At 37.9% G+C, this 144,179-nt stretch overlaps 1 pseudogene; it reads left to right on the plus strand.

The window, feature by feature from the left end:
* The first annotated feature begins 43,613 nt into the window (after positions 1-43,613).
* Positions 43,614-44,283, plus strand: LOC100138101 (mitochondrial fission factor-like; annotated as a pseudogene).
* The last annotated feature ends 99,896 nt before the right edge of the window (positions 44,284-144,179 follow it).

A 144,179-nucleotide genomic window follows, 5' to 3' on the forward strand; every position in this document is an offset into this window, starting at 1 on the left:
TCGTGGAATATTTATTCAAGAAAGATAGCTGAATCTTAGCAATAATGAAAGTCTTTATGGCATTTTACTTGCCCTTTTCTCATCACCCTTCCCTCACCTCCATGGTGGCCTTGAAAACCAATATTCTCACAATCACACTGAAAGCCAGAAACCTAGCATGGACTAGTGAAACAGAATGGATTTCAGTTCAGTTCAGTTCAGTCACTCAGTCACGTCCGACTCTTTGAGACCTCATGAATCACAGCACGCCAGGACTCCCTGTCCATCACCAACTCCCGGAATTCACTCAGACTCACGTCCATCAAGTCAGTGATGCCATCCAGCCATCTCATCCTCTGTCGTCCCCTTCTCCTCCTGCCCCCAATCCCTCCCAGCATCAGAGTCTTTTCCAATAAGTCAATTCTTCGCATGAGGTGGTCAAAGTACTGGAGTTTCAGCTTTAGCATCATTCCTTCCAAAGAAATCCCAGGGCTGATCTCCTTCAGAATGGACTGGTTGGATCTCCTTGTAGTCCAAGGGACTCTCAACAGTCTTCTCCAACACCACAGTTCAAAAGCATCAATTCTTCGGCGCTCAGCTTTCTTCACAGTCCGACTCTCACATCCATACATGACCACAAGAAAAACCATAGCCTTGACTAGACGGTTGGATCTTCCTAAAAGCAATGTTCAAAAAGAATTGTCATTATCTGATTGTTTGTTTCAGTAAATGGCTACATTAAAAATAAAAATCTCAAATGAATTACTGAACTTCTCTGCCTTAAAAATCTAGCAAAATAAGAGTAAATAAACCCAAATAAAGCAGAAAAAATTAAGTTTAGGGTGAAAATAAAACAAAGAGAGAATACAAAAATAATATAAATATCACAAAATCACAGCTGGTTCTTTGAACAGTTCAACAAAATTGGCAAACATTTAGCTACAATGCCCCAGAAAAAAAGAAACAAAACTTGATTTATGAAAATAAAGAATTAAAAGGGGACCTTATCACTGACATTACAAATTTCTTAATTTTTTTAAAAAAATAATACTATAAAAAACTGTATACCAATCTAATAATCTAGATGAAATGGACAAATCCCTAGAAAGGCACAAACTACTGAAAGTGACTCAAGAAAAAATAAAACTAAATAGATTTATACTAAGTCAATAGATGGAATAAGTAATTATGAAACTCCTACAAGAAATAGGACAGGCTCAAATGCATGAGTGGCCAATGTAAAGAAAAAATGATTTGAAGTAACCTCTAAAGAATTATACTCATATTTTGCAAATTCTTCCAAAAGAGACTTCTCCAACACTATGATGTTCAAAAGCATCAATTTTTCGGCACTCAGCCTTCTTCACAGTCCAACTCTCACATCCATACATGACCACTGGAAAAACCATAACCTTGACTAGACAGACCTTTGTTGGCAAAGTAATGTCTCTGCTTTTGAATATGCTATCTAGGTTGGTCATAACTTTCCTTCCAAGGAGTAAGCGTCTTTTAATTTCATGGCTGCAGTCACCATCTGCAGTGATTCTGGAGTCCAAAAAAATAAAGTCTGACACTGTTTCCACTGTTTCCCCATCTATTTCCCATGAAGTGATGGGACCAGATGCCATGATCTTCGTTTTCTGAATGTTGAGCTTTAAGCCAACCTTTTCACTCTCCTCTTTCACTTTCATCAAGAGGCTTTTTAGTTCCTCTTCACTTTCTGCCATATCTGCATATCTGAGGTTATTGATATTTCTTCTGGCAATCTTGATTCCAGCTTGTGCTTCTTCCAGCCCAGCGTTTCTCATGATGTACTCTGCATAGAAGTTAAATAAGCAGGGTGACAATATATAGCCTTGACATACTCCTTTTCTTATTTGGAACCAGTCTGTTGTTCCATGTCCAGTTCTAACTGTTGCTTCCTGACTTGCATATAGGTTTTTCAAGAGGCAGGTCAGGTGGTCTGGTATTCCCATTCTTGAAGAATTTCCCACAGTTTATTGTGATCCACACAGTCAATAGACACAAGCAATTCATACAACTCAATAGCAAAAAAAAAATCATTCAATTTATAATGCTATTGTAAATATTCTTTCTTGACCATTTATTAGTAAAATATAGCTCTGTAATCACATTTTCCATGTGTTTTCTTGGCTTTTCATTCTCTTTCTCTTCTGCTGCTTCTTTCTCTTCTCTTTGACATGTCAAGTTAGGATGGTCAAGAGCTCAGACCATAGACCTATGTGCTCCCCACATCCTCTCCTTTTATTCTGACTGAAACTGTTATTCCCTACACCAGACCACTCCTTTTACCTTTGTGGTTGTACATCCAACAGCATCCTGAACATCTTTACTTGTGTCATTACTAAACCCAACTTCATCTGCTTTTTGCTCTCTCAGTTAATCGTTGAGGTATTCTGGCCAAAACCCTGAAGAAATTCTTTCACAATTATTCTCTCAAACCTGACATCAAATCCATTAACAAATCATGTTGAAGTTTGCTTCCAAATACGTCCAGACTATGACTACTTCTCATCACTGGACCTGCTACTGCTCATGGCCAAGCCATCATCCTATCTCATCTGACATCCTGTTCAAACCTCCTGATTCAACTTCCTGCTTTTGTATTTGTCCTCATCCATTCAATGCAGTTTACACCAACGTTCCCAAACTTACACCAAAGTAGCCAAAATTTCCTTATTAAAATGTAAAATAAATTAATTAATTCTCTGACAAAAATTCTATAATATCTCCCAATCATAAACAACATTCAAAGTTTTTATAATGACCTACAAAGCTGTATGGTCTTCCCTGGTGTCTCAGTCAATAATGAATATGCCGGAAATGTGGGTTCAATCCCTGGATCAGGGAAGGATCCCTGGAGAAGGGCATGGCGACCCATTCCAGTATTCTCACCTGGAGAAACCCATGTACTGAGGACCCTAGCAGGCTATAGTCCATACGGTCACAAAACATACATGCACGCACAAGGCCTTACATAAACTGACCCTATCATTTCTCTGACCTTGCCTTTTAATATGCCTTTGTTCACTTTACTCCAGGCCCCCACTTTGTACTGGTTTCCTTCTCTTCCTTGTCTCAAACTCCCCCACATTGACTAGTATTTCCTGGAATCACTTTCCAAATAAACTAATTGCACTACCATCCAGTGAAAACCTAAACCAGGATTTTTGCACTAGAAGTATTTCTAAGAAGAAAATCTTAGGAATTCCTTCTAACTTTGGTTCACCTATTATCCGAATGGCAATGATGATGTTATTGTTGGTGTAAGATCAAGGTTGATAACACCTGACATGTTATAACATTAAAAAGTTTAAGACTTCTGTCTATGGTTGATTGAGTTGGGAGAGAGGTAGAAGTGGATGCAGTGGTCTATGCAGTAACCCTAGTACTTTGAGGTATAGGATGTAAATGAAAGTTAAAAGAAGGTGGCTTGGTTGACTATACTTAAATGTCATTGAAACTCTGGCAGAAGAAAATTACTGGTTCAGGTTAGTCAACTCTCAATTTAATGTGTCCAATGAAAGTTCAAATTTAAAGGTTTTCATTTCCTGAAACTGGATGAGATAGTTGCAGACTTACAAAGATAGCTGAATGCACAGTCTTAAGAAGTATCTCTTGGCTAAGGTCAGGATGCAGATAGGAAGAAATGGAGTCCTAAGGTCTGGGATGGGCATATGTGGTGGTTGGGCTTGAGAACCAGAAGCATCTAGCTTCCTCTGAATCACTTAGAAGGTAGTGATTCTTGCTTCTCCTTGCTAAAGATTCAGTTCAGTTCAGTCACTCAGTCGTGTCTGACTCTCTGTGACCCCATGAAATGCAGCCCGCCAGGCCTCCCTGTACATCATCAACTCCCAGAGTTCACTCAAACTCACATCCATCGAGTCAGTGATGCCATCCAGCCATCTCATCCTCTGTCATCCCCTTCTCCTCCTGCCCCCAATCCCTCCTAGCATCAGAGTCTTTTCCAATGAGTCAACTCTTCACATGAGGTGGTCAAAGTACTGGAGTTTCACCTTTAGCATCATTCCTTAAAGAAATCCCAGGGCTGATCTCCTTCAGAATGGACTGGTTGGATCTCCTTGCAGTCCAAAGGACTCTCAAGAGTCTTCTCCAACACCACAGTTCAAAGGCATCAGTTCTTCGGCACTCAGCTTTCTTCACAGTCTAACTCTCACATCCATACATGACCACTGGAAAAACCATAGCCTTGACTAGACAGACCTTTGTTGGCAAGTAATGTCACTGCTTTTGAATATGCTATCTAGATTGGTTATAACTTTCCTTCCAAGGAGTAAGCGTCTTTTAATTTCATGGCTGCAATCACCATCTGCAGTGATTTTGGAGCCCAAAAAAATAAAGTCTGACACTGTTTCCTCATCTATTTTCCATGAAATGATGGGACCAGATGCCATGATCTTCGTTTTCTGAATGTTGAGCTTTAAGCTAACTTTTTGACTCTCCTCTTTCACTTTCATCAAGAAGCTTTTGAGTTCCTCTTCACTTTCTGCCATAAGGGTGGTGTCATCTGCATATCTGAGGTTATTGAGATTTCTCCCAGCAATCTTGATTCCAGCTTGTGCTTCTTCCAGCCCAGCGTTTCTCATGATGTACTCTGCATATAAGTTAAATAAGCAGGGTGACAATATACAGCCTTGACGTACTCCTTTTCCTATTTGGAACCAGTCTGTTGTTCCATGTCCAGTTCTAACTGTTGCTTCCTGACTTGCACATAGGTTTCTCAAGAGGCAGGCCAGGTGATCTGGTATTCCCATCTCTTGAAGAATTTTCCACAGTTGATTGTGATCCACACAGTCAAAGGCTTTGGCATAGTCAATAAAGCAGAAATAGATGCTTTTCTGGAACTCTCTTGCTTATTTAATGATCCAGTGGATGTTGGCAATTTGATCTCTGGTTCCTCTGCCTTTTCTAAAACCAGCTTGAACATCTGCTAAAGATTAGCAGAGGTCTAGTCTCAGTAAGCCTTCCTGCTCCTGATAGAGGAAGAAAAGCATTATTTACAGAAGTACTGAAGGAACTGTCTAATAAGGATGAGCAGAACTAGGATAACAGTTCAGGAATTATTTTGGAGTTTGCTGAACCCTGGTGATGGAGAAATGATAAGGATTGAGAATGGAAATTTGATTGATATCGGGGTACATTTCTGTAACTCGAGGTTTAATATTCTGACAAGGATAGCTGAGCAAGCCTCAGCACACTGCTGAAACAGATGTTTAAAGGGAATGATGGCATATTGAAAATGAAGTGTACGTGACAGAACTGCAGTAGAAGAATATTGATAAATGGATAAAATGCCTCAGATAACTGTGTTAAAGTTCATCTATTACAGAACAACAGAGAATCTGGCCCTAAACTGTTAGCAACCAGGTGAACCTAAACAGTGTCAAGCACCAAAAAGATTGATTCACTGGGACCAGGTCACTGCTAGAAATTCAAAGAGCTGATGTTGGTGAAACTGCTTTACCGAAAGAACCAAGAGATCAAGAGCAGAGGAAGAGACTGCGGATATTACTAGTACAAAGGAAAAGCATGGATGTGGCTGGGTTTCCATATCTCAGTTCGTTCTTAGATCCAGAGGCATTTTTGAAGAGCACAGCAAACCTCTCCAATAGAAATTCTAGCAGATTTACTCAAAGAAAATGCAGTTATGTGCCAGTATCATTGATCATTGGGGAAAGGGTATACCCATACCCACACCCAAAATGGCAGATCAGAAGCATGTATGAGATGGCAGATAAGGGATATCCTCAATGGCTAAGTAGTGCAAGAGTTGTTGTCCCTGGCATGTCCACATTTAAGCTTTTATCTTAATGCCTGCAAAACACAGAAGGCACATGTCTCAGCTTATTGAGAGGAGCATGGAGGCAGCAACATTGGAATTTCAGAGATACAAAGTTCTTTAGGTCAATGGGTATTAAGTTTGTAGATTTTTGAAACTTGTATCAATGTCCACAAAAGATCACCTCTCAAGGCACAAATCAACAAGATGAATAATATATTTTGTCCAGAGGAGATGAATCATCTTCCAGCCTGCTCACCCTGTGGATAGAAGAAAGTCGAGTGATTCATAATGGACTATGAAGAAAGCTGTACTAGTCAGAATAGAGAGGATGCGTGGGTCCAAGTGTATGAGTTCCCATTAACCAAAGGAAGTATGGCTGCTATTGAGGCTTAGTAATCAACCTTTTAGCAGCAGAGATGAATGCTGAGCTCTCAGGATGCCTCTGCCTCTTCAAAAGACCAGCAAGCTACTTGGTGGTAAATAAATTATATCCTTCTCCTTTGAATACCTAATGCCATGACCATTGCCTGGTCAGCTTGAGATCTTCATGCTTCAGAGCCTGTGGGCAAAGGAAAGACTTACTACACTGTAAAAGCTGTGATCCTTACCATGTGATCTCTCTTATCATGAAGAGAGAGAATTTGATAGAGACAGGGTTTAGATCAAACACTCAGGAACAAAGGTCTGAGTTACTCCACTTGCACCAGAAACCTTGCCAGCAGAAATAGTAGTCTAGGATGTTAGGAATATAGAATGAGAGGTGGAGGATGGACAGAAAGAACTTATTGCCCAACTTTTGTATTCCCTGGTTCAATCCGCTGTTGGTTGAACCAGTGATTAGTGAAACATGGAAAAGGACTGTGATTATAAAGGACTGGCTGTAAAGGACTTGACCATCCCTGGATTTTGGTATACACAGTGAGTTCTGGAATCAGACAGTGACCTGTGGATGCCAAGGACAGCTGCACAGATTTGGGATAATATGCACCATCAGGGACTATAGCTAGTCCCACTGAAACTCATAGAACATTTTTTGTTGAGCATTTGTGATTGACTACTATTCAAAAATAAGTGACCTGATAGAATGAACTTGCAAGTGATGAAATATAGGTGATACTTCAGTGCCTTGCTCTTTTTCCCTGAGCATATATAACTCTACAAGCTGAACTCTGCCTAAGTAGAAATATCTGAGTCTGCTCCTTGGGGCATTTTGTCTGGCTGTGGGGGCATGCTGCGTCTTTGCACAGGGCAGGTATGCCAGAGCGTTAACTATGCCAGTCACAGTCCTGGATCATTGAAGAGCAGGGAGTCTATGTATAACCACCAGAGCTTCAAGTCAGCCTTCAGTGGACTCAACTCTAATGCCCACAGTAGTGACTGACTTGATCACAAACCAAACTCTTTCTGGCTTGCTTCTATTCTGTGTCTCAAGACTGAACTTCTTTACTGGTATTTCTTGAGATTATTTCCCAAATAAACTGTTGCAATTAAAATCCCTTTTTAAAATTTTTAATTGCTTATTTATTTTAATTGCAGGTTAATTACTTACCATATTCTGATAGCTTTTGCCATACCTCTATATGAATTGGCCATAGGTAAACATGTGTCCCCTCCATCCTGAACCCCCTCCCACCACCCTCCCCACCCTATCTCTCCAGGTTTCAGAGATTACCTGCATCATACCTCAAACATCCACTGCTTATCTGTTTTACATATGGTAATGTATATGTTTCAATGTGATATGCTCAAATCATCTGACTTTCTCCCCTTTTAGAGTCTGTTCCTGGAGAAACTCACACTAAGACAATGATCTGTTGAGACTGGAGAAGCTGAGTTTAGGCTTGCATTTTGAGGGAAATATTGCACTTAAGAGATAAAGAATTTCAGAAGGTTATAGTTGATGAGATTCTAGAACTCTTTAAATATGCAATTCTAAATACAATATATGTATTTTCTATTGCATATTCTATATGCAATATAATCAGTCTCCGTTTCACAATATATAGGTAAAACGAGCTAGAGTCCACAGAAGTTAGTGGCTTAGCCTAAAATTTTCTTCTAATTTTTAGTTAGTTGCATTAATATATAGTCTTTACAAAGAATATTTAAGAACAGAAATATAAGCTTAAAGTGCATACTTTTTTTCCTCTAAACTTTGGCTTCCTTTTTTCTTGAAACAACTATTGTTCCCAGTTCCTTGAATATCTTTCTTGGTATTTTTCTGCAGGTGTGCATATACAATGGCTTTGAAACACCTACGCAACCACATAATCACATGAGGCACACGTGAATGTACATATTTATATATTTACATAAATGAGATTGTATTACCCATAGCACTTAAGAACTTGCATTATTGATGTAATGGATCTTCGAGATGATTTATAGCAAGGTGTCAAGACCCACCCATTTTTTATTTATTATTTTCATTGTATTGCATCATATGGGTATACTCCAATTTTTAACTATCTATATTGATAGATTTTAAATTTCTTCTGATTTATATCCTATGACAAACCATAACACTGTAATCAACTTTTTTAGATGCTTATCTTGCAATATTTGAAAGGACAGATTTTTAGAAGTGGAATTTTGGAGTTTAGCGGCTAAGACACTTTAAATTATAAAGATAATGAGAAATTGCTTTCCTTAAATTTATTGTAACATTTTATAAATACCACTTAAATTACTTTTTTTTTAAATTACTTTTTGAATTGGCTTAACACTATTATAAATATATTACTTGTTTTATTATATTAAGCAAAAATGGTATCACTTGTAATGTTGATGATCTATTTAAAATACTTATTGGTTGTTTGTGCTTCTTCTACCATGAATTGTTTATTTAGATATTTTGCTCTTTTTCTACTGCATTGTTATGTATATAAATTTGTGACTTATAAGAGCATTCATGTATTACAAATACTAATTTTAATTTAAATATTGCACATATTTTCCTAGCCTTTCTTTTAAACACTTTGTTGATATTTTCTTCTCTGATAGACTGTCCCATTTTCATGTATTCAAATCACTCACAATAAAAATCAAATCACACGTATTTGGATCATTTATTTATTAACTAAATTCAAGTTTTTTTGTAAAGTTTCTTTGATTATAATTACATGAATTTTGGGAGGCAAACAGCATTTCAAATTATACTTACTTTCTTAAGTTATTTGCAAATTGTCATTCAGCCAGTTCACAGATATTTACTATATTTATGTCATTGACAATATAGCTATGAACAGCAAATTGACAGCTTATTCTTCTCTGTGGGTGATATTTTAACACTCAAAGATCATTGTATATACAAAATAATCTCAGCATCCAAAAGTAGTAAAAGTGAAAGTGAAGTGGCTTAGTCGTGTCTGACTCTTGGCAACCCCATGGACTGTAGACTACCAGGCTCTTCTGTCCATCGGATTCTCCAGGCAAGAACACTGGAGTGGGTTACCATTTCCTTCTCTAAGGGATCTTCCTGATCCAGGGATCGAACTGGGGTCTCTGACATTGTAGGCAGATGTTTTACCATCTGAACCACCAGGGAAGTCATTTCTCCAAAAGAAGTCATTTCTCTTATATCTCTGATTCCTATTACTAACTCTTCTAACATTTTCAATTATCTGGATGCACATTCATACAGCTATATCTTCTAATTTCCTTTTCCTTTCCCCCATCATGACATAGATATTCTGTCCATACTTCCCTGACCTGCATGTACAGGTTTCCCCTTTCTCTTTCCTCTCCTGCATTTTTAGACCATCATGTTGGTTCATGAGTAACACAACCTTTATTTCCCCTCATTTCCCTGTTCTCTATGTTTACTGCTGTCGAATAGAAGATCCTAATACACAGCTTTGATCATATCAAATCTCATATCAAGTCCTTCAAACTCTTTTCTTCAAACTTTCAAGAGTACAAACTTGGCCTGGCATTCAAAGGGATCTAACACTGAAAAATCTGGCACAGTGAGAAATGTGATTTGCTTCTGAAAATTAATAGAATCCTTATTTTTAGAAGTAGAGAATGCATGTAGTAGAGAGGAGTGTGGCATCAGCAGATAATGGACAAAAGCAAAGTAGGTGGAATAGGAAAGATTAATAGAATGAACACGAGTTGTGTGTCTGCTTTGTTTCTTGTTCCTTTGAGCATGTTCTGTCACTTTCATATTCACAGTATGGATAGTATTGTCCTCATTATTTAATGAATGTCCAAGGCAGAGAAACAGATGTGGATATAGATTATTTGTTTGGGAGTTGCCCTCCTATTTGAGTAAGGGTCAAGAGGGCTTCCCAAGTGGTGCAGTGGTAAAGAATCTGCCTGCCAATGTAGGAGATACAAGAAATGTGGGTTTGATTCCTGAATGGGAAGATACCACAGAGTAGGAAATGGCAACCCACTCCAGTATTCTTTGCTGGAGAATTCCATGGACACAGAAGCCTGGTGCCCTACAGTCCATAGGATTGCAAAGACTTGGACACAACTGAGCGACTGAGCAAGCACACATGTATTGATCATGATGGCTCAGGAGAAACCATTTATGGAACAGTAATTTGGTAGTAGTTTGTCAATGCTTAGCAGGTACTAGGTATTGCCTAATGCTTTACATTCCTTATATTATTTAATCCCTGAACATCCATATGATATAATTTTATCATTTCTATTCATTTTAAAGATAAAGTAACTGAGGCTTAAAGGGTCTAATTAATCCCCTGGAGAAGGAAATGGCTACCCACTCCAGTATTCTTGCCTGGAGAATTCCATGGACAGAGGAACCTGGCACATTCCAGTCTGTGGGTCACAAAGAGGTGAACATGACTGAGTGACTAACACTTTCACTTTTTCAGTATATCAGATGCCAAAGCTAAAGGCATGATAGAAACAGAATTTGAACCTACAGAGAATACACAAATTTTATTACATAGAACAGGACCTAAAGTATGTTAGGGTTACAAAATAAGTACAGAAAATGATAATACGGAGTAGAAAACCTAAATATATAAGAAACATATACCTTAAGTTTTTAAAATGTTAAAAAAAATTAAAAATCAATTCCTTATTATACTATGGTTTCAGATTTTTAGTGTTGACACATTCTAATGCTACAAAAGTGTTTCTTGAAAATAATAAATCTTGGAAAGTTTTATATTTAATTTTTCAACATTAATTATTTTTATAAAAAAAAGAATGAATATACATAAATATAGATGTAATAATCTTACATAAATTGCCATATGTATAATCAAATAGTATGTAAAACTTATGATTTACTTTGCTGAAACAGACTTTTGGGTTAATTTAGTATTAAGAAATCTGTTTCTATAATTGTTTCATTATATAGAAGGAAAAAATATATGTCATAATTTAGAGAATAAGTAGGCACTATAAAAAGCATAGCAACTATGTCTGGTAAAACCTGAAAACAGGTACCATAAGGATATGTTTTTTGCATAATAAAGATTATTTTTCTTGAACCAACAGTTCATCTCATAATTGAAAGCAAAAGCCCAAAGAAGTTCCCATCACATTTAGGATATGTCAAGAATGTGATTATTCTAAAAGTATTTAGCTTTATTCTGAAAGCTGGAATTAATGGAGAAAAGACTAAGAAAACTAGTTTTATTTTTGTTTGATATGTTTATTATGTTAGTATATGGAATGGGAGAGAGTTCTTTTAAAAGACATATGTATACCTATGACATTGAGGTTTGATAAAAACAAAACTCTGTAAAGCAATTATCCTTCAGTTAAAAAATAAATAAATATTTTTTTAAAAAGACAAACTATATGGGAAGCTGATTTTATATATGATTCTTCAATTTATTTTGAAAAAAATCAGTGATCAAGTAAAAGGGTCTCATGGAGGAAAGATGAAGAAAATCTTTCTAGTTTAGTGAAAATAGCACCTTGCTATGGTTGTAATGCTCAAAATTTTCCAAGCCAGGCTTCAGCAATATGTGAACCATGAACTTCCAGATGTTCAAGCTGGTTTTAGAAAAGGCAGAGGAACCAGAGACCAAATTGCCAACATCCGCTGGATCATCGAAAAAGCAAGAGAATTCCAAAAAACCATCTATTTCTGCTTTATTGACTATGCCAAAGCCTTTGACTGTGTGGAGCACAATGAACTGTGGAAAATTCTGAAAGAGATGGGAGTACCAGACCACCTGACCTGCCTCTTGAGAAATTTGTATGCAGGTCAGGAAGCAACAGTTAGAACTGGACACGGAACAACAGACTGGTTCCAAATAGGAAAAGGAGTACATCAAGGCTGTATATTGTCACCCTGCTTATTTAACTTCTATGCAGAGTACATCATGAGAAACGCTGGGCTGGAAGAAGCACAAGCTGGAATCAAGATTGCCAGGAGAAATATCAATAACCTCAGATATGCAGATGAAACCACCCTTATGGCAGAAAGTGAAGAGGAACTAAAGAGCCTCTTGATGAAAGGGAAGGAGGAGAGTGAAAAGTTGGCTTAAAACTCAACATTCAGAAAATGAAGATCATGGCATCTGGTCCCATCACTTCATGGGAAATAGATGGGGAAACAGTGGAAACAGTGTCAGACTTTATTTTTTCAGGCTCCAAAATCACTGCAGGTGGTGACTGCAGCCATGAAATTAAAAGACCCTTCCTCCTTGGAAGAAAAGTTATGACCAACCTAGATAGCATATTCAAAAGCAGAGACATTACTTTGCCAACAAAGGTCCATCTAGTCAAGGCTATGATTTTTCCAGTGGTTATGTATGGGTGTGAGAGTTGGACTGTGAAGAAAGCTGAGCACCAAAGAATTGATGCTTTTGAACTGTGGTGTTGGAGAAGACTCTTGAGAGTCCCTTGGACTGCAAGGAGATCCAACCAGTCCATTCTAAAGGAGATCAGTCCTGGGTGTTCTTTGGAAGGAATGATGCTAAAGCTGAAACTCCAGTACTTTGGCCACCTCATGCGAAGAGTTGACTCATTGGAAAAGACTCTGCTGCTGGGAGGGATTGGGGGCAGGAGGAGAAGGGGATGACAGAGGATGAGATGGCTGGATGGCATCACTGTCGATGGACGTGGGTCTGAGTGAACTCCAGGAGTTGGCGATGGACAGGGAGGCCTGGCGTGCTGTGATTCATGGGGTTGCAAATGGTCGGACACGACTGAGCGACTGAACTGAACTGATGGTTGTTCTATCAGTAGACCCTTTTACAAAAATCTGGAAAGTTCTATCCCAAGGTGTACACTCATTACCATTTATATGCCTTGGAATGTGGCCAGTGTCTTTTGTGCATATTTTTCTAGATTCTACCTCTTATAATATCCTCTGGATAAAAGCGAGACCCAGGTTTTGACATAACAACATCATCAAGCTATTAACCAATGGAAGTAAACCACGTGGCAGTAATTTGAAACATGTTGTACCTCTCTCATTTCAGACTCATATGAAACCTGAACTTGCTTCTAATTCCTTCATTGCCATGAAGATGAAGTAGAAAATAGGAAGGAGGTATGTGGGAATCTTGGGGTTTAACTCTTATTTTGATATTCCAGGGTTTGGGGACCTTAGAGGAATCCCTTTGAGTTTCAGGCATCTCTGTGAATCTCAGCCTTTTCTACAGCAGTCTCGTATTCTAAATCTTCGATCTTTCCACATTTCCAATTCCATACATCAAAAATTCTAAAATAATGTACTTTAAATACTGAAGTGCAGATCATAGGAGAAGTGATTCTAAAAGTAACAAGTGTAGATATACAAGCATTTATGGTGAGATATTAAGCTGGGGAAAATGGTAACTTTAGTAGAGTTTATACTCTTTAAATTCAGGTATCGAAAAACTATGCCTTGTTTTGAATGAACATTTTGTTTTCCACGAAGGTAACACAAAAAGAAACAGGCCTGAATTGATACCCACATATACCTGCAAACTAAACTTCCAAATCTCAAATCAACTAAGATACTATTAGAAACAAGTGCAGCAATATAGACCGCTGAAAAATTAGAAACAAAAGCAAAATTATTTCCTGTGAATTATTTTCATGAAATTAGTATACACTTAGGTATAAAAATTTGTATGCAGACTACATAGTCTGGGTAAATTTGCTTGTGGAATAACTATTACCTGATGAGAAAAATTATGAAAGTTGGGTAAAATACCAAAAAATATCTATTTGAAGTCATGGAAGAACTATCAAGAGCGCCAAAACTTGAGGAGCCAAGCTTTTATGAAGAAATAATGAAAGATACTTTTAAATTGAAATAAGAACTCTCTTTTACTCTGTTTCAGAAGCAGCTCAAGGCAAGATATAGAGAACCCAAGGACAAACTGAAGGCTAAACTGACCAGATTGGTGGGCTTTTGGTAGTCTCACAATGCTAGAAAAATGAAAACTGGACATTAGGGCCAAAGGAGAAAGAAGAAACCTAGTATACATCTCAGGAGTCATGAAGAAAAAGAAATTGCTCAGTCCAGTTGAAGACTGATACATTTTGTTTACTAACTCAAGCCCTAATTAGGTTAATACAATATACACTTTATTCAAACTATCTGCCAGAAGCTAAGGAGGTTTTGGTACCCCTATAATTTTTCAGTCCAAAAGTCCAGTTTCACTAAACAATTAAGCAATCAAAAACAATCAAATAGCACTACCAGAAGGAAAACAGACAACAGGAAAACAGACACAGTCACAAGTGATCTAAATAGTGGAGTTATCCTGTGTAACTTTAAAATAACTACAATTGATATGAGAAAATACAGGGAATAATTGACACCTTAAACAGACAATTGTAATCTATACAAAGAGAACAAGTGGAAGTCCAAGGATTAAATAAATCAGGGAAATTGCCTGGTGGTCCAGTGGTTAGAACTTCATGCTTTCAGTACTGAGAGGTAAAGCTCAGTCCCTGGTCGAGAAACTAAGATCCCACAAGCTGTGTGGTATAACACAATAAATAAATAGATAAAGCACGTCAGTACTTTAAGACTGTACTAGATGTGTACAATAGCAAATTGGACACAATGGAATAGAGGATTAACAAGCAAAATATAGATTCACAGGATAATATCAAGATTGAAATACTGACAGAAAATGGAAAATTCCTCTGTGAGAGGGTGAAAAAAAATGTTCAAAGGATGTAAGTGAATTCTCAAAAAGAGAGGAGCTAGAAAGAAAAACGAGGGCAGAAACGTCTGAAGAGGTAACAGCTAAGAATTTTCAAAAACTGATAAAAGATACAAAGATATTTGCTACCAAGCAAAGTAGGATAAACAAACAGAAAGAGTGCATATATAGACATATTGTAAAAAAAAAACTGGAGTGTTTCCCTAGTGGCTCAGTGGTAAAGAATCCGCCTGCCGAGCAGAAGACACAGGTTTGATCCCTGCATCAGGAAGATGCCTTGGGAAGGAAATGGCAGCCCACCTCAATATTCTTGCCAGGGAAATTCCATAAGCAGAGGAGCCTGGTGGGCTGTAGTCTATGGGGTCCCAAAGACTCAGGCAGAACTTAGCGACTAAATAATAACAACAACAACAGTAAAGCTGAAGAAAGCCACTGAGAAAGTGAACATCTTAAAAGTGTCTGGATTAAAAAAAACCCCAAACTACCTTGTTTTAAATATCAACAATGAAATGACAACTAACTTCTCAGTCTTCTTAGAAGACTTCTAACTTCTCAGAAAAGATGGAAGCTTTAAGATGATGGGATGGCATTTAAAATGCTTGGTTTCTCCACCTTTTGAAGATTTTCTTAAAAAAATTGTAGTCTCCCCAAAAGCTAGCTGTATAATAATTAGATAATAATTATCTTTGACAAATGAGTGATTTATATTGATAGAGGTCATCAGGCTAATCCCTAAAATTTTATAGACTTCTTAGAAAATAAACTGAAGAACAGACACTGCTTAAATTGAGACAATGATTGCTAGAAAGGAGAGAAATATCTGAAGTACCAGACAGGATCTAGAGAAAACATTATGTGAAACAATCCCATGTAGAATAAATACATATTAACATACCTTTAAAAAATGCTGTATAGCTACTTAAAAATGTTGTATTGGTTTCTACTGTACAACAAAGTGAATCAACTGTAGGGATACATATGTCCCCTCCCTTTTAGGTCTCCCATCCACCCCCGCCCTTGATTCCACTCACCTAGGTCATCATAGAGAACCAAGCTGATTTCCCTGTGCTAAACAGCAGGTTCCCACCAGTTATCTGTTTCACATACAGTAGTGTACACATGTCATTCCTAATCTTCCAGTTCATCCCACCCACTCCCTCCCACCCTGGGTCCACATGTCCATTCTGTCCTCTGTGTTTGTGTCTCTATTCCTGCCCTGTAAGTAGGTTCATCTGTATCATTTTTCTAGGTTCTACATATATACATTAATATATATTTGCTTTTCTCTCTCTGACTTACTTTACTCTGTATGACAGACTCAGTGTCCATCCACATCTCTACAAATGACCCAACTTCTTTCCTTTTTGGGGTGCATAATATTTCATTGTATATATATGTCACATCTTCTTTATCCATTCATATGTTGGTGGATGTTTAGGTTGCTTCCATGTCTTGTCTATTGTAAATAATGCTGCAATGAACATTGGGGTGCATGCGTCTTTTTGAATTATGGTTTTCTCAGGGTGTATGCCCAGTAATGGGATTACTTCTTCTTATGATAGTCCTATTTTATATAGTTTTATAGTTTAAAGGAACCACCATGCTGTTCTCCATAGTGGTTACACCAATTTACATTTCCACGCACAGTGCATGAGTGTTCCCTTTTCCACACCCTTTCAGTATTTTAAAGGTGCACTGTTTACATGCTCTAGCCATTTTAGATGTTCATTTATTTTTTCTTAGCCTTTATTATTTGTAACTAAAAGGTCTTAGTTTTCATCGTGTACAGTGTCTGAACAATGAGCCCTATCAGACTTTTTAATGGATACTTGTTTTTCTCACATGTGCTCTGCAAAATGTGAATTTCCTGTTCTTTGGTCAATGTTAGTAACTTTCTTCCTCATTCTCTCTCCCATCACATGCCTGTGTCTTTGTTCTCTTTGTGAGCTGAGCTTTAAGTGGGTCGATAAACCCTGTGAGATGCGGTGAGCAGGAGGCACTTTTAACCTCTTTCACTGGACGAGTCCCTTGTGTGTCCAATTCTGAGCCAAAAATAGATCTCCCCTCTTCTGGCTACTTCCTGGGTCAAACATCAAACATTGCCCTGGCAGCAATACTTAAGATCATTACTATCTAACCACTCTCTACTGTATCAGACTTCAAGGTGGGAAGGAGTAGTGAAGAAAGGAAGGAAGTAAAAATGTGGGATGGGTGGTGAGGTCATAATAAGTGAAGAGCAGGGGATTATAACCCTATCTCATGGAGCACAGTCCATTATGAATTTTATTGACTATCTATGACAGCCATCCCCAACCTTTATGGCACCAGGGACTATTATTACATGGAAGACAAGTTTTCCATGGACCAGAGGGGAGGGATGGCACATTATATTCCATTACATTACAAATGTAATGTACATTCAAGTACATTAGTTATTGTGTGCTTTATTTCTATTATTATTACTTTGTGATAAATAATGAAATAAGTATACAATTTACCAAAATGCAGAATCAGTAGGAGCCCTGAGTTTGTTTTCCTTCAACTAGATGGTCCCTTCTGGGGGTGATGGAAGACACTGACACACAAAGTGTGTTGCTTATGTCCAGTCTACTCTGTAATCTTATTTTGGTTGTCACTGTAGAAAACCCTGCTTCATGAAGATCAGATGTTGGAAACAGAAGTAGGCTTTTCAATGCTTTTTATGGCAATCTCAGGGTATTCTGCTTTGACTTTAATAAGGCCACCATCATTTGTGATCTCAAGCAGTTAATCCTCTTCTAGCAGGGCCAAAGTTGATTCACTTGGCTTATCCACAAATGTGTTGCAGATCCAGTCCTTCCCAGGTCTGGGGTATTTTGTGCTTGGAAAGTAATGTTCAAATTCTTTTGAAAGCTGAGATAGGTGATTATTCACCCACTGGGAGAAAGACAGACTTGACTTGGTCTCTTTCAAAATCTCTGCTAATGTTTGAAGCATCTCAAAAATCCCCATGTTCTCTCATCACCCCCATAATTCCAGTTCAGCTATGAATGCAGCCACTTCATCTGTGAACTTGAACACAGTTGTCAGTTGCCATTCTCCACTGAAGTGACAGTTTGAGTTCATTGGGCATGTTGAACATGTCACATAAATAAGCAAGTTTTGCAACCCATTCTGTGTCCCTGAAATGAGCTTCCAATGGTGACTGTTTTTCTAAAAGAAATCTCAGGAGCAGCCCTTGTAAAGCAAAATCTCTGGCCAGTGATCTACCTTTAGAAATCCATCTTATTTCTGTGTATAAGAGAAGATATGTGCTCTGCATCCATTTCCTTACAGAGCTGTGTGAATAGACGAGTTAAGTACATGTACTTCAATGTGATTGATGATTTTAATCATATCTGTCAAAATGCTAAGATCAGGTGACATTTTGCAGCTAGCCACCATTTCTATATGGATGACACAGTATGTAGACTCACATTCAGAACTGACCTTTTTCACCTGAGTAGTGAAACCAGAAAGCTCTCTAGTCATAGCAGCTACTCTGGCCCTGCATACACCAACACAAAATGACTAATTCAATTTTCCTGATATGTAATCATTCAAGGACTTGAATGGTTCTGAAGCCTCGGTGTTGGTTGGCAACAGAAGTACACATAACATATCTTCATGCACATCCTCCTGAAAAAATATATGCCAACCAAGCTTGTCTTTATGGACTGGTAATTCTCTGTGACTCAGAGATTGGAGGCCAGTGGTCTATAGAATACTGTTCTTTTTAATATCTTTTGATTTTCATGTATAGTTTATTATAATTTTGTGTTAATTTCTATTGTACAGTAAAGTGATTCAGTTATATGAATCTACATGTGTGTGCATATGTGTGTGTGGGTATATGTATATCAGCTCAGTTCAGTTCAGTTGCTCAGTCATTTCTGACTCTGTGACCCCATGGTCTCAGTGTGCCAGGCTTCCCTGTCCATCACTAATACCTGCAGCTTGCTCAAATTCATGTCCACTGAGTCGGTGATGCCATCCAACCATCTCATCCTCTGTTGTCCCTTTCTCCTCCAGCTTTCAAACTTTCTCAGCATCAGGGTCTCTTTCAATGAGTCAATACTTCCCATCAGGCGCCAAAGCTTTGGAGTTTCAGCTTCAGCATGAGTCCTTCCAATGAATATTCAGGGCTGATTTCCTTTCGGATGGACTGGTTGGATCTCCTGGCAGTTCAAGGGAGTCTCAAGAGTCTTCTCCAACACCACAATTCAAAAGAATCAATTCTTTGGTGCTCAGCTTTCTTTATGGTCCAGCTGTCACATCCATACATGCCTACTGGAAAAATCACAGCTTTGACTAGATGGATATTTGTCAGCAAAATAATGTCTCTGCTTTTGAATATGCTGTATAGGTTGGTCATAGCTTTTTTTCCAAGGAGTAAACATCTTTTAATTTCGTGGCTGCAGTCATCATCTGCAGTGATTTTGGAGCTCATGAATATAAAGTCTGTCACTGTTTCCACTGTTTCCCCATCTATTTGCCACAAAGTGATGGGACCAGATGCCATGATCTTCATTTTTTGAATGTTGAGTTTTAAGCCAGCTTTTTTCACTCTCCTCTTTCACTTTCAACAAGAGGCTCTTCAGTTCCTCTTCGCTTTCTGCCATAGAGGTGGTGTCATCTGCATATCTGAGGTTACTGATATTTCTCCTGGCAATCTTGATTCCAGATTGTGCTTCATCCAACCTGTAATTTTGTATGATGTACTCTGGATATAAGTTAAATAAACAGGGTGACTATATACATACTTGACACACTCATTTCCCAATTTGGAACCAGTCTGTTGTTTCATGTTCTGTTCTAACTAACTGTTGCTTCTTGATCTGCATACAGATTTCTCAGGAGGCAGGTAAGGTGATCTGGTATTTCCTTCTCTTTAAGAATTTTCCACGGTTTGTTGTGACCCACACAGCTAAGGATTTAGCATAGTCAATAAAGCAGAATTAGATGTTTTCTGGAACTCTCTTGCTTTTTCTTTGATCCAACAGATCTTGGCAATTTAATATCTGGTTCCTTTGCCTTTTCAAAATACAACTTTCTACACAAGGACATCACCAGATGTCTGAAATCAGACTGATTATATTCTTTGCAGCCTAAGGTGGAGAAGCTCTATACAGTCAGCAAAAACAAGACCAGAACTGACTATGGCTCAGATTATGAACTCCTTATTACAAGATGCAGACTTAAATTGCAGAAAGTAGGGAAAACTACTAGATTATTCAGGTATGACCTAAATTAAATCCCTTATGATTATACAATGGAAGTGACAAACAGATTCAAGGGATTGGATCTGATAGAGTGCTGAAGAACTGCGGATGGAGGTTTGTAACATTGTATAGGAGGCAGTAATCAAGACCATCCCCAAGAAAAAGGAATGCAAAAAGGCAGAATGGTTGTATGAGGAGGCTTTAAAAATACCTGAGAAAAGTAGTGAAGTGAAAGGCCAAGGACAAAAGGAAAGATATACCCACCTGAATGCAGAGTTCAAAGAATAGCAAGGAGAGATAAGAAAGCCTTCCTCATTGATCAATGCAAAGAAATAGAGGTAAACAATAGAATGGGAAAGACTAGAGATCTCTTCAAGAAAATTAGAGATACCAAGGGAACATTTCATGCAAAGATGGGCACAATAAAGGACAGAAATTGTATGGACCTAACAGAAGCAGAAGATATTAAGAAGAGTTGGCAAGAATACACAGAAGAACTACACAAAAAAGATCTTTATGATCCAGATAACCACGATGGTGTGATCACTCACCTGGAGCCAGACATCCAGGAGTCTGAAATCAAGTGGGTCTTATAAAGCATCACTATAAATAAAACTAGTGGAGATGATGAAATTCCAGCTGATCTATATTAAATCCTAAAAGATGATGCTGTGAATGTGTTGCACTTGGTATGCCAGCAAATTTGGAAAACTCAGCAGTGGTCACAGGACTGGAAAAGGTCAGTTTCCATTCCAATCCCAAAGAAAGGCAAAGCCAAAGAATGTTCAAACTACTGCACAATTGCACTCGTCTCATGTGCTAGCAAAGTAATATTCAAAATTCTCCAAGCGAGGCTTCAACAGTGTGTATATTTATACACACACACGCACACACACACATATATATATTATTTTTCAGATTCTTTTCTATCATAGGTGTTATAAGATATTGAGTGTAATTCCCTGTGCTCTACAGTAGGACCTTGTTGTTTATTTTATGCATAGTAGTGTGTATATGTTTCTTAAAAAAATTTTGTTGACGTTTGTTTGCTTTACAGTGTCGTATTAGTGTCTACTGTGTGTGTGCTCAGTCGCTCGCTCAGTCATGTTTGACTCTTTGTGACCACATAGATTGTAGCCCACCAGGCTCCTCTGTTCATGGATTTATTTTTTTCCAGGCAAGGATACTGGAGAGGGTTGCCATTTCCTCCTCCAGGGGATCTTTCTGATGCAAGGTGCCGGGGTCCAGCCCCTGCTGATCCAGGGTATTCGAAGCGGGGACAGTGTCGGCGAGGGTCAGGATACAAAACTTCAATTAGATATTAATTAAAGACATAAAGAGTAATAGAATAAGGATAGCTCAGTAGGAAAATTCAGTGGAGAAAAGAGGCTGAGTAGCTTGGTTTACGCGGGAGACCAACAAAACTTCAAGACAAGAAGCTTGCACCACTTACGTAGGCCGCAGGCATCCTTCCATTCTCCTGAAGGAGAGGAGACACTGAGGCCTCCCCAGTCGGATCTTAGAAGCCCAGGCATAATTAGTAAGCATGGCGAGTTCCGCGCTCCAGATGGAGACTCAGCCAGAGTGAGAGAGAGAGCGACATGGGGAGACCAGTATTTCGAGAAACTGATCCCAATTCTTTATTTTCCATGGTCTACTTTTATACACTGAGATGTTATGCAAAAGTCATGTGGGGTCAGCAGTCCTGACTTTTTATCAAAGTCAGGTGCTTCATACAAATGTATACAGAGGTCTTAGGGGTGTTACATCATCTTCTGGCCAGGGGGCCTGCTGACAATTTATGACCCTCTCCTTGTGACAGCGGTCAGTCAACCAGGACACTTATTTCTCCAGGGGTGATTATTCTTAAAACAGACGCCACCCAAATAAAGTTACATTCCTATAGGGTGAGGGTGTAGTGGGTTTTAGTTAAGGAAAGAATTTACTTAGCCTAAGGTCTAACGTGATTAATATCAAAGGTTAATACTTATTTCTTCTATATATTCATTAATGTGTGTAAGGGCAGGGGATATGGAGACTTATCAACAAACATTGGCTCAACAAATGAAAAGCCCTTCACCAATACCATTTCTAATCAGCCCATTATACTTATACTAATAGTTTTCTAACTTTTCTAAGGAACCTGTTTTTAGAAGGTTTAAAGCATCTCATGCCTCTCACGGTTGGGAGGCTGTGAGCAATCACATGTGGCCGGACAAGCCTGTCAGGCAGGCCAGAGAACCTTCAGAGGAGTTTGTAGGTTAAAACACTCTTGTCACGCCCAGGAGTTTTTATTAACTGGAGCTCTAAGTTAACTCCTTCTCCGAAAGAGGTGGTGGGGGACAGGCCCCCGTAAAGTCAGAGGTGTAGGTGAGAGCACAAAGTAGTAAAGTAGGCAGGCTCTGGTTATGGGGGTAGATGCTTGAGGATTTCCAGCAAAGGCTCGATCCCGCCTTTGCGTATGTCGAGCCTCCTTCCTCATGACCTTTGCCACGGGCGGAGTACCTCACTCTGGCCCCCAACAGCAAGGATTGAACTCACCTGTCCTGTGTCTTCTGTGTTGGAAGGTATATTTTCTATCATTGAGCCATTTAGTTTCTACTGTACAACAATGTGTATCATCTATATTGTGCAAATATCCGCTCTTTTTTGGATTTCCTTCCCATTTAGTCACACAGAGTACTGAGTAGGGTTCCCTGAGCTATACAATAGGTTCTCACTAGTTAGTTACCTATTTTATACATGCTATCAATAGTGTATATATGTCAATCCCAATCGCAATCTCCCCCAACAGATTTTTGGTTACCAAAGGGGAAGGAGGAGAAGGGATAAATTAGTAGTGTGCATATTTTAATCCCAACCTCCTAATTCATCCCTTCCCCCTTTCACTTTTGTTAACTCTTAGGTTTTTTTTTTTTCTATTTTTGTTTCTGTTTTGTAAATAATAATCTGTTTCTAGTTTGTAAATAAATTCATTTCTTTATTTCTTTATTATTATTTTTTTTAGATTCCACCTATAAATGATGTATTTGTCATTCTCAGTCTGGCTTACTTCACTTAGTATGGTAATCTCTAGGTCCTTGCATAAATATATGGAAGATATTTGTAAAGTAGGAATTTACATTTGATTTCTCATTGTCTTACCAAAATAATGAGTGGATTTGCTGGAATCCAAACACTGGATTATTTGAACATAAAAGATTTTGCTCTAAAATCAAAATGACTGTAATCCAAAATTCCCAATTTTCTTTCTCTCCAGGCTACTGAACATATGTCAGTATCCTATTTCTAAGAGGGCTTCCCTGGTGGCTCAGATGGTAAAGTGTCTGAGCCCACTCCAGTACTCTTGCCTGGAAAATCCCATGAACGGAAGAGCCTGGTAGGCTGCAGTCCATGGGGTCGCTATGAGTCGGACATGACCTAGTGACTTCACTTTCATGCATTGGAAAAGGAAATGGCAACCCACTCCAATGTTCTTGCCTGGAGAATCCCAGAGACGGCAGAGCCTGGTGGGCTGCTGTCTATGGGGTCGTACAGAGTCAGAAACACTGAAGCGACTTAGCAGTAGCAGCAGCAGTGCGGAAGATCCAGGTTCAATCCTGGGGTCGGGAAGACCCTGGAGAAGGAAATGGCAACCCACTCTAGTACTCTTGCCTGGAAAATCCTATGGATGGAGGAGCCTGGTAGGGTATAGTCCATGGGGTCACAAAGAGTCAGAGGTGACTGAGCAACTTCACTCCACTTTTACTTTATTTCTAAGAGACACAGATACATCAGCATGATGCTTAGAAATATTTATTAAAAGATGAAGCCTAATATTGGTGTCAGCATGTTTGCCTTCAAAAAGGTAACATTGGTCTTATGTTGAATTATAATAGGTGCTTATCTTTTAGTTTTAAGTTATCCATGATCACACAATAGTTAGATCATGATTTTATTTCTTCCTAATCCAGAAAACTATTTTCAAGACAGCTATGTATCCCAAGGCTGGGATTTTGCAATTTGTCCCACTAACCATGTATTTCAGTATATTTTGTAGAGATTATCAATATTCTACCCCTTTTTTTTTTCTTGACATACCAGATGTCAACCCAATACAGTACTTAAATTTTTTTACATCACTAAATGCAGCTTGGTGAGGGTAAATTCTGGCCTTCCAAGGCCAATATATTGTCTGGTATATAGAAAGTATTTAGAAAATAGTATTTATTACTTCAATTATGTTTCCTTTATTTACTAAGTCCCTTATTTACTAATTTGAGTAATTTGTACTTACTCAAATTGTTAATTTTTGGGCAAAATCCTTGTCAAATTTAACTTGGATTCTTTTAAAATAAGAAATCAAGAGTAATTTTATGACAGAAGGGATTTCAGCAGGAGCATAGATGAGTAGCTATTGGCCTTTGTCCTTTACAAAATGATACTCAAGAGCAATCAGAAAATACTTACACTAAATTCAGCCTTCTCTTGACATGTTCTAGCCTTTTGCTTTATGAGGGCTTTTGTTTTGTTTCCCCAAAGTCTGAGCAGTTCTCAACTCCCAGTTGTGGAGAGAAACAAAGGCAGAAGCTTTTTCTTTCATACTGGAGAAAATGCTTCAAGGGAAAAGGTTATTTCAATCCATTTTATAACCTATCTTTGGGCAGAAGTAGTTAGTTTGTTGAATTCTACTCAAAACTACAGTAAGTCATTTGTGATACATTGAGAGACAAGGTTCTCATTCATCCTCATAGCTTCAAGAAACACTGAGCAAATACTGAAGCAAGTTTTTTTTTGTTTGTTTGTTTTTAGCAGGAACTCTGCAAGTGTTGCATGTTTCATGTATTAAAGAAATTTATAATGTTTCATGAAGAATTTTGTTTTCCAAAGGTAGAAACAGAGACATATCTCAGAACAACTTTTTAACAGGCCTAGTTTACCTTTTTCAACTTTTTTTTTTTTTTTGAGTTAAAAAAAAAGAGCATTGCTTATAGAGTGAGCGTCAGGAGACTTGTACAAGGCAGAATAACCAAGTGTCTTCTAGAACAGTTTGTCAGTGAACCAATTTTGAACTAAGTGAATTTGTCATAATTACTTCAGATAAAATGGTAAACTAGACAGTTATCACCACCAATGTGGAATTTGTAGTTAAGTGGAGACAGCTAAATATTAACATGTTTGTTTTGAAAATAAGTACAAGAACATAATGCATTGATGAAGATTGTTAGTGGAACCTGTCTGGAGTTTCAGGGAAATATGGATATGAAAACACCTTTACGGAAGTTGAAGAATGTGTCATAGCCCTGTCTAGATTCCTGCTACCTGATGAAGTACTTTTGTACTTCATGGTACATCTCTGATGAAGTCTTGCTAGCATATTGACCACCATGCTTTCCTGCACAGACACTTTTGATTACATATGCTTATTGTGCTGAATGAGAGCTCTAGGTTATCATGAAATATCATTTTCCATGTGCACTTGTGCTAGATTGCAAGCTCTCTGAGGATGTGGGGGTGCCTGGGTTGCCCAGCACAGAGCCTGCCAGAGAAAACACCTTAAAATATATGTATTGAATTGAATGGTAACAGTGTATCCACAACAGAGGTGTCAGACTTGTTAACTTCTTATTTTTCTAATCTGAGGCTGTTGTACATTACTATGTACATAGAAACAATGTTTAATGAGTGTCAGAGGGCAAATAAAGATGTTAGCTGAAAGTGGGGAGTAAATATTAAACATTAGGAAGTATGGCCCCCCAACAGAGATAAAAATAGTTTATTTGTATGGAAAGGATGCTTGGTCTCTTGTGCTTCTCCAGTGCCTGTTTTCATTAGCAATGGTCTCAGGTGTTTTCTTCCAACTTATTACTATTTTTTTTTCCTCAGCTCTTTTTTCCCTGAGCTTCTGAAATATTAGCCTGCTCTTCTGATGGGCATTGGCATTACCAGCTTTATCAAGCGTGACATCTCCTCCTAGTTTCCGATAGTCCTCACAGGTGGTGCTTCTCAACATGAACTACTTTGTCAAACACGACATTTACTTACAAGATTTCTAAGGGGTGTACAGAGGCCTCCTCATAATTTTTACTGCTATAGGTCATTTTCTCATAATTCCCACTGATAACTTATTAGTTTACACCACCTTGCTTCTCCAAAGGTCCATTGTAAAGAAGTTTAAAATTTATGTTTCACAGACTAGTTAAAATAAACCACCTCTGCTTCAATTCCATTTTTCATTACTATCTAGAAAGGTATCTTTCTGACGATTCCTAAAAATCAAGCAAAAGGGCCAATTCTTTGCTAGCCTGTGTATATGTGTATGTACATGTGTGTGTGCCTACATATATGTCTAATTAAATACTTCAAGTATTAAGTGATCAATGTGTGTGATTGGTATACTGAGCACCAAAGTGTTTGTTTATGGAAATTGAAAAGCTAGAAAAATGTAGAACACAAGAAGACTGTATGAGTGTATGTGTCTGTGTGTATTTAGAAAAAACAGAAACATAGAAAAAGAATTTTGTCTGCATGTTGTTAACTATACATTTATTTGGAAATATCAATTTAAAAGATTAATTTTTAAACAGATATGCAATGCCAGGTAGAGATAGCTTCTGCCAATGTTAATTTTCAGTTGGACTCTGTGGGTATAGTAATTTCTTTTCTGCACTAAATTCTGACATAATATGGGAGATGTTTTTCTGGGTTATGGTTTTAATTTTGTCTGCTTTCTTTTCATTTCTCATAGCTGCGTACATAGATCCCAGCCCCCGGTTGATAATTCCTTCTCCCCACAGCCTTGGTTTTACAAACTTCCTCTCATCATCTGAAAGGAGATCAAAAACTGCCTCCTGTCCCTTCCCTGAGTCCCTGAAAAGTGAGCTGACCCACTGTTCTTGAGATATTAAGACCCCATCGGGTCACACATGGCTACATTATCATTTTAGAAAATAGTATTTGGAGAGAAAAAGTAATTGCAAGGATAGAAAAGAAATAAAAGGCTTCCTGGACACCCAATGATCCTTTACACATTGGCGATTAAGATGCAATGCATACTTTGATTGTCTCTGTAAATCTACAGAGAAGGAGAAAACGTGCCTAGCAAAATGGGACATGGAATATCAAGGGTTCAAAACACTATGAAATAAACTCATAAAACATCTAATGCTCTAAGTTCATTAGCCCTTTCCAAAACCAGAGAACATTTGTTCATAAAAAGAAAAGTATGAGAAACAAATTGCAAGTGTACTGATAATTTAAACTCAGGCCACGCAAAAAGAAAATATCATCACAATTTTAGAAATTAAATTAGTCAGTTAACTGCTATTTCAAATATGGTGTAAGAAGTTAGGCATTAACAATACTTCGTTGCAAGTGGATTTTTATATGATTAGTCAGAATGGGCCAATTCCACAGCTGGATGTTAACTGTTTCAATCATTTACATTTCCCGCCATGTTCTTAAATTTCATCTTTATTCTTCTCACTATCAAGAAGCTAGAGTGTGCCTCTTTATGGAAAAAATAGCTTAAAAATCATGTCCTTTCTCTCTCTGGTTCTTGTATATTTGTTTTGGCAGTCAGCTGAAATAGAAATAAACTTTGTATTTCAAGTAAAGTTGAATTATCTGAACTCTATAGTGTGGGGGTCCCAAACCCCCACTTATGGACCAGTGCCAGTCCATGAAACTGGACCCTGGTTCCACAAAGGTTGGGGACCACTGCTATAGTGTCAGTGCATACAGATATAAGATACTTATTCTTCTACTGAGCCTCAGCATCATCATTTGGCTAGTGAGGACATAGAGGAGAACATCACATCACAGTTGTTGAGATATCATTGTCTCAGTCATCAGATATACACATCGCTGTATATAAAATGGGCATCCTAGGTGGTGCTAGTGGTAAAGAACCCACCTGTCAATGCAGGAGACATAAGAGATGTGGGTTCATCGCTGGGTCAGGAAGATCCTCTGGAGGAGGGCATGGCAACTCACTCTAGTATTCTTGCCTGGGGAATCCTATGGATAGAGGAGCCTGGTGAGTTACAGCCCATGGGGTCACAAAGAGTCAGACACTACTAAAGGGATTTAGGGCACACACGTATGTAAAATAGGTGAACAACAAGTACCTCCTGTGTAGCATATGGAACTCTACTCAATATCCTGTAATAAACCAGAAGGGAAACGAAAAAGAATATATATGTAAAACTGAATGACTTTGCTGTACATTTGAAACTAACACATCATAAATCAACTTTAATTCAATAAAAAAGTTAAAAAATAAAAATTAAAAAAAAAAAAAGAGAGAGAGAGAATCATCCTGAACTCCAGAGTACTTTGTCCTCCACAATCATTAAACTTTAAATCCATCAGGAAATGAAATGTAGGAGGGATGGTTAAAGCATTGACTGGATTAATTTATCATTTATTCAGTCAGGAAATGCTTTTTAACTCAATGTTTTTATATTCATTTTGAAAATATTCATGATTGTGGAGAGTATCCTATTATAACTAATCATCCATTTACTACTGGAATTGTCTTTTAACTTTCAATTTCCCTAAATTATAATCTCTCCTATACAAAAATCCAGACTACATTCTTTCATCAAATTATCTTGCCATAGACATCATGAAGATTATCTGTTTTCTTAAAACAAACAAGCAAAAAAAACCCACAACTTTGGTTATTTCTCTACAGTCTATTAAATAAGTTTGGGGTCAATACTGTGCCATTGAGTCCTCCACAAAGCCAGGCCTCAACTTACCTTTTTAACCTTGTTTCCAAATACTTTCCTTTGGCAAGATATTTCTCCAGAATGGGTTAGTAGACTTTCAAGCTACAAAATAACATTTGAAATTGCATGGTTAGCTACAAGGTGATCTGTACAGAAGAAATAAATAGAAAAAGTGTGATCTATCTTCAAACAGAGTGTCTAACATATAAAAGCCAAATCCTCAGAAACAAAAATTAATTTATATGCATAATGAATACGTTAAGGGTTGAAGGAAGCTGTACCAAAAGTGGATGTTAGGAGTTTAGCTCCTAAATTCCTGCTGTGAATGATGTAAGAAAAGCCTTTGAGCTTAGTCATGTCTAGAGAAAGGTAGAGCCCCAAGAAATTCAGATCCTTGAGGTTTGGATACTGATGGATGGTCATCTTCAAATTAGACCCACTATTTACTCATTCTTGCATCATCCAGTTTCTGATAACATGTGTGTGCTCAGTCACTCAGTCATGTCTGACTCTTTGAGACCCCATGGACTGTAGCACACCAGGCACCTTTGTCCATAGGATTTCCCAGGCAAGAATACTGGAGTAGGTTGCCATTTCCTCTTCTGGGGATTTTCCCAATCCAGGGATCAAACCTGCACCTCTGGTGACTCCTGCATTGGTAGGAGGATTCTTTACCACTAAGCCACCTGGGAAGTCCTTCTGATACATAATACTCATTAAGTACAGATTAAATGAATGACAGTATATCACAATGTGCATATTCTTTACAATTGCCTGAAACATTAGGTTGGGTTTTCTTGGGCATTCAAGATATCCAGAAGCCACAAATTAATGATTATTTAGGAAATAATCATAAGTTTGGTAACTCTGGGCAGTATAGTCAGGAGATACTACTGCCTAAGGCCTATAAAGCAATGCATGAAAGTTAGATAATCCTATGTTTTTAATGTAATCTAAAAGCAAATATAAGTCACTAGAAAGAGGAAGGGTTATGAATAAAATAGAAATATATAGAGAATAGATTTGTGGTTTCCAAGGGGGAGATAAGAGGGGGAGGGATGGAGTGGTAGTTTGGGATGAGCAGATACAAACTGTACTGTAAAGAATAAATAACAAATAAGGCCCTACCGTATGGTACAGGGAACTATATTCAGTATCCTGTGATAACCATCAGTTCAGTTCAGTTCAGTCACTCAGTTGTGTACAACTCTTTGCGACCCCATGGACTGCAGCATGCCAGGCTTCCCTGTCCATCACCAACTCCCAGAGCTTACTCAAACTCATGTCCATCGAGTCATTGATGCCATCCAACCATCTCATCCTCTGTCATCCCCTTCTTCTCCTGCCTTCAATCTTTCCCAGCATCAGGGTCTTTTCAAATGAGCCAGCTCTTCCCATCAGGTGGCCAAAGCATTGGAGTTTCAGCTTCAGCATCAGTCCTTCCAGTGAATATTCAGGACTGATTTCCTTAGGATGGCCTGATTGGATCTCCTTGCAGTCCAAGGGACTCCCAAGGGTCTTCTCCAACACCATAGTTCAAAAGCATCAATTCTTCGGCATTCAGCTTTCTTTATAGTCCAACTCTCACATCCATGCATGACTATTGGAAAACCATAGCTTTGACTAGACGGACCTTTGTTGGCAAAGTAATGTCTCTGCATTTTATGCTGTCTAGGTTGGTCATAGTTTTTCTTCCAAGGAGCAAGCATCTTTTAAGTTCATGACTGCAGTCACCATCTGCAGTGATTTTGGAGTCCCCCAGAAGTAAAGTCTCTCACTGTTTCCATTATTTCCCCATCTATTTGCCATGAAGTGATGGGACCAGATGCCATGATATTATTTTTCTGGATGTTGAATTTTAAGTCAACATTTTCACTCTCTTCTTTCACTTTCATTTAGAGGCTCTTTAGTTCTTCTTTGGTTTCTGCCATAAGGGTGGTGTCATCTGCATATCTGAGGTTATTGATATTTCTCCCTACAATCCTGATTTCAGCTTGTGCTTCATCCAGCCCAGTGTTTCTCATGATGTACTCTGCATATAAATTAAATAAGCAGGGTGACAATATACAGCCGTGATGTACTCCTTTCCTGATTCAGAACCAGTCTGTTGTTCCATGTCCAGTTCTAACTGTCTGTTTTTGATCTGCATTCTGATTTTTGAGGGGGCAGGTCAGGTGATCTGGGATTCCCATATCTTTAAGAATTTTCCATAGTTTGTTGTGATAATCATAATGGAAAAGACTATAAATAAAATGTTTATAAATAGCTGAATTGCTTAGCTGTACAGCAGATATTAACACAAGATGGTAAAACAATACTTCAATAAGACACAAAATATAGTGGAAATTTAATAGGGGACCTTAATAAGCAACCTTTGCTTTTGTGGGTCCAGCTCTAGGCAGGATAGAGAAACGAGATGATTTACTAAGTCAATGATCTCAGTCTTATTCACATGTATTTTAAGATGACCTTTTTCTTCTTAAATTTCAGGCTCAACAAGCAAATGTCTCAGGACTAAAATGCAATGAGAAAATTACTACAGAAAGAGAATGTTCTGCAGAAAGGGCACATATGCAAAATATCTTGATTGAAAAAGCTATGGTCTCTGCCATTATGAACAGAACATGTACAATCTATTAGAAACAGTTTTATTTATCTGGGTCTACTCATAAAATTTCTGTTTTCTTTTTCTGGGTTTAATTCTGGGTCTGTAAGTTTGATTTGAAGACTCAGAATGCATCATGTCATGTCACATAGTCATGAAATTCACTGAAATCTCTTGACAGCCTCATGTGCCCAGTCTTTCCCTGGGCCTCCTTCCATCTCATGGCCTATACTGCAGCTCTCAGAATAAATCTCTATTTTCCATCATCTCTTCCTTGTTTCATGCAATATTAATAACAATGACTACTACAAGGACCTACTATATAGTATAGGGAGCTCTGATCAGTATTATGTAAAAACCTAAATGGGAAAATAATTTGAAAAAGAATAATTTACATATATGTATAACTGAATCACTTTGCTCTACACCTGAAATTAACACAACATTGTTAATCAACTATTTATTGCTGTTGTTCAGTCACTCAGTCATGTCTGACTTTACGACCCCATAGACTGCAGCCCACCAGGTCTCCCTGTCCCTCACCATCTCCTGAAGTTTGCCCAAGTTCATGTCTATTGCATCGGAGATGCCATACATCCATTTCATCCTCTGACACCCTCTTCTCCTTCTGCCCTCAATCTTTACCAGCATCAGGGACAGTTGGCTGTTCGTATCAGATGACCAAAATACTGGAGCTTCAGCATCAGCGTCTGTCCTTCCAATGAGTATTCAAGGTTGATTTCCCTTAAGATTGACTGGCTTGATATCCTTGCTGTCCAAGGGACTTTCAGAAGTCTTCTCTAGCACCACAGTTTGAAGGCATCAATTCTTTGGCATTCTGCCTTCTTACAGTCCAGCTTTCACAACCGTAAGTGACTACTGGGAGGACCACAGCCTTGACAATATGGACTTTGTCTGCAGAATAGTCTCTGGTTTTCAACACACTGTCTAGGTTTGTCATAGCTTTCCTGACAAGAAGCAATCACATTCTCATTTCATGAGACTGCAGTCACCATTCACAGTGATTTTAGAGCCCAAGAAGAGGAAATCTGTCATTGCTTCCACCTTTCCCCCTTCTATTTGCCATGAAGTAATGGGACTGGGTCCCACGATCTTAGTTTTGTTAATATTTAGCTTTAAGCTGGCTCTTTCACTCTCCTTCTTCACCCTCATCAAGAGTCTATTTCTTCTTAGCTTTCTGCCATTAGAGTTGTATCACCCACATATCTAAGGTTGTTGATGTTTCACATCTCTCTCTTGATTCAAGCTTGTAACTCATCCAGCCAGGCATTTCTCATGATGTGTTCAGTGTATAGGTTAAACAACCATACTCCAATATAAAATAAGAAGTTAAAAATTTTTTAAAAAGTCTTCTTTCAAGAGTGAGTAAGGAGCAATGAGAAGAAAGCAATCCTTCCTTGCACTTTACCAGGACTCTGTTAGCAAAAGGGACCTAAGCAGTTTGGGTTAAAAGTAACTGAGATATTCTTCTTCTGTTATAATTGTCTTGGTTTGCATCTTGTGATTTATCATATTAAGATAGGTTTTTTTGCATCATTCCCCTCTAAAGGATTTGTTCCATTTCAATGCTGGGTCAAGACATATTTTTACTGCCTTTGATGTTTTATATCATCTGAGATGGGGATCAAGTAATTGTGGCCTTGAAGAGAAGAGGTGGGAGTACTTAGAAGCATTGGCAAATCTAGCTGTCAAAGCTACCATGGGCTAGAGTGGTATCTTGACGTATCAGATGGCAGAGTACATCAGTGGATGCATTAAGAGAAGTCTTAAACAGAGCCTAAGGAAATCGCTATTAAATATGTGCTTGAGTCAGTTAGGGTTTATGTAGGTTTAGGCTGGTATGTTAGAGAATATTTTGGCTGGATTGGAACTGAACTATCCATAGAGATTATTAAGTTTCATGTCACTTCACACTTGTGTTACTTATAGCCTTTCTGTCCTGAACTAGGTATGAGCTCAAATGAATCTTTTGCTTACTCTATTCTAATTGTAAGTAATATGCGAAAATGCAAATAGAAGGCAGGGAGGGAAAGGGATTGAGAGAAGGGGCTTATTGCTGGTGTACTGTAGGCACAGAAGAAAAGGATGTGATCTCGCATGAAAGACCAGGATCAGGGATAGTTCAGGTCAGTTCCGTCACTCAGTCGTGTCTGACTCTTTGCGACCCCATGAATCACAGCACGCCAGGCCTCCCTGTCCATCACCAGCTCCCGGAGTTCACTCAAACTCATGTCCATCAAGTTGGTGATACCATCCAGCCATCTCATCCTCTGTTGTCCCCTTCTCCTCCTTCCCCCAGTCCCTCCCAGCATCAGGGTCTTTTCCAATGAGTCAACTCTTCGCATGAGGTGGCCAAAGTATTGGAGTTTCAGCTTTAGCACCAGTCCTTCCAATGAACACCCAGGACTGATCTCCTTTAGGTTGGACTAGTTGGATCTCCTTGTAGTCCAAGGGACTCTCAAGAGTCTTCTCCAACACTACAGTTCAAAAGCATCAATTTTTTGGTGCTCAGCTTTCTTTACAGTCCAACTCTCACATCCATACATGACCACTGGAAAAACCATAGCCTTGACTACATGGATCTTTGTTGGCAAAGTAATGTCTCTGCTTTTGAATATGCTATCTAGGTTGGTCATAACTTTCCTTCCAAGGAGTAACTGTCTTTTAATTTCATGGCTAGTACAACTATGTAAAAATGTCATGACTCGGTATAGCTGGGGAAGTCTGTAGATTCAGTGCAATCCTAATTAAAATCCTAACAGACTTTTTTGTAGGTATCAATAATCTAATTTTAAAATTTATGTGGCAAGGAACAATTTACATTGAAAAGTTAGAAAATTGCAGAACTCACAATCTCTCATTTAAAATCTTATTATAATGCTGTAATAACCAAGATGGCATGGAATTAGTGAAAGAATAGACATAAAGATCAATGGAACAGAATAGAGTCCAGATATATATGTCCAGATTAATATAGTCAATTTATTATTGATAAAGGTACAAAAGTAATTAAGGAAAATGTCTTTTGAACAATAGTTTTGGAAAAATTAGACATCTATTTGAGTAAAATAGAACTTCAGCCTATTCCTCCATCTTATATAAAATTAACTCAAAGTGGATCACGTACATGCAGATAAACTGTTAAACTATGAAACTTCTAGAAAAAGAAAGATAAAAAATATGTGATTTGAACTAAGCAGAGAGTTCTACATAACTTCAAAGTATGGTCCTTTGAACTTTTTAAAAAATAATAAATTGGATGTTACCAAATTCTTAATCTAATGCTATGCAAAAAATTATAGTCAGAGAATAAATAAGGCAAGCTGCAGACTGGAAAAAATACTTTCAGATCATAATTGTCAAAGTACTTGTATGCAGAATATATAGAGAACTTCTAAAAGTTCGACAGTAAGAACAAATTCAATTAGAAAACATGAAAAATTTCAATAGATATCCTGCCAAAGAAAAATCAGTTCAGTTCAGTCACTCAGTCGTGTCCGACTCTTTGCGACCCCGTGAACCACAGAACTCCAGGCCTCCCTGTCCATCACCAACTCCCAGAGTTTACTCCAACTCATGTCCATTGAGTTGGTAATGCCATCCAACCATCTCATCCTCTGTTGTTCCCTTCTCCTTCTGCCCCCAATCTTTCCCAGCATCTAGGTCTTTTCAAATGAGTTAGCACCTCCCATCAGGTGGCCAAAGTATTGGAGTTTCAGCTTCAACATCTGTCCTTCCAATGAATAGTCAGGACTGATTTCCTTTAGGATGGACTGGTTGGATCTTGTTGCAGTTCAAGGGACTCTCAAGAGTCTTCTCCAACATCACAGTTCAAAAGCATCAATTCTTCGGCACTCAGCTTTATAGTCCAACTCTTACATCCATACATGACTGCTGGAAAAACTGTAGCATTGACTAGACAGACCTTTGTTGTAAAAGTAGCATCTCTACTTTTTAATAGGCTGTCTAGGTTGGTCATAACTTTTCTCCCAAGGAGTAAGTGTCTTTTATTTTCATGGATGCAGTCAGCATCTGCAGTGATTTTGGAGCCCCCAAAATAAAGTCTGCCACTGTTTCCACTGTTTCTCCATCTATTTGCCATGAAGTGATGGGACCAGATGTCATGATCTTTGTTTTCTGAATGTTGAGCTTTAAGCCATCTTTTTCACTCTCCTCCTTCACTTTCATCAAGAGGCTCCTTAGTTCTTCACTGTCTGCCATAAGAGTGGTATCATTTGCATATCTGAGGTTATTGATATTTTTCCTGGCAATCTTGATTCCAGCTTGTGCTTCAGCCAGCCCAGCATTTCTCATGATGTACTCTGCATATAAGTTAAATAAGCAGGGTGACAATATATAGCCTTAATGTACCCCTTTCCCTATTTTGAACCAATCTGCTGTCCCATGTCCAGTTCTAACTGTTGCTTCCTGACCTGCATATGATATCTCAAGAGGCAGGTCAGGTGATCTTTTATTCCCATCTATTGAAGAATTTTCCACAGTTTGTGGTGATCTACACAGTCAGAGGCTTTGGCATAGTCAATAAAGCAGAAATAGATGTTTTTCTGGAACTCTCTTGCTTTTTTGATGATCCAGTGGATGTTGGCAATTTGATCTCTGGTTCCTCTGCCTTTTCTAAAACCAGCTTGAACATCTGGAAGTTCATGGTTCACGTATTGTTGAAGCTTGGCTTGGAGAATTTTGAGCATTACTAGTGTGTGACATGAGTGCAATTGTGCGGTACTTCGAACTTTCTTTGGCATTGCCTTTCTTTGGGATTGGAATAAAAACTGACCTTTTCCAGTCCTGTGGCCACTGCTGAGTTTTCCAAATTTGCTGGCATATTGAGTGTAGCACTTTCACAGCATCATCTTTTAGGATTTGAAATAGCTCAACTGGAATTCCGTCACTTCTACTAGCTTTGTTCGTAGTGATACTTCCTAAAGCCCACTTGACTTCACATTCCAAGATGTCTGGCTCTAGGTCAGTGACCACACCATCGTGATTATCTGGGTCGTGAAGATCTTTTCTGTACAGTTCTTCTGTATATTCTTGCCACCTCTTTCTAATATCTTCTGCTTCTGTTAGGTCCATACCATTTCTGTCCTTTATTGAGCCCATCTTTGCATGAAATATTCCCTTTTTATCTCTAATTTTCTTGAAGAGATCTCCTGTCTTTCCCATTCTACTGTTTTCCTCTATTTCTTTGCACTGATAACTGAGGAAGGCTTTCTTATCTCTCCTTGCTCTTCTTTGGAACTCTGCATTCAAATGGGTATGTCTTTCCTTTTCTCCTTTGCTTTTCACTTCTCTTCTTTTCACAGCTATTTGTAAGGCCTTCTCAGACAGCCATTTTGCTTTTTTGCATTTCTTTTTCTTGGGTTGGTCTTGCTCCCTGTACAATGTCATGAACCTCCATCCATAGTTCTTCTCTCACTGTGTCTATTACATCTAGTCCCTTAAATCTATTTTTCGCTTCCACTGTGTAATCATTAGTATTTGATTTAGTTCATACCTGAATGGTCTAGTGGTTTTCCCTGCTGCTATGTTGCTTCAGTCATGTCCGACTCTGTGCAACCCCAGAGATACAGCCCACCAGGCTCCCCCGTCCCTGGGATTCTCCAGGCAAGAACACTGGAGTGGGCTGCCATTTCCTTTTCCAATGCATGAAAGTGAAAAGTGAAAATGAAGTCACTCAATCGTGTCTGACTCTTAGCAACCCCATGGACTGCAGCCTACCAGGCTACTCTGTCCATGGGATTTTCCAGGCAAGAGTACTGGAGTGGGGTGCCATTGCCTTCTCTGTGGTTTTCCCAAAATCACACTGATTATGTTTTCTGCAGCCAAAGATGAAGAAGATCTATACAGTCAGCAAAAGCAAGACCGGGAGCTGACTGTATAGATCTTCTTCATCTTTGGCTGCAGAAAATATAATCAGTGTGATTTCAGTGTTGACCATCTGGTGACGTCCATGTGTAGAGTCTTCTCTTGTGTTGTTGGAAGAGGGTGTTTGCTATGACCAGTGCATTGTCTTGGCAGAACTCTGTTAGCCTTTGCCTTGCTTCATTCTGTACTCCAAGGCCAAATTTGCCTGTTACTCCAGGTGTTTCTTGACTTCCTACTTTTGCATTCCAGTTCCCTATAATGAAAAGGACATCTTTTTGGGGTGTTAGTTCTAGAAGGTCTTGTAGGTCTTCATAGAACCATTCAACTTCTGCTTCTTCAGCATTACTGGTCAGGGCATAGACTTGGATTACCATGATTTACTTGGATTTACCATAAGGAAAAATTATGGGAAGAGAAAACAGACCAGTGGTTGCTAGAATTTAAGTCCAGAGTCTCTGACCACAGAGACAGCATGAGGAAATGTTTGGGGATGAGGAATGCATCTGTATCTTGTGTGGGGTGGTAGATATATTACTCTATGCATTTATCAAAGGGCTTCCCAGGTGGGTCATTGGTAGAGAATCTACCTGCCGTTGCAGGAATCACAGGAGACAGGATTCAGTCCCTGCATCAGCAAGATTCCCTGGAGAACTGAATGGCAACCTGCTCTAGCATTCTGGCCTGGAGAATATCATGGACAGAGGAGCCTGGTGGGCTATAGTGCATGATGTCACAAAAGCATTCCACACAACTGAGCATACATCAAAACCCATAGAGCTGTCCACCAGGGAGAGGTAATTTTACTCTTTGTAAATTTTTTTTTTAATTTTATTTTATTTTTAAACTTTACATAATTGTATTAGTTTTGCCAAATATCAAAATGAATCCGTCACAGGTATACATGTGCTCCCCAAAAGAGTCGGACATGACTTAGCCACTGAATAACAACAAATTTAAAAATAAAACAATTATGAAACATAGAATGGATTGGTTTAGCAAAAGGTAATGTCTCTTTTAGTTTGATTTAACTCTGAATACTAATCATTATGATGTCTGGATCAAGTGATGGTCCTGCAGACAAAAAAGGTATTAAAGATTTATGGGAAACATGGAAGTGATGAGAGCAAAGGAACGGGTAAGAAAATGAGAGTGATATGGATTGAGTGCAGTGTATTGTGAACTCATTTCTAGGCTGTTAAAATGCATGATTTCTCTTCATATTGATGATTATTACTATACTCATTTGATGGACAGTGAAACCTAGGCTTGTCCAGAGGAAAGAAAACATTTTCTGAGGATACACTTCTGTATACAGAGTACATAACACCAACCCAGGACTATCATTCAGGAAGAGTCATGAAAATGAGGAAATGCATAAGAAAGCATTAAACAAAATTCTGCTTACAGTTTAACAATTTTCTCAGTTTTTTGAAAATAATTCTAAATAGTCTTGGGGATATGATTGAGAAACACTGGCTGGTTGATAATGCAAATACATGGAGTTATAGATATTAAAAGAGCAGTGCCCAAGGAGTATTTCACTTTTTAATGGGACAGAGTGATCTAATGGTCTTCCACAGGGTTCTGTGTTGTTCTATAATCTAAGACACAACTCAAGCAAAGGCATATCATGCAAGCTTATCAAATTCACATGTATTACAGAGGCAGATAAATAGTTCATCTGCTGGATAGAATATTCAAAATATCATGTCAGGCTAGAAAATAAGGGAACAAGCAAACTCTTGAAATTCAGCAAGGATCAATGTAAGCATATTCATTTTAATTCAGAAAAAAACAATTGTATAAAATAGACAGTGTGTTGCCAACATTTTGTGAGAGTGAGACGTGAAGAGTGACAAGTAGGTACTTGTCAATATCCTTTACACTTACAAAAGTAAAAAAGTAGAGGGTGAAAGATTTTGATTTTAAAGCAAGTTTTGGGAACATAAATCTGTTTTTTGTTGGTCAGATTGGAACATGATCAATGATGTAGCCATAAATATATGTCCCATATCAAGTTATATTAATGAACATACAGAATAGAATTGATACCAATGGAGGTGTTAGGTTAGTTCCTCTGCTTTGACCTAACCATAAAAGTGAGTCTGCCCTTGACTTTACTGTATATGTGTATGTGCATCCTTGTTTGCATTTGTGATTTGGGAGCCATTGCGATCTGGTGAAAAACCTTCAGTCTTCTTGATGGAAATGAGATAGCAAGCTTTGTTTTTCTTATCTGTTAAATTAAATAATTAATTCAACCAATATTTGTGCAGGGTATAACATGCATTCCAGACATGTTTCTGGGGCAATATTACAGTAGTGAATTAAAATAGATAGATTTTTTTAATAAAAATGAAGATATTGCCATTTTGTCATATCTGTCAGAGTTCAAATAACTTGGTTTTTTATTTATGCATATAATCATTGCCAAGCTTGACAGTTACTGGCAGAGGGAACAAGTTAGAATAAACAAACATTTTATGTCCTTATGCCTTTTAGAAATTTCATACAAAGGTATTGATTTGCCAAGACAGAATTAAACCACTTGGCTGGTCTAGGCTGTAACTTCAAAGATCACTTTGGGCATTTTAGTGATAAGCCTATTAAAATGTCTCCTTTTGACCAGTGATTCATTTGAACCGCATCGCATATCCAGCAAATTTGATATTTTAAAATTGAAACTGACAGGAAAAAAAAAAAAAAAAGCATACCAAGAGAAGGTCTTGTTTGAATTGTCAGGTCTCGGTGAATGACTGTATTCTATGGCATGGGGAGGACCCTTCTCATTGGCCAGCCCTAAGCACCAAAGCAGGAAGCCCCTCAAAAGCTGATACCCTGGGAAGCTGAAAACACAGCCAGACCAGCACAGCCAATATGGAAGCCTCACAGGTGTGTAATTAGCATCTTTTTTGCCAGACTGAAAAGTCGTAACAAGAAAGGCCCCATGGATTTTGGGCAAATATTTGCCAGAATAGAATTATTTGCAAAAGTAAGAAGGATAGATGACTTAAGCTCCTCTGGAAAGAAAAGGATAACCTACCTCTAATTACAAAGGGAGAAAAGTAACCAGTTGTTTTCTTTAAAGGAAGTCTAGTTGGTTTACAATGTTGTGTCAGTTTGAGGTGTAAGGCAAGGTGGTTCAGTTATATATATTTTAAGGAGGAGAAGGCAAATCAAAACTTTATTTGCATAATTGTCATGGAAGGGAAGCAGTGTAATGACCCTGTGAGTTCTGTTCCTTGTCCATTTGCTCCTCTGGGGTGGTCTGCCAGCCAGAGATGCTTCTGAATGTTTGCCTTTCATTAAGGTTTATTCTCAGTGTGCCTAGGAATATATTAGTATATTTATCCTAGAGTTGGAAAATCAGATCATGAATTCCAGGCCAGAGAAAATAAGAGTGTGTGATTGAGACAGATATCCCTGGAGGAGAAAATGGCACCCCACTCCAGTATTCTTGCCTAGAAAATTCCAAAGACCGAAGAGTCTGGCGGGCTATAGTCCATGGGGTCACAAAGAGTCAGACAGGACTGAGCGCACACACACACTATATAATCAATAACTGCCTCCCTACAGCTCATTTGACAGCAGCAGTTTAAGCACATTTCGATCATGTCTAGGAGAAATCTCTGGGTCACTGTCACAGGTTGTAAATGTTTAGGACGTGTTTTTTTCCATTGATCAATCATTTACCAAGAATCTACCACCAGGCAGGTGCTGCAAATCCCTACTTGTTAAGATCATATCACTGCTTCCTTCAAACTGTTCACTTGCTAGTGGAAGAGAAACAGACACCCACAGATAATGACAATGTACTATCACAAATTGTTAATTTTCTGGCCAACTTTGTCTCCAAGTGGGTCATGCTAGTGGCCTTCTCAGAGAATAAGTTCAGAACTGAACCTCCAAGAACACATGTATGTTATCTGGTGAAAATGGAAAGAGGTGGAGGGGAACTAGGACATTCTAAATGAGAGGAGAAAGATGAGGATGATCAGATCCTTCAGCAGATTTCACCTAAAAGATGTGGAAATTAGTTGTTCAACAGCTGCATAAAATGACACTGAAACAGTAGAAGGAATTATAACATGAAAAAATTTTGCTATGGAAACTTTATCCTAAAAGCAAGGATGGAGTCCAGTGAGGGAATTCCATGGTGGTCCAGTGGCTAAGACTTCATGCTCCCAACTCTGGTGGCCCAGGTTCGATCCCTGGTCCAAGAACTAGATCCCACATGCTGCAGCTAAAGGTCTCACATGCCACAACGAAGATCAAAGATCCTGCATGTTGCAATGAAGACTGGCACAGCTAAATAATTTCTTTTTTTAAAGACAGAATCCAGTGAACCAGGATGTTCATTTTCTCTCTCAAGATCATCTATGGCATTTTGGTTGGGTTACAGACAGACCTGCAGTCCAGAGATGTGTGCTGAGCCACTGAAAGCACTCAGCAAGAAATTTGCTGGTTGGAGGGGGACAAAAAGGTAACATGTGGCATCAGGTCAGGGTTGCCCCTCAGGAATCTGTTGGGGAACTATTTGAAGCAATAAACCTATGACTGATATGGGATGGGTTCTTTCCTTAATTGCCACGTCTGTATCTGGTTTCAAAAATGGAATGTATGAAAAACTGGGAAGTTCTTCAGAATTGGCCATAAAGAAAACCTAAGTTAATTATGACGTGGATGATTGATTTGTATCAATTTCTGTGACATTAGTCGTTCTGAAGAGTAGCTGTAGCTCTTACATCAGTGCAAGTAAACCTGGTGGTGAATGCTTCATGCAGAATTCTCATCTGAATTTTGTGGGCTGGTGAGGAAGCCTCTGGGAGGTGGACTTGAAGGATCTGGAAAGAAATCTCTAGGACCAAGGGGCTCACTTGTTTGGAATGCTTTTCACATTTGTAAGTAAAAGTCGACAAGTGAAATTCTCAAAAGACTTATCGTGGAGTTACAGAGTTTACGAACCACATCTTGCCCGTTATAGAGATATGATTTTTTTTTTTTTTTTTTTTTTTTTTTGCGGGAGCAAATCGTCTTGTCCTGCTCACTTGTGGTCCTGTGTGTCCACATCTCTCTGCCCCACACCACTTCTTCTTTAGTGGTCTATAGTGTGTCGTCTTCTGGAGTTCCATAAAGGGAGGACTGTTGGTTATACTTGAACCTGCCTCCATGGCATTGCTCCTGGATGCAAGGAAATGGCACATTGCTCCTGTGCCTTGACCTTTGGTTTGGTAGTCATAGGATGGACGCAGGCTTCAGTGCCCATAGTCTAAAGGACATGTGACTTGAAGTTCTGCGAGTCTCAGATTGGACTTTGATTTTTCTCCCAAAGGCTTTGATGTCTTTGAGTGACTTCCCATACCTTAGACTTTCTTCACAAGAAACTGAAGAACATCAGCCAAATTGTGTTCTGAGATTTTGCAAGTCCCTAAATATGATATGCTTGTCTGACTTGAGAGGAGAACAGTTGCCTTGAACCCATGTACTTCTGAAATCTAGGCCACAGAGCATGTGAAAGGGAATACAAGTGGTGTTCTGATTTGTGACTCAGATAACCAGGTGAACAGGCCCCATATCAGCAGCCATAATTTCCTCTTCCAGCAGCAGACAGTGAAAGTCACTCAGTCATGTTCAACTCTTTGCAACCCCACAGACTATACAGCCCATGGAATTCTCCAGGCCAGAATACTGGGCTGGGTAGCCTTTCCCTTCTCTAAGGGATCTTCTCAATTCAGGGATCAAACCCAAATCTCCCTCAATGCAGGCATATTCTTTATAAGGTGAGTTACCCAGGAAGCCCAGCAGGAGAACCAGGGCTCAAGTCTAATTTAAAAATTTTTTGGTTTTAACCCTCCAGATATCTGTCCTGGAAGCAGGTAGTTTCAGGGCAAAGCTAATCTCTTAAAACAGGGTGTTTTTAACTTCCAAAGGGCTCTTTGCTCCAAGATATCTCTCTTATTGACCCTACAAGAGGTCTGTGTTAAGAAGCCAGGGTAAGGTTTGCCCAGGTGCCTCTGTGTGCTTGGCCAACAGCCTCTGAGACCATCCACCCAAGCTCCCCAGGAGCTGGTGGGTGGTGTCCCTTCCCCAGGACCCTCCAGAGCCCAGGGGGACAAAAGTAACTCTAAATCTAGGCATGCGTATTGAAGTAAGTTAAAGGATTTAATATGAGGCACAGAAGCAGGTAATGCCAAAAAGCAAGCAGTAGTTGGCACACATTTAGTGATTTAGACAGCCTTTCCTTCTCCCACTGCTGCTGAGATGGCTGAAATTAGTCAAATTCAATATAAAATGTAATACACCAAAAGTGTTAGCAAATGAGGGTCTGGAAAAATTAAAGGTGGCACAACCAAATGCTGACCTGTAACAAGGATTCCAAGAAGGAGTTTCAAATACTAGTGTGATTATGCAGGTTCCAGAGAGAATTGTGGTAGAGGAAATAATGAAAACATTCCATTTTGAAGACCAGTAGATCTTGACCTTATACAGTCAAATCCCTTTAAACCTCTGGCACTAAAAACACCGTCTCATGTGCTTATGCTAAATGAAAGACCACCAAATTTTCTGGATTAGAAACACCTCCTCCAGCCCCTCAAAGTCAAGAAATCCATGCAGTTGACAGGATAAAAAGGAGCACTCTGTGAGTGAAAATGCTGTTTGCAAAAACGGACAGCTGGTCAGAACTGACTCCATGTATGGCATTTCAAATATACAGGCAATGACTGAAGGAACTTCAGAAGACATGACAGTTGTAGATGGAGCTTAATTAAGATGACAGATAATCAAACTAAATAGATGTCTACAACTTCTTGAAGAGGAGAACAAAGATTGTGCTAAAAGAGAAATGGTCATATATTCAATTACTATATCATTCTGGCTGCCTAATAGCTGGCTCTGGCTTTGCCACTAGAGGTAACCTCAACTCTCAGAAATATTGTCTCAACATCTGGAAATATAAAGAATTTGCAAACTTCCAAAAAATCAAAAAGGCAAGGTAAGCCAGGGCCTCCCATATTTTGGCCATTATTGTACCATTCTCTTCGGCTTCTGTTTTATTGACTACATTAAAGCCTTCAACTGTGTGGATCACAACAAACTGGAAAATTCTTTAAGAGATGGGAATCCCAGACCACCTGATCTGCCTTCTGAAAAATCTGTATACAGGTTAAGAAGCAACACTTAGACCTGGACGTGGAAAAACAGACTAATTCCAAATCGGGAAAGGAGTACATCAAGGTTGTATATTGTCACCCTGCTTATTTAACTTAGAGTACATCATGTCAAATGCTGGGCTGGATAAAGCACAAGCTGGAATCAAGATTGCTGGGAGAAATAATAATAACGTCAGGTATGCAGATAACACCACCCTTATGGCAGAAAGTGAAGAAAAACCTAAAGAGCCTCTTATGAAAGTGAAAGAGGAGAGAGAAAATGTTGATTTAAAACTCAACATCCAGAAAACTAAGATCATGGCATCTGGTCCTATCACTTCATGGCAAATAGATGGGGAAACAATGGAAACAGTGAGAGACTTTGTTTTTTTGGGCTCCAAAATCACTGCAGATGGTGACTGCAGCCATGAAATTAAAAGATGCTTGCTCCTTGGGAAAAAAAGCTATGACCAACCTAGACAGCATATTAAAAAGCAGAGACATAGTCATGTATGGATGTGAGAGTTGGACTATAAAGAAAGCTGAGAGCCGAAGAATTGATGCTTTTGAACTGTGGTGTTTGAGAAAACTCTTGAGAGTCCCTTGGACTGCAAGGAGATCCAAACAGTCCATCCTAAAGGAAATCAGTCCTGAATACTCACTCAAAGGACTGATGCTGAAGGTGAAACTCCAATGCTTTGGCCACCTGATGTGAAGAACTGATTTTTTCATCTGAAAAGACCTTGATGCTGGGAAAGATTGAAGGAGGGAGAAGGGGACCACAGAGGATGAGATGGTTGGATGGCATCACTGACTTGATGGACGTGAGTTTGAGTAAGCTCTGGGAGTTGGTGATGGACAGAGAAGCCTGGCATGCTGCAGTCCATGGGGCCACAAAGAGTAACACATGACTGAGCAACTGAACTGACTGACTGTACCATTTTCACAGTTTTTGACATTTGGACTAAGTTTTACTTATTTCTCCTCTTTTACTTTTTTTCAAATTAACTTAAAACATTATCAAAAAGAAAATTTCTCATCACTACTAAATAATAAATAATAGGACACAAGTGAAAGATTTTTTTTCAAATAAATATAAAGAAAGCATAACAATTTACATAAATCCTACTCATCTATGGAAAACTCTAAATAATTTCACAAACACTGAGCTAAACATGACTAGCAGTATTTGGTACCATAATAAGTATAATTCCTTTTGTGAAAGAATTCAGATTATAGGAAGAGAGAGAGACACATAAATGGGCCATTAAAAATTGATGTCAGTATTTCTGGGATGAGGATAATCCTAGAGTATTTTACAGGCACATAAGAAGAGCATTTAACACGACAAACTTATGTCAGAGAAAAATTTGCTGGGTCAGGTGATGTCAGATCCAAGTGTTTGGTAAGGGGCATGCAGTGGCCATGGCTAGATGACAAAGTGGCTCCTGAGCAGAGGGACAGTAACAGTAGTTTAGATTCTAGAAAAGGCGTGGGATGAATGGCATTTCTGTTGCCACAGTGAATGGCAGGCTCAAGGAGTGATGAGAGGCAGTTGAGGTTGAAGGCTAGGCAGGCAGCTTACACTTCATTTTGCAAGTAACGGGCTGAGAGGATGGATTTTACACTTTTCAGCAGGAGGTTTTTAAAAGAATGTTACAGTTGCAGTCTAGTGAGTAAATACCACTTAGTGAACAAGGAACACAAAGGCGAGAGGGAGATGGAAAGAAAGCTCTGTTTGTGGTAACGTGTAGAGGCTTTGGAGAGGACCACTGAGAAAGCAGAACCTCACTGCTTAAAAAGGATAGAGACTGAATGGCCTTCCCTCCTGGTCCAGGCAAGCTTATTCCAAGAATAGAGAGTTGGGGTGAAGGTTGAAGTAGTGAAGATGGGTGGACTCCCAATTATTCTGTGATTGTGGACAGTATACCTTGAAAGCTGGCCTTCTTGACATTGAATCTATTCTTCCCCTGAGCTGATCACTTTTAAATACTCTTACACTATTTCTTAGAGTCTCCATACAAGACTTTTTCCAAGGCCAAAATCATGTCTTTGTGCTCTTACATGTGATTATAGGTAAGTATCTTCCTTTTCAAAGGCTTAGTTTTCTCATCTCTAAAATGGGATTATTGAAAGTCTCCTTAAGAAGCAGTTTTGAAAATTGGTAGATATTAAGTATGAAGATACCTTGCCCTGGGGTCTACACACATTGTTGAGACACAGTAATTGTTAGTTTTTAAAATTTCATTTACTACACAATAGTAAGCATGTGAAGGATGCTTGATAATGATGGTGACTGGAAAGGATTGACTAGCACATGCTCTGGTGGATTGGAAATGCAATTAAGGAAACAACATGGACTTTAGGGTTTTGGTTTGATGGCAGTGTTAAATAATTTGGTGTTCACACTTTAACTGTATTTGAAGTTATTGTAGACTCTTCTATGCTTTAGTTGTGATGAAGTGATGAAAGAGAACCCAGGCTAAGTACATCATCGGTTCTTCATTACCCCTGATACTGACTATAATTACTCCAGTTAATAGACCTTTAGCTTATTAGTCAGCAAGCCTATTGGAGTTTCCCAGGTGGCACTAGTGTTGTGTGTGTGTGTGCACGCGCGTGCACACGCTAAGTCACTTCAGTCGTGTCCAACTCTGTGCCACCTTATGGACTGTAGCCCACCAGACTCCTCTGTCTGTGGGATTCTCCAGGCAAGAATACTGGAGTGGGTTGTGATACTATCCTCCAGGGATTCCCAAGCCAGAGATTGAACCTGTGTTTTTTATGTCTCCTTCATTGGCAGGTGTGTTCTTTACCACTGGTGCCACCTAGGAGCCCAAGCCTATTACAAGGCCCACAAAAGTCTGTATGTGTGTTGGACTCATTGTAGAAGAGTCCAGAAGCTTCTGCTGAACCATGATGCCTCCAGTCACATCCTCAGACCAATCTGGAGGACAAATAATTAGTTTACAAAGATCTTATGTTTAAGACAGTTAATTTTCCTTTACGTTGGTCACTTATACCAATGTGATTAAAAGATCAGATGATGACAAGGACTCTTGAATGGGATGAAGTAAAAAGTAAATTCTCTCCCTCAGAAATATTTTATGCAGGTCAAGGCAATGCTGTTGATCTTCCATTTTTTAAAGTTTTATATGTGCCAGGAATTGTGCTAAGTGCTTGACATACATTATTTCATTGAATATTCCCAATGAGCTTATGATACACATTTTTTAAAGAGATGAAACACACTGAGGCTGAGAAAATTAAATAAATTGCCTAAGGTTACAATGTGAGCTGAGAAGCACTCTAGCTACCGTTTCCTACCTACCTATAGCCAGTGTTCAGTGAGATTGCTAGTTCCTCATTTGTTAGGGGATAAAAAAATATATTTCCACTAATATGAAATACACAGGGGAGACATAGAAATCAAGTAAGTAAACAAGTGTGAAGGATATTTAAAAAATTAAATGAAATGATTTAGCGTGAGAACCATAACTAATGTATCTCTATGTACACAAAGCAGTATCATACAAAAGAGATGTCAAATAAGTATTGTGGATGATGTTGGCTATAAATGTTAATTATACGAGTTAAATTAGAAGCAAACAAATGGGGTGAAGTAGTTGGGGGAAGGTCTATGATTTCTTATCAATGTAATATTCATGTTGATGGAGTTGACATAGACGCTAAATAGATCACCCATTTCTTCAAACTTTGTAGGTAGATAGAAATCTCTTATTACCTACCAATATCTTGAACAAAATGTCATCTTTCTAAGTTTTTTTAATTAAAAATATTTTACTGAAGTATAGTTGATTAATTATATCTTAAATTCTGCTATACAATAAAGTGATTCAGCTCTACATATATGTATATACACACACACACATTCTTTTTCATATCACAGGGTACTGACTATAGCTCCCTGTGCTATACAGTAGGATCATGTTGTTATCCTTTCCATATACATTAGTTTGCATCTGCTAACCCCAAACTCCCAATTCACTCTTCCCCTATCCCGTTCTCCCCCTTGACAATCACAAGTCTGTTTTCTATGTCTATGAGTCTGTTTCTGTTTCATAGATAAGTTCACTTGTGTCATATTTAAGATTCCACAAGTAAGTGATATTATATGGTATTTATTTGTATCTTTCTGACTTACTTCACTTAGTATGAGAATCTCTAGGTCCATTCATGTTATTGCATGTGTGCATGCTTAGTCGTCTCCAACTCTTTCCAACCACAGCCTGCATGTAGAAGGTCTGATCTTCCTCCCTACACTCCAGAAGTCTCTGAAATTGATTTGTGCAGAAAATGTTTCCAGATGATGTCCCCAGTCAGATATCACTTTTTCTTTCTTCAATGAACAAAGCAGCATGTGAATAGCTTTTAGACAACATCATTTCTGACCTCTTTGTTTGAAAGTTATTTTCTGGCTTTTATATATGATACCTACAATTGCAGTGCTTCAGTTCAGTTCAGTTCAGTTGCTCAGTCATGTCCGACTCTTTGCGACCCAATGAATCGCAGCACGCCAGGCCTCCCTGTCCATCACCAACTCCCAGAGTTCACTCAGACTCACATCCATCGAGTCAGTGATGCCATCCAGCCATCTCATCCTCTGTCGTCCCCTTCTCCTCCTGCCCCCAATCCCTCCCAGCATCAGAGTCTTTTCCAATGAGTCAACTCTTCGCATGAGGTGGCCAAAGTACTGGAGTTTCAGCTTTAGCATCATTCCTTCCAAAGAAATCCCAGGACTAATCTCCTTCAGAATGCACCAGTTGGATCTCCTTGCAGTCCAAGGGACTCTCAAGGGTCTTCTCCAACACCACAGTTCAAAAGCATCAATTCTTTGGCGCTCAGCTTTCTTCACAGTCCAACTCTCACATCCATACATGACCACAGGGAAAACCATAGCCTTGACTAGGCGGACCTTTGTTGGCAAAGTAATGTCTCTGCTTTTGAATATGTTATCTAGATTGGACATAACTTTCCTTCCAAGGAGTAAGCGTCTTTTAATTTCATGGCTGCAGTCACCATCTGCAGTGATTTTGGAGCCCCAAAAATAAAGTCTGCCACTGTTTCCACTGTTTCCCCATCTATTTCCCATGAAGTGATGGGACCGGATGCCATGATCTTCATTTTCTAAATGTTGAGCTTTAAGCCAACTTTTTTCACTCTCCACTTTCACTTTCATCAAGAGGCTTTTGAGTTCCTCTTCACTTTCTGCCATAAGGGTGGTGTCATCTGCATATCTGAGGTTATTGATATTTCTCCTGGCAATCTTGATTCCAGCTTGTGTTTCTTCCAGTCCAGCGTTTCTCATGATGTACTCTGCATAGAAGTTAAATAAGCAGGGTGACAATATACAGCCTTGACGTACTCCTTTTCCTATTTGGAACCAGTCTGTTGTTCCATGTCCAGTTCTAACTGTTGCTTCCTGACCTGCATACAGATTAGCAAATAGCAAACACAATCCTTTTTTTTTTTTTTTGCTAAATTTAATTAAATTATTACAAATTTCACAGAGATGCATAAATACTGACTGAATGAAAACTCACAGTTGATGTGTCTCAACTTTCTAATGGTCACACTGCAGTCACTAGTTAACAAGTGTTCACCAGCACAGCATGTCTGGAATAAAATATCCAGCTGGAAAAGTCTCGTTAGGCATCACTCTATCTGTATGCACTCTGAAAGGAAAAGAAAATTGATTCTAAAGTGTGTTGCTCCTGCAGACTTCCTGGATTTTGTTAACGAGATAAACTTGGCAGAAGAATTCCTTGCCACTGGGAATGACTAAGTCACCAGACCATAACTGAACACCTGTTTGGTGGGGAAGGATACCACTGGCAAGGGCAGATATATGTTTTGCTTTTTTCAAAAGGATCATTAAATTTTACTTCCATTTCCTGCTATCATCATAGGCATAGATCTAGATGTGAGCCCAATAGGGATAGAGCTTAGATAGCAGTCTGAGAGTCAGAAAACATGCTGTGATCAGATTCACCCATCTTGTATTTAAACATTATTCCTATATCAAGCAAATTGTGTCTGACTTCATGCTCCTTGTAAAGGGTACGATCATCATGAATGATGGCCACCAAATATGTCCAGTACATGGGTCTAACTAAATTTTCTGGCTTCTTGTAGTTGAATGTATCCATTTGACCAGTTCTGGCAAGGATTTGTGAGCAAAATTTAGGGGTGTTACTTCTCAGCCTGAGCACTTAATTGGTAGCCTGAATGAACAGTCTTTCCAAAACTCTCTTTCCTTCTGCTGGCCATGCAACCAGGATGTGGTTGCTGTATCATCCTGGCTGCAGTGAAGAGACATAAGGGCTGACCCACAATGAGAAAGAAGCCTAAAACCACCTCTTTCTTGTTATAAGTCATTAGCTTCTGTGGTTATTTTTTTACACAGAGTAACCTCGTCTATCTCATGGTACATGGGAACTGCCCAGGTCCTCACAAACACAAACTTTGTGTCAGTTTTCTTATTGAACAAGGAATTCACTGAACACTACTTCAAGATAGACATTATCTAGGCATCAGATATACTACATTGAACAAAACTGTTTATGCTATTTGTAGCTAATGGGAAACATGAGGGGCTGACCTGAAAGAATTTCCAGGTGAGACTGTCCCGTCTATGAATGAATATTGGGATTAGCCTGGGTTTCCATGAATTCGGCATGGAAAGAATAATACTAAGTAGGAAACTGTATTCATCCAACAAAATTGCATTGCATTCCTACACGAGCAGAGAATTTACAATGTCATTTATAGCAACATGGATGGACCTAGAGATTGTCAAAGTAAGGGAAATAAACCAGAAAGAAAAAGTCAAATACCATATGCTATCACTTATATGTAGAATCTTAAAAAAATGATTCAAATGAACTTATTTACCAAACAGAAAGAGACTTACAGGCACAGAAAACAAACTTATGGTTACCAAAGGGGAAAGAGGGAAGAGGTACAAATTAGGAGTGTGAGATTAGCGTATACACACTGCTAGATATAGATATAGATATATAATAGCTAACCAACAAGAACCTACTGTATAGTACAGGGACCTGTGCTCAATATTTTGTAATAACCTTTAAGAGAAAAGAATCTGAAAAAATAGGTTTATATATGTATAACTGAATCACTTTATTTTACACCTGAAACTAACACAATACTGTAAATCAACTATACTTCAATTAAAAAAAGAGTTTATTTGAGTTCTGTCAATTAAAATAGACATGAAAGTGGAATTCTGATTATCTTCAGATTATAACAATAGTAATTATAGCTTCTATTTGTTGGGCACCTTCTATAGGATAGCTACTTGAATATATACAAATTATCCAGAATTATGCATGAACATGAAATTATATTCATTTTCTATCACTGCATATTAAATTACCATAAATTTAGTAGCTTGAAATCATACCTGTGATCCGCTTCTGTGGGTCAGAGGTCCAAGTGAGCTCCCCTGGTCTCTGCTCAGGTACCACAGAGCTGGAATCAATATGTTAACCAGGTTAAGAGTTTATCTGGAGAACTGGAGAACCTATTTCCAAACTCAGGCAGGTGACTGACAGAATGCCTTTCTATGTGACTGTAAAACTGAGATCCCATTTCTTTGATGGCTGCGGGAGGTCTGTCTCTGCTCCTAGAGGCCTCTGCATTGCTGCCTCCATCTGTAGAGCAGCAATAGCAACTTGAGGACTTCTTGTGCTTCAAATCTCTGTGACGTCCTACATCCCCTTCTTCTGCCTTCTTCTTCTGACGTTTTAAAAAAAAATTTTAATTGGTGGAAACATTACAGTGTTGTGTTGGTTGCTGCCATACAGCAATGCAAATAAGTCATAAGGATGTGTGTGTGTGTGTATATTTATATATGTATATGTATGTATATATATATGAAAGTGAAAGTGAAGTCTCTCAGTTGTGTCCGACTCTTTGTGACCCCATGGACTGTAGCCTATCAGGCTCCTCCATCCATGGGATTTTCCAGGCAAGAGTGCTGGAGTGGATTGCCATTTCCTTCTCCAGGGGATCTTCCCAACCCAGGGATGGAACCCGGGTCTCCTGCATTGCAGGAAGATGCTTTACTGTCTGAGCCACCAAGGAAGCCCTATATATAAATACTCTCCCTCATGAACTGTCCTCCTAATCCCTTCTTTTGCCTTTTAAAATAAGCCTGTAATTTTTTTAAAATTTTATTTTATTTTTAAACTTTACAATATTGTATTGGTTTTGCCAAACATCGAAATGAATCCGCCACAGGTATACACGTGTTCCCCATTCTGAACCCCCCTCCCTTTTCCCTCCCCATTCCATCCCTCTGGGTCGTCCCAGTGCACCAGCCCCAAGCATCCAGCATCCAGCATCGAACTTGGACTGGCGACTCGTTTCATACATGATAGTATACATGTTTCAATGCCATTCTCCCAAATCTTCCCACCCTCTCCCTCTCCCACAGAGTCCATAAGACTGTTCTATACATCAGTGTCTCTTTTGCTGTCTGGTACACAGAGTTATTGTTACCATCTTTCTAAATTCCATATATATGTGTTAGTATACTTTATTGGTGTTTTTCTTTCTGGCTTACTTCACTCTGTATAATAGGCTCCAGTTTCATCCACCTCATTAGAACTGCTTCAAATGCATTCTTTTTAATAGCTGAGTAATACTCCATTGTGTATATGTACCACAGCTTTCTTATCCATTCATCTGCTGATGGACATCTACGTTGCTTCCATGTCCTGGCTATTATGAACAGTGCTGTGATGAACTCACCTGGATGATCTCCAAAATTTAACCTCAACTAATTCGCACCTTAAATTGCAAAGTCCTTTCACCACAATACCTATATTTATATTTGAATCTCTATGGAATGGGGATCTTTGGGGGAGAGAGAACAATCCTTGGAATTCTGCCTACCACGTAAAGTTCTAGAATTTCTCAAAATTGAGCATGTTGAGGTCATGCTAAAAAATAAAAATTCCTACTCTGATAATTTTTTTCATCTCTCTGTGTCAACTTCACTCACATCCATGAATCTGAGAAACCACTTGGCAAAGAGAGCTTTAAAAAAAAAAAAAAAAAAACACCTCCTTGGAGCTTCCCTATTGGTCCAGTGGTTAACAGTGTGCCTGCCAATGCCAACGCAGAATGTGGGCTTGATCCCTGGTCCAGAAAGATTTCACATGCCATTGGGCAACTAAGCCCTTGTGCCACAGCTACTGAGCCCATACATTCTAGAGCCCATGCTCTACAACAAGAGGAGTCACCACAATAAGACGCTTGCACACTGCAAGTAGAAGGTATGCCCACTCACTGCAACTGGAGAAAGCTTGGTGCAGCAACCAAGACCCAGCACATCCAAAATAAATAAATAAAACTCAAAAAACCAAATTGGCACAGAGTTGTCAATAAGTGTAAAAAAGAATAACCCCCCCATAACCCTTAAATACATACATCCTCCCAATACATATACACATACACAACATGCACACACCCTTTTTGTGATAAGATAGCTCAAATATTGACTTTTGCTTTACTAGTGAGAAAAAAATTGCCACAGAATCCATTAACCTAAAACATCAACAAAAATAAAATTAAAATGTTAAAAAATGGCATGGCACTAATTTGGGATTATAACTAATTTGTAAGGTGAAGTGAAGACATGCATACTTGCAAACATTCCCTATGCACCCCCAGTTTGAATTCAGAATCAGCTCTAAATCATGTCAGCCTCACAATGATCCTTTGTTTTGAATCCTATATCAAAGTGCCAAAGCCATTCAATGGGCTCGCCTTTGTAAAAGCTGACAGCTTTGTATTTTTACCAATTCATAGTATCTGACTGAAGCTCAGATGTCACAGTTTGTGAACAAACAACTTCCTTCTCTCTTTCTCTTCAGACTGCCAAGAAGCTGGCAATCAACCAAGGCTGGTTCTACTGGGTAACTCCTCATGCTGGCAAGTGTCAAGTGCCCACGAGAGAGACCCCCGGTCTATAATTCCGGAGTTCAGTGGGGAGGAAACAGCTTACTGGCATCTGTTAGCAAATAAAGGACTTCCTTATATGTCCCCTCTGCTCTAATCAGACAGCACTTGACATCTTTCCCATTCACGCTCTGTTAATTTCCATTTCAGGATTTCCTGTATGTTTGTCCCTTACCTGAAAATCTCCTTCATTTCTACTTAGAGGTTTATATTAATAAATTCTTGATTCGATTTATTGAATAGATATAAGCCTATTTGAATGATCTATTTTGTTTGTGTGAGTTCTGATAGTTTGCATTTTATAAGGAATCGGTGCATTTCAACTAGTATCGGATTCGTGGTTATTTGTTGTTCATAGTTCTGAGCATTCTTTTACTTTTTAGTTTTTTGTTATTGATTCAATGTCACAGAATCAGCTTTTTAATTAATTCTTTATTGGGATATATTTACTTTAAAATGTTGTGTTAGTTTCTGCTGTACAGTGAAGCAAATCAGACACATGTGTATGTTTATTCCCTTCACTTTGTACCTTCTGTCCCTCCGACCCACCCATTTAGGTCACCACAGAACACCAAGCCGAACTCCCTGTGCTATACATAAAATTTACACTAACCACTATGGAGAATAGTATGGTGGCTCCTTAAAAACTAAAAATAGAATTACCATATGAGCCAGCAATCCCATTCCTAAGCATGTACTCTAAGAAAGCCATAATTCAAAAAGACATATGCATGAGATCAATTTTGATGACCCATGGGGCTTCCCTGTGGCTCAGATGGTAAAGAATTTGCCTGCAATTCAGGAGACCCAGGTTTGATCCCTGGGTTGGGAAGATCCCCTGGAGAAGGGAATGGCAACCCACTCTGGCATTCTTGCCTGGGGAATCTCCTGGACAGAGGAGCTTGATGGGTGCCAGAAATGCAGGAGACCCATGTTCTATCCTTGGGTTGAGAATATCCCCTGGAGTAGGAAATGGCTACCCACTACAGTATTCTTGCCTAAAGAATTCCGTGGACAGAGGAGCCTGGCAGGTTATAGTCCATGGGGTCATAAAGAGTTGGACACGACTGAGCTACTAACACACACACATGTACTGTATGGAAAGTGGCGTCTCAGCTCTGTTTTCTTGGAGCCATATAACAACAACCAGACTTAGTCAAGGGTAGATTATGTTGAAAAAACTATTCCAATAGGGAGAACATTCCTGGTATAATCTACAAGCCAATCAAAATCAAATAGAAAGATAATTTTCCATTTTTAAGGGGTTAGAGAATTAGGACCAGTAAGAATGTGGAAATTGAATAGAAACAAACAGACAGCATTGTAATTAAGATGATCTAATGGGGTATGTTTCTGTTCTCACATGGTCAGCCACTTCTCAGGATGAGCTTAAGTAAGGGTATTCTGAGTTTTACTGCTCGTCCAGACTCAAGGACAAGCCAGAGTTCAGGGATCTATGGGGAGGAGAGAAGCCTGTCAAGAGACAGTCCAAACCAAAGTAGAGGGTAAAAATGAAAGTGTTAGTTCCTCGGTCCTGCCTGACTCTGTGACCCCATGGACTGTAGCCCACTAGCCCACCAGGCTCCTCTGTCTATGGAATTCTCCAGGCAAGAATACTGGAGTGGGTTGCATTCCCATCTCCAAGGCATTTTCCCGACTCAGGAATTGAACCCAGGTCTCCTGCACTGCAGCAGATTCTTTACCACGTGAGCCACCAGGGATCCCCCAAGTAGAGGGTAAATTGTGAGTGATTGTAAACACTTGGTCATTGCTCATCTTGACTACAGGTTTACCAGTTTCATTGATCTTTTCAAAGAACCCACTTTGTTCTTTTCACTCTGAAAAACACTCACTTTGAAAAGATCTTTTCAAAGATCAATGAATCAATTATGAGTTCGTTGATTCTATTATTTTCCTGTTTCCAACATCATTCACTTCTGCTGTAATGTATATATATGTTTTTGTATTCTACTTAGGCTTAAAATGGCCATTCCTCTATTTTCTTAGATGGAACCTTATTATAACATAAGACCTTCCCTCTTGTTTAACATACACACTTAAGGCTAAAAATTTCCATCTAGGTGCTGCTTTTTCTGCATCCCACACATTTTGATAAGTTGCATTTAGATTTTTCCTTTAGTTAAAAATATTTGGAAATATTTTTCTTGAGACCTCTTTGACCTATGTGTTATTTAGGTATGTATGTTTAATGACCAAATATTGGGGATTTTCCAACCTTTTTCTGGAATTGATTTCTAGTTCAATTCCATTGTGGTTGGATAACATACTCTATTTATATTTGTATAAATCTGCTAAGGTGTGTTTTACAGTCTGGAATGCCATCTGTCTTGGTGAATGTCTTGTGAGCTTGAGAGAATATGTACTCTATCGTTGTTGAAGGGATATTCTATAAATATCAATTAGATTGAGTGTACTGAGAGTGATATTTAGATCAACTCTATCTTTAGTGATTTTCTACCTACTTGAACTACCAACTGCTAACAGTTTGTATTGAAATCTCTGACTACAATAGTGGGTTTATCTATTTCTTATAGTTCTGTCAGTTTTTGACTCACGTGTTTTGATGCTCTATTAAGTACATACGTGTGTAAGTTTGTTAGGTGTTCTTGGGAAAATGACAACTGGTAATCCCTGATAATTTTCCTTGTTCTGAACTCTACTATCTCTGAAACTGACGGCACTATTTATCAATATATCTTGGGAATTTCCTAATGGTCCAGTGGTTAAAACATGGGATTTCACTGCCAAGGGCCCAGGTTAGATCTCTGGTAGGGGAATTAAGATCCCACAAGCTGCTGGTGTGGCTAACAAATAAATAAATAAAATCTTACAATACATAGTATATCTTTTTTCTTTCCCTTTATTTTTACCTGAGTTTTTTTTTTTTTTTTTAAAGCGGCTTTCTTATAGACAACATACCATGTGGTCTTGTTTATTCACTCACTCTAACAATCTCTACCTTTTTAATTGGTATAGTCCTTCTAAATGTTTAGACCTTTTTCACTGTGATTGGCAAAATGTCTCCCCAGTATAGCCATGACCTAGTATCTGAAAACTGTGACTGTGTTGCATTTCATGGCAAAAGATACTTTGCTGAAATGATTAAAGTTGAGATGGAAAACTTTTCTAGATTTTCAGGGTGAAACCAATCTAAATAATGGTGAAAAATGAAGGCACCTACGTAGGTAAGAGTATATACTATGAGAAAGACCCAATCTTCCATTGCTAGCTTTAAAGGTAGAAGAAAGATTTCATGAGCTAAGGAATGTGAGCAGCCTCTAAAAGGTGGGAAGCACAAGAGAATGGATGCTACCAAAGCCTCCAGTAAAGAGGACAATCCTCCAACACTGATTTTAGCCCAGTGATTTTATCTCAGATTTCTGACCTATAGAGCCATAAGGTAATGCATTTATATTGCTAAACTCTTCAACTTTGTGGTAATTTCTTATGATAGTGATAGAAAAATAAACTTGCATTTCATATTCCAAGATCAAATCCAAACTAAGTCTCCCTGGTATACGTACTGCTTATATACCAACCTGGCTTGTACTTCAATTTCTTTTGTGGTAAATCCTCTTCTTTATCATTCGTACGTGTTGTCTGTTTCATGTATTTAGGTTTGTGTATATGAGACAGAGTTAGTGTTTGTGTTGCTGTGGTTCTCGTTTACCAGCCCAGCACTGAGCTACATTAATATTTGTTCCTAACATTTTTCAGATTTTGTATGTTGCTCAGATGCATGCTAGAAGTATAAAAGAATAAGGCCAATTTCACTGAGGAAAAAGGCCATGTGCTGATATTAGATAATCACAGATGCAAAATCCGTGTTGCCTAAGATGACACCCAAATTTCAGTGTTCTCATCTGTGAGATGGGAATAAACATACCTGTCCCAGTGAATATTTGTAAGGAGGCAAGTCAGAAGGATGTGAATTGCTAGTCACTGAGTAGATGTTTAGATATTAGATATTCCAGGGCTTGGTTTTCTTAATAGAGACAAACAAGATAATTATGAGCATGAAATGTTCACTTCTGTTGTTCTAATTAAAAAATAGTACTGGGAGCAAATGAGAAAGTTTATAGCTAGCATTTTCTTAAGTGATTACACACAAATACTGTGATTCTTGATGGTCAACAGTCCTGTCCATAAGATGACTGGTGTTCAATCCAATTATATAAGTAAACAAGCCACTTGTGCATACATTGCTCATTTCCATGGTTTGAAAAATAACAATTACATTGTTTTCCCTTCATTTAGCTCACACTTATGGGCTAATTGGACATACATTACATTATTTAGAAATTAATTCTTGTCAACAAAAACAGGCACTTCATATGATCATTTTCATTTTCATATATTTTTGAACTGCTAGGCAAATGGCATTTTACTAAAATACATTTTGTTTTCACAGCATGCAGAAGAAAAATTTTATTAATTCAAGTTTTGTAGGCTTTTGAAAATACTTTAATTAGATATAACTGACATAATTTTTATTTGACAATGCAGATGCACAGAGCAGGCTCAGAAAAGAGAGATTCAGAAAATTCACCAGAATATCTTTAAATCTATTCATTTCCTTTATATATGTGTATATGAATAGTATATGTCTACATCATATAGATCATTCCTTATATATATATATATATATGATGCACATATAGATCATATATACATGATCATATATACATAATGTATATATATTTATATATCATATACACATATTTTTTAACTTTTTGGCCATGCCCCCACAACATGCAGGATCTTTGTGTCCTGACCAAGGATCAAACACATGCCTACTGCACTGGAAGCAGAGTCTTAACCACTGGGCCACAAGGGAAGTCCCCACACATATATGTATATGTTTTAAATTTGTTTCAGATTTATAAATAAACTTGTTTTACATTACCAAAATGCTATGTTGTTGAAGAAAAGTGGTTTATTTGTGTGACACTACAGTTTGCCTTCTGGTAGGCGCTTTTGGGATTTAATTCTCGAGGGATCTGTCTTTGCACATCCCAGGAACAGAAGCACTGGGGCCTTTTAAAAAAAGACGATCTCTTCAAAGATATTTATGATCCAAATAGGCTTTGTAGATAGGGATTTAATTTTATCTTCCTCCTGAGCAGAAGAAAGTCTTTCTTACTCTCTAGTCTAATAAATGTAATGTTTTCCTCCATGGCACATTGTGTGTAGATGTGCTTATGATCTACTATAAAATATTTTGGTATTCTTGCAGAAGATGAGCACACATCCTTCTACTCTGCCGTCCTGGGTTTCCAAAACCTAGGGTTCCTCTCTATAACAACAGTGTATGCAAGTGTCCCCTGGCCCTCTTTTTATCACTATTTGGGAACTGGGGCTTGGGAACCCTGAGCGAAAATGATAATATTCTGTACTGTTAATTCTATAAATAATCAATTGTCCTTTGACTTTGACCCAGGACTCAGGTTTGCTGCCAGTGTCCATAAAACTGTGGCAGACTACCTTGTTAGTTTGAAAGCAGAGTAAGATCTCAGACCTATGACAGTTCCTGAAAGAATGAAATAGTGATACCTATGACAAAAGAAGTGTTTCAAGTCAACAAAATAAAGAAGTCTAGAACATGATTTTCACACCTATGCAGAAGTGGGTTAGTATAATGGTACTAACACTAAGCTTATCACAGACATTGGACCCTGTTCTAGCTTCTCCTTGACCTCAGTTTGTGAACTGAACAAATTTATTTTTGTTTAATATGTTTTTCATATATTATCTTATTTGTTGTGATTAAGTAAACAATGCAGTAGGTTTTAAACTGCTGGGTTTTTTTATAAAAAGATATTTTCCTCTTGTTCTTAGTTGACATTAACAATGTGTGCAATTTTAGTGTGGCCTGAGTTATTTATTCCAAACATGGAGGTATGAAGGACATAGGGCATTAGAAAGGATCACATACAAGTCTCGGGTCCATCATTTTAAGCAGATTTTACTGGAAACCTTTTAGTGTTAATTGGTGTTTTCCATGCATCATTAGACTCCAAGAATTCGCTAGAGGGAGATACAGCATCTTTAAGGTCAAATGGGAGCAAAGGCCAATTTGCCTGTCTGTATCACCTGCATGATGCCTACTATATATCATGGGACAAGGGACATAATGAAATTAGCTCTAAAAGTTGCACCACAAATCAAAGTGACTGTGAAATATCACAATTGAAGAAAAAAAATGTATTTATTATTTTGGTCTAAGCCAAAGTCCTGTATCTTACACTTCTCACAATAGTGGTAAGCATAATACTGTTGTCTAAGAATCTTTAAACATTCTATTTTGAGTGTGACGGAGTTCACACTACTGCGTATGTACATTTGTCCAAAGCTGTTGAGCTGTACATTTAAAATGTAGAAATGTTATTTTGTGTAAGTGATTTCTTATCAAATATTAAAGAACACATGAACATGCAATAAGTTTGTACCTGAAGGAAGGTCTTGGTATTATTCTCATCACCTTAGATTCCCAAGGGATCTCAGCTTTTAATGGGAATAAGGACACCATGCAAATGTTCATCACAAGGGATAGACATCTAAGATTTAATGTATATGTGTTTCCCAGATTTATTGTTTTCTGATAATTATTTTTGCTTAGTAGAGAAAGAAAGAAAATATGAAGGGACTAAGATAATGAATAAAGGTAAGAAGGAAAGAGAGGAAGGTCCTCAAAAAAAGTGGTGCCCTGGTTAACCTAGAAGTTCCCCCAATACAATCTTGATTTAATCTCACTTTAAATTTTTTTTCTTGTGTTTAAAATGCACAAAGAGAACACCAAGCATTCTTCTGCTCAATGCCTCATTAGTGCATAAACATTTCTTGTTCTTTGGGTCAGTATTTTCAAACAGGTAAAGAAAGAAATGTAGTTCATTGGCTTTATGTTGTTACTACTTAAAATAAATTTAGACTGCTTTGCTAGATTATCTTGTATTTATTTCATTGGCAGAGTTAAATATAACTCTTGAGCTGCCATTAATCTAATAGCCAGTACAAAATATTGTCTTAGACTTACAGGTTCCGTATGTCAAGAGTGAAGTGATCATTATGAGGGATAAAATTATCAATAATTTGTCAACATTATCATCTGTAATTTTTCCTAGCATAGTGCTGGAAGTAGTATAGGATGTTAAAAATATTTCCCTTTCAATTAATCTTCTGCATCCTCAAGGAAAAGTATGAACTATAATATTCTGATACAATTTATTATCTGCACTATTATAGTCAGTTCAAAATGACATAGGACATGTAAAATTAGTATGTAGTTCTCATTTAAGTGTAGTTAGGCAGACATCCACAGCTGTGGATGTGACTGGTAATAGAAGAAAGGTCCGATGCTGTAAAGAGCAATAGTGCATAGGAACCTGGAATGTCAGGTCCATGAATCAAGGCAAATTGGAAGTGGTCAAACAGGAGATGGCAAGAGTGAATGTCGACATTCTAGGAATCAGCAAACTAAAATGGCCTGGAATGGGTGAATTTAACTTAGATGACCATTATTTCTACTACTGCAGGCAGGAATCCCTCAGAAGAAATGGAGTACCCATCATGGTCAACAAAAGAGTCCGAAATGCAGTACTTGGATGCAATCTCAAAAACGACAGAATGATCTCTGTTCATTTCCAAGGCAAACCATTCAATATCACAGGAATCCAAGTCTATGCCCCAACCAGAAACACTGAAGAAGCTGAAGTTGAATGGTTCTATGAAGACCTACAAAACTTTTAGAACTAACACCCAAGAAAGATGTCCTTTTCATTATAGGGGACTGGAATGCAAAAGTAGGAAGTCAAGAAACACCTGGAGTAACAGGCAAATTTGGCCTTGGAATACGGAATGAAGCAGGGCAAAGACTAATAGTTTTGCCAAGAAAATGCACTGGTCATAGCAAACACCATCTTCCAACAACACAAGAGAAGACTCTACACATGGACATCACCAGATGGTCAACACTGAAATCGGATTGATTATATTCTTTGCAGCCAAAGATGGAGAAGCTCTATACAGTCAACAAAAACAAGACCAGGAGCTGACTGTGGCTCAGATCATGAATTCCTTATTGCCAAATTCAGATTGAAACTGAAGAAAGTAGGGAAAATCACTAGACCATTCAGGTATGACCTAAATCAAATCCCTTATGATTATACAGCGGAAGTGAGAAATAGATTTAAGGGACTAGATCTGATAGATAGAGTACCTGATGAACTATGGAATGAGGTTCATGACATTGTACAGGAGACAGGGATGAAGACCATCCCCATGGAAAAGAAATGCAAAAAAGCAAAATGGCTGTCTGAGGAGGCCTTACAAGTAGTTGTGAAAAGAAGAGAAGTGAAAAGCAAAGGAGAAAAGGAAAGATATAAGCATCTGAATGCAGAGTTCCAAAGAATAGCAAGAAGAGCTGAGAAAGTCTTCTTCAGCGATCAATGCAAAGAAATAGACGAAAACAACAGAATGGGAAAAACTAGAGATCTCTTCAAGAAAATTAGAGACACCAAGGGGACATTTCATGCAAAGATGGGCTCAATAAAGGACAGAAATGGTATGGACCTAACAGAACCAGAAGATATCAAGAAGAGGTGGCATGAATACACAGAAGAACTGTACAAAAAAGATCTTCATGACCCAGATAATCACGATGATGTGATCACTGACCTAGAGCCAGACATCCTGGAATGTGAAGTCCAGTGGGCCTTAGAAAGCATCACTATGAAAAAAGTTAGTGGAAGTGATGGAATTCCAGTTGAGCTATTTCAAATCCTGAAAGATGATGCTGTGAAAGTGCTACACTCAATATGCCAGCAAATTTGGAAAACTCACGGGTGGCCACAGGACTGGAAAAGGTCAGTTTTCATTCCAATCCCAAAGAAAGGCAATGCCAAAGAATGCTCAAACTACCGCACAATTGCACTCATCTCACACGCTAATAAATAATGCTCAAAATTCTCCAAGCCAGGCTTCAGCAATATGTGAACTGTGAACTTCCTGATGCTCAAGCTGGTTTTAGAAAAGGCAGAGGAACCAGAGATCAAATTGCCAGCATCCTCTGGATCATGGAAAAAGCAAGAGAGTTCCAGAAAAACATCTATTTCTGCTTTATTGACTATGCCAGAGTCTTTGACTGTGTGGATTACAATAAGCTGTGGAAAATTCTTCAAGAGATGGGAATACCAGACCACCTGATCTGCCTTTTGAGAAATTTGTATGCAGGTCAGGAAGCAACAGTTAGAACTGGACATGGAACAACAGACTGGTTCCAAATAGGAAAAGCAGTACGTCAAGGCTGTATATTGTCACCCTGTTTATTTAACTTATATGCAGAGTACATTATGAGAAATGCTGGGCTGGAAGAAACACAAGCTGGAATCAAGATTGCCGAGAGAAATATCAATAACCTCAGATATGCAGATGACATCACCATTATGGCAGAAAGTGAAGAGGAACTCAAAAGCCTCTTGATGAAAGTGAAAGAGGAGAGTGAAAAAGTTGGCTTAAAGCTCAACATTCAGAAAATGAAGATCATGGCATCCAGTCCCATCACTTCATGGGAAATAGATGGGGAAACAGTGGAAACAGTGGCAGACTTTATTTTTTGGGGCTCCAGAATCACTGCAGATGGTGACTACAGCCATGAAATTAAAAGACCCTTACTCCTTGGAAGGAAAGTTATGACCAGCCTAGATAGCATATTCAAAAGCAGAGACATTACTTTGCCAACAAAGGTCTGTCTAGTCAAGGCTATGGTTTTTCCTGTGGTCATGTATGGATGTGAGAGTTGGACTGTGAAGAAGGCTGAGTGCTGAAGAATTGATGCTTTTGAACTGTGGTGTTGGAGAAGACTCTTGAGAGTCCCTTGGACTGCAAGGAGATCCAACCAGTCCATTCTGAGGAGATCAGCCCTGGGATTTCTTTGGAAGGAATGATGCTAAAGCTGAAACTCCAGTACTTTGGCCACCTTGTGCGAAGAGTTGACTCATTGAAAAAGACTCTGATGCTGGGAGGGATTGGGGGCAGGAGGAGAAGGGGACAACAGAGCATGAGATGGCTGGATGGCATCACTGACTCGATGGACATGAGTCTGAGTGAACTGTGGGAGTTTGTGATGTACAGGGAGGCCTGGCGTGCTGCGATTCATGGGGTCACAAAGAGTTGGACATGACTGAGCAACTGAACTGAACTGAACTGAGGCAGACATTTTTGGGCAGTGGAGTATCTGCCCTCTATATGATAAAATTGAAAGGGCTAAATCTAGTCAGGTTTTTTTTTTCTCAAAATGGCTGGTGAAAACAAGGGAAATCAAAAGCATCATACAAAATGTTTAGGGTAAAGTTAAGGGGAATAAGGATTAGCTATTAGTAGAAGGTAAGACCTGGTTTCTGAAGTCAGCTGTTCATCAACTGTTCTGGAAATGCAGACCAAGGTCAGGTGTGAGGAAATCGACAGAAAAATGACATTGCAAAGCTTCCCTTATTATTAAGCCTGGTAGAGTTTGGTACAGGAATCTTGTAAAGAACCAGGTTTCATAGATGAAACAAAATTTTTTCTCAAGATGACAAAATATCCATATAGCACATAGTTAGAGCAGTAGTTCTTGACTTTTAGTATAGTGTATAGATATTTCTTGATTTACAATGGGGTTCAGTTCAGTTCAATTCAGTCACTAAATCATATCTGACTCTTTGTGACCCCTTGAATCACAACATGCCAGGCCTCCCTGTCCATCACCAACTCCCAGAGTTCACTCAAACTCATGTCCATTGAGTCAGTGATGCCATCCAGCCATCTCATCCTCTGTCATCCCCTTCTCCTCCTGCCCCCATCCCTCCCAGCATAAGGGTCTTTTCCAATGAGTCATCTCTTCGCATGAGGTGGTCAAAGTATTGGAGTTTCAGCTTCAGCATCAGTCCTTCCAGTGAATACCCAGAACTGATCTCCTTTAGAATGGACTGCTTGGATCTCCTTGCAGTCCAAGGGACTCTCAAGAGTCTTCTCCAACACCACAGTTCAAAAGCATCAATTCTTTGGCACTCAGCCTTCTTCACAGTCCAACTCTCACATCCATACATGACCACTGGAAAACCTATAGCCTTGACTAGATGAACCTTTGTTGGCAAAGTAATGTCTCTGCTTTTGAATATGCTATCTAGGTTGGTCATAACTTTCCTTCCAAGGAGTAAGCATCATTTAATTTTATTGCTGCAATCACCATGTGCAGTGATTTTGGAGCCCCCCAAAATAAAGTCTGACACTGTTTCCACTATGGTGGGGTTATGTCCTAATAAATCCATCATCAGTTAAAAATATCATTTAGTTGAAAACACATTTAATGCAAATAGCCAACTGAACATCAAAGACTAGCCTCACCCACCTTAAATGTGGCTGGGAACAGATAACCCAATCAAAAAAATTGGTGAAAGATATAAATAGACATTTCTCCAAAGAAGATATACACAGATGGCCAACAGGCATGTGAAAAGAGGTTCAACATTACTAATTATTAGAGAAATGCCAATCAAAACTACAATCGGGTATCACCTCACACCACTCAGAATGGCCTTCATGAAAAAATCTACAAGAAATAAATGCTAGAGAGGGTGTAGAGAAAAGGGAACCCTCCTACAATGTTGATAGAAATGTAAATTAATATAACCTGTTTGGAGAACAATATGGAAGCTCCAAGTATCATGATATTCAAGTATCATTATTTTATTTTATTTTATTATTTTTTTTATCGTTGGATTTGAGTTTATTTATTGGCCTCCAAACATCCCAAAGTATTCATTTAAAATACCACCCCATTACTTATTATTTTTTTAAGCAGTTTATTTATTTTTTTTTTAATTTTATTTTATTTTTAAACTTTACATAATTGTATTAGTTTTGCCAAATATCAAAATGAATCCACCACAGGTATACATGTGTTCCCCATCCTGAACCCTCCTCCCTCCTCCCTCCCCATACCATCCCTCTGGGTCGTCCCAGTGCACTAGCCCCAAGCATCCAGTATCGTGCATCGAACCTGGACTGGCATCTCGTTTCATATCATTATTTTAGAATGTATTAATATACCATGTCCTTTAAAAATATTTTTCAATATTAGCTTTTTTTTTTTCTTTTTTAAAGTATAGTTGATTTGCAATGTTTTAGTTTCAGGTCTACAGCAAAATGATTCATTTATGCATACATACAGATCTATATTTTTTTCAGATTGTTTTCCCTTATAGGTTATTACAAAATATTGTAATATTGTGCCTTACAGTAGGTCTTTGCTGGTTATCTATTTTACATTTAGTAGTGTGTATATGTTAATTCCAAAATTCTAAATTACCAACCACTCTTTCCCCTTTGGTAACCGTAAATTAGTTTTCCATGTCTGTGGGTCTATTTTGTTTTGTAAATTTCTGTCCTTTTGTGTTAGATTTTAATTCCAAATATAAGCAATATTGTATGATATCTGTGTTTTTCTATTTGGCTTACTTCACTTACTATGATAATCTCTAGGTCAATCCATGTTGCCACAAATGTTATTATTTTACTCCTTTTTATGGTTAAGTAATATTCTATGGTATAAATATACCACATCTTCTTTATCCATTCATCTGACAATGGACACTTAGGCTGCTTCCATATCTTGGCTATTGCAAGTAGTATTATATCTTTTTGAATTATGGTTTTCTCTGAAAAAGGAACTCTTTGTCATTAACATTTGAACCTGATGCAGTTTGCCTATAAGCACTGGTGTTTATTAAGCAAAATGGTATAGTAAAAAGAACTCATTCTTGGAGTCAAAAGTACATAAGGTAAAAAACTCAACCCCTGATATTTGTTAGTCATTCTCTGTTTTGTCATCTTTAAAATTAAGAAATAGTGGTGCTTATCAAATGAGGCCTTTAGGAGGATTAAATGAGAAAGATGAATGCTAGATGACCAGCAACTGTCCAGGAAAAAAATAGGTATATTATAAATGTGATTTTCCAAACTGGGCAACATATTTCTATACACACCTACCACAATTTGTTTTGATGACCTAAGAATCTTTTTTTTTTTTTTAACTAATATTTTGAAGTAATCTTAAGCCTGCAGAGTAGTTGGGGATTTAGTACAAATAATTGTATCTGTCTCCTGCACCTGTTAATGTTAATGTCTCACATAACCATAGAACAGTTATCAAAAGCAAGAAACTGACATTAGGACAATAGTATAAAGAATTTTTTAAAGTTTCTAATAATTATTCAAATAAGTTTTTTTCTATTCTGGATTGTATCCTAGAGCCCACATTGCATTTAGTTGTTATTTCTCTTGTCCCTTGTAACCTGTAATGATTTTTAAGGTTTTTTTTTTTTTTTCTTTCCCCATGACTTTTTACTTTTGCATAGTATTGATTTGAATATGTCCATACATTTTTGGCAAGAATGCTATATCATCAGTTCATGATATCAAAGGGTTAATGATTTCCTATATATTACTACTAGTGAAGTTTGCAACAATCAGTTGTTTAAATTGGTGTATGTCAGGTTTGCCTATTATAAAATCATCTCTTCTTCCGTAGTTAATAGGATTTTCTTGGTGGCTAAGACAGTAAAGAATCTGCTTGCAATGAAGGAGACCTGGGTTTGGTCCTTGGGTTGGGGAGATCCCCTGAAGAAGGGAATGCCAACTCACTCCAGTATTCTGACCTGGAGAATCCCATGGAGCGAGAAGCCTGGTGGGCTACAGTCCATGGGATTGCAGAGTCAGACACAACTGAGTGGCTAACACAATTTGTAGTTAATAAGTATCTTGAGGGAGCATATAAAGACTTTACAAATCCTGTGTTTTCACAAACTTCTCTCAAATTTGATAGCTATGGATCTGCTGTCTTTGCTTTTTTTTCACTTTGCTTTTTACCTAATGTTGATTCTCCATTATCTATCTTCTTTCTACATTTATTAGTTGGATTCTACTGTAAGTGAAAGATCCTTTTTCTTTCATGTATATATTTATTTTATGATTATTTTTATATCAGTATAAGCTCATAGGTATTTATTTTTATAACAAGTGAAATATAGTATATTGATTTAAAAGTCTTTATTGCTATTTTGATTAAAACTTTCCTCCCTAAACTGATGAAATAGAGCTTGCTGCTAGAAGTCAAATACTTCTTCTATCCCAGTTGTTTTTAAAATGGTGTCTAAATATTATTAACAAAATTAAAAGTAATACAACTACTTAAAGCAAAACTAGGCTAGAAACATCAGATTTATATAGTGCTGGATATGTTTCTAATTGTACAACTTGCAGTTACAATGAAAAACTGTTAACTATCTCTTATCCTCATTTCTCAGAGAGGGCGATGGCACCCCACTCCAGTACTCTTGCCTGGAAAATCCCATGGACAGAGTAGCCTGGTAGGCTGCAGTCCATGGGGTCACTAAGAGTCAGACACGATTGAGTGACTTCATTTTCACTTTTCACTTTCATGCATTGGAGAAGGAAATGGCAACCCACTCCAGTATTCTTGTCTGGATAATCCCAGGGATGGGGGAGCCTGATGGGCTGCCATCTATGGGGTCACACAGAGTCAGACACGACTGAAGCGACTTAGCAGCAGCAGCATCCGCATTTCTTCATTTTCTGAAGTATACAAGTGAAATATACTTAAAGTATAAATGCATCTTTTCAAAATTATTATTATAAAAAAGCATATGTTAGTATTTTATGTGGTATATAGTGGGTGAAAAATAAATTGAATCTAATATACTGTGTGAGATGATGGATCTTTATTTCCTGAATTTCTTTACAAAGAACAAAGCATTTCACTTTTCCCGTGTCATTTTTTCTAGCACTAAAATTGAAAATAATATTTGCCTTCCCTAACTTCCAGGGGAGAATTTCTAGAGGTTCAATGGTATACAGCATGCCATAAAATTCTCTCCAAAGAAATTTTTTTTTTAAAAAGATGAATCTTACCTTTAAAATGCCTGATGTTCATTTTGGACTTTAGAGGCAGTATGTATGATATTTATGTATTTCACAGTATATCTTTCAAAGGAAGACTCAAGAAGCTGATATTTTTGAATATGGCTCAGAGCAAGGAAAGGTTATCCAACCTGATCAAGAATCAGATGGACATGATCTTTGATGATCATAACAAGCCTGATAGAAGACTTAAAGAAGAGTCCATATGGTTTTGAAGCAAAGCAAAGAATCCATCTGTCCAAGTAGGAGATGCAGTTTTGATTCTTTGATTGGAAAGATCCTTTGGAGAAGAAAATGGCAACCCACTACAGTATTCTGCCTGGGAAATCTTATGACAAAGAAGCCTGGTGGGCTATGGTCCTTGGGGTTGCAAAGAGTTGTACATAACTTAGCAACTAAACAACAGCAACAAAATTCCTCCTAGGTACAACTGTTCTGTAATAAACAAAAAGACTGATATTGACAGCTTTAGTGTCAGACTTTATCTTTTGGGGCTCCAAAATCACTGCAGATGGTGACTGCAGCCATGAAATTAAAAGATGCTTACTCCTTGGAAGGAAAGTTATGACCAGCCTAGATAGCATATTCAAAAGCAGAGACATTACTTTGCCAACAAAGGTCCATCTAGTCAGGGCTATGGTTTTTCCAGTGGTCATGTATGGATATGAGAGTTGGACTGTGAAGAAGGCTGAGTACCGAAGAACTGATGCTTTGAACTGTGGTGTTGGAGAAGACTCTTGAGAGTCCCTTGGACTGCAAGGAGATCCAAGCAGTCCATTCTGAAGGAGATCAGCCCTGGGATTTCTTTGGAGGGAATGATGCTAAAGCTGAAACTCCAGTACTTTGGCCACCTCATGGGAAGAGTTGACTCATTGGAAAAGACTCTGATGCTGGGAGGGATTGTGGGCAGGAGGAGAAGGGGACGACAGAGGATGAGATGGCTGGATGGCATCACTGACTCAATGGACGTGAGTTTGAGTGAACTCTGGGAGTTTGTGATGGACAGGGAGGCCTGGCGTGCTGCGATTCATGGGGTCGCAAAAAGTCGGACACGACTGAGCGACTGAACTGAACTGAACTGATACTGTCTTACAGTGGAGCTGGGAGTGTGCTATTTTGGACTCAAGTTGACTTTCTCACAAGAAGCACCTATTGCAAATTAGGTACTATCTTATTAGGATAACAATATATCTCAGTTTGGCTAGTATAAACATTGTTTCAACTCATTGCCTCAACATAGATATAAATCATTCCCCTTTTACTTTCAAAATTGTTTCCCACTAGATAATAAATCATTTACAAAACCATAAAGTTGAATATAATTCATGGTACTACTATGAAATTGAAGAAGTACATAAAGAATTTGGACTTTACACATCCTGTAGGTCCCAACAGCATTTTGAACAACTTTTTTTATGCACATTTTATGTCTATCAGCACTACTTTTGTGTGGTATCCTATACAACATTATTTTTAAAATTAATTGTATTTAAGTATAGTTGATTTCAGTGTTGTGTTAATCTCCGCTATACAGCAAAGTACTTCAGTTATATATCTATCTATCTATGTCTCTATATATCGCAAATATTCTTTAGTCATTCATCTGTTAATAGACATTTAGCTTGCTTCCAAGTCTTGGCTATTCTAGTGCTACTATGAATATGGGGTGCATGTACCTTTGTGAATTAATTTACTCTAGATATACGCCCAGGACTAGGATTGCTGGATCATATGGCAACTCTAATTTTGGTTTTTTGAGAAACCTCCGTAAGGTGCTCCATAGTGGCTGCACCAATTTATATTCCCACCAACACTGTAAGAGGGTTGCTTTTTCTCCACCCTCTCCAGCATACAAATTGTTTTGAACAAAGGATTTCACATCACATTTAAGGAGAGTAAAGAAGCAATGCCCTTGGAAGTTATTAGTATTATTAGAGAATAGAGGGAGATAAAAATGTAGTGGGTAAGAGTCTGATTTCTAAAGATAGATTTCTTGGGTTTATCTTCTCAGCCTTTAAAGCTCTTAACTTTTAACTCAATGTGCCACTGAATATGTTGCACTCAATATGCCAGCAAATTTAGAAAACTTAGCAGTGGCCACAGGAAAGAAAAAGGTCAGTCTTCATTCCAATCCCAAAGAAAGGCAATGCCAGAGAATGTGTAAACTACCACTCAATTTCACTCGTCTCACACCCTAGCAAAGAAATGCTCAAAATTCTCCAAGCTAGGCTTCAACAGTACATGAACAAAGAACTTCCAGATGTTCAAGCTGGATTTATAAAAGGCAGAGGAACCCTAGAATAAATTGCCAAGATCCATTGGATCATAGAAAAAGCAAGAGAATTTCAGAAAAGCTTCTACTTCTGCTTCATTGACTATGCTAAACCATTTGTGTGGATCACAACAAACTATGGGAAATTCTAAAAGTGATGGGAATAACAGACCACCTGATCTGCCTCCTGAGAAATCTGTATGCAGGTCAAGAAGCAACAGTTAGAATCGGACATGGAATAGTAAACTGCTTCCAAATTGGGAAAGGAATACATAAAGGTTATATACTGTCACCTTACTTATTTAACTTATATGCAGAGTACGTCATGTGAAATGCCTGGCTGGATGAAGGACAAGCTGGAATCAAGATTGCTGGGAGAAATATTAATAACCTCAGATATGCAGATAACACCACCCTTATAGCAGAACGCCAAGAGAAACTGAAGAGCCTCTTGATGAAAGTGAAAGAGGAGAGAGAAAAAGCTGGTTTAAAACTCAACAGTCAGAAAACTAAGATCATGACATCTGGTCCCATCACTTCATGGCAAATAGATGGGGGAATAATGGAAACAGTGACAGATTTTATTTTCTTAGGCTCCAAAATCACTGCAGATGACTGTAGCCATGAAATTAAAAGATGCTTGCTCCTTGGAAGAAAAGCTATGACCAACCTAGACAGCATATTAAGAAGCAGAGACATTACTTTATTGACAAAAGTCCCTCTAGTCAAAGCTATGGTTTTTCCAGTAGTTATATATGGATGTGAGAGTTGGACTATAAAGAAGGCCGAGTGATTAAGAATTGGTACCTTTGAACTGCGGTGTTGTAGAAGACTCTTGAGAATCCCTTGGACTGCAAGGAGATCAAACCAATAAATCCTAAAGAAGATCAGTTCAGAATATTCACTGGAAGGACTGATGCTGAATCTGAAGCTCCAATGCTTTGGTCACCTGATGTGAAGAACTAACTCTTTGTGAAAGACCCTGATGCTGGGAAAGAATCAGGATAGAGGATAAGAGGAGAAGGGGGAAACAGAGGATGGAATGTTTGGATGGCAACAGTGACTCAATGGACATGAATTTGAGCAAACCCTGGGAGATTGTGACGGACAGGGAAGATGTTCTGCAGTCTATGGGATCGCAAAGAGTCAGACATGACTTAGTGACTGAACAACAACAAATGATACTGTATATAGGGTCATCGCGAGGATTAACTAATCAATCTGTGACATTCTTAGAACTGTGCTTTATGTACAGTTAGCACTTGATTTTTTATCATCATCTGTTAGTCTTCTGGAAAATTGAAATTTTTTTTTTTGAAGACCTAGCTGTACGGCTGATTGAACAACAGATTAACAGTTCCCAGTATTCTGGAAGATTCTGTCTTCTAAACTGCAATAGCTCTGGTTTAGCAAGCTATTTATAGTCAAAGAGATATGTCCATGAAGAAAGAAATGGAATTGAGGGCCAGAGGGAAAATATCTCTCTACTACATCTATTGACCTATTCTCAAAATGATTTTTCCAGTCCCTATGCATCTATCCTCTGTTTAGGTAGATGTTTTATTAACCCAGGGGAAAAATGCTTCTGCAACTAGATAGTAAATTATACCGTTCAACCCAGAAGCTGAACCTGTCACAGGGCTACTTTGGGCTTCTTATGACATTTAGAAAAGCAAGTAAAAAAGGGGTCTATGGAGAACAAAGGTTTATAACACATTGAGGAAGTATAATTCCTTTGAAATCCTTTGTCCAGTGTTAAAAATAATAAGCACTACTGCAGTGTTCATAGACAGAACACTGACCTCTTAAAATTAAATTTATTGAATCTGAACAGCCAAATATGGACCAGCTGAAGCAATATATGAGGGCAAAAAGACACTACATACCTAGAAACAAATTTATAAAGGTTTATGTGCTTTTCAAAACTAATTCAATTCTATACATAAGATATGTGAATTTCATAGTGCAAAGATGACATCTTTGTGTAATATATGTAAAGACAGCTTTATTTATTATATATACACAAAACATAATATGTATGCATATATGTATACATATTATACATGCATAGCAAAATTGAAAAAGCAAAATGTAGAACCAGAAAAGTCTACAATGAATCATCATTGTTGAACACTATAACAGACCTCTCAATATAACATCAACTTTAACCAATATTAGCCAATGAAATCCGTTCATGTTTAAAATGGATATAACTTCATGATAAAGTGGGGTTATTTCAGATGTACAAGGTAGTTTGCCACTCAAAAAATCAAAACACCAATACAGTATACTAACGTATATATATGGAATTTAGAAAGATGACAACAATAACCCTGTATACGAGACAGCAAGGGAGACACTGATGTATAGAACAGTCTTTTGGACTCTGTGGGAGAGGGAGAGGGAGAGGGTGGGATGATTTGGGAGAATGGCATTGAAATATGTATAATATCATATATGAAACGAGTCACCAGTCCAGGTTCGATGCACAATACTGGATGCTTGGGGCTGGTGCACTGGGACGACCCAGAGGGATGGTATGGGGAGGGAGGAGGGAGGAGGGTTCAGGATGGGGAACACATGTATACCTGTGGCAGATTCATTTTGATATATGGCAGACCAATACAATATTGTAAAGTTAAATAAAATAAAATTAAAAAAAAATAAAATTAAATTAAAAAAAAAAGAAAAAAAAATCTCCAACAAGGGAAAAAAATAAAATCAATTAAATTTAACATTTATTAATCATTTCAGTTAACATTAATGAATATTCCTAGCCAGGGCCCAGTCATTACATAGAAAATTCAGATAATCTAAAGACAAAATGGAATAAACTAGCATTTTCTAAGGTGAAATTTGTATAATACACCATTTTAAAGTTACAGTCCAATGGCATTTAGTGAATTAACAATGTTGAAAATTCCAAAGGGGCTTGTCTAGTGGCTCAGAAGTAAAGAATCCACCTGTAATGCAGATTCAATCCTTGGGTGAGGAAGATCCCCCAAAGAAGGACGTGGCAACCCACTCCAGTGTTTTTGCCTGAAAAATCCCATGGACAGAGGAACCTGGTGGGCTAGAGTCCATGGGGTTGCAAAGAGTCTGAGATGACTGAAGTGACTAAGCACAGCACACAGCAAAATTCAAAAACATTTTCATCACTCCAAAGAGAAACCCTTTACTTCTTAAATAGTGACCACTCATTTCCCCTTCCCCCAGTCCTTTTTAATTACTAATCTGCTTTCTGTCTATGTAGATTTACTATTCTGGATATTTCAGGCAACTGAGATAGTAGTAATGATAGCTTATGGCGAAGGGTGTTGGATGGTGATCTCCAAAGAAAATTTAGCTTTGGGACCAGGGACCAGGCTTGATCACTCAAGAGCCTTTGTGTAGCAGAGTTTTATTAAAGTCTGGAAAAGGGCCAAAGAAAGCCTCTGACATAGACATCAGAAGGGGTAAGGAGTGTGCCCCCCTCACTAGTCTTATTAAAGTCTTATATACTTTTACCAGACCTACTCCCACAACATACATCCTAAATTAACAAGATTAGAACTAACAATAGAAAGATCTTACCAGACCCACTCCCATAATATATATTTTAAGATGACAGGATTAGTCAGAAGATTCTTAATAAGGAGAAACATGTCCTTGAGCAACATACATTGTTATATAAACTAAGACAAAACAGTGTCTTTTTCTCCTCCCTAAGAACCCCAGACCCCTTTCTCCTCTTCAGGGACCCCAGACTTCTTATCAACCTACCTAGGAATTGACTGTTTCAGTATTAAATACGTGATTTTTGGTGTTGGATTTTACTTAGCATAGTGTTTTTGTGGTTCATGTAAATTTTGATATTTATAAGTATCTCATTCCTTTTTATAGTTGGATGGCATCACCAACTCTGTGGACATGAGTTTGAGTAAGTTCCAGGAGTTGGTGATGGACAAGGAAGCCTGGTGTGCTGCAGGCCATGGGGTCACAAAGAGTTGGACATGAGTGAGTGACTGAACTGAACTGATTATTCTCTTGTATGGATATACTGCATTCAGTCTTTCCATTCATCTGTTGCCAACTTTTGGCTATTAAAAATAGTGCTACTGTGAACTATGCCCAAGTATATATTTGAATACTTATTTTCAGTTCTTTTTGGTATATACAAATCTTCCTTCATTTATGACATGCTATGTCCTGATGTACCCACTTAAAATGAATATGTAAAAAGTAAAAAATGTGTTTAGTACACCTAGCCTATGGAATATCACAGCTTAGCCTAGCCTAGCTTAAATGTGCTCAGAACACTCATATTAGCTTACAATAGGGCAAACTCATCTAACACAAAGCCTATTTTAAAATATTGTGTTGAATATCTTATGTAATTTATTGAATATTCTACTGAAAGCGTAAAACAGAATGATTATATTGGTACAAGATGGTTTTATGTGTATCCAAAATGGTTATAAGTGTATCAGTTGTTTACCTTTGTGATCATGCAGCTGATGGGAAGCTGTGACCAGCTTCCATTTTCTAGCATCATGACAGAATATCATACCATATATTGCTAACCCAGGAAAAGATTTTAAAAAATCATAATTTGAAGTACATTTTCTACTGAATGCATATCACTTTCATACCAGTAACAAGCCAAAAAATTGTAAGCTGAACCACCTTTAAGTAGGAGATAATGTCTGTATACCTACTAATGAAATTGCTAGATTGTATGAAAAATTTGTTTTATTTTTTAGAAAACTGCCAAAACATTTTCTAAAGTGGTTCATGTTTCTCCTAGCAAAGAATGATGTTTCCAATTTCTCCAGAAATTTTTGTTTTCTACCTTTTATTTATTATAGACACTGTAGTACTGTAAAGTATTATCTTACTGTGATTTTAATTTGCATTTCCCTATTAGCTAATTATGTTCAGCATATATTCTTTGAGGAAATATCTGTTTAAGTACTTTGGCCATTTTAAAAATGGTTTGTTTGTCCTTTCAGCATTGAATTGGTTTCACAAAGTTAGGAAGTGTTTCATCATTTCGTATTTTTTGGAAGAGTTTGGGGATATTTGATGTTAATTCTTTACTAAGTGTTTGATAGAATTAACCAGAGAATACATCTAGTCCTAGATTTTCTTGGGACAGATTTATTCAATGAAATATTACTCAGTTACTAAAATGAATGAAATAATGCCATTTGCAGCAATATGGATGGACCTAGAGATTGTCTTACTGGTGAAGTAAGTCAGACAGAAAAGGAGAAGTATTGTATGACATTTCTGATATGTGGAGTCAGAAAAGAAATGATACAAATGAACTTATAAAGCAGAAAGATACTCACACTTAGAGAATGAACTTATAGTTGTCGAGGAGGGGGAAAGCAATAGTTAGGGAGTTGGGATGAAAATGCACAAACTGGTATATTTAAATGTTTAACCAACAAGGACCTACTGTACAGCAAATGGAACTCTACTCAATGTTTTATGGCAGCCTGGATGGGAGGGGAGTTTGGGGGAGAATGGTTACATGTATTTGTATGGCTGAGTCTCTTCACTGTTTACCTGAAACTATCACAACATTGTTAATCAGCTATACCTCAATACAAAATGCAGTTTTAAAAAAAGAAATTTAATTCATTCTTTTTACACACAAATTACTATGTTTGACACTATAATAGTAGATGTATCATTACACAATTGTCAAACCCATAGAATTTATAACACCAAGAGTGAACTCTAATGTAAACTATGGGCTTTGTTTGATAAACATAATTAATATATCAATCTTTGCAGAAATTTTATAGTGAAGGAGGCTGTGTGTGAGGCAGCTTAGGGGTTATATAGGACCTCTAATACTTCCTTTGGTAATATTTTTTCTTTTTGCTATGAACTTTAAACTGCTTTAAAAAATAAAGCCTATTTAAAAGCAACAAGGTAACAAAAAAAGCTATTCAATCTTCTTTGTTATTTTGTTTATTCTTTTGCTAATTGTAATCAAATGATATTGACTTGACCTCTGTCTTAACAGATTTTATGTGAAAATTATATAAAATGTAATGCACTTTAAAATTTATAAATATGAAAAACATGTAGTTTTATTATATTAATATTTATTTACTGTTCATTAATATAGTTTTTCTTGCATTTGTATGCAAAAATATTTTCATGTTTCTAAAATGTTATATACTAAAAATTTCAAAACATATATTTATGCATATTGTCTAATATACTGTCTTCCCTGAGCCACCAGGGAATCCAATATACTGTCTTAATAGAAACTAAATATAAACACACATTGTTTTCATTGTCATTGTTGTTGTTCAGTCAGTAAGCTGTGTCTGACTCTGTGACTCCATGAAGTGCAGCATGCCAGGCTTCCCTGCCCTTCCGTATCTCCTAGAGTTTACTCAAATTCATGTTCACTGAGTTGGTAATGCCATCCAACCATCTTATCCTCTGTCATGCCCTTCTCCTCCTGCCTTCAATCTTTCCCAGCATCAGCGTCTTTTCAAATGAGTTGACTCTGCATCAGGTGGCCAAAGTATTGGAGCTTCAGCTCCAGCATCAGTCCTTCTAGTGAATATTCAGGCTTGATTTCCTTTAGAATTGACTGGTTTGATCTCTTTGGCATTCAAGAGACTCTCAAGAGTTTTCTCCAGTACCATTATTCAAAAGCATCAATTCTTTGGAGTTCAGACTTTATGGTCCAACTCTCACATCTATACATGACTACTAGAAAAACCATAGCTTTCGTCATATGGACTTTTGTTGGCAAAGCGATGTCTCTGCTGTCTAGGTTTGTCATAGCTTTTCTTCCAAGGAGCAAGTGTCTTTTAAATTCATGGATGTAGTCACCATCCTCAGAGATTTTGGAGCCCAAGAAAAGAAAATCTGCCACTGTTTCCACTTTTTCCCTGTATATTTGCCATGAATTGATGGGACTGGATGCCATGATCTTAGTTTTTTAAATGCTGGGTTTTAAGCCAACTTTTCCACTCTCCTCTTTCACCTTCATCAAGAGGCTCTTTAGTTCCTCTCTCTCTCTCTCTTTTTTTTTTTTGCCACTAGAGTGATATCATCTGCATATTTGAGGTTGTTGATATTTCTTCTGGCAATATTGATTCCAACTTGTGAGCTAACTAGCCTGGAATTTTACATGATGTACTCTGCATAGAAGTTAAATAAGTAGGATGAAAATGCACATCCTTGATGTACTCCTTGCCCAGTTTTGAACCAGTCTGTTGTTCCATATTTGATTCTAACTGTTGCTTCTTGTCCTGTGTACAGGTGTCTCAGGAGACAGGTAAGGTGGATGTTAGGTTCATGAATCAAGGAAAATTGTACATGGTTAAGCAGGAGATGGCAAGAGTGAACATCAACATTTTAAGAATAGGTGAACTAAAATGAACTGGAGTGGACAAATTTAATTCAGATGACCATTATATCTACTACTGTGGGCAAGAATCCCTTAGAAGAAATGGAGTATCCCTTAGAGTCAACAAAAGAGTCTGAAATGCAGTACTTGAGTGTAATCTCAAAAATGACAGAGTGATCTCGGTTCGTTTTCAAGTCAAATAATTCAACATCACAAATTTAGGCCCCAACCACTAATGCTGAAAAAGCTGAAATTGAATGGTTCTAAGAAGACCTACAAGACCTTCTAGAACAAACATCAAAAAAGATGTCCTTTACATCATTGGGGGCTGGAATGCAAAAGTAGCTTTTATTGAATTATAATTAACACAAAGTTTTTTCTTTAGAATAAAATCTATGTAAACTTTCTAATTATACATTTAGTATAGACAATACATTTGTATTAGTTTATAATATAAAGTAAGCCAGAGTGAAAGTGTTAGTTACTCAGTCACGTTGGACTCTTTTCAACCCCATGGTATTTAGCCCACCAGGCTTCTCTGTCCAAGGAATTCTTCAGGCAAGAATATTGAAGTGGATATCCAAAAAAAATGTTTCAAGCAGAGATGGCATTTAAACTGACTCTTGAATTCATAGGAATCTCACTGAGGAAGAAGTTTACTAAAGACTTTTCAGGCAGACCAATTATTATTGCAAAATATAGGGGCTGGCCAAAGGGTTGTTTGTGTTTTTCCATAATATTTACAGAAAAACCTGAACAAACATTTGGCCAACCCAATAACACATGGATATACAGGAGCATGCTTTGGGGAAAGTGAATAATTAAGTGTACCTGGAATTCTGCACTGCTAAGAGCAGCGTAAACTGAATGAGGAAAGACATGCAGAGAAACAACCATCATGTTTGTGGATGACTCATATTAATGTTTGTGGACAATGTCAATATGGAATCAATGTTTTCACTTTTAAGATTACCATGACATGATTCTATATGACTTTTAGGTTCAGCACTTTGGTAATAATAATGACGTCATAGTCTTTTAGGAAGTAGAAGACAAGGGACTGAATTAAGGCATTTGACATGAAAACAGATCGAAGACATTGGATTTAGAAATTTCTAAAGCAATAAATTTGTTCAAAATTTTGGCCAACTCTTGTTTGGTAAGGGAAGAAGTCAAAACTGATTTCTAGATCTTAGCTGGGTAGATGTTGATGATATCACTTGAATAATGAAAATTAGAAGGGACAATTTAATCATAAGAATTTATGATTACATAGATGTGTCTGTGAAACACATCTCAGGAATCACCAGTAGATAGGGCTGGCTATATTACTGATGAAGGCCAGGAGAAAACAAAAACCTGGGGCCCTTATTTAAAAATCACCAAAATTTCCCAGACAGTGACAACAGAGAATTAAACAAACATAGGGCCCTTCTGTACAACAGCAGCAGCAATACATGGGGATCCTGTGTGACTACACAGATTACATTCCCATGAGCTGGCTTTCTCATCATGCAGTAGATAATATAGCTGTGAACCTTAAGAAAGGATACTGACTCGAAAGCTTGAAAGTAAAAGTGAAGTCGTTCAGTCGTGTCCAACTCTTTGTGACCCCATGAAGTGTAGCCTACCAGGATCCTCCCTCCATGGGATTTTCCAGGCAAGAGTACTGGAGTGGGTTGCCATTTCCTTCTCCAGGGGATCTTCCCTACCCAAGGATCAAACCTGGGTCTCCCGCATTGTAGGCAGATGCTTTACTGTCTGAGCCACCAGGGAAGTCTATATCTGACTTGAAGATATAGATTAAAAAATCAAAAGTGTTATATGTGATCACTGAAGTAATGAGAAAGCATGGAGCACATGCAGGAGAGGAAACCTAGGATGGGTCCTGGAAAGTTTGCACATTCAGGAAAATTAAAAAGAGTAAAGGAGATTAAAAGCAATGGTCAGGACTTCTCTGGTGGTCCGTTCAAGACAACGTTTTCAGTTCCCGCAGTGTGGATTCGATCCCTTGTCTGTGAACTAAGATCCACATGCCTAGTGATGGTCAGAACATGAAAGAGGAATTGGAAAACACACATACACACAAGATTGGAATGTCAAAATCAGAAAAAAAGAAAGCAGCCTGCGTTTTGAAATATGAGGGAAATGGACTAACATGGAAATTCAGAAGTAAACTTAAGTAAATAGAAGCTATCAGTGGTCTTAGATCAAAATTAGCCAACAGTAGAAATACCACATGGGTCACAGAGCAATGTAATTTGAGAAAGATGAGTAAAGTTTTCGTAATTATGATTCTGCAAAATCTCAATGCATTTTTTGTTGTTGTTAATGGAGAAACAAAGGTGGCTCAGTTTACTCGTTCTGAACATTTCAAAACATCATTTTCTTTGATTCAGGAAATATACTTATTTGGAAATTTTCTAAATACTGAACTTTTGTTGGGAGTGACTACCAAGGCATAAAAAGTTTACCTTCCTGAGTGGAATCAAGTGCTGTCTAGTGGTAGGATGAGCAAGGCTCCTCTTTTCCCCAGTAAAATCCAGTTGCCAGAATAAGCCAAGAAGGAAAGCATTACTTCTCTGTGCTCCCCTGGACTGTGAAAGAAACACTTTTATGTAACCCAAAGCCAACTTCATTTCCATTGGGGTGGCTCAGGAAAAGGCCTTTTAATACCTCCAAGATTCCATTTGGCTTCATATTGCAATATTTTATTTTTCTTTTTGGTACATACATTATACATTTTTATTATTTTTTTCAATATTGAAAGATTTATGAAAAGCATAAGACTGAAAATGAAATTATTGTTATTATTTATTACTAGACATTTGATATTGAGAGCAATACAAGGTTGCCACTAGCCATATCTTAAATGAAGATAAAAATATAAAATTCTGCATGCCAATAAGGTTGGCATGTCTCTCTTTAAAACATAGCAGATATATTCGTTTAGTTGGAAAGAGAATAGTTGCTTCATGAAAGAAGTAATGGTGGTATACTAAGTCATTGAAAATATTTTACCCACAATCTACTTTTCAGTGGGAGGAGAAAGTGTGAAGGACTAAATTACTGCATAGGATTGAAAAACTAAAGTTGAAACTTTATTTTTCGTGTTATTTGCAGTTGTATATTTTGCTTACAACAAACAAACAAACAAAACACACATTGTCACATAAAATCTTAGAAGAGATTTAGTGTCTGTCACCAGGAAGACTGAGCATGTTTTATAACCCTAATTTTATATAAGAGGAGGTTAAAACACAGAGTCAGAATGCTAAAGGGCATATGTACAAAGGCCAAGCATTGAAGTCACCACCTCTTGGTTAAATGTTCCATCATCTATAAAATGTGCCCTTAGACATTCATTCTCTCTAACCATCTTTTCTTTTTCAGAATAATCTTTGGTTTCCAGCCAATTTACAGCTTGGAGAAAATTACATAGTTGTAAGGCAAAAAATAAAGAGAAATGGGACTTGATAATACTCTAATTTAATAGCTGAAGTTCTAAATTTCAAGAAGTAAATTAAGGATTATCATTCTTCATTTTAATTCTAATTCTTAATTCTAATAGTCAAACACATTCTATTTTACTTTCATTACTGGGACTATGTGAAAGCAAAACATTAATGTAATTTTTGCCTCTTTATTTGATATATAACAGAAACAACATGTCTTTCCCAGCATCAGGGTCTTTTCCAGTGAGTCACTTCTTTGCATCAGGTGGCCAACATTGAATTTCGGCTTCAACATCAGTCCTTCCAATGAATATTCAGGACTGATCTCCTTTAGGATGGACTGGTTTGATCTCCTTGCAATCCAAGGGACTCTTAAGGGTCTTCTCCAGCATCACAATTCAAAAGCATAAGTTCTTCAGTGCTCAGCTTTATTTATAGCCCAACTCTCACATCCATACATGACTACTGGAAAAACCTTAGCCTTGACTAGATGGACTTTGTTGGCAAAGTAATTTCTCTGCCTTTTAATATGCCGTCTAGGCTGGTCATAATTTTCCTCCCAAGGAGTAAGTGCCTTTTAATTTCATGGATACTTTCACCATCTGCAGTGATTTTGGAACCCCCCAAAATAAAGTCTGTCACTGTTTCTACTCTTTCCTTATCTATTTGCCATGAGGTGATGGGACCAGATGCCATGACCTTAGTTTTTTGAATGTTGAGCTTTAAGCCAACTTTTTCATACTCCTTTTTCACTTTCATCAAGAGACTCTATAGTTCTTCGCTTTCTGCCATAAAGGTGGTGTCATCTGCATATCTAAGGTTATTGATATTTCTCCTGGCAATCTTGATTCTTGTGCTTGATGCTTGTGTTATTGATATTTCTTCCGGCAATCTTGATTCTTGTATTTGATGCTTGTGCTTCTTCAAGCCCAGCATTTCTCATGATGTACTCTGCATATAAGTTAAATAAGCAGGGTGACAATATACAGGCTTGACATACTCCTTTTCCTATTTGGAACCAGTCTGTTGTTCCATGTCCAGTTCTAACTGTTGCTTCCTGACCTGCATACAGGTTTCTCAAGAGTCAGTCAGGTGGTCAGGTATTCCCATCTTTTACAGTTTGTGGTGATCCACACAGTCAAAAGCTTTGGCATAGTCAATAAAGCAGAAATAGATATTTTTCTGGAACTCTCTTGCTTTTTCGATGATACAGCAGATGCTGGCAATATGATCTCTGGTTTCTCTGCCTTTTCTAAAACCAGCTTAAACATCTGGAAGTTCACACTTCACGTATTGTTGAAGCCTGGCTTGGAAAATTTTGAGCGTTTCTTTTCTTGTGTGTATGATTAATTTATAATAAAGGAGTCATGAATGTACAGTGGGAAAGGGTAGTCCCTAATAAATATGTTAGGAAAACTGGACAGAGACATGCAAAAGAGTGAAATTCGACTACTATCTTATACACAAAAATCAGCTCAAAGTAGATTAAAAACTTGAACGTAGTACCTGAAACTGTAAAACTCTTAGAAGAAAACAGGATAAGCACCTTTACATTGGTCACAGCAATCTTTTATTTTTTAATTTGATATAAAAAACAAAGGCAAAAAAAGTAAAAATAAACAAGTGCTTTTCATTCAATTGCAAAGTTCTTGTATAGGATAGGAAACCACCAACAAAATGAAAAAGCAACCTACAGAATGAGAGAGAAGGTTTTCACATCATTTATTTGACAAGGGGTTAATCCCTAAAATATAAGAAGAACTTTAACAAAGCAATAGAAAAAATCTAAGATATTATGCCACACCAATTAGAATGATTATTATCATAAGACAATAAATATCAAACCCTATTCTGAGTATTTATTCTAAAGAAACAAATTTCTCTCTTGAAAATATCTGCACTTCCATTTTTGTTGTTCATTCACTAGGTAATGCCTGACTCTTTGCAACCCCATGGGCTGTAGCATTCCAGGCATCCCTGTCCCTCACTATCTCCCAAGTTCACGTTCATTGAGTCAGTGATGTTATCCAACCATCTCATCCTATGCCACCCTCTTCTCTTTTTGCCTTCAGTCTTTCCCAGCATCAGGGTAAGGGTCTTTTCTAATGAGTTGTCTGTTCCAACTTCCATTTATACTGCAAAATTATCTACAATGGCCAAGACATGGAAACAATCTAAATGCCCATCTTAGGACAAATGGATAAAGGAGGTAAAGTATAGATATATGAGAGAATGTTGTTTAGCCATAAGGAAAAAAAAAAAAAGGAAATCTTGCCATTTGCAATATCATAACTAGACCTTGAGGGCATTATGCTAAGTGAAGTAAGTCAGACAGAGAAGGACAAATGCTGTATAATCTCACTGATATGTGGAATAACCAAACAAGCTCATAGATATCAAGAGCAGATTGGTGATTGTCAGAAACAGGATTGAGAATGTGGTGGAAGTGGATGAAAGTGATCAAAAAGCAAAAACTGGCAGTTATAAGATAAATGAGTCCTGGAGATGTAATTACAGCATGGTGACTATAGTAGCAATACTGAAAGTTTCTAAGAGGGTGTTAAGTTGCTAAGTTCATGTATGCTAAGTTGCCTCAGTTGTGTCCAACTTTTTGCAACTCTATGGACTGTAGTCTGTCAAGCTCCTCTTTCCATGGGATTCTCCAGGCAAGAATACTGAAGTGTTGCCATTTCCTATACCAGGGGATCTTCCTGACCCAGGGATAGAACCTATTTCTCTTTCATCTCCTGCTTTGGAAGGCAGATTCTTACCACTAACCCTACCTGGAAAACCTTGTTTAGAGGGTAAGTGTTAGAAATCCCTATCATGAGAAAAAAAAAATGTAAATATGCATGGTGATGGAAGTTAACTATAAATATAAAATGGTAATAATTATATAATACATACATATATGATATTAAAACTAATACAATGTATATGTCAATTTCATCTCAAATATGAAAAAATAAATTTAAAACAGAATCACTTTCTAAAGACAAAAAAAAGTCTAGTCTCTATTAGGCTTCCCTGGAGACCCAGATGGTAAAGAATCCTTCCACAGTGCAGGAAACTTGGGTTCGATCCCTGGGTTGGGAAGATCCCCTGGGGTAGGACAAGGCAACCCACTCCAGTATTCTTGCCTGGAGAATCCCTATGGACAGAGGAACCTAGAGGACTACAGTTCATGGGGTCACAAAGAGTTGGACACGACTGAGAGACTAAGCATAGCACAGCACATAGTCTCTATTGAGTGTTCACCAGACACTGTGCTAAATCCCATTCATGTCTTATTTTTAAAATCCTTGGTTTGTTTTAAATAAAATAAATTTTCATCTGAACTTGAGAATTTCTTCAACTTCACATCCACAACACTAGAGATTCTTTGCTCTATTTCTTCCAAGAATAGGTTTATCTGGAACCCATCAAGACTTGGCTGAGCTATCTGATTGGTTTCATCAGTCAGTTCTCACCTCAGAGCACCTCATTCTGAAAGATAGTGACTACTAAGATTTTATTTTCAGCCTCTTTTCTCTTGTTTAAAGTAGATATACTACAGCTCTCTTATCTTCTTGACCATCCTTTCTCTTCTGATAACCTAATTTATCTTTCCTCTTTCCTTTACTTCTAACAGGATTTATATCCCACTTTACACTAACAGAGAATTTTATTTTCAGTATTAAATATACACCCTTCATGTGAAATCTCCTATGAGAAGTTTGCCCTTTAAGTCAGTTATATCTTCATCAAATCCTACATGAATCTACAATTTCACATTATTTTCCATATTTTTCATTTAAAATTTGCCAGATTCTTCTTGAAAACTTCAATCCTCATTTGTAAAAAAATTTTTTACACTACAATTGTTAGGAAACAGCTCCTCAAATGTATGCAAACAATAACATTTCTAAGTTCTGGCCATACAAAATGCACTAGTTTATTCTCCCATATGCATCCTGTGTTGCACTGGTATTGAATTCTAGCTTCACAGGATTTTCCTGAAGAAATTCATAGAAAATGCTGTATTATTCTTGACACAAAGTATCTTAATATGTTTTGACATTCACTTACAAATATATCTTCTAAACATCTAATTTTATTTAGTATGTTTTGTACTTGGTGGGCATTTTCAGTTTAAACAATTTTATTTTCCTTAAATACTGAACAATATTATTCTAATGGTTCTTAGCTTTTTTTTTCTTCCTTCTACTTTGCGGTGAACTCCATCTGCCCAGATTCATTTTTCAGCCTTCCTTCCATGAAGTGTGGCTATATTGTAAGTTCTTCCCCGTGAAACATGACCAGCAAAGATGTGAATGCATTCTATAAATGAAAAGATGTCAGTCATATGTAGCACCTTCATATCACATGTAGCACCTTGCAATATCATAACTAGACCTTGAGGGCATTATGCTAAGTGAAGGAAGTCAGACAGAGGACAAATGCTGTATAATCTCACTGATATGTGGAATCTAAATAAACAAACAAGCTCGCAGATACCGAAAGCAGATTGGTGATTGTCAGAAACAGGATTGAGAAGGTGGCCGAAATGGATGAAAGTGATCAAAAAGCAAAAACTGGCAGTTATAAGATAAATGAGTCCTGGAGATGTAACTTACAGCATGCTCTGTCCTTCTCTGGGCTGCTGCTGGTGACTAGAGAGAACTTGCATATGGCTGAATCACTGCCAGTCTGTACTTTGAAATGAACATAAGACAAACTCTCATTGCCAACCAAAGTACTATATGCCTTAGAATATTTGAGGAAGAATAAGCTCTTTCTTCATTGAACCACTGAAATACTGGGACATGTATGTTCTATCTTCCTGAGGCCAGTCAGTCATGTCTGACTCTTTGTGAAGTCACGGACTGTAGCACCCCATGGACTGCATGCAGTTCCTCTGTCCATGGAAGGCGAGGGTACTGTGGTGAGTTGCCATTTCCTCCTCCAGTCTCCTATCCTAGACCTCCCTAAAAATATTTTTTTCTTATGTCCTATGAGATGAATAAATGATAGATTCTCCTTTGTATCTCTTTGAATAGGTTTCATATTTTTCTTCTGTTATTTTTGTATAACTCTTGAGAAAAGTCCTTTAGTCTGTCTCTATTATTATGACTTTTCAGCTGTGCCCATTCTTCTCTTTTTCATTAGTAACAATAATTTTCATTTTCAAGAGTTTTGATTGATTTTTCAAAACAATCCACTTTGATTTCTGGGGTGTAATATCTTGTATCTCTGGAGATACTATTTATACACTGTGAAGTTTTCTGTTTCTTAGTAACAAGCAATTTCTCATTCATTTGTTCTTTGCTTTGGTGACCTGGTTCATCTTTTTCCTGGCTTTTTTCTTCATTGCTCTTTTGTTAATTTTTGATGATTTTTGTTAGTATGTTCATCTTTTTATTAGAGATTCTCTGTTACTCTGTCCATGCTTTTCTTGGGTATCAATGTTTACCTCTGTGGATTCTGTGGGAGAAAAATTCATGTGCTGCAATAGGTCTGTAGGTCTGCACCATTACTGGATCTTCTAGGTTTGGGCATTTTTATTCTGCTAATTGTTTTCTCTCGTTTTTGGTAACACTGACCTATCACTCTGTCCTAAATTCCTACACTCACTATTCTAGCCTAATATTAGGTTGGCATCTCTAATGTTCATTAAAAGTAAAATAGAGGACAAAATATCATGTAGAAAACATCCTAGCATGTAAAAAGTAGTGTCTATTAACACCAAATGCCAAAGCGATTGCCCCAGAGCTCCTTCTACCAGGGCATCTTTAATCTCTGAGCCTGAAGCACTTATTGACCAAATCACACCCTTTTTAACTGTTTTCTCCATATTTTTAGTTAATTTCTGATATTACTATCTTTTTCATCTGTAGATACGATGCACTTTATTTTCCATAGATTTTATGACATTCTGTTTTCACATCATATTTTTCTACTATTTCTGGAAATTTTGATTTCTGCTCAGGCTTTCCTTTTTATCCAGTTCCCATCAGGAAAATTTTCAATATTAAAATCAGGTAGTAACCATTCTAAATTATCTCTGCTTTTATGTCTTCAGATAGTAACAGAATTGACTATTTCTTAGAAATTGAAAGACCAAACACAAATCCACCAATGGTTGTGTGGAAGGGACTAGTCTTTTTCTTTTCTTTCTTTCTTTATTTGTTTTTGGCTGTGCTGGGTCTTCATTGCTGCACTGGCTCTTCTCTAGTTACAGAGAGCAGAGATACTCTTCATTGTGGGGTTTGGGCTTCTCATCGTGGTGGCTTCTTTTCTCATGTGGTGCAGAGCATGGGCTCTAGGGCACGTGGACTTCAGTAGATGGGGCACATGGGCTCAGTAGTTGGGGTCCCAGGCTCTAGAGCACAGGCCTAATAGTTGTAGCACATGGGCTTACTTGCTCCGCAGCATGTGGGATCTACCTAGATCAGGGATCGAGCCTGTGTCTCCTGCACTGGCAGGTGGATTCTTTACTACTGAACCAGCAGGGAAGCCCTGGGACTAAACTTTAGTGGCACTGTGTATTTTATAGATTAGGGCATTAAAAATCATTCAAAAGTAGTTGCCAGGTTTAAGAAGATAGTGTGTGCATCATTCAATTGGCTGTAACCAGAGCACTGATTCCTCTGTATACTTTTATTCCAGTGGATAGCTGATAGGAATCCTTCACCGTGACAAATAAAGAATGTCTACATATTTCAAGAGAGTTTCCAATTAATACACTGAGCATTGTGAGCATAATATTTCAACTACAATGATTTCCTTTCATTACAATAATAATAGCTAATATTTTCTAGCCCTTAAGTGTTTGCTCCTTTATTAAGTGTTTTTTTCTTTTGTATACTGTTTCATTTAACTATCACTACATCTCTGTTAGGTATGTATGTATAGCTGTTTCACCATGGATACTGAAGCACCAAGAGAGAAAGTAACTCATCCAAGGTCATATAAGTAACTCACCCAGTGATAGCATTTGAACTGAAGTCCGCCTGACTACTAAGTGCATAATTTGATCACTATGCTACATTGCTGCACTATTTTATGCTATATAGATTCTCCCTTCAGCCCTCCTACTATCCTAATAAATCTAATGAACTTTCTTTCATTTCAATAATAAATTATATTATTGATTCCATTCCAACCTGAAATGGCAGAATCATCTAGCACAGTCTAAGAGAAAGACCAAGATATATGCTTAAAACACTTAGCATAGGAACTGACAAATAGTACACACTTTGTAGATGAATTTGTCATTGAAACACTCTCATAAGCTTCTTTTCAAAAGGCAGAGTTGTCAACTATTAACACATTACAAATTCATGCTCAGAATTTACATTCATTGAGGTGAACTTACTGAAATATCAGTCACTGAATCCCCCAAAGTACAAGCTTTAGTGGTAACATTTCTTGCTAGTTCTTACTCTGTCCTCTCTAGAAATTCAAATTTCTGAAATAAACACTTGTTTATTCTCTTAAAATTGTGGTCTAATCATAATACTGGGCTTCTCGGTATTACGGTAGGACAGTGGTAAAGAATCCACCTTCCAATGCAGGAGATTCAAGAGACCTGGGTTTGATCCCTGGGTCAGGAGGATCCCCTGGAGTAGGAGACGGCAACCTGCTCCAATATTCTTGCCTAGAGAATACCCACAGACAGAGGAGCCTGATGGGCTACAGTGCATGGCATCACAAAGAGTCAGATATGACTGAGCGACTGAGCACACAATCATAATACCAAGATGTGCATTCAGTATGACACACAAGTTTAACTATGTCCTTTTGTGGATAAACTTTGTGTGTGTGTATGTGAGTATGTGTGTATCTGCTGATTTTTTTTTTAAGGCTAAATATAATTTACATTGCTTTAATTGTTTTAAGTACCTTCAGGTACTTTTAATTGTATTCACTGCAAACATGGGAAAGTTAGACAGAGTCAGTTGTCAAATGAATGTTTAATACTGTTTAAATTGTGTCTTCTTGGAATATCTACCACCTCCCTATTTTGACAACTCAGCCGTTCTTCCTCTGCTCCCCTTCCCTTTGCCTAAATTACATGAGAGAACTCAAAGGGACAGATTGTAGGTTCAGATCTGAACTGATAATCACCTGCAGCGGCCTATCATTTCCCTAAATGCAAGAAATAGATATTTCTTTAGTCACGTAATTATGGTTTTATGGGGTATCCTTCACATTTCTATTTGTGTGGAATGCAATTCCCAACTGTCTGCCATTTGCTCCTAAAATTGAAATGTAAATCTAATTGGAGGCTAATGCAGGATTATCTCTTTTCCATGTGAGCTATTTATATGTATGTATTGCCTGTATAAATAGCTATTTTCAATTCAAGCTTTTCTGGCAAGAGGTAGTCTTAAGGATAGAATGGAAAATATGTTAAATACAGTTTGTTTCAGGGTCTAAAATTTTGTTTGTGACATAGAAGGATATATATATATATATTCATATATATATATATATATATATATATATATATATATATATATATGAAGTGAAGTGAAAGTTGCTCAGTGGTGTCTGACTCTCTGTGACCCATGGTCTATAAAATTCATGGAATTCTCCGGGACAGAATACTAGAGTGGGTAGCCTTTTACTTCTTTTACTTCTCCAGGGGATCTTCCCAACTCAGGGATTGAACCCAGGTATCCTGCACTGCAGGTGGATTCTTTACCAGCTGAGCAACAAGGGAAGCCCAAGAATTCTGGAGTGGGTAGCCTATCCCTTCTCTAGCGGATCTTCCTGACCCAGGAATTGAACTGATCAAACTGGGGTCTCCTGCCTTGCAGCTGGATTCTTTACCAACTGAGCTGTCAAGGAAGTCCATATATATATATAATCTTTTAAAAACTTTTTTTGATATGGACAAATTTTAAAGTCTTTGTTGAATTTGTTACAGTATTGCTTTTGTTTAGTCTTCCCTGGTGGCTCAGATGGTAAAAGCATCTGCCTACAATGCGGGAGACCTGAGTTCCATCCCTGGGTCGGGAAGATCACCTGGAGAAAGAAATGGCAACCCACTCCAGTACTCTTGCCTGGAAAATCCCATGGATGGAGGAGCCTGGTAGGCTACAGTCCATGGGCTCATAAAGAGTAGGACCCAACTAAACGACTTCACTTTGCTTCAGTTTTATGTTTTGATTTTTGACCTTGAGGTATGTGGAACCTCTGCTCCCCGACCAGGGATCAAACCCAAACCCCCTGCATTGGAAGGATAAATCTTAGTCAATTAACTAGGGAAGTCTCAAGGAGGATATCGTATATGGCAGTAAAATATTTGATGTCACAAGTTAAAAAAAAAAAAACTTTAGCAAAATACAAACTGTAAAACATTTCCCCAATAAGCTCATTGGTTGATATATTCCAAATGTTTCCTTAATAATACATTGCAGTTCTATTATCAACAAATATGATTTCATATTTCTGAAGATTTTTCTTTCACTTTTGCTCTCTAAGTTCAGTTCAGTCGCTCAGTCCAACTCTTTGCAACCCCATGAACCATAGCACGCCAGGCCTCCCTGTCCATCACCAACTCCTGGAGTCCACCCAAACCCATATCCATTTAGTCGGTGATGCCATCCAACCATCTCATCCTCTGTCATCCCCTTCTCCTCCTGCTCTCAATCTTTCCCAGCATCAGGGTCTTTTCAAATTAGTCAGCTCTTCACGTCAGGTGGCCAAAGTATTGGAGTTGCAGCTTCAAAATCAGTCCTTCCAATGAACACCCAGGACTGATCTCCTTAGGATGGACTGGTTGGATCTCCTTGCAGTCCAAGGGACTCTCAAGAGTCTTCTCCAACACCACAGTTCAAAAGCATTAACTCTTTGGCGCTCAGCTTTCTTTATAGTCCAACCCTCACATCCATACATGACCACTGGAAAAACCATAGCCTTGACGAGATAAACCTTTGTGGACAAAGTAATGTCTCTGCTTTTTAATATGCTGTCTAGGTTGGTCATAACTTTCCTTCCAAGGAGTAAGCATATTTTAATTTCATGGCTGCAATCACCATCTGCAGTGATTTTGGAGCCCCCAAAAATAAAGTCTGACACTGTTTCCACTGTCTCCCCATCTATTTGCCATGAAGTGATGGGACCAGATACCATGATCTTAGTATTCTGAATGTTGAGCTTTAAGCCAACTTTTTCACTCTCCTCTTTCACTTTCATCAAGAAGCTTTTTAGTTCCTCTTCACTATGACTTCACCATAAGGGTGGTTTCATCTGCATATCTGAGGTTATTGATATTTCTCCCAGCCTCTCTACAAGGTCATAATTTTTTGGAACTCAGTCAAAAGGAAAAAATATATATGTGTATATATATATATATATATGCATATATCTATGATTTTATTTGATTAAACATAGTTAAGTCCCTTCTTTTGTTGACCCCAGTTAGTTAACTGGTTTGCTTGGTTTTGTTTATTGACAGCTAGAGTATGCCCCCTTCTTTGAGTCCTGGATCTGCTTTGAGTTTTACTTTGGAAAAAAGAAGAAAATTATGATCTTTTCAAAGCAAAAATACAAAACAAAGAGTAGGAGAGAGAGAATAGCCCCTGGACTTAGTCTCCTGTCAGAGGAAGAAATCTATTCCAAAGGTTCATTCCAACACTTTTTTTCTTTAGCATCATTACTGATAGTCATATCAGGTTTTCACATGATGGTGATTCCTTTTATTTTTAGTATTGTCAAACACATTTTATATTTGCTATTTCTATTTATCCAATGGGCTTCTCTGGTGACTCAGATGGTAGAGAATCCAGCTCAAATGCAGGAGACATGGGGTCAATCCCTGGATTGGGAAGATCCCCTGGAGAAAGGAATGGCTACCCACTCCAGTATTCTTGCCTGGAGAATCCCACAGACAGAGCCTGGTGGGCTATAATCCATGGGATAAGTCAGAGATGAGTGAACACACATGCAGGCAACAACTCTATGTAAGCACCAAACTGTGAAGACAGAGATTGCTGCTGCTGTTGCTGCTGCTAAGTCGCTTCAGTCGTGTCTGATTCTGTGCTACCCCATAGATGGCAGCCCACCAGGCTCCGCCATCCCTGGGATTCTCCAGGCAAGAACACTGGAGTGGGTTGCCATTTCCTTCTCCAATGCATGAAAGTGAAAAGTGAAAGTGAAGTTGTTCAGTCGTGTCTGACTCTTCGCAACCCCATGGACTGCGGCCTACCAGGCTCCTCTGTCCATGGGATTTTCCAGGCAAGAGTACTGGAGTGGGGTGCCATTGCCTTCTCTGAAAGACAGAGATTAGGTCCACCTTCTTGGCTATTATGTCCCCAGCAGAGAACAGAGTGCCTGAGACAAAGCTTTTGTTTCTCAAATGAATGTAACTGAATGGGTGGAGGGAGTTTGAGCTTGAGAACACATTTCCACACTTCTCTACCTCAATCCACATTTTTACATCTGTGCCACACAGTTAGGAAGATTCATTTCCTCATTTCCTCTGAGTCCTTCATTTTTAACTTTTATAATCCCATAATCTTTTTACAGACCTGACCACAGATTCTGACAGTGGAGGATCTAAAAGAACTTCCTGGAAGTTAATAGTTTTTAATCATAATCTTAACTTTCTAGATTCAAAAGCTGACTCCAATTACAATCAGTGTCATTATAACTTATATTTCTTAACATTTATTCTCCCTTTAATAATGTAAAAGCACTTCAGAGTTATTTAATGAATAGCCCCAAATTCCCATGGACAATGTTGTCTGCAGATTCTCTAGATGAAGATCCTGTTTTGTTGTGTGTGTGTTTTTTTTAGTTTTGGAAGACTATTATTTTTTACAAAAATTTTATTGGAGTATAATTGATGTGCAATGTTGTGTTCGTTTTAGGTGTATAAGTGAAGAAGTTTGTGTATAGCAATTGGCACCATTGCAAAGTAAAGAAATTTGTCCAAATTTGTGGCTGGAGAAGAGCTGTTATAAAGGATAGTACACTTCTTGCTGTATGTCAAGGGCTGCATTTATTTATTTATTTTCTTATTTTTTTTAAATTTTATTTTATTTTTAAACTTTACATAATTGTATTAGTTTTGCCAAATATCAAAATGAATCCGCCACAGGTATACATGTGTTCCCCATCCTGAACCCTCCTCCCTCCTCCCTCCCCATAGCCTCCCTCTGGGTCGTCCCAGTGCACTAGTCCCAAGCATCCAGTGAAGTAAGCCATTAGAAGGAAAAACACCAATACAGTATAATAACGCATATATATGGAATTTAGAAAGATGGTAACAATAACCCTGTGTACGAGACAGCACGATACAAGGCCTGCATTTAGAAGCTTTCCCTTTTTTGCACTGTGATCAAAGTTCAACGCTCATTTCCTGTGTCACCTTTCGTATTTAACCATGCCTTCACTTAAACCTTTTCTTTCATTTCCCTACTTAACTCAGGAAAATCTCTACTTCTCCTGAAGTTGTATGAAATTAGGGTCATGCAGCACTGAAAGAGAAAGGTGAATTATTGCAGGGCTGTCCCATGCCAAGCACTCTCCCAGGGACTTTTCCTGCATCCTGTAATTTACAGGATGCTCAGTGAGTTAGGAAAGTATTTGTCTTACTAGATATTGAAGGTTGAAGAAGTTTGCCAAGGTGTGGTTGGCTCCAGAGCACAGGCTCTTCCCGTTGCACTGAGCAGGAGCTGGGATCATGGAATCTGGGTTCTAGAGTCAGCTCTCCTAATAATGAAAATTCTGTGTAACCTTGGATGTTTCACTTCAAGGTCAGGAGAATATCACTTGAAAAGGGTTTTCACTTTCTCTGTGATTAATATATTGGCTCTATAATTGTTTATTAAAATTTCACTGTGTGCTGGGTTCTATGATAATGGGACTATTACAACGAGCAAGGTAGACCCAATCCTGCCCTTGATCCTAACTTCACAGTTGATCTTATTTTAAGAAATTATAACTCAAAATAGAAAACTTATACAAAATAAAAAATGAATAGTTTTCCTTACTTATGTGAATGTCAAAAAGCACCTCTTTAGAATTTCAAAAAAATCAATGTGTTTTCTTGTCAAAAATTCTTGCTAATTGGGTCTGAGAGATCCCATGTTATTTTTTATTGAACAGATGATAAAATAGCTTAAAGATCAATTTGAAAAGAGGGAGAAAAATCCCTCTTTGTTACATTCTAAGAAAGCAGGCATTTTTTTGCACATAATCTAGTGTATAATTCCCACTCATATATGTTGTTAAACAGACACAGTATATATAGCATTTAGAACCATTTTGTTTTTCACTGACTATTTTGTTTTAGATGCTTTCCACTCTTTTGTAATTAAGACACATATTCATTTCTTATTGTAACTTAACTTTTAAAATGTACTTGACAAGGCATTGAGATTATATATAATGTAAGAGGCAAGATTGAGCACAATGAGTTCAATTTCCAGGTCTACTGTCTAATAAATGTGTGACATTGGGTTGTTATTCAATGTCCAACACCTCAGTTTTCTTTTCTGTAAAGTGGAAATAATATACTCATCTCATAGTGTTATGAGCATTAGATAAGACAATATATTAGAACATTTGGATCACTACCTTGTGCAAAGCCAGCACTCAGAAAAGTGTGTTATTAATTAAAAAAATAGATTACAACAATGGAAATACATAACACTAGACTATTAAGATGAAATCAGAAGTCTTTTGTGCCAAAAGCTGAACTCCAGGCTGTTTAATATAGTTAATAAAATAACAGCTCAGTGTGTTAATCTTCAATGTTTAAATGTTTTACATATTAGTATATCATATTGTTTATTAAGTCAATGTGTTTTTTAAAATGTAGCTTTTTGTTTTCAGTTATAATATATTCTTTTGTAATAAATCCTTCCAAGGAGTTTCTTTTATAGATGTACTCCTTCAAGATAAGAAAGTCAAAAGTTATCAATACAAATATATAAAACAGAAACTGGAAATGTATTTTCAGAATAAGGGGAAATTGATGTTAATTTCATTTTACCAAATACTGGATTTAACTTATTTCAGCATTTAAATTCATCACATAAAATATGTAACACAAAAACATAAAGAAAAAAAATAACATGGCTCTGATAATACTAAAATTCTTGGTGTTTACCATATGATCCAGCAATTTCACTCCTTGATATTTACCCCCAAAATTGACAATGTACATTCACACAAAAATCTGCACAGAAATGTTTACTGAATCTCTGTCCATAATTGCCAGAACTTGGAAGCAAGCAAGATGTCCTTCAGTAAGTGAATGGATAAAATGTGGTTACATAGAAATAATATTACTCAGTACTCAAAGAAATGAGCCATCAAGACATGAAAACACATGGAGGAAACTTAAATGCATATTATCAAGGAAAGAAGCTAATTTGAAAAGTCTACATATGTATGACTCCAATTATATGATCCTGGATAGAACAAACTGTCTCCACCATCAAAGGACAATTTATTGCCAGGGTTGGTAGTGTTTTCAATTTATTGCTAGAGTTGGCGGGATGACTAGACAAAGCTCAGAGGAATTTTAGGGCTGTGAGATTGTTCGGTATGTTCTGTATGATAATGGTGAAGAGATGTCATTATACATTTTCCAAAACCCATGGAAACTCAAGTAATGAGGTTGAGTGGTGATGTGAACTACGGATTTTGGATGAGTTGTTGTCTCTTCATCAGTTGTAACAAATGTAGCATCTGGTGCAGAATATTGATAGCGGGAGGGGCTGTGTTTATGTGGGAGCAGAAAGTATATGGAAAATCTCTGTATCTTCCTCTCAATTTTCTGTGAACCTAAAACTACTCTAAAATAAAGAAGTCTATTGTTTAAAAATACATGATACCAGAGTTTCAAAGTTTTTCACCGTAGTGATCTATCTCAACAGCCATAATTCTTCCAACCAGATGATTTCAAATAATTTACATATCTTCTTTCAAATTCACTACATGTCACCATAAAGAAATTCATATATATATATGATTTTTTAAGTTTATTGATATGAAGAAATAATAGTAACGATGTGATTAGAAATATACTGATCCTATGATATGCATACACGTATATGATAAAATGCTTTGCTAGACATTGGAAATAGTAATAGAAAGAAGAAAGAATTGCTTCCAGGGGGCTCAAGATCTTCTTAGAGAAACTATGTGATGCGGAAGATTTGTAGTCAGCAGTGGGCTGCAGCAGTAATAGGAAAAGGTAAAGTCCCTCCACATTCTCCAGATCTAGCATTTCAGAAAACAAGGTAAAGATGATTTCACATGGTTAAAAATGATTCATTTTAGAAATGCATTTCCTCTATCTAGAAACTCACCTCTCCTACAGGGCTGATACAATCTCATTTTGATCATTTTCCATTCAACTTGTCAGTCCATTATCATATTACTAGGAGTGTATCACTAGCTTTGTTCGTACTGCATGTGCCTCATTTGTAAATGACATTGTCAAGGCTATTATTGTAGCTGTTTGCAGAATGTCGAAAAGCTGTCAAACCCAGCAGAGTCAAACTGTGTGCAGCAAACAGCAAATGAAACATGCTCATAAATGATTAAAGGCACTTCATAAATGATCCTTACCAAGGAAATGGAAATGTTGTCAGACTGAGTCATCATCTGTTTTATGCACCTGGAATCAAGCCAAAGACAGTTGCTGCTAATAACCAGCTAGGGGAATAGCTGCTTTTTGAAAGGAAAGGGGTGCTCTGGAGAAGAGCCTTTCAATTTATTTTTGCTTTTATTTATTTATTTTTAATTTAGTAGTTGATTTACAATATTATGTTAGTTTCAAATATACATTAAGCTCATTCAGTTATGTGTGTGTGTGTGTGTGTGTGTATAGACATATTCTTTCTCCATTACAGATACTGAGTAGAGTTCCCTGTGATATGTAGTAGGTCCTTGTTGTTTACCTGTTTTACATGCGGTAGTGTGTATCATGTTAATCCCAAACTCTTAATTTATCTCTTCTGTCCTTCACCTTTAGTAACCATGTTTGTTTTCTCAGAGGGTCTATTTTTGTTTTGTATATAAGTTTATTTGTATTTCTTGCAACCCAATGTACTGTAGCCCCAAGGCTCCTCTGTCCATGGGATTCTCCAGGGAAGAATATTGGAGTTGGTTGCCATGCTCTCATCCAGGGGATCTTCCCCATGCTGGAATCAAACTGGCATCTCCTGTGTCTCCTGCATTACAGGCAGATTCTTTACCCACTGAGCCACCTGGGAAGCCCAAAACTGATAGCCCTTAGTGATAAACTGATGACTCTCTTAAAACAAGATATTGATATAAACTTAACAATGTGCAGACAAAAATGGGGGGGAGAAAACAAACAAACTATGGCTCAAGAAGATAGATCCAAATCACAAGTATTTTTTTTTAAATCAGCTTTTAGTTCAAGTCTAATTTATACTCAATGAAATTATAATGGAAGAGTTTAGAGAGTTTTAACAAATGTGTATTACCACAAACATGATACAGAGCACTTCCATAAGCCTCCAAATACTCCACTTCTGTTTGCATAAAACACATTCTCCCTAGCCTGGATCCTGACAGCCAACCACTTACCTGCTTCTCTCACTGTAGACATGCCTTTTCTAGAATCTCATGTAAATGAACTTGCTTTGCCTGTGGCTTATTTCACTTAGTATAATGCTTTTATGGCTCCTCTTGTTGCATATGGTTGCATGTATAGAAACTTCTTAATGTATTCTACACATTAAAGTTCATTCTCCTTTATTGTATTAGGCTGCCAAAAACTGTAGAAATATGATGATGCAAAGGGACTTATGACAAAATCATGAATAGTATTTGAAAGGGAAGATCAAAGGCCTTGTGCTGGGCATGTTCTACACATTGTTACATTAGATCCCCTTCAAGTGACCCTTCAAGTTAGGGTTTGTTAATGAAAGGAAAATTGAAGCTCATCGGATGTTAAATAAAATTGGAAAGCTCACTTTCTCTAATGATAATAGACAGGTGATCAACTTTTTGTCTTCCAATTCCTGTTAATGTTAATAGGTCTCCTAGAAGTACTCAGAATAAACACTAAGAGGACATATGTTACACTTTGCTGTTTTGCTGCATGATATATTGGGACAATTGATAAAACGAGGAATGAAATAGTTAATGCTAGTATGTTGTTCAGTTGCTGACTCCTGTTTGACTCTTTGTGACCCCCATGAAATGAAGCACACCAGGCTTCCCTGTCCTTCACTATCTCCCAGAGTCTGCTCAGATTTATGTCCTCTGAATCAGTGATGCCACCCAACCATCTCATCCTTCTCCTCCTGCCTTCAATCTTTCCCAGCATCAGGATCTTTTCTAATGAGTCAGTTCTTTGTATCAGGTGACCAAAGTATTGGAGCTTCAGCTTCAGCATCAGTCCTTCCAGTGAATAGTCAGGGTTGATTCCCTTTAGGATGGACTGGTTTGATCTCCTTGCAGTCCAAGGGACTCTCAAGAGTCTTCTCCAACAGCAAGTTTAAAAGCATCAATTTTTCAGAGCTCAGCCTTCTTTATGGTCCAACTCTCACATTCGTACATGACCACTGGAAAAATCATGATTTTGAATACATACACATTTGTCAGCAAAATGATGCCTCTGCTTTTTAATACATTGTCTAGGTTTGTTATAGCTTTCCTTCCAAGGAACAAGCATCTTTTAATTTCATGGCTGCAGTCACTGTCCACAGTGGTTTTGGAGCCTAAGAAAATAAAATCTGTCACTGCTTCCACTTGTTCCCCTTCTTTTTGCCATGAAGTGATGGGACTGGATCCCCTCTTATTTGTTGTGAATAGAACATGGAATTGCAAAGAAAAAGAAGAGGTATCACTTTGGTTTGATGTGACGGGGAATGTTGTGGAGGTTGGGTTGAGCAAAATGGTTTGGATGCCCCAGAAGCTCAGGTAAGACTACTACTAGTACTAGTAAGATTAGAACTAGGAACAAGGCACCCAGGATATCTTTAATTATTTAGCAAAGATTGAATAGGATTTTGCCCATGTAGGATGAGATTCCTGTCAAACTTTTAAAGCCTGTTTCATGAAGGAATAATAGATGAAGAGTGGAGAGAAAGTTTTGTCCTCCAGTGGAAAACTATGCAGTGTCTAGAGCACAATTTCCAGGTTATCTAATTGTAAAGAGTTTTTCTTTGTGTGTGTGTTTTTTTTTTTACAATGCTGTAAGTTGTTGATAATAGGGACAACCATTCAAATAATTTTTATCCATAGACATGCAAATTATGTCCAGTGGAAGATCTTTCTTTCCCTCTGTGGACATTTTAAATCTTCAGCTTCATTTTAGTATTCTTTATCTATGAATAAGTGGTTTTTTTTTTTTTGGATTCTCCATTGAATCACCTTAGCATCTTACCAATTTTCTATTAGTGAGTAAAAAATAATACTTAACACACTTTCATTTTCATGCCTGTATGAGAATCATTATTTTACTTTTTTTTCCTTTCTTAAAAATTACCTTCCATATTTTCATGATAGTGTACTGCTGTTTTTATCAATTCTCTTAACATATCAAAATTTCATTTACATTTTGAACTGTCTTTTATCAAGGACAGAACAATCTCCCAGAATAGATTTATACTTTCTACAACAGTCCAGTGTTGTGAATGGCATACTTGGATTTTAAGGGAACTAGATAGTTTTGTTTCATAAAGATCAGGCTTCATTAGGTTGTAGCATTAGTAGGAAGCCTGAACGTGAACAAGATGAAGTCACGTCAGAATATCTCCAAGACATGAGACCAATGTCCATGTAAGCCCTGACTTTTTAGATGTCAATATTGTTCAGTTCAGTTCAGTTCAGTTCAGTTTCTCAGTCATGTCTGAGTCTTTGCTATCCCATGGACTGCAGCACACCAGGCCTCCCTGCATATTACCAACACCTGGAGCTCACTCTAACTCATGTCCATCGAGTTGGAGATGCCATCTGACCATCTCATCCTCTGTCATCCCCTTCTCCTCCTGCCTTCAATCTTTCCCAGCATCAGGGTCTTTTCCAGTGAGTTAGTTCTTCGCATCAGGTGGCCAAAGTATTGGAGTTTCAGCATCAGTCTGTCCAATGAATATTCAGGACTGATTTTTTTTAGAATTGACTGGTTGGATATCCTTGCAGGTCAAGGGACTCTCAAGAGTTTTCTCCAATACTACAGTACAAAGCATCAATTCTTTGGTGCTCAGCTTTCTTTATAGTCCAACTCTCACATCCATACATGACTACTGGAAAAGCCATAGCTTTAACTAGACAGACCTTTGTAGGCAAGTAATGTCTCTGCTTTTTAATATGCTGTCTGTGTTGGTAATATCTTTTCTTCCAAAGAGTAAGCGACTTTTAATTTCCTGGCTACATTGACTCCCAACAATACTGTAGAGAATATATTAATGGTAATATTTGGTTTTGAAGGAACCCAGGGAAAAATGAATATAACACTTTTTTTCTTCTCAAATTACCTAGTAAGACAAAATTTGTGTCTTATTCTAATAGAAAATATCTGATTAGAACAGACCAAATGTCTCAGTTTTGTTCAGGTCATTTGGCAATGAATTCTTAAATAAAAAGGGAGTTTATAACCTGTGAAAGTTACTCCATACCAAGATGAAGATGAACTTCATATCTTGTACTTTTAGTGTAGATTTGAATTTTCAGGCTGGTTAAATGGGTCAGGGAGGGGACAACAGATGTGACAGACTAGGATTTCTCAACAGCAAGATGCTTGTATTAGTATGCAGTCTTGGTATGGAGGAAAGCTGAAAGCTGTTTCTAGAGTCAAATGCTTTTCATTCTTAAGTATTTTGAGTATTATGGCTTTCATGACTTGAATTTCTAAATAGAAATATTTTGAGAACATCACACGGTCTTTATAGCACTGGATTTGTTTCAACCCCAATGGCATCATTAGCATCATTAAGGAAAAAAAAAAAAAAGAAAGAAAAACAACTTTTCAGTGATGGCAACTATTCAAATCTTAACATGTAAGGCCCAACCCTAAGTTTTTGATGAACATAGTATAATTTGTTGCCTGTGATGCTAAAGAAGTTTTCCTTCTATGTTCTCAGGTTTTTTGCCCCAAGGTGGGATATCTTTTCACAATGAAATAAATTTTATCCTTCTCCACTGAGATAGATTAAGAAAGAGGCTCAAAAATTTTACATCTATCCAACAGCAGCAGCTCTGGTTTGGAGACACAGCTGGTGATGGGAATCCAGTGAGTCTCTAAAGAAGAACTCTGCCAAAGCCGAGATCCCAGACATTTTGAGTGTTTGAAAAGTACTCAACAAGCTCTACTGAGGTGTGGAACAAATTTTGACAACTCACGGAATCCTTGATGGTTATATAGCATTTACCATTTAACTGACCATATTGTGATATCTAGGCTTCCCAGGTGGTGCTAGTGGTAAAGAACCCACCTGCCAAGGCAGGAGATGTAAGAGGCAAGGGTTAAATCCATGGGTTGGGAAGATTCCCTGGAGAAGGGCATGACAATCCACTCCAGTATTCTTGCCTGGAGAATCCCCATGGGCAGAGGAGGCTGGCAGTCTAGAGTCCATAGGATCACAAAGAGTTGGACATGACTGAAGTGACTTAGCACAGCTGCACAGCATTGTAATATCTATCCTTATTTAGGGGTCAGAAACGAAAGTCCTGTTTGAGCTCTGATATTGCTTATGAAGAATATGCATTGGGTATTCAAAGCTATCCCAATAATAGTTATGATGTGTTTGAGGAGTATATGTAGACACTGAATTTCTAAATAATAAAAATAAGATCTAAATGGAAAACTTACTAATGTTTAAGTCTACCATATTAAATGCAATTTTGTTACATTACTTCTGTTTCCATAGTGACTAATTGTCAAGCTTTATTTCTCCTTCTAGAAATTTATTCACATAAAGGGCTAGTTTATCTGATATGCCTGTCAGACTGCCACTACAGGATATATATTATTTCTTATTTCAGTATGCTACACATATTTCAGTAATTTCTCTTTAATCACAAAATATCTCAGCATCTCACTTTCTGTATTCATGTCTATAAGGAACAGCAACATCATTTGTTAGGACTGTGTCATCCATGCAGCTCCAACTCGTACTCTTACCTCAGCTTTTCAACCTCAAGACTTCCTTTTCTCCTCTGAAATTCTGATTTCCATTATCTTGCTCTCCAAATATCATACCCTGTATTTAAATATTATTTATGATTTTTGTTATATAATAATGCAATTATATATATGCATATTGCATATATTTGCATATTATATATGTATAAAACATCTCCTTCTAAATGTACTAAATTTAAGTTTAGCATAAAAACTTTCAACTGTACATTCAGAACTGCTTTGGTTATATACAAATGCAATTACATATACAAGCATATTACATATATATGCATATTATATATATATATATAAAACATCTTCTAAATGCACTAGATTTAAGTTTAGCATAATAACTTTCAACTGTACATTCAGAGCTGTTTGGTGATGTCTCAATATTTTTCTAGTTCTTTCTATTTGCAGTGGCCTGAGATGAATATTTTATACACTCCTACTTTTTCTCAGAACGTAAATATACCTTCCCTCCATACATAGCCTCAGCTGATGCTTGATTATTAGTTTGCTGGAAAAAAGTAATCAGCAGATTCATATGTGTCATTGCCCTAATATCAATTGCATCAATCTATGGCCACCTCATGCAAAGAGTTGACTCATTGGAAAAGACTCTGATGCTGGGAGGGATTGGGGGCAGGAGGAGAAGGGGACGACAGAGGATGAGATGGCTGGATGGCATCACTGACTTGATGGATTTGAGTCTGAGTGAACTCCGGGAGTTGGCGATGGACAGGGAGGCCTGGCGTGCTGCGATTCATGGAGTCGCAAAGAGTCAGACACGACTGAGCGACTGAACTGAACTGATCTATATACATGTATTCTTCTTATTACCATGGCCATATTATCTCTGTACCTATCTAAGGTCAACAATTTCATTTGTGCACTGGACTCCACTAACTCTTCTTTATACAAAAATATTCTTCTTGAAATTCCTTGGTGGTCCAATAGTTAAGACTGTGCTTCCACTGCAGAGGACCCAGTTTCCATCCCTGGTCAAGGAACTAGGATCTCATGTGCTGCATGGTGTGACCACCCCCCTCCAAAAAATCCTCTGTAAGTAGTCTCACACTTGTCTGCATCACCAACACTTTCCTTTCTCCCTCCAATCTGTATGGAAATTGTGCTAAGGAACTTTCATTTCTGAGGCTGTAGAATTTGCCTTTAAAAAATGCTTGATTTTAAAAGTCCCCAATAGAAATTGTGGGTGTGATATAACAGAGATGACTTTATAAGTATTTTGGGTTTTACAAAATATGAAGAGAAATCCCAGGCACTAAACATGAAGAAAGGTGAGAAAACCATGCTGTCATGTTGACAACACACTATGCTGTGTTCATATTTGCTAATCTCAGTAATTTAGACTTTTTGTTTGAGTGAACCCATAAAGAGGGGTTGGGCAAAGACCTCTGACTTTAAAATTTTATTAAATATTTTAAATACACAATGTGTCAAAATAGTATGTGCATATTATTTTAAAATTAAAATAAGTTCAAGGTTAAAAAACTGAGAGAGGAAGATAAAGAACATACGAGAAAACAGAATGAAGTCAGAGTTGTCAAAAGTCTATACCCTCGGTGAAGAAAATAGGACTAGAAAAAAAGTTGGTTTACCAGCTATGCTCTGGGTGGGACAAAGTGCACTCATGATTCATCCTTATAAGCTTGACTTCATATGTGTCTGAAGCTGGAATTGAGGCTGAAAAGGGAAAGTGTGAAAGTGTTAGTTGCTCAGTAGTGTCTGACTCTTTGTGACCCCATGAACTGTAGTTGCCTTTCAGCCTCCTCTTTCCATGGAATTCTCCAGGCAAGAATACTGGAGTGGATTGCCATTTCCTTCTCCAGGGGATCTTCCCAACCCAGGGATTGAACCCAGGGATTGAACTCACACATTGCAGTCAGGTTCTTTACCATCTGAGCTACCTAATCTTAACAAATTATTTAACACGCTCAAAGATTGGGACTGTTTTAAAACACCTGGCAGAATAACCTCTACTGGTGTGTATTCTTATACACGTGAGTGCCGTAAAGTTCTACTCTTTGAAAATAAGTATATAATCCAAAATTATAAAACTCAAAAATAAAAATATTACTATGAATGAGAGTCATTAGGGGAAAAAAATCTCAAAGGAATACAGATATTTGATAATGCATATATCCGAAATGTTTATTTTCAAATTTTATTGGAATATAGTTGATTTCTAATACTGTATTAGTTTCAGGTGTATCACAGCAGGATTCAGTTATACATGTACATATATCTCTTTTCATATTCTTTTCCCATATAGGTTACTATAAGGTTTTGAGTATATTTGTCCATGCTATATAGTAGGTCCTTGTTGAGCACCTATTTTATATATAGCAGTGTGTGTCCAAAATATTTAGAAAAGAAAAAGTGACAGTTATAAGTCAGAATCTGGAACGACATACTAGCTTAATAAAAAAAATCAAATATTAAAATTTTAAAATTACAGGACTGCAATTTTTAAGTTTAATTGGATGAATGAAGTAGCAAACTATAAAATAAGATTTTAGAAGAAAGATCATGCAAATAAAGGAATTATCTATAATGACATAGAGAAAAAAAGAAGGAAAAAAATATTACACTAAAACCTGTTGTAGCTAAAAGTAGGAAGTTTGGTATAAGACTAATTCAGAGGAAAAACTATTAGAAAAAGAGTGTGAGGAAAATTAAAAGAAAATTGTGTCTCAAAATATTCTAGATTTAAAGAAGGAAAAATAATATTCAAATTTAGAAATTGTGAACTATTTATGCAGAAAAAAATATTAAAGAAACCCACATCTAACTGCATGTCAGAGAAAAGGAAAAAAAATGAGACAATACAGTTTTATTTTATATTATTATTTTAATTGAATTATAGTTAATGTATAATGTGTTAATTTCAGGTGTACAGGAAAGTGATTCAGTTATATATATGCATGAAAGTGAAAGTGAAGTTGCTCAGTCGTGTCCGACTCTTTGTGACCCTGTGGACTGTAGCCCACCAGGCTCCTCCGTCCATGGGATTCTCCAGGCAAGAATACTGGAGTGGGTTGCCCTTTCCTTCTCCAGGGATCTTCCCAACCCAGGGATAGAACCCAGGTCTCCGGCATTGCAGGCAGACGTTTTAACCTCTGAGCCACCAGGGAAGCCCTATATATATGCATAAACATACAGATGTGCACACATATGCACATATTCATATTATTTTCCCTTATAGGTTTTCACAAAATATTGAGTATAGTTTCCTGTGTTATACAGCAGGTCCTTGTTGGTTATCTATTTTATGTATAGTAGTAACGTATTTGTTCATAGTGATGCTTTCTAAGGCCCACTTGACTTCACATTCCAGGATGTCTGGCTCTAGGTCAGTGATCACACCATCGTGATTATGTGGGTCATGAAGATCTTTTTTGTACATTTCTTCTATGTATTCTTACCACCTTATGTTGATATCTTCTGCTTCTGTTAGGTCCATACCACTTCTGTCCTTTACCAAGCCCATCTTTGCATGAAATGTTCCCTTGGTATCTCTAATTTTCTTGAAGAGATCTCTAGTCTTTCCCATTCTGTTGTTTTCCTCTATTTCTTTGCATTGATCGCTGAGGAAGGCTTTATCTCTTCTTGCTGTTCTTTGGAACTCTGCATTCAGATGCTTATATCTTTCCTTTTCTCCTTTGCTTTTCTCTTCTCTTCTTTTCACAGCTATTTGTAAGGCGTCCCCCCCAGACAGCCATTTTGCTTTTTTGCATTTGTTTTCCATGGGGATGGTCTTGATCCCTGTCTCCCGTACAGTGTCATGAACCTCATTCCATAGTTCGGCCACAGGACTGGAAAAGGTCAGTTTTCATTCCAATCCCTAAGAAAGGCAATGCCAAAGAATGCTCAAACTACCACACAATTGCACTCATCTCACATGCTAGTAAAGTAATGCTCAAAATTCTCCAAGCCAGGCTTCAGCAATATGTGAACTGTGAACTTCCTGATGTTCAAGCTGGTTTTAGAAAAGGAAGAGGAACCAGAGATTAAATTGCCAACATCTGCTGTATCATGGAAAAAGGAAGAGAGTTCAGAAAAACATCTATTTCTAGTTTATTGACTATGCCAAAGCCTTTGACTGTGTGGATCACAATAAGCTGTGGAAAATTCTGAAAGAGATGGGAATACCAGACCACCTGATCTGCCTCTTGAGAAATCTGTATGCAGGTCAGGAAGCAACAGTTAGAACTGGACATGGAACAACAGACTGGTTCCAAATAGGAAAGGGAGTACGTCAAGGCTATATATTGTCACCCTGCTTATTTAACTTATATGCAGAGTACATCATGAGAAACGCTGGACTGGAAGAAACACAAGCTGGAATCAAGATTGCTGGGAGAAATATCAATAACCTCAGATATGCAGATGACACCATCCTTATGGCAGAAAGTAAAGAGGAACTAAAAAGCCTCTTGATGAAAGTGAAAGTGGACAGTGAAAAGGTTGGCTTAAAGCTCAACATTCAGAAAACGAAGATCATGGCATCTGGTCCCATCACTTCATGGGAAATAGATGGGGAAACAGTGGAAACAGTGACAGACTTTATTTTTCTGGGCTCCAAAATCACTGCAGATGGTGATTGCAGCCATGAATTAAAAGACGCTTACTCCTTGGAAGGAAAGTTATGTCCAACCTAGATAGCATATTCAAAAGCAGAGACATTACTTTGCCAACAAAGGTCCGTCTAGTCAAGGCTACGGTTTTTCCTGTGGTCATGTATGGATGTGAGTGTTGGACTGTGAAGAAGGCTGAGCACCGAAGAATTGATGCTTTTGAACTGTGGTGTTGGAGAAGACTCTTGAGAGTCCCTTGGACTGCCAGGAGATCCAACCAGTCCATTTTAAAGGAGATCAGCCCTGGGATTTCTTTGGAAGGAATGATGCTGAAGCTGAAACTCCAGTACTTTGGCCACCTCATGCGAAGAGTTGACTCATTGGAAAAGACTCTGATGCTGGGAGGGATTGGGGGCAGAAGGAGAAAGGGACGACAGAGGATGAGATGGCTGGATGGTATCACGGACTCAATGGACGGGAGTCTGAGTGAACTTCGGGAGTTGGTGATGGACAGGGATGCCTGGTGTGTTGCAATTCATGGGGTCGCAAAGAGTCGGACACGACTGAGCCACTGAATTGAACTGAACTGAACATATTTGTTAATTATAACCTTCTAATTTATCCCTCCTCCCTATTCACTTTCCCTTTGGTAGCTAGAAGTTTGCTTTCCGTGTCTGTGAGTCTATTTCTGTTTCATACATAAGTTCCTTTGTATCATTTTTTTTTTTAGATTCCACATATAAGTGATATTGCATGATATTTATCTTTCTCTGACTTATTTCACTTAGCATGATAGTCTCTAGATCCATCTATGTTGCAGAAAATGACATTATTTCATTCTTTTTTGTGTATGAGTAATAGTCCACTGAATATATATATACATGTAGGAGAAGGCAATGGCACCCCACTCCAGTACTCTTGCCTGGAAAATCCCATGGACAGAGGAGCCTGGTAGGCTGCAGTCCATGGGGTCGCTAGGAGTCGGACATGACTGAGCGACTTCACTTTCACTTTTCACTTTCATGCATTGGAGAAGGAAATGGCAACCTACTCCAGTGTTCTTGCCTGGAGAATCCCAGGGATGGGGGAGCCTGGTGGGCTGCCATCTATAGGGTCACACACAGTCGGACACGACTGAAACGACTTAGCAGCAGCAGCAGTAGTATATATGTATGTATGTATATATATATGTGTATATATATATATATATATATATATATATATAAATAGTATTCTTTATCCGTTCATCTCTTGATGGACATTTAGGGTACTTCCATGAGGAGACAATATAATTTTAAACAGCCAAAGAGAAAACACAGTTTATCAGCTAAGCTTTGGCACTTGGATTAGCAGCATGCTTCCCATGAGCAAAAATGGAAGCCACAAGACACAAAAATAATAAATTCCTTTAGTGTGCCAAGAGTTTTCAAATCAAATTGATTAACCACCTAAATAAACATTTAAGAATTACATAAATTAAACAAACTTTCCTACACACACATACACACAGAAGCACATTAACAAACACAAACAAAAGATTCTTTCTAAAGAAACTTCATATATGACATGTTTCAGAAAAAAGAAATACCAAGAAATAAAAGTTTCTATGTATCTAATAATGTCATGCATTGAGCTCAATCACTGCCATAGCTTCACTGTATTCATACAACTAGTGTGAAATATCTTCTTGCCTCATAATTGCATGTGACTGTAGAGCGATTGTTTCAGGTAAAAGCCTGGAGAAATTACATGGAAGTTTTGTAATCCCAGGAGTGGACACTTCATTCACATGCCATGCCAAAGCTGTCACAGAGCTGAATCTATGGAATTGATGGCTACCTGATGAAGTGGTTAGATTACCACAGCCCAGGTACAAACCAGTTACAGTGGAAGTGCCGGGCAGATTTCTGTGGGTAATTTAGCATGCTCCACCATTAGTTCAATATGGTCATTTCCTTTGTTTTCCTTTCCTGGACAATTGTTTTGGTCGTATTTTGTTGTTAACTAAAGCAGCAGCAGCAGCAGCAAAGGACTCAATAGTTTCATAATATGTGATCATAGTCAAATTATTTTATATCCATTGAGTGACTACCTATCTTTTTTCCTTTGATCTATCTCGCAATCTATCTTTTTATGAACCCCAAAGGGTCAGGCATTAAGAGAGAGTGGTGACCAGGCAGCAGTAGCACCTGCTCTAAATAGCTTAAGGCTAGAAGGCAGGATCTGCTCAGTTCAGTTCAGTCGCTCAGTGGTGTCCGACTCTTTGCGACCCCATGAATCTCAGCACGCCAGGCCAGAAGGCAAGATCTGGATTAGATAAATAAGCATGCATAATAAATACAACTATTAAATCATTACCTCTAAATCCTATTTGGAAAAATATTATTATTTTAATAGCATTTTATTTTTAGCAGCATTGCAAGTTCCTGGTTTGAAATGCACTATTAATAAAAAACTTAAAACGAAATTCACTGCCCTCGGTTCATCCTATACCTGCCCTCCAATGCCATTCCTTTTTCTCTCATATAAATGTTCTTACTTCCCCAGCTCCATTTTCCAAAACAGTTTTCACCACAATTTTTGAATAAATTAAATCATTGTTTTCACTGTTCGTTGACATAAATATTTTTAATGATAAGTAATACACTACCGTTACATTTTTTTTTCTTTTCCCTAGAATTAATGATTTCTCATTTTTTCTTTTCTCTTTCTGTGGAATCTGAGTAAGTAAATATAACTGATTTATCCAAGTTCATATAAATGAAAAGGAATTAACAAGAAATTCAGACCTCAATTTCTTTTATTGCAAAGGCCATGCTCATCCTTCTCTACAGCATGCTGAAGTTTCTGGAATTACCTGTGTTGTAGATAAGTAAAACAAATGAAAATTTTAGCTTAATTCTGCCGTAACTTGAAGCCATATGATGGTAGTATATGGGAAAATAGTGAACGTAAAGTTCCTAGAGTGGGCTTTTCCCTAGGAGCTTCAAGGATGAAGTTTTGTTTGTTTATTTTTAATATGTATTTTTTTATTTACTTGTTTTATTATTTTTTGATAGCACTCGGTCTTTGTTGCTGTGCATGGGCAGGCTTTCTCCAGTTGCAGCAAGCAGCTCAACTCTTTGTTGTGGTGCACAGGGTTCTCATTGCAGTGGCTTCTCTTGTTGCAGAGCACAGACTAGGTGCTCAGGTTCCAACAAATGTAGCATGTAGGCTCAGTAGCTGTGGTGCATTAGCTTGGCTGCTCATTGGCATGTGGAATCTTCCCAGATCAGGGATAGAAACCATATTCTCTGCATTGGCAGGTGGATTCTTATCCACTGCACCATTAGGGAAGTCCTGAGTTTGTTTATTTAAATTCTAACAGTAATAAGTGTATTCAATTACTTATTTCTTAACAATTAATGAGTACATAGGAAAATTATAACTAGTGGATCAAGTGATACTGTTTTTCATACAAATGATATAAAATTATATAAAAAAGGATAAAATTTGACACAAAATTCTTAGGTAAATTAGAATGTAACTGATAATATGAAATAATTGTGTGGTGGTATTTGGATATGTGTAAAGGCAGGGCAAAGTTGTCTGCTAAAGTAAGCATCCTTTTATTTCTCATCTATTGTGCGTCAGGGATTGCAATATATATATATATATATATATATATGTATATACACACACACACACACATATCTATCTAATATTTTCATCAATTCATCCAAAAAAATACAGTTAGTCCCATACACAGATAAAGGAAATTAGATAAGTTAAATGAATATCCCAATGTGAAACAGCTGATGAAGGGAGGAGCGCACCTGCCTAATACCAGACCTGCTCAATTATAATGCCATTGTCTTCATTATCTGCCTCATCTAATTGTAAGTGGCATGAGAAAAGTCCTCATAAGTTTGCAGGAAACATAAGGCAAAATTTTTGTTTGCTTGTTTACTATGTATAAGATAGTCACCCAACAAGTGCTATGCAAGGCAGAAAGAAACATGAAGTTCTAGTTATTTACAAGTGGCCAGGAAAAAAAAAAGTAACAAAGCAAGTTTCAAAATACAATAACTTGAAACATGTATAATATCATATATATGAAATGAGTCCCCAGTCCAGGTTCGATGCATAATACTGGATGCTTGGGGCTGGTGCACTGGGATGACCCAGAGGGATGGTATGGGGAGGGGGGAGGGAGTGGGGTTCAGGATGGGGAACACTTGTATACCTGTGGTGGATTCATGTGGATACAGGGCAAAACCAGTACAATATTGTAAAGTAATTAACCTCCAATTAAAATAAATATATATTTAAAAAAAAACAAAATATGATAACGCTATGATGTAAAGAGAAGCATCAGAGTATTTGTGATTTATTATCACAATCATAATTTTAACTAATTATTATTAGTTGTTGGTTACATTTTAACTACATTTTTAATAGAATGCAAACAAAACATATAAAGATGGCACGCCCCTATTAGTTTATAAAGAATCTTTTCTCATTCTAAACACAAAACTATATCATACCAAATACTGTCTGCATTCATAGCACACAATGATATTATAACATCATTCCTTGCTTCATTTTTTTAAATTTCATATTGTTGTTTTAAAAATTATGGCACATCAGCATCATTGGGTTTCTTGAAGTTATCTAAATATTTTTTTCTGTTTACTACTGACAAGTATGTATACAAACATTCCATTCTAAAATATTTTATTGGCTTCCATAGTTGTGGTATTTAGCAGAAAGTCTCTAAAGCCACACTCCACAGAAATTTTCAGTTCTTTTACCATTCAGTGTTTTCCCTTGCTTTTGTTCTAAACTCAGTCCAAATTCCTCTCATTGACTCTGTTTCCCAAGCATGCAAGATACAGACTTCTGCAAAATAACTGTGCTCGTTTACAGAAATATTTCTCCCCTATCCTTATGTCCTAAACAATCCATCCTTTACTGGCCTGTTTTGTTTCCTTACTAAGATACATCAAAATCTTCATGGCTGGTGTCTGTTTCTAGCTCTGAGGAAGGGATTGCAGGCAGGTGGGAGCCATGCCTGATAGTTCCAAGACGGTTACTCATTTTTGTACCTTGAGGTGTGTTTCTACAACCAGCAGGTTTGCTCTGGAATTTACACAGAAATAATTGTCTTGAGGCTTAGCATCACTTGCTCTCCTGATACAGCAGCTTGTTGTGAGCAGCCTGCCAAGGAGAATGGCACAGCTGTGTGCAATCTGGGATCACTGTGTGAGCTCTGGGGAGCCCATGACACCCTAGAGCCATCTGGAGAACCAAGGGAGTGCCAGGGAATTAGCAAATTTGGACACAAGTCAAAGCAAGCAACTTAAAAGAAGACCAAACTTTCTCAATGTTCTATTTAGAAGGTGATGGGGAAAGTGCTGATTTGGAGTCAAAGTTAAGCTGAAATTACCACTTTATGTCTTAAAATATTTATTACCTTAGACAAATAACCTGTCTATTCTTACTCTCCTGACCCATACAATATAAGAGAATAATGTGCATGTAAATCTCCCAAATTTATATGAATGTTTAATGCTTCATTTCTCCTGACTTTATCACCAAGACACAACAGTATCTCCAGATCAAATTCAAGCAGGGAAAATTTAGTGCTTATGTTTTCTTTTTACAAATAATTAGCATAAAGTCTCACTCCCTAAAATGAGCCATAATCCTTGTCTCTTATGTAAGGGTTGTGTTAGTGATTTCCTTCCAAAGAGAATAGCAGGAAAGATAGAAGGGGAACAAATACTACCTCAAGCCAGTGAAGTTATCCTGATGGAGTGTGCACTTGACATGGGGTGTTGAAAATGACAATTTACCTCTGTGATCTTGCTCAGCAAAACCCATAACCCCAATTTAACCTTCAGATAAATAGAAAACTGATTGAAATTGAGGGAACATTGTGCAAAATACTCCTCAAAACTGTAAAAGTCATCAAAAACAAGGAAAACCTACAGATGCCCAACAGGCACATGAAAAGATGCTCAATATGTCTAATTATTTGAGAAATTTGAATCAAACCTGCCATGAAATATCAGCTCATACCAATCAGAATGGCCATCATTAAAAAGTCTACAAACAATAAATGGTGTAGAGAGTGTGGAGAAAAGAGAGCCCTTCTACACTGTCGGTGGGAATGTAAGTTGGTGCTGCCACTAAGAACAGGTAGAGATTCATCAAGCATGTGTGCTGAGTCATGTCTGACTCTTTATGACCCTATGGACTGTGGCCCGCCAGGCTCCTCTGTTCAGGGGATTCTCCAAGGAAGAATACTGGCATGGGTTGTGATATCCTTCTCTAGGGGATCTTCCCAACATAGGGATGGAACCTGTTTCCTGCATTGGCAGGTGGATTCTTCACTACTGAATCACCTGGGAAGCCCTGGAGATTCCTTAAAATCCTAAAAATAGAGTTATTATATGATCCTGTAATCCCACTTTGGGGCATATATCCAGAGAAAATCATGATTCCAAAGAATTAATGCACCCCCAGCCTTTACAGCAGCATTATCTACAATCATAAAGACATGAAAGCAACCTGAAAGTCCAACAGATGACTAGATAAAGAAATGTGATACATATTTTGTGTATGTACATATACATACATACAAATGTGAATGATATATTATTCAGCCATAAAAAAGAATGAAATAATGTCTTTTGCAGCGACATGGATAAACCTAAAGATTATCATATTCAGTGAAGTAAGTCAGACAAAGACAAATATATGATATCATTTATATGAAGAATCTGGAAGATCTCCTATAGAAAGAAATGGCAACCCACTTTAGTTTTTTTTTGCCTGGAAAATCCCACAGAGAGAGGAGCCTGTCAGGCTAGAATCCATGGGATTGCAAGAGTCAGACAACACTTAGTGACTAAACCACCACCACCAAAAGATCACTCACATTAACTTATTTGCAAAACAGAATGAAACCTACAGACATAAAAAACAAATTTATTTTTACCAAAGGGAAAGGGGAGAGGAAGGAAAAATTAGAAGTTTGGGATTAACATAAAAATACTGCCATATATAAAATAGATAAATGACAGGTACCTACTGTATAGAACAGGGAACTATATTCAATATCTTGTAATAACTTAGAAAAGAATCTGAAGAAATATGTACAACTGAATCACTTTGCTGTACACTTGAAGCTAACACACCATTGTAAAATAACTATACTTCAATTTAAAAAAATATATATTTATGTATATATATAAACTTTGTAAATGGGAAAAAAAAACAAAAAACAGGAATGTCTGAGAAACTTCCACTATTTAGAGGAGGCTAACCCTGGTACCTGGATGGAATCTTAGGACAGAAAAATGACATTATGTGAAAATTGCTGCTGCTGCTGCTAAGTTGCTTCAGTCGTGTCCGACTCTGTGTGACTCCATAGATGGCAGCCAACCAGGCTCCCCCATCCCTGGGACTCTTCAGGTAAGAACACTGGAGTGGGTCACCATTTCCTTCTCCAATGCATGAAAGTGAAAACGGAAAGTGAAGTCGTTCAGTTGAGTCCAACTCTTCACGACCCCATGGACTGCAGCCTACCAGGCTCCTCCATCCATGGGATTTTCCAGGCAAGAGTACTGGAGTGGGGTGCCATTGCCTTCTCCTATGTGAAAATTGGGGAACTCCAAATAAGGTGGCTCAGATGGTAAAGAATTTGCCTTTAATGCAGGAGACCCAGGTTTGATCCCTGGGTCTGGAAGAAAGGAATGGCAATCCACTCCGGTATTTTTACCTGGAGTATTTCCTGGACAGAAGAGCCCAGCAGACTATAATCAATGGGGTCTCCAAGAATTAGACACGACTGAGAGACTAACACTTTCACTTTCAAATAAGGTCTGACCTTCAGTCCATCACAATGTGTCAATATCAGTCATTAGTTGTGGCTCACATGCCAGTAACATAAGATGCTGATAGTAAAGGCAACTGTATGTGATGTATACAGAACCCCTCTGTACTACTCTTTGAAGCTATTCTATAAATCTAATAATATTATAAAATAAAGAAAGTTTCCTTAGAAAGTCAAATATAGAAATTTACATTAAGAGAAAATAGTACATGGTGTGACCCCATTTTCGTCTCTTACCATGACTAGCCTGGTGAACATTAGATCAAAAATAAGTTCTTAGAGATTTATTATATTTGGACAATCAATTTTGTCTAATGATACCTTATTAAAATGAGTTTTTAAATTGAAACACTTTTCCTAAATGTTAGTTACCAAAACTTTTTTTAAAACTGATTTTGCGTAGACATAGTCTACAATTCTTTTGAGGAAAATAAAATCCAGGAACACTTTGTGCACATTCTCAGTTGAATTTGGGTTCTGCTTCATACAAAATTCTGTGAGCTTCTTAGATGAAGTGATAATGAGAGCCATAATATCACAGTGACAGGTCATTTATACTTGATGAATTTATCCTCTTGAAATTTGGTACAAAAAAAATTTAAACCTGGGAAAAATTTGCCAAAGCAAATATGTATAGTGTCTGAATAATATAGGGGTCTTTGAGCCAAATGAATTCTGATCAAAGGAATTTGGGGAAGATGTGAGGAATATCATTATTCTAATTTGCCCAGTGTGCTAATATTTGCTCTATGGATTTGTGAGAGAAAATGGACTGTAATGTAAAATAAAATTTACTTTCCTCTTTGCTAAGTCTACAGTTGGACCGCAGAGGAGAGCTATTTAATTACCCCAGAGTCATAATATTTATGTATTGATACCACAGATCCAATTTATGTCCATTCAAGGGACTGAGCAGGGGTCAGAAACAGCTGAATTTAAAGTCAAACTCTAATGCCTGAATGATATTGTCAATTTGCCCAACTTTGGGAAACCACACTTTGTTTTCTCAACATGAAGATTATAGCAAATACTTAATGCACGGGGAACATGGGAGTTACAAAACAAATATTAGTTTCCTTTACCTCTATTTCCATTTTCCAGAATCCTCCTCCACATCTCCACAAAACCACCACAACAGCAACAAAAAGAAAATCCACTTATTATCAGGGAAAGTCCAGTTTACCCACAAAATATTTACCCATTTTTGTTTATTCTGCACATTTTTCTACCAACAAGAAAAATAATTGGGACAACCCAAACATTATTTGAATTGTAATGGGTATGGTAACTTTGTCTCTCTTTAGTAGAAAATATTGTTCTGTATTCTGATTTCCAGCACAAGTTGTCACATATAGCAGAACTGGAAAAATTGGAGTGATTGTACTTATTAAGATTCTGAGACTAAAATGGCAACCCACTCCAATGTTCTTGCCTGGAGAATCCCAGGGACGGCCGAGCCTGGTGGGCTGCCTTCTGCAGGGTCACAGAGAGTCGGACATGACTGAAGCGACTTAGTAGTAGTAGTAGTATAATACATATTTTCCATTGCAAATGAGGCATACTTAACTTGAGTCTTTGTTCCATTTAATTCAGTTTTATTTTTTAACTGCAAAAAGAAAAAAGAAAAAAAATCATCCTCAAAAAGCAACCAGTATGACCATGTTAAATAGTTTCTCTTTATGGAATAATCTGCTGAGCTCCACAATAACTGATTTACTTAGAAAAAAGTCTCTGCATTTATTTCAAGATGATATCTGAAATATTTTATATGTTTTTGTAAGTTCCACTCCTCTGAATTTGCTTCCACAGACTACTTCCATTCATCTTTTCCTTAAGATTCTTTATTAGCTCTTAGAGGTGTATACCAAATAAATTCAAGCACACTTTAGCAGAACCTACAAGGTTTTCCATCATTTGCTTTCCTCCTAAATGTCACCTCCTTCCAGTTGTCCATTTGCAATTCATGTTCTAATAGTAGTGAACTATATAAATATTCCCAAAGTTCTATGCTGAGTCTATTCATAAGCTTACCTTTCTCTATCTGTCGTTAATGAACACTCTCTCCTGTTTAAAGAGCCCTTATAACTTCTTTTCAGTTTGGGTGTCATCTTTTTCAGAAAATCTTAAACGTCAAAATTTGGATGGATATGCTTTTTGCTTTACTACACCCATAGAATATTTTTTTTATTTCTGCTAACATGCTCAAATTATTAGCTAAAATAAAATTTAACTGCCAATTATTAATTGAGGATTAGTTGAGAATAGGAATTGTGTTCTTTCATTTTCTAATTTGCAATGGCTATTGATGTAACTTTCCACATATGGTATATGATCACATTTTTTCAGTTGGATAATTTGCCACCCATTTCAATCTTGAGGTTGATCACCCATAACAGCTATGACTTCATTTGATTAATTATTCTAATGACTCCAAAATTATTATTATTGTCATTTTGCAAATAGAGGATACTAAAGCTTGAGCAATGCTAATTATATTATACAAGAAAATATTGTTCAAACCATTATTCAACTTCAAAACCCATGCTTTCAATACATCTATTCTTGCAGGTCCATTGTTCAAGTAAAATCATTTTTTCTTTTTATTTAAGTATAGTTCATTTACAATATTGTTTTAGTTTCAGGTGTACAGCACAGTGATTCAGATATATATCTCTCTCTTTTAATATATATATGGAACATATATTTTTTCATATATATATTCCTCTGAAAAGAAATATGCATATATACTCTTTCCACATCCTTTTCCCTAGTAGGTTATTATGAAATGTTGAGTATAGTTACCTCTGTTATACAGAAGGTCCTTGTAAGTTATTTATCTTATATAGGTAGTTGCTCAGTTACTAAGTCATGTCCAACTCCTTGCAATCCCATGGACTGTAGCCTGCCAGGCTTCTCTGTCCATGGGGTTTTCCAGTCAAGAACACAGCAGTGGATTGCCATTTCCTTCTCCAGAGGATCTTCCTGACTCAGAGATTGAACCTGCATTTCCTGCATTAGCAGGCGGATTCTTTATCACTGAGCCATTAGGGAAGTCCATGTATAGTAGTATGTATATGTTAATCCCAATCCACTAATTCATTCCTCCCCCCATTTCTCTTTTGGTGACCGTAAATTGGTTTTCTATGTCTGTGAGTCTCTTTCTATTTTGTAACTAAGTTCATTTGTATCATTTTATTAGATTCCATACAGAAGCAATATCATAAGAAACATTGCAACAATTTATGCCAGATAATGTTTTGCCTATGTTCTTTTCTAGAAATTTTATGGTGTCATATCTTACATTTAAGCCTTTAAGCCATTTTAAGTTTGTTTTTGTTTATGGTGTGAAGGAGTATTCTAACTTCATTGATTTACATGCAACTGTCCAGCTTTCCCAACACCACTTGCTACAGAGACTGTCTTTTCTCCATTGTATATTCTTGCCTCTTTTGTGGAAGATTGACTTTGGGTCTGTGGGTTTATTTCTGGGCTCTCTATTCTGTTCCATTGATCCATATGTCTGCTACAGTATAGTTGGTATTTATCTTTAGGTTCCTCTTGGCTGTGGCAGTTTCTCAGACTTTACTTAATTTTAATGACCTTGACAATTTTACAGAGTACTACTGGGAAATTTTGTAGGATGCCCTGCTATTAGATTTTGTCTGACTTATCAAAAATGTCCACCCTCCTAAACTGTCCTATTAAGCTATTTGACTCCTAGTTCAGTCATGTCCATGAGACCACCGCCAGGCTCCTCTGACCATGGATTTCTCTAGGCAAAAATACTGGAGTGAGTTGCCATTTCCTTTTTCAGGGGATCTTCACAACTCAAAGATTAAACTCATGTCTCTTGCATTACAGATAGATTCTTTACTATCTGAGTCACCAGGAAAGCCCAAGGGAAAAAAAAAAAAAAAAACTCTAAAGAGGCTCCTCTGTCCATGGAATTCTCCAGAAAAGGATACTGAAGTGGGTAGCTGCTATTCCCTTTTCCAGGGGATCTTCCTAATCCAACGATTGATACCTGGTCTCCCACATTGCAGGCAGATCCTTTACTATCTGAGCTACCAGGGAACTCAGTTAAGCTATTACAGTTTATCAAAACTTGTTTATAAGAAATATGCTCTAAATTATATGGTTTAATAATAATGTTATAATTATAAGCCTGCTGCTGCTGCTAAGTCGCTTCAGTCGTGTCCGACTCTGTGCGACCCCATAGATGGAAGCCCACCAGGCTCCCCCGTCCCTGAGATTCTCCAGGCAAGAACACTGGAGTGGGTTGCCATTTCCTCCTCCAATGCATGAAAGTGAAAATTGAAAGGGAAGTCGCTCAGTCGTGTCAGACTCTTAGCGACCCCATGGACTACAGCCTACCAGGCTCCTCCATCCATGGGATTTTCCAGGCAAGAGTACTGGAGTGGGGTGCCATTACCTTCTCCAATTGTAAGCCTGGGGCCAGGCAAATCAAGAAGAACTAGCAAAAGAATAAGTAATAGAATGTTCAAAAGCTGAGACCCTAAACATTATAAGACCAAACGAAGTGTATTGCTTACCTCTGTAATGGAAAAATGACCTTGCAAAACTTCAGCAGTATGGCAAGAAAGGGATGGGTAGAGAGAGAGGTACTGATTGGGATTGAGTATGCATCAGGATACAATAACTCAGAACTAGTGGAAACTCAAGGGAAGGGTTTTGAGATGATGGATAGAAATAATCTTAGAGTACAAACCCTCTGTAGATATTTTCCATTGAAGAGTTGGTGGGTATTTTGGAAATTTTCTGTAATAATGAAGCCATTTACCTGAAGTGGGAGGTGGGGAGACAGAATAATAGAATAAAGGCACTGCTTCCTTTTCCTTTGTGTAACCATCTAATCTAAAAGGATAATGAAGAACAGAAATATAAGCTTATGTTTAATGCATCTAAGAGATATCCATGAAAACCACTTAACATTCACTATATACTTTCATATACTAATAATAGTTGCTAACAAATCAATACAAATTATGTTAGGTAAATATCCATGAAATAAGAAATCATAGTGAAACAATGAACATTTTAACAAAGATGATCCCAAAGCATGTATATAAGAGGTTGAGGAAGACATAAAGGAGCAAATAAAGTAACATTAAGTGTATACATTGAAAACATAATCAAAAACATGAAGAAAATAAATGAATTATAAAAGACTACTTTATTCTATTCTAATCACATGAATTAAAATTTAAAACACTGAATTAAATGAAATAACATGATTTTATAGAAAAATTAACAAAACTATTAAAAAGATATATTAGTGCAAAAAATACCGTGGATAAAATTATTTTATTTCAAAATACACCCCCTAAAACTATACTGCCCAGAAGAGTCATATAGGTATTCTTTCAAATGTTTGGAAATAGGTATCTTCAAAGACTGTTAACTTTACAATAATGTGAAAAAATAAGGAATTCTCTTCCATACATTTTTGATTCTAGCAAATAAATTTCCAAACACAATAATAAATGTACAAAAGAGAAAATTCCTCATATTTTTACTGAATGAAAATATACTAAAGAAAATACTAGTAAACATAGATTAGTGGCATGTTTGGAAATAATACTTCTTTCAAGAATGGATTGTCTTCATTTTTGGCAGTTTTTCTTAATATTTTAAGTAAAAACTTGGACAAAAGAGAAAAAATAATCATATATTTATCTCTTTAATTACTAAAACGTTTTGAGATGCCATAACAAAATTCCTTGAGAAAGAAAGTCTCAATAATACAGGGATATTGAGGAAGGCTGAGTGCCGAAGAATTGATGCTTTTGAACTGTGGTGTTGCAGAAGACTCTTGAGAGTCCCTTGGACCGAAAGGAGATCCAACCAGTCCATTCTGAAGGAGATCAGCCCTGGGATTTCTTTGGAAGGAATGATGCTAAAGCTGAAACTCCAGTACTTTGGCCACCTCATGTGAAGAGTTGACTCATTGGAAAAGACTCTGCTGCTGGGAGGGATTGGGGGCAAGAGGAGAAGGGGACGACAGAGGATGAGATGGCTGGATGGCATCACCGACTCGATGGACGTGAGTCTCAGTGAACTCCGAGAGTTGGTGATGGACAGGGAGGCCTGGCGTGCTGCGATTCATGGGGTGGCAAAGAGTCGGACATGGCTGAGCGACTGATTTGATCTGATCTGATTATAAAATAGAAATAAATATCAAATGTGATTTAATAAAGATCTGCAACTGAGTTACTACTCACAAACACTCCTCTCTCTCATTCTCACTTTGAAAAATTAGATAAAACTTTTTTGAAGGCCCTGCTTATGAAACACAGAAATCAACCAATAAATATCTCCTTTCAAAGTACTTTGAAAAATCTTTGTGAACAAGGGATTCACAGAATTCAGGGTAACTCACCTTCTTAAGCTTGAAGGAAATTCTTTAATTCAGAAAACAAAGGGAGAATACTGAGACTTTGGAACCACGTCCACAGCTTCCTACTCAAACAGTCATGTTGTAGTACTAGATTATATCACTACTTTGCCAAGTAATTCACAGTGGGGAGAGGTCATTCTGAATGTATGAAAAGTCTGAATTCTTGAGTAAAAAGAAAACACTCTTTCATTATTTTTAAACACTAGGATAATTAAGATAACTAGGATAATTCCAATTCTGATCTTTTTTTTTTTTTTTTTTGCAGTTATGCAGTCTACTTGACCCAGTTTAAGGAAGAAAACTATAGAAGTCAGCATGAATAGTGGAAAAGCCGAGTAAACAAACAACCACTCTGATAGAAATTTATTGTTTCCAGACCATTCAGGTATGACATAAACTAAATCCGTTACAATTATACAGTGGCAGTGAAATATAGATTCAAGGGATTAGATCTGATAGACAGAGTGCCTGAAGAACTATGGACAGAGGTTACTGACATTGTGCAGGAGGCAGTGATCAAAAACATCCCAAAGAAAAGGAAATCCAAAAAAGGCAAAATGGTTGTCTGAGAAGGCCTTAAAATAGCTGAGAAAAGAAGAAAAGTGAAAAGCAAAGGAGAAAAGGAAAGATATAAGCATCTGAATGCAGAGTTCCAAAGAATAGCAAGGAGAGATAAGAAAGCCTTCCTCAGTGATCAATGCAAAGAAATAGAGGAAAACAACAGAATGGGAAAGGCTAGAGATCTCTTCAAGAAAATTAGCGACATCAAGGGAAAATTTCATGCAAAGATGGGCTTGATAAAGGACAGAAATGGTATGGACCTAACAGAAGCAGAAGATATTAAGAAGAGGTGGCAAGAATACACAGAAGAACTGTACAAAAAAGATCTTCACAACCCAGATAATTATGATGCTGTGATTACTCACCTAGAGCCAGACATCCTGGAATGTGAAGTCAAGTTGGCCTTAGGAAGCATCACTACAAACAAATCTAGTGGAGGTGATGGAATTCCAGTTGAGCTATTTCAAATCTTAAAAGATGATGCTCTGAAAGTTCTGCCAGCAAATTTGGAAAACTCAGCAGTGGCCACAGGACTGGAAAAGGTTAGTTTTCATTTCAATCCCAAAGAAAGGCAATGCCAAAGAATGCTCAAACTACTGCACAATTGCACCCATCTCACACGCTAGAAAAGTAATGCTAAAAATTCTCCAAGCCAGGCTTCAACAGTAGGTGAAGCATAAACTTCCAGATGTTCAAGCTGGATTTAGAAAAGGCAGAGGAGCCAGAGGCCCAACTGCCAACATTCATTGGATCATCAAAAAAGCAGGAGAATACCAGAAAAATATCTATTTTTGCTTTATTAATGGTGCCAAAACCTTTGACTGTGTGGATCACAACACACTGTGGAAAATTCTTCAAGAGGTGGGAATACCAGACCACATTACCTGCCTCCTGAGACATCTGTATGCAGGTCAGGAAGCAATAGTTAGAGCTGGACATGGAACAACAGACTGGTTCAAAACTGGGAAAGGAGTACATCAGGCTTATATATTGTCACCCTGATTATTCAACTTATATGCAGAGTATATCATGCGAAATGCTGGGCTGGACAAAGCACAAGCTGGAATCAAGATTGCTGGGAGAAATATCAATAACGACAGTACGTAGATGACACCACACTTAGGGGCAGAAAACAAAGAAGAACTAAAGAACCTCTTGGTGAAAGTGAAAGAGGAGAGTGAAAAAGTTGGTTTAAAACTCAGCATTCAAAAACTGAAAATCATGGCATCCTGTCCCATCACTTCATGGCAAATAGATGGGGAAACAATGGAAACAGTGAGAGACTTTATATTGAGGATGGGGGCTCTCCAAAATCACTGCAGATGGCAACTGTAACCATGAAATTAAAGACCCTGAAAGAAAAGTTATGACCAATTTAGACAGCATATTAAAAAGCAGAGACATTACTTTGCCAACAAAGGTCCATTTAGTCAAAGCTATGGTTTTTCCAGTAGTTGTGTATGGATGTGAGATTTGGATTATAAAGAAAGCTGAGTACCAAAGAATTGATGTTTTTGAACTGTGGTGTTGGAGAAAGTCTTGAGTCCTTTGGACTTCAAGGAGATAAAACAAGTCCATCCTAAAAGGAAATTGGACCTGAATATTCCTTGGAAGGACTGATGCTGAACCTGAAACTCTAGTAGTTTGGCCACTTGATGGGAAGAACTGACTCCTTGGAAAAGACCCTGATCCTGGGAACTATTGAAGGCAGGAGGGAAAGGGGACTACAGAGGATGAGATGGCTAGATGGCATCACCAACTTGATAGACATGAGTTTGAGCAAGCTCTGGGAGTTGGTGATGGACAGGGAAGCCTGGCATGCTGCAATCCATAGGGTCACAAAGAGTGGGACATGACTGAGCAAATGAACTGGACTTAAGAAAGTTGTCAGTTTTCAAGTGTTTTGCTTTCAAGCATCAGTTTCCTTCCAGACGTCTACGTGTGGAATGTGGATGCAGTGGGAATATAGGGAGGGAGGATTCACAAAGGAGACACAAAGTGACCACTTTAATGGACACAGAAGCTCAAGGGTAGTTGGTTGCAAACTCCAGAATTTGGGATCATGATCATGGGGGTGATAGCACACTGAATAGTGTAGGGATTTGGACTTTCTCTGGAACATGCACCCTGAAATCACACAGTCGGTTCTTGACTCTCAGCTTGTCATTTATCAGCTGTAAGAGTCCATACAAATTATTCAACCTTTTGGAGCATGATTCCTCTTTTACTATGTAAAGATAATGAACCTAATGATTTCAGAAAGATGTCGAGAATATAAAATGAGCAAGCAAGTAAAACATCCCTTGTCCGGGGATCCTTTTAAGGATTGTGGTTCATAGAATGTGGGTGGTCAGATGGAAGGCATTGTAGTTGGAATTGAGAATCGCAAAGAAATGCATCTAACATTATGTATTATACTTCTTAGGTATTCCTTTATAAAGATTCAAATAGCATGGCACATGTAAAAGCACAATAACCATTATAAGTTGTACTATGAATAAAAGATTTCATTATAAACAGCTACATTCATTGACAAATAATGCTTAAAGCATTTGAATATATATATATTTTTTCTTTTCATTAATTGAGCATCCTACAATAGCCTTTACTATGCTGCTACTGCTGCTAAGTCACTTCAGTCGTGTCAGATTCTGGGCAACCCTGTAGACAGCCCACCAGGCTCCCCCGTCCCTGGGATTCTCCAGGCAAGAACAATGGAGTGGATTGCCATTTCTTTCTCCAATGCAGGAAAGTGAAAAGTGAAAGTGAAGTCGCTCAGTGGTGTCCGACTCTTAGCGACCCCATGGACTGCGAACTACCAGGCTCCTCTATCCATGGGATTTTCCAGGCAAGAGTACTGGAGTGGGGTGCCATTGCCTTCTCCGAGCCTTTACTATAAATTTGTTTTATTCAACTATATAATTTATTTAAAAGAATGAAGAAAGACATTTACTTCAACCTAAGGTGAATTGTAAAAAATTTAATACATGAGATTCAAATAAACAAATTTATATTCTATTTGACCCTCCTTTGGATTCAATTCTGAACCTCAAAAAGCTGAAGTTTTCTACTTCCTCATCTACAATGGCCTTTGTAAGGCCAACTTGTGCCCCAGAGCCTTTGATTGCTGCTCCAGCCTGAACACATCTACCCTTTAATGACCACAGGCCTATGGACCATGCTAAGTCTCTGAAACCTTTCTTTGTCCCCAAGGGGAACACTCTGAATTAAATGTTGATGTGGGTCACTATGATCACCCAGTGATAAGAATGGTAGTAGTGAGATGCCTGATTTTTTTGTTCTGCATATTCCAGACTTGGAGCTAAAGAATCTCATAACCTAGTAATATCAGTGGGCCAGTTAAGCTCATTTTCTGGCCCACTGCCATGGCCAAAACCTTCTGCTGCCAGCCAAAGGAAATCAAAGCCCTGGAGTTCACTGAGGACCCTTTCTGTTGGCAAAAACACTTCTGAGCAAGAAACCATGGAGCTAAATCAACAGTGGCATTACCGAAAATGAATGGTAAAGCTGTAGGAAAATTTAATAAACGATATAAACTTAAAAAAAATATCAAATTAACCACAATAGAGGAAACTGAAGTAGCTTTATATTATTTCCATAGAAAACACTACAAACTTGTATAGTCATTTAAAGAAGCAGCCAAGAATTTCATCTCCCAAGAAAATGCATAGAAATAATTTCCCCATCCTTCCTGCTAAGAACAACTAAATATCCACAATTATATTAAAGCAAATAAGCAACAACAAAAGAAAACATGAGAAGACTGAAAGATGGAGAAGAGGTGGCAGACCACTTGGGATACCAAAAGAATGACCTAGTGGTGAGATCATTCCTCTTTGAGCCTCTGTATTTCAGACTTGGAGCTGAAGAATGTGACAACCCAGTAATGTTAATGGTGGCAGAAAATAAATGCTTTCTCTAATTTCTGCAGTCTGTAGATGAAAGTCCAGGAGAATTGCAGCCTAGCAAGACAAGGAAATGTTCAGAAAATAATCACTCTACCAAATAGCACAGAAATGAAAAGTTCTACCCCTACTCATGTCAGCAATGCTGGGGGAATACCTAGATTTCTACTCTTGCAAGGCCACTGAGGTGCCTGAGTTCCCCAGATGAAGTGGCTGGAGAGGAAGCCAGGATTTTAACTTCCACCATACTGTAGCAAGTAGCCTCCCCCTACTCCTTGATGTCCATGGGTGCCATGTGGGGAGCAATAATGAGGCGATTCTGTTCCACCCACCCAGACAGGTAACAGTGAGTGTCTGGTGTGGAGTTATAACTAAGTCCCGTTCATGCCTGACAGTAACAAAGGGCTCCCTAGTCAAGTGCCAATGAGGCTGAATGAGGAATCTGGACATCTATCCCCACTGGCTAGTAATAGTAATAAGATCAACTGCAGCACATCATATCTTTTTTCCTTAAGGGTAGGGAGATGTCAAGGATTTCCCCTCCACCAGTCTTACTCAACCTAGTATTGCAGACTCTAGATAATGCTATGAGTCATGGAATGAAAATAAAAGGCACCTAGATGAAACAAATAAATAAAAGTGTCTTTCTGGTAGATGAGAAGAATCTCTGTGTGGAAAATCACATGGTAGATAAAACAACCTAAATTCTTAAAATTTATAAGTCACTTCAGTAAGGTCACAAGAGACAAGATAAACACAAGCATCAATTGTATTTTTATAGACTAAAATTCAACAGGTGGACACTAAAATTAAAAACATAAAGCTTTCCATCAGAGGATACCTTTCAAAAAAAAATATTCCAGTTACAGAGAATATTTCTGAAAGTCCATTAATAATTATTTTATAATAGCTACTTAATAATTTATAATGCTTTATTATTTTATTTTATAAAATATCAGCCCAATCATAAATAAGCAGAAGGCCTAAACATACATTTCTCCAAAGAAGACATATAGATGGTCAATAAACACATGAAAAGATGTTCAACATCACTCATTATTAGAGAAATGAAATCAAAACTACAGTGAGGTATCACCTCACACCAACCAGAATGGCCATCATCAAAAATACCTACAAACAATAAATCCTAGAGCAGATATGGTGAAAAGGGAGCCCTATGGCACTGTTGGTGAGAAAGTAATTTGATATTGCCACTATGGAGAACAGTATGGAGATTTCTTAACAAACCAGAAATAAAATTACCATCAGTTCAGTTCAGTTCAGTCACTCAGTCGTGTACAACTCTTTGTGACCCCATGAATTGCAGCACACCAGGCCTCCCTGTCCATCACCAACTCCCGGAGTTCACTCAGACTCACATCCGTCGAGTCAGTGATGCCATCCAGCCATCTCATCCTCTGGCGTCCCCTTCTCCACCTGCCCCCAATCCCTCCCAGCAGCAGAGTCTTTTCCAATGAGTCAACTCTTTGCACGAGGTGGCCAAAGTACTGGAGTTTCAGCTTTAGCATCATTCCTTCCAAAGAAATCCCAGGGCTGATCTCCTTCAGAATGGACTGGTTGGATCTCCTTGCAGTCCAAGGGACTCTCAAGAGTCTTCTCCAACACCACAGTTCAAATTACCATATGACTCAGCAATTCCACCACTGGGTATAAAACCTGAGAAAATCACAATTCAAAAAGGCTTACACCCCAATGTTCATTGCAGCACTATTTAAATAACCAGGAAATGGAGGCAACCTAGAAGTCAATTGAAAGAAGAATGGATAAAGAAATGGAATATACTCAGCTTTAAAAAGAATTTGAGTCAGTTGTAGTTTGTAGTGAGGTGGATGAACCTAGGTTCTATTATACAGAGGAAAGTCAGAAAGAAAAAAACAATTATTATATATTAACACATACATATGGAATCTACAAAAATAGTACTGATGGGCCTATTTACAAAGAAGAAATGGAGGCACAGACAAAGAAAATAGACTTGTGGAAACAGTGCAGAAGGAAAGGGTAGGGCAAATTGAGAAAGTAGCAGTGACGTTATATATATATAATATATATATTATATATATATATAATGTTTAGAACAGATAACTGGCAGGAAGATGTTGTATATCAAGGGAGCCCAGCCTGGTGATATGATGACCTAGAGAGGTTGGATTGGTGGAGAGGCTCAAGAAAGGGAATCGTTCAACTGAACGAAACTGAACTTCAAGAAAGATTTCAGTTCAATTCAGTTGCTCAGTCCTGTCCAACTCTTTGAGACCCCATGGACTGCAACACACCAGGCTTCCTTGTCCATCACCAACTCTCAGAGCCTGCTCAAACTCATATCCATCAAGTTGGTGATGCCATCCAACAGCTCATCCTCTGTTGTCCCCTGTTCCTCCTGCCTTCAATATTTCCCAGCATCAGGGTCTTTTCCAAGGAGTCAGTTCTTCCCATCAGGAGGCCAAAGTACTGGAGTTTCAGGTTTATCATCAGTCCTTCCAAGGAATATTCAGGACTGATTTCCTTTAGGATGGACTGGTTTGATCTCCTTGCAGCCTAAGGGACTCCTAAGAGTCTTCTTCAATACCACAGTTCAAAAGTATCAATTCTTTGGCACTCAGCTTTCTTTATAATCCAAATCTCACCTCCATACATGACTACTGGAAAAACCATACCTTTGACCAGATTGACCTTTGTTTGCAAAGTAATGTCTATGCTTTTTAATATGTTGTCTAGGTGAGTTATAGCTTTTCTTTCAAGGAGCATACCATTGCTGTCCTTTACTGAGCCCATCTTTGCATGAAGTGTTCCTTTAGTATCACTAATTTTCCTAAAGAGATATCTGGTCTTTCCCATTCTATTGTTTTCCTTTATTTCTTTGCACTGATCATGAGGAAGGCTTTCTTATCTCTCCTTCCTATTCTTTGTAACTCTGCATTCAAATGGGTATATCTTTCCTTTCTTTCTTTGCCTTTTACTTCTCTTTTTCTCAGCTATTTGTAAGGTCTCCTTGGACCTTGCAAATCATTTTGTCTTTTTGCATTTCTTTTTTCTTGGGGATGGTCTTGATCACTGCCTATGGTACGATGTCAGGAACCTCAGTCCATAGTTCTTCACATAGCTGTGTCTATCATATCTAATCCCTTGAATCTATTTTTCACTTCCACTGTATAATCACAAGGGATTTGATTTAGGTCATACCTGAATGGTCTAGTGGTTTTCCCTACTTTCTTCAATTTACATCTGAATTGGACAATAAGGATTTCATGGTCTGTGCTACAGTCAGCTCCTGGTCTAGTTTTTGCTGACTGTATAGAACTTCTCCATTTTTGTCTGCAAAAAATATAATCAATCTGATTTTGGTATTGACCATCTGGTGATGTCCATGTGTAGAGTCTTCTCTTGTGTTGTTGGAAGAAGGTGTTTGCTATGACCAGTGTGTTCTCTTGGCAAAAATCTGTTAGCCCTTATCCTGCTTCATTTTGTACTCCAAGGCCAAATTTTCCTGTTACTCCAGGTATTTATTGACTTCATACTTTTTCATTCCAGTCCCCTATAATGAGAAAGCATCTTTTTTGTGTTTTAGTTCTAGAAGATCTTGTAGGTCTTTGTAGAACTGTTCAACTTCAGTTTCTTCAGCATTACTGGTTGGGGCATAGACTTGGATTACTGTGATATTGAATGGTTTGCCTTGGAAACAAACAGATCTTCTGTCATTTGTGAGACCGCACCCAAGTCCTGCATTTCAGACTCTTTTGTTGACTATGATGGCTACTCCATTTCCTCTAAGGGATTCTTGCCCAAAGTAGTAGATATAATAGTCATCTGAGGTAAATTTGCCCATTCCAGTCCATTTTAATTCACTGATTCCTAAAATGTTGATGTTCACTCTTTCTATCTCCTGATTGACCACTTTAATTTACCTTGATTCATGGACCTGATATTTCAGGTCCTATGCAATATTGCTCTTTACAGCATTGGACTTTACTTCCATCACCAGTCACATCTACAACTGGGTGTTATTTTTGCTTTGACTCCATCTCTTTATTCTTTCTGGTGTTATTTCTTCACTCGTCTCCAGTACCATATGCTCCAGTATCAGCATCTACCGACCTGGGGAGTTCATGCTTCACTGTCCTATATTTTCGCCTTTTCATACTGTTCATGGGGTTCTTAAGGCAAGAATACTGAAGTGATTTGCCATTCCCTTCTCCAGTGGACCATGTTTTGTCAGAACTCTCCACTTTGACCCATCCATCTTGGATGGCCCTTACACAACATGGCTCATAGTTTCATTGAGTTAGACAAGGCTGTGGTCCATGTGATCAGTTTGATTAATTTTCTGTGATTGTGGTTTTCATTCTGTCTGCCCTCTGACCAATAAGGAGAAGAACCTTATGAAATCTTCCTGATGGGAGAGACTGACTGGGGGAAACTGAGTCTTGTTCTGACGGGCAGGGCTGTGCTCAAAAAATCTCTAATCCAATTTTCTTTTGATGGGTTAGGCTGTGTTCCCTCCCTGTTGTTTGACCTGAGATCAAACTATGATGGAGGTAATGAAGACAATGGCAACCTCTTTCAAAAGGTCCTATGCACGCACTGCCGAACCCAGTGCCCCCGACCCTGCATCAGGCCACAGCCAACCCACGCCTTCACTGGAAATGCCTGGATACCCACAGGCAAGTCTGGGTCAGTCTCTTGTGGTGTCACTGCACCTTTCTCCTGGGCCCTGGTGCACACAAGGTTTTGTTTGTACCCTCCAAAAGTTTGTTTCCCCAGTTCTGTGAAAGTTCTGTAATCAAATCCCACTGGCCTCCAAAGTCAAATTCCCTGGGGGTTCTCTATCTCTTTGCCAGATCCACAGGTTGGGAAATCTGTTGTGGGTCCCAGAACTGTCTTACCAGTGAGAGAAGTTGTTTGGTATAATTGTTCTGCAGTTTGTGGGTCATCTGCTTGGCAGCTCTATGGTCGGGTTCATGGCAACCTCCTACAAGCGGGCTTATGCCACAGGCAGGACTGCTGCACCCAGAGTTCCTGCCCCTGCAGCAGGCCATTGCTGACCCATGCCTCTGCAGGAGACACTCAAACACTCAAAGGCAGGTATGGCTCAGTCTCTGTGGGAAATCTTGGTGCACACAAGGTTCTTTTTGAGCCCTCTGAGCATCTCTGGCAGGTATGGGGTTTGATTCTAAATGTGATTATGCCCCTCCTACCATCTTTCTATGGCTTCTCCTTTGCCCTTGGATGTGGGGTATCTTTTTTTAGTGGGATCCAACATTCTCCTGTCAATGGTTGTTCAGCAGCAACATGTAATTTTGGAGTTCTCGCAGGAGAAGGTGAGCACTCCTCTTCTCCTGTGAGACCCTCTGGAGAGCTGTGCAAGTGGGGATATATATGTATATGTATAAAGAAAGAGGGGATATATATATATATGCATATAATTATGAGCGAGTTGCATTGTTGTGCAACAGAGACCAGCACCATTGTAAAGCAATTATTTTCTTCAATTAAAAGAAAAATCCCAGTTAAAAAGAATATTTCTAAAAGTATATAATAATTATTTATAAAGTTATTTATGATTCTTATTTTATTTTATAATATATACTATATATAATTATCATACTGTATTATATTGGTGATATTTTATAATTTTTACACATACATGAGTTTGTAAGAAAATTATTTGGTGAAAATTTGAATGGATGTGAGGGTATTTACTTCCTAGCAGCAGTTCTGTTTTTTCCAAACCACATGACCACAGGTGAATTCTTTCATCTTTTTGGTCTTCCCTTAAAAATGACAAGAGAGATGGTAAGATTTAAACCTTATCTCTCATGACTTTGGACAGTTATATAACTTCCCTGGGCTTCACTTGCCATATCTGCAAAAAAAGATCTAATCATACTACCCTCCTCACAGAGTAGCTGTCAAGATTAAAGTAGTCATCATATGTAAAGTACTTAAAATTATACCTTATATAGTAGGTGCTCTATAACCTTTTTCTTTTATTATTATAACAATCATGGTGAATTCTATGATCTTCAAATTGTATGTTATACCCATAGTCCAATGTCACAGCATGAGTGGATCCTAGGCCAGGACATTGGGAAAGTTTTATTATTTCCCGTTAAAAAATATCTTCAGAATACCAACATTCTCCTTTCTCCAGTAACTTTTATAGGCCTTGGAACTAAGAAAATAAACATATAATATGGAAGGTGATTAGTGACTCTTGTATGGGAAATTGTTGAGATAAGAAATATCAATGGAGATGGAGAAATATCAATAACCTCAGATACATAGATGACATCACACCTAGGGGCAGAAAACAAAGAAGAACTAAAGAGCCTCTTCATGAAAGTGAAAGAGGAGAGTGAAAAAGTAGGCTTAAAGCTCAACATTCAAAAAACTAAGAGCATGGCATCCGGTCCCATCACTAAATGGCAAATAGATGGGGAAACAATGGAAACAATGTCCGACTTTATTTTTGGGGGCTCCAAAATCACCACAGATGGTGACTGCAGCCATGAAATTAAAAGATGCTTACTCCTTGGAGAAAAGTTATGAACAATCTAGACAGCATATTCAAAAGCAGAGACATTACTTTGCCAACAAAGGTCCATCTAGTCAAGGCTATGGTTTTTCCAGTAGTCATGTATGGATATGAGAGTTGGACTGTGAAGAAAGCTGAGCACCGAAGAATTGATGCTTTTGAACTGTGGTATTGGAGAAGACTCTTGAGAGTTCTTTGGACTGCAAGGAGATCCAACCAGTCCATCCGAAAGGAAATCAATCCTGAATATTTATAGGAAGGACTGATGCTGAGGCTGAAACTCTAATACTTTGGCCACCTGATGCAAAGAACTGACTCATTTGAAAAGACCCTGATGCTGGGAAAGATTGAAGGTGGGAAGAGAGGGGTACGACAGAGGATGAGGTGGTTGGATGGCATCATTGACTCAATGGACATGAGTTTGAGTAAGCTCCAAGAGTTAGTGATGGACAGGGAAGCCTGGTGTACTGCAGTCCATGAGGTTGCAAAGAGTCAGACATGACTGAACGACTGAACTGAACTGAACTGATACCTAGCTCTCTCTCTCTCTCTCTCTCCCCATATATATATATATATATATATATATAAACCTGTAACTATATTTATATGAGCTAAGTTGTTCCAGTTATGTCCAACTCTTTGTGACCCATTGGACTGTAGCCTGCCAGACTCCTCTGTCCATGGGATTCTCCAGGCAAGTATACTGCAGTGAGTTACCATGCCCTCCTCCAGGGAATCTTTGGACCCAAGGATCGAACCCAAGTATCTTATGTCTTCTGAATTGGCAGGCAGATTCTTTATCACTGTGACACTTAGGGCGAGGTGATCTAAATGGGAAGGAAATCTAAAAAATAGGGCACATATGTGTATGTATAGCTGATTCACTCTGCTGTACAGCAGAAGCTAACACAACATTGTAAAGCAACTCTACTCCAATAAAAATTAATTAAAATATTATGTCCCCAACTGCATAGATTTTCTCAATGGCATTTGATTAAATTATCTGACTATTCAATAATGAATTGAAGTTAATGAATCAAAAAGGAGTATGTCTTAAGCTAATGAAAGTAGCATGGCAGGAGGGAAAGCTTAGAAAGTATTAAGCAGCTGGTTAAGCACGAGTAGTTCTATAAAGTAGTTGTGGTCATCATGGTCAGAAATGTTAGATAAGTGAAGGGCTTATGGTGAACAAGTCTATACACTGCAGGGAATGAATTCTCTTTCAAACAGAAGGTTGCTTATTTAAAAATCCATGAATAAGATTTTGACAATAGCATTATGTAGCTTTGCAACAGATTTGATTGCAGTCTACTCATAAAATACACTCTGACCTTATTTATTTGACTAACAGTAGTGTATTTTTGTGGGAAATCCTATCCATATTTAAACAGTTTTGGTCTTCTCAATATAAAAGTTGTAAACATGTGTCTATAAAAGCCAAAGATACTATAAAGTGTTGAGAGTCAAAAATTGGATGGTTAATAATCCTATTAGAACTTCAAACTGATATGGAAGGGTATCATGAAAGCAATTTCCCATCACATATACTAGATCTTATTAACATTTCATGCCAAATCTAATTCATTTACCACCATATGGATTCAATAGTGACACATTCATAAAAGTCATAAATAAATGTCAGACACGAAAATGCCAAGTAAGTTTCACATTGAGAGAGTCAGTTCCTAGGCAGGTTGATAGGGAGTCTAGGGGTCCCCAAGGAGAGAGGGGTCTGGAATTCTCAAGGAGGAAGAAAGGACAAACGTTTTTTCTTTCTCCACATTCCTTAGGATTATATAACAATAATGTATCCTGCCTAAGGACAATCTTTGGATTCAACCTTCTGTTATCTTAAAATGTAAATTCTGGGTGTAGACCTGGTCTTTACAAGGATGTATCTTGCCTGAGGACAGTGTTATCTTAAAATGTAAATTATGGGAGTAGGTCTGATGAGGTCTTTACAACCTCATCAGACATTCTTTGGATTATATAACTTCATTGTTAACACTAGCAAGTGGGTACTCTTTCTGCCCCCTTCTGATGCCTATGTCAGAAGCTTCCTCTACCTCCTTTATACTTTAATAAAACTTTATTACACAAAAGCTCTGAGCGATCAAGCCTCCTCTCTGGCCCCGGATTGAATTCTTCTCCTCCGGGGGCCAAGAATCCCGGTGTCTTTGCGTGATTCAACAAAAACTTTTCAACATCATCAGTGATGTACTGTGCAATAAAGTTGTTTTTAAAAAAGATTAGCTATGATCATGTTATGTCCTTTTGTATCATGATTACAATTTATAATTTTCCAAGTTATCTAGGAAGCATTTATTCATAGCTTCCTAACAAGGTGGAAGATATTTGAAGCCTTCAGATTTATCATTAGCATTATAACAGTAATGCTAAATCTTTTTATTATATGCAATCTAAATAATCAAGATGATGAGACAGTATATGTGGAAATGTTTAAACGTTTTCAACATTTAAAAAAAATATTTAGTTTATGATTGACTAACTTGTAAGTCTCTTATAATTTTATCACTTGAAACCTTTCAGAACAAAATAAGTTAAAACAAGGTGCCTCAAAATTTTGAGAAATTCTAGATATAAAAAAAGCAACGGATTTCTTAGTAAATTTACTAGACTATACTTTGCATTGAAAGTTACCATGGGGGTGTTAGAAAACCATAGAACTATTTTATCCACAGAGCATTTGCCAAGACTATAAAATGATGGAATAAAATTCAATGCTGCTGCTGCTGCAGCAGCTGCTGCTAAGTCGCTTCAGTCATGTCCAACTTTGTGTGACCCCATAGATGGCAGCTCACCAGGCTCCCCCGTCCCTGGGGTTCTCCAGGCAAGAACACTGGAGTGGCTTGCCATTTCCTTCTCCAATGCATGAAAGTGAAAAGTGGAAGTGAAGTCGCTCAGTCATGTCTGACTCTTAGCGACCCCATGGACTGTAGCCTACCAGGCTCCTCCATCCATGGGATTTTCCAGGCAAGAGTACTGGAGTGGGATGCCAGTGAATATAAAAGAAAATTGTATATAAAAGAAAAGCATTAGACTCAAAATGCTCTTTGTTAAAGATAGCCTTTAGTGAGAAGTCATATTAGTATCTTAGGAATAAGAAAGATAATGGAAAACAAGGTGTGTCGGTCCAAATCTCTGTAACCACTTCATGAGCCCGAAAATGCTTACAAATATTACAATGTAAGATCTTAAAAAATGAATTTGAAAAAGAAACTCAGCTACTGAAAGAATTTAGACCTCTATTGTATTCATTGCTGTCCATAGTGATGATCCTGACTTGACAAGTTTCAAATCAAATGAAATCATTTACAATGTGCAACCAGAAAAAAAGTACCAAGAATGTATAAGTGACCCAATGTATCAATAAAAAAGCACTAACAACATAAGGAGAAATAATACAAAGTGTGTTCTTTAATCATAATGGAATTAAACAAAAATTAATAACAAAGAAATTTGGGACACTTAAAAACATTTAGAAAAAGAATAACACACTAGAGAATTTCGTGGCGGTCACGTGGTTAGAACTCAGCACTTTCACTGCCATGGCCTGAGTCAGATCAACCCCTGACAGAGTACTAAGATCCTGCAAGTGGTGTGTGAGGGGGTGGGGGTGGGGGTGGGGATGTGTTGGGGGAAACATGACAAACAATAATAAAAATTAGAGTGCAGCAAAGCAGTGCTCAGAGCAAAAATTATAGCTATAAATGCAAATAGTAATAAAGATGAAAGATCTAAAATCAGTAGCAAAACCATCCACCTTAAGGAACTAGTAAAAGAAGAACAAGCTAAGCCCAAACTAGCAGAAGAAAGAAAATAAAAATGATTAGAGCAGAAAATAGCAAGATAGATACCAAAGTTGGTACTTTGGAAAGATCTATAAATATGACAAATCTCTATCTTGACTGACTTGGCTAGAAGGAGAGAGAACTCAAGTTATCAGAAATGAAAGAGGGAATATTACTATGAAACTTCAGTTCAGTTGCTCAATCATGTCCAACTCTTTGCAAACCCATGCACTGCAGCATGCCAGGCTTCCCTGTCCATCACCAACTACCAGAGCTTACTCAAATTCATGTCCATCAAGTCAGTGATGCCATCCGAATCATCTTGTCCTCTGTTTTCCCCTTCTCCTCCTGCCTTCAATCTTTCCCAGCATCAGGGTATTTGCCAAGGAGTCAGCTCTTGACATTAGGTGGCCAAAGTATCGGAGTATCAGCTTCAGGATCAGTCCTTCCAATGAATATTCAGGATTGATTTCCTTTAGGATTGACTGGTTTGATCTCCTTGCAGTCCAAGGGACTCCCAAGAGTCTTCTCCAATACCACAGTTCAAAAGCATCAATTCTTCAGCACTCATCTTTCTTTATAGTCCAACTCTCACATTCATAAATGAATACTGAAAAAAAGATAGCCTTGACTAGATGGACCTTTGTTGGCTAAGTAGTATCTCTGCTTTTTAATATGCTGTCTTGGTTGGTCATAGTTTTTCTTCCAAGGAGCAAGTGTCTTTTAATTTCATGGCTGCAGTCATCATCTGCAGTGATTTTGGAGTCCCCCAAAATAAATCTGTCACTGTTTCCTCTGTTTCCCCATCTGTTTGCCATGAAGTGATGGGACTGGATGCCATGATCTTAGTTTTCTGAACGTTGAGCTTTAAGCCAACTTTTTCACTCTCCTCTTTCACTTTCATCAAGAAGCTCTTTAGTTCTTCTTCATTTTCTGTCATAAGAGTGGTTTCATCTGCATATCTGAGGTTATTGATATTTCTCCTGGCAATCTTGATTCCAGCTTGTGCTTCATCCAGCCCAGCATTTCTCATGATGTACTCTGCATATAAATTAAATAAACAGTGTGACAATATACAGCCTTGACATACTCCTTTCCCAATTTTGAACCAGTCTGTTGTTCCATGTCCAGTTCTAACTGTTGCTTCCTGACCTGCATACAGATGTCTCAGGAGACAGGTCAGGTGGTCTGATGTTCCCATATCTTGAAGAATTTTCCACAGTTTGTTATGATTCACACAGTCCAAGGCTTTGGTGTAGTCAATAAATCAGAAATATATTTTTTTCAGGAATTCTCGTGCTTTTTCGATGATCCAACGAATGTTGACAATTGGATCTCTGGTTCCTCTCCCTTTTCTAAATTCAGCTTGAACATCTGGAATTCATGGTTCACATACTTTTAAAGCCTGGCTTGCAGAATTTTGAGCATTACTTTACTAGCATGTGAGATGAGTGCAATTGTGCGGTAGTTTGAGCATTCTTTAGCATTGCCTTTCTTTGGGATTGGAATGAAAACTGGCCTTTTCCAGTTCTGTGGCCACTGCTGAGTTTCCAAATTTTCTGGCATATTGAGTGCAGCACTTTCACAGCATCATCTTTTAGGATTTGAAATAGCCTCTGAAGCTTATTGAAGTTAAAAAGATAACTAGGAAACAGCATGAGTAGGACATGCAAATACATGATTAGTATATTCATGCACCTTAATAATCAGGGAAGTGAATGTCAAAACCATAGTAATTTATAATCATATGGTTCCCATAATGGCAAATAAATAAATGAACAAAAAAATTGACAAAGCAATTGATAGAAAGATTAAGGAATGTTCATTTTCCTAACTGGGATTATAAAGCAGAACTAAAGAAGATTTAGCACGGGGGGCTGCGACAGTGCACATAATGCAGCCTACAGGAGCTACCCCACATCGAGGTCAGGGGCAGCAGCTGAGAGTCCCAGGCTTCGACAGCGCAGGAACGGCCAAGAGGAGCTACCCCACATCCGAGGTCAGGGGCGGCTGCCAGGAGGAACTACCCCCAACCTGAGGTCAGGGGCGGTGGCTGAAAGTGCCAGGCTGCCACAGCACAGGAGCAGCCGAGAGGAGCTACCCCACGTCTGAGGTCAGGGGTGGCGGCCGGGAGGAGCTACCCCACTTCCAATGAGCAGTGGCTGTGCGGGCCCAAGAGGGCCTAGAGGAGCTATTCCACGTTCAAGGTCAGGAGGGGTGGCGGTGAGGAGATACCCCTCATCCAAGGTAAGGAACAGTGGCTGCGCTTTGCTGGAGCAGCTGTGAAGAGATATCCCACGTCCAAGGTAAGGGAAACCCAAGTAAGGTGGTAGGTATTGCAAGAGGGCATCAGAGGGCAGGCACACTGAAACCATAATCACAGAAAACTAGTCAATCTAATCATACTAGGACCACAGCCTTGTCTAACTCAATGAAACTAGGCCAAGCCCATGGGGCAACCCAAGATGGGCGGGTCATGGTGGAGAGATCTGACAGAATGTGATCCATTGGAGAAGGGAATGGCAAAGCACTTCAGTATTCTTGCCTTGAGAACCCCATGAACAGTATGAAAAGGCAAAATGAGGATACTGAAAGAGGAACTCCCCAGATCAGTAGGTGCCCAATATGCTACTGGAGATCAGTGGAGAAATAACTCCAGAAAGAATGAAGGGATGGAGCCAAAGCAAAAACAGTACCCAGTTGTGGATGGGACTGGTGATAGAAGCAAGATCTGATGCTGTAAAGAACAATATTGCATAGGAACCTGGAATGTCATTTCCATGAATCAAGGCAAACTGGAAGTGGTCAAACAGTAGATGGCAAGAATGAACGTCAACATTCTAGGAATCAGCAAACTAAAATGGACTGGAATGGATGAATTTAACTCAGATGACCATTATATCTACTACTATGGACAGGAATCCCTTAGAAGAAATGGAGGAGCCATCATGGTCAACAAAAGAGTCCGAAATGCAGTACTTGGATGCAATCTCAAAAATGACAGAATGATCTCTGTTCATTTCCAAAGCAAACCATTTAATATCACAGTAATCCAAATCTATGCCGCAACCAGTAACGCTGAAGAAGCTGAAGTTGAATAGTTCTATGAAGACTTACAAAACTTTTAGAACTAACATCCAAAAATGATGTCCTTTTCATTATAGGGGACTGGAATGCAAAAGTAGGAAGTGAAGAAATGCCTGGAGTAACAGGCAAATTTGGCCTTGGAATACAGGCAAGGCAAAGACTAATAGAGTTTTGCCAAGAAAATGCACTGGTCATAGCAAACACCCTCTTCCAACAACACAAGAGAAGACTCTATACATGGACATCACCAGATGGTCAACACTGAAATCGGATTGATTATATTCTTTGAAGCCAAAGATGGAGAAGCTCTATACTGTCAACAAAAACAAGACCAGGAGCTGACTGTGGCTCAGATCATGAACTCCTTATTGCTAAATTCAGACTTAAATTGAAGAAAGTAGGAAAACCAGTAGACTCAGGTATGACCTAAATCAAATCCCTTATGATTATACAGTGGAAGTGAGAAATAGATTTAAGGGCCTAGATCTGATAGATAGAGTGCTTGATGAACTATGGACGGAGGTTCATGACATTGCACAGGAGACAGAAATCAAGACCATCACCACAGAAAAGAAATGCAAAAAAGCAAAATGGCTGTCTGGGGAGGCCTTACAAATAGCTGTGAAAAGAAGAGAAGTGAAAAGCAAAGGAGAAAAGGAAAGATACAAGCATCTGAACGCAGAGTTCCAAATAATAGCAAGAAGAGATAAGAAAGCCTTCCTCAGCGATCAATGCAGAGAGGAAAACAACAGAATGAGAAAGACTAGAGATCTCTTCAAGAAAATTAGAAATACTAAGGGAATATTTCATGCAAAGATGGGTGCGATAAAGGACAGAAATGGTATGGACCTAACAGAAGCAGAAGATATTAAGAAGAGGTGGCAAGAATACACAGAAGAACTGTACAAAAAAGATCTTCATGACCAAGATAATCACGATGGTGTGATCACTCACCTAGAGCCAGACATCCTGGAATGTGAAGTCAAGTGGGCCTTAGAAAGCATCACCATGAACAAAGCTAGTGGAGGTGATGGAATTCCAGTTGAGCTCTTTCAAATCCTGAAAGATGATGCTATGAAAGTGCTGCACTCAATATGCCAGCAAATTTGGAAAACTCAGCAGTGGCCACAGGACAGGAAAATGCCAGTTTTCATTCCAATCCCAAAGAAAGGCAATGCCAAAGAATGCTCAAACTACCGCACAATTGCACTCATCTCACACGCTAGTAAAGTAATGCTCAAAATTCTCCAAGCCAGGCTTCAGCAATACGTGAACCGCTAACTTCCAGATGTTCAAGCTGGTTTTAGAAAAGGCAGAGGAACCAGAGATCAAATTGCCAACATCCGCTGGATCATGGAAAAAGCGAGAGAGTTCCAGAAAAACATCTCTTTCTGGTTTATTGACTATGCCAAAGCCTTTGACTGTGTGGATCACAATAAACTGTGGAAAATTCTGAAAGAGATGGGAATGCCAGACCACCTGACCTTCCTCTTGAGAAACCTGTATGCATGTCAGGAGGCAACAGTTAGAACTGGACATGGAACAACAGACTGCTTCCAAATAGGAAAAGGAGTACATCAAGGCTGTATATTGTCACCTTTCTTATTTAACTTATATGCAGAGTCCATCATGAGAAACGCTGGGCTGGAAGAAACACAAGCTGGAATCAAGATTGCTGGGAGAAATATCAATAACCTCAGATATGCAGATGACACCACCCTTATGGCAGAAAGTGAAGAGGAACTAAAAAGCCTCTTGATGAAAGTGAAAGTGGAGAATGTAATAGTTGGCTTAAAGCTCAACATTCAGGAAATGAAGATCATGGCATCTGGTCCCATCACTTCATGGGAGATAGATGGGGAAACAGTGGAAACAATGTCAGACTTTATTTTGGGGGGCTCCAAAATCACTGCAGATGGTGACTGCAGCCATAAAATTAAAAGACGCTTACTCCTTGGAAGGAAAGTTATAACCAACCTAGATAGCATACTGGAGTGGGGTGCCATTGCCTTCTCTGATAAAATATGCTAAGTGATGATAAATACAGGTTTAATGATACAGTCCTCTTCACAGGTGGCTATGGAGACTGTAAGCAATTATCCAAGAATACACAGCCATAAAACACAGACCACTTAATAGTAGTAGTGTTAGTCACTCAGTCATGTCTGACTCTTTGTGACTGAATGGACTGTAGCTCACCAGTCTCCTCTGTCCATTAAATTCTCCAAGCAAGAATACTGGACTGGGTTGCCATTCCTTTCTCCAGGGGATCCCTACAAGGGATGAAATTCAGGTCACCCACATTGCAGGCAGATTCTTTACCATTGTGCCACCTGGGAAGCCCAAGAATATACAACCATACAACACATACCACTTAGCCAGATCTAAAATAAACTAGCTTCTTAACAACTGCCATGTGAACACTGTAGCCCTTCTTCCCTCTAAAAATGACCTAATCTCACATGAAAACAATTGTTATAGGCAAATCAGAAATCCAGCTTTATGACCAAAAGCAAAAGCCAAAAGAAAAACAGCAATTCAGTGGTTAGTCAGTGAAATCTGATGTCGTTCAGTGCTTTGCTTTGCTCTTCTTACTCTTGTTTATTTTGTCCCTCTTCTTCAATCCATTCATGCCAACTCTCAAGAGATTTGATGCCATCTGACAATTATTCATCTTTGGAACTCTCCACAGTGCTGATTTTTCCCATCGGTAGTTTTTAACAGACACTTGTTATCTGAGCACTCTAAGCCCTCCACAAAACCTTTCCTTGGAATGGGTTTAATTCAACATCAGACTTCTTCAGGGTGATGAACATGATACCTGACAACCAGCATTTCTGAAATAGCCTAGTCAGCCCCATTAGGAACTGGAACATGACCAGCTTATCCTTGTTCGGTAACCCCAAGTCCCCTTGCCACTGCATCAAGTCCCAGTCCCTACTGCAAAAGGAGACAGAGGTGCCAATGGTGGTTTAGTCACTAATTGATTTCTGACTCTTTCAACACCATGGGCTGTAGCTTGCCAGGATCCTCTCCATAGGATTTTCCAGGCAAGAATACTGGAGTGGGTTGCTATTTCCTTCTACAGGGGATCTTCCTGACCCAGCAATAGAACTTGAGTCTCCTACACTGAAGGTAGATTCTTTACCAGCTAATCCCCAAACAGCATCAGTCTTTTATCCCTCCAGCTCTGATATAACTTTTTATATGGTAAAATATTTTTCTATATTTATTCATTCATCATCTAGATGTTTGAACCATTAGTTTCCTTTCTGATTTAACCACCTTCTTTGAAGAATTTCTGTTTTCTAAGATTTGATAGTGATCCATTTCATTTCCATATATATTTTGTTCTGTAAACTCATAGTGTGGTGTCAAGAGACAAATGATTCATTTCTTGTTATTAAAAAGAATATTTGTACTTCAATTTTTCTACTTTTTTCTCATGGACACACACACATACACAAATGTTTTATAATAATATTATACTTGGCTACTGAGCTTGTATTTTTAAACATTGACATAGTCGTTGGAAAAATATGAAAATTATTCAACTTTTTCACATTTATTTTGTGATTTACTTTTGCTTTTATCTTGAATGCCAATAA

This window comes from Bos taurus, chromosome 2 (assembly GCF_002263795.3).
Source record: "Bos taurus isolate L1 Dominette 01449 registration number 42190680 breed Hereford chromosome 2, ARS-UCD2.0, whole genome shotgun sequence".
Taxonomy (NCBI): Eukaryota; Metazoa; Chordata; class Mammalia; order Artiodactyla; family Bovidae; genus Bos; species Bos taurus.